Genomic DNA, 144,179 nt, shown 5'->3' with positions numbered 1-144,179 from the left:
TAACTTTCCATGGGAATTAACGGTAATATATGGGAATAAATCCGAGATTTACAGGGACATTAACAGGGAACTTAAATATAGTTAGGGAAAATATATTGTAGCATAATCTTGGCTAAAACAACCAGATTTAAGTATACTTGTACACTTGAATATCTATACTATTCCTCAATCACATGCACACAGCACACTGCTTACTACTATTATTGTGCTATTGAGGGCTATTTTCTTTCCCAACATTCATGTTTTTGTAGTTCAGTAAAATAATTGATTGTTCATACAAGAATTGAAACTTGATAAAGTTCTCCTCACAAATAAATCTGTTGAATTGAAATGTTGTGTTTTTTATTGTATTGCATAGATGTCTGCTTAATGACAAAGCAAAATATTTACATTTATGTTTGGATACGATACAGTTTGATTAAATTACCCCCAATTTCCAGTTCATTCCCATAAATTCCCAATAATTCCCATAATTTCCATGGAAAGTTTCTGGAAATTCCCTAGTCTTACCTGGATTTGAAGAGAGGAGAGTTAAAGACGGAGGATTGAAACATAAAGAGGATGTAATCTAAAACAGGAAGCAGCCAATCACAGCTCCCACTCGTCTCTGTGTCTCAAGTGTGTTTCACAAAGTCGTCAAACCAAACCGTCTATAACCGCCGCCCCGTCTTCGTCTTCGTCTCCCAGCTCAAACAATCAGCGGCGGAGCGAGGAGTAACAAAAGGCCATCGATTTTGCCGTCAGCTCCAGCTCCAGCTCCAGCCGCACCAGGACCCGGTTCTCCCCCCCTCCCCTCCTCCCGTCACCCACTCCCACTCCAGAGTCTAATGCGCGTAATAGAGAGCAGCGAGTGTGTAAACGGCTGCTCAGTGTAAACAGAAGACGCGGTGATCCAGCTCTAATGGCCGTCTCTTTTTGTTTCGCCGTCGGGATGCTGACCTCCACCTGCACCGTGCTCCTCAGTGTTTAACAGCCGCTGCTGCACGCCGCCTTTAATTGAAGTGGCTGGGAATTTATTTAATACACAGGCGGTGTGTGCAAAAAAACACACTGAATGTAAACAAAGGAGCTGCTCAACCACAGAATCCACAAACAATAAAACAAGACGTTAGTTGTGTTTTCTGACACAGTTACAGATGTTTACATGTGTAAAAGAGGGAAGCTGAGGAACTAAAGTCTCTTCACTGTTAAATTATGTATTTGGATGGATTTTACATTTCATGCAGCGAGAAAATAAAAGATTTGGGACTTTCAGGGACAAAATTTGTAATTAACTATAAAAATGCAATCATGACAAAAAAAAAAAAAAAAGACAGTGCACCTGTTTTATAGAGAAACACACACGTACACAAATGTAGAGCTCAGCTGCACCTGAAAAACAAATGAATATACATAAATCAATTGGTAAAATGCAATCACCAAAATATATAGTTTTGCACTTCCTCTACACACACGAGAAGCAATCGCCAATATGTATCGTAAGCATTTTCTATCTGCTAACACACACACAGACACACACACCGGCAGGGACACATACAAATTGGCAGAGCTTGAGCACGGAGCAACACGCTTCAGGAAGTCATAATACACATAAATCAAATGGGGGAAAAAACACACAAACACATAAATTCTAGCAGCCGTGTTTGTTCACACACACACAGCCACACACACACACACTTACAGGCAATCAGAGGCATGAATCGGTTGTGTAATCGCTCTGTCCGTATGTGAACGCACACGAGCGTAAATGAGTTGATGGAAATTGTGAAAACTCAAACGGTTCAGATACAGTGGATGTTTATAGGGAGGGAAGCTCTGATACATCAGACATGTGGAGCTGCTGTTAAAGGGATAGTTCAACATTTTGACAAATTGGCCCATTGCCATAATTTCTATAGTCATAGCAGTAGGTTTGTTACCTTTATTTGTCGGTGTAAGCGCAGCCGTGAGCTGCTCAGAGCTACGCTACGGAGGCTAATGGGATTTCTTGATTTCGCTCATCAAACTCATCAAATACACAACAACACGAGTTGTTTTAGAGGCAAATGCAGAGACTGCTTGCTGAAAAACTGCTCCTGATGGGAACGTGCATCAGTGGTTTTGCATGAATTTGCCTCTAAAACAACTCTGTCTGGTAACGTTGTGTTATTATCTCATAGCGTGGTGAATGTGCAGGTCACAACTTGTCCACCAGAGCGTTTTGGAGTTGTTGGATTGTGTATTTGATGAGTTTGATGAGTGAAACCAAGAAATCCCATGAGCCTCCGTAGCGTAGCTCTGAGCAGCTCGCAGCTCTGCTCCGCCGTTCTAAAAACAGCTTGCACCGACAATTAAAGGTAGCGAACCTACTGCTATGACTATAGGGGTTATGGCAATGGGCCAATTTGCCAAAATGTTGAACTATCCCTTTAAGTTCAGCTGCCTCGCTCACTACGGTTTGATATTTTACACTACAAAAGGTGTGTGTGTGAGTGTGTGTGTGTGTGTTGGCTTGCATCTCTAACAGAAATTGGCATTCTTGCTTCTCCTCGTCAGCACCGAGCCGCCGTGGAGAGTCTGACTGGGAATGATCAGCTCTAATGATTTTATGAGAGTCTACATGATTAATGTTGGCACAGCAGTGTGTTTGTGAACAAACCTCTCTCTCTCTTTTTCTCCCTCTCCACACCCCCCCTCCCTCCTCCCCCCTCCCTCATCTCAGAGGGAATATCCAGTCTCAGTGTGTGCTGATTTCTGTGGCGCTAGCTGCCGTTCGCCACATTAGTGTGTGACAATGGTTCTCTTTGAAGTGGGTTATTCTAGCCCAGCGCTCAGGAGAAGATGCTGCCAGCTCGCTGTGCAGACAGGGCCAGCTCTGAGCCAGAGAGGGGGGAGAGGGGGGTGGGGGGGTAGGCAGAAGGCAGAGACGTGCACAGGGGGTCAACACACACACACACGAGCTCGCCTTGCACACCCACATCCTCTGAACCTGCTTTATATAAGTACTTCTATCCAGAGACAAAAGCCAAGCGCTGCTCCTGTGTTCGCCTGCTGCACCTTCCTCACAGCAGCCGTCCTCCCATCACTTCACCAACAATCCACCCGTCAGTCCGTCCATCCATCCACTCATCCACTCATCCACCCCCCCCTCCCTGCGTGTGTGTGTGTGTGTGTGTTTTTGCCGTCCTCCTCTGTTCCCTCTCTAGGCCCAGTCCAATCTGAAAGCTTAGCTCAGCTCCGTCTCTCTCGGCTTATCTCCAAAAGCTGCCTCTTTCATTTGAGTAAATGCCTTCATTCCCAGCTCCTCTATGAGGAAGCTGATAAGGGATGTCTTTTATCCACAGTAGATAGCCCCCCCCCCCCCCCCCCCCCTCCCCCACCGCCAAACCCCCCTCTAGCCTGTGTGTATTTATACATATGCAAAATTACATATGAGAGATTATATTCCCGAGTCTTTGTGTGAATGTTTCTTATGCATTTATACTTGTGAGACTTATACCAGTAGTTTGTGTGTGTGTGTGTGTGTGTGTGTGTGTGTGTGTGTGTGTGTGTGTGTGTGTGTGTGTGTGTGTGTGTGTGTGTGTGTGTGTGCGTGCATGCGTGTGTGCGTGTGTGTGTGTGTGCAGGCAGGCGATGATTCTATGGTGTAAATTCGCAGCACTTTTTGTTTGGCGCTCGCTGCTTATCATTCAAATGTGACATTTCTATGATTACACATAATCACACGAGGCTGCAGCAACCTGGCAGGTGTCTCTAATAGGAAGTGATTAAGTGGGACAAGCTAATCATCACGGTGCCATCCTCACATGTGTGTGTGTGTGTGTGTGTGTGTGTGTGTGCATGTATGTGCTTTTGCTCCAGAGGAGGCTGTCTAACGAATTGATTAGGGCTGCAGAGTGGATTTGTTGCCAGGCATTGAGAGATTAGTTTTGTCTGTGTTTGACTCAGTTTAAGCTGCTGCTGCTGCTGAAAGCCGCACTCCTGTCTCTGCTCTCACACAACAAATATATCAACGAGGCCTTTGAAGCTTCCAGTGTCGTCGCCTCGCTGGAGATGTTTTTTTTGTTTTTTTTTAAAGGGATAGTTCAACAGATTCAAATTGGCCCATTGCCATAATCCCTATAGTCTTAGCAGTAGGTTCGTTAACTTTAATTGTCGGTGCAAGATATTTTTAGAACGGCGGAGCAGAGCCGCAAGCTGCTCAGAGCTACGCTACGGAGGCTAATGGGATTTCTTGGTTTCCTTCATCAAACTCATCAATTACACAATCCAACAACTCCAAAACGCTCTGGTGGACAAGTTGTGACCTGCACATTCACCACGCTATGAGATAATAACAGAACGTTACCAGACAGAGTTGGTTCAGAGGGAAATTCAGAGACTGCTTGATGAAAAACTGTCAGCAGTGCATCAGTGGTATTGCATGAATGTGCAGGTCACAACTTGTCCACTAGAGCGTTTTGGAGTTGTTGGATTGTGTATTTGATGAGTTTGATGAGGGAAACCAAGAAATCCCATTAGCCTCCGTAGCTCTGAGCAGCTCACGGCTCTGCTCCGCCGTTCTAAAAATATCTTGCACCGACAATTAAAGGTCACGAACCTACTGCTATGACTATAGGGATTATGGCAATGGTACTATTTGCCAAAATGTTGAACTATCCCTTTAAAGACAGAGGGTGGAGGCAGAAGTCTGAGTCTGTCTCTCTGTCTCTTTTCCTCACTGGATGAATCTCAAATCCAAACCCACATATGCACATTTTTAAACTGTTTTTGAACATTTTAATCTCCTGAACACACACACACACACACACACACACACACACACACACACACACACACACACACACACACACACACACACACACACACACACACACACACTTGATGATTCATCCAGAGCGACAGACCACACAGCGGCCGTCTGTAGTGATGATTTCACAGTGGAGATTCCCTCGGACACGATGGTCCTCTGAGGGAAAAAACAAACAGCAGGCCTCTTCCTTGTCGGCCTCAATTATTATGGTCTGTCTTGCACGAGACACTATAAAGGCGCTCTCGTGTATGTCGTGTGTTGTTGTGGCATAAATCCACGAGCTGCTCTTCCTCTTCCTCTTCTTTTCCTTTTGGTATTTTTTCCATTTGGCTCAGTTTGCTGTTCTCAGTTCAACATCCAGTTGGTCACGCTTCCTGGTTTTCCTGTAGGCGGCGGCGGCGGTGGCGATATGGGTGAAATAAGCCACGCCCACCTGGTGGTTGAGGCCTAAAAGTGTAAAAGCTATGTATGTGTGTAGTGGTGTGTATCGAGTGATGATGGTGCGACGCTGCTTCTCGTCTCTTGTTCTTCTTGTACTCTTCGGAGCTGCCTCGGCTCTCAGTGGGAGACACAGCTTGTCTCCTTAGATTTTGCATTTTCAGACATTGCCCTAACCCATTTGAAGCTCCTGCCCTCCCCCCATCCCTCCCTCCCTACCTCCCCCACCTCTCCTCTCTCCCTCTCCTCGAGCACAAGCTCACACTGCAGTCGTTTTCTCTCTCCAGGGATGTATGAATAAAATTTGTAAAAGCTATTGGAGGCAGCACAAGAAGAAAAAAAACACAAAAAAAAACAGCCAACCCTCCCTCCCCTGGTCCCTGCGGAGCCTCAACCTCATTGACTCAGGTTTGTTTGCTGGAGGCCAACGATTGTGTTTGAGGCCGATCTTAGCGGGACGGCGAGCGCATGCAGGAGTCAATGAGAATGATGCATTAGCAGCTCTGCATCTATTAAAGCTGCTCGCCGCGGCTGAAGCCAGACACCACTTTGCTAGGGATTTATCAAGCCGCTTTACCAAAGAGAGGTGATTGAATTCATTTGCCTACTAATGAGCAGGGTTTCTGCGAATCGTACCACCGCACCTGTTCAAACCATTTCGCTTATTACTGCAATCAAACCCGGGCGTTTGTTCAGCGTCACAATCAAAACGCTTTCTGTCGCCTCATCAGCTGCCTTTGTGCTGCTCTGCTACTTGAACCCGGTTCATGTGTGACGCTTGTTGTTGTCGGTGTAATTGAGGAGCAGGTTTTCAGCCAGTGTTTTTATTTCTCACCTGAAGTTTTTGAATAAAATTTTTGACTCAATTATGTATTTTTCTTTTCTTTTTTCAAAATAAATCCAATTATCTTGAAACAAAGAATTTTATCAAGTCACACTCCACCGAGCAGCAGCGGCGACGCTTTGTTCCTGCTCCTGTCTGCAGGGAGGTGGAACCAGCTCGTGCCATGGGGTCAAGTTTGACTCATTCATTGAGGTTGTTTCTGTTTTGAAAAAAAAAACAACAGATTTGCAATTATCAAACCCAATCAAATAGCAGTGTCAGCCCTCGCCCGCTCTCCTCCTCCTCTCAGTCAGTCAACACAATTGATTTTATTAGAGGTAATTGTTCCCTGTTTGATGTTTGGCGATGTCTTGATTAGTCCTATTCTCTGGAGTGTTGTCGTGGAGAGGATGCTCTCCTGCTGCTGTTAAAGCCAGATTAACGCTACAGTAAATCCTCTTTGTCTCAGCTGTGGCTGCTGCTGCTGCTGCGGTGGCGGGTCAGCCCAGGCCGCCGCCGTAGTCAGATGGGGGTTACAACAAGTGTGTTAGCCAAAGGTCAGCAAAGCTCCAGCTACACCACGGCGGTTATGTCATCTGCATCACCCGGGGATGCTGCTGCCTCATGAATACGGGCACTGATACAGCTGATGTTGGGCCTGATGCAACCGTTTGGTAAGACGAGCTGCGGCCGCCGCACCTCCACAGCTCTGGGAGTTATTTCAGGAGACATTTATCTCTGTTTTAGGAGCATGTTAATTAAAATCTAAACAAATGGGTGCCAGATAAACAGGCTCACTGTGGCTAAGATGATTTTATTAGAAGCTCTTTTCATAACATAAATCAGAACCGTGATGGTTCGATCATAATATAATTAACTCCTGTGGTGAGAAAGAACATGTGAGTGGCCAAGAAGAGGATCAACACATTACAGGCGTATAACGTCTTATTATCACTGCAGATGAGCGCTGAGCAGAGCACCGGGGGCGAAGCATAAATATCCTGTAATACATGAATATCATCAATGTTGCAGAAGTGCAATTTGATTTTGATAAATGTAAAATGTATCAGAACAAACTAACAAGCTCTGGTCTACAAATCATCACTTCTTCATGTTATATAGGGACTACAGATGCAAATTAGTTTAAAGCTATAATCTGGTACAGTGCATCAAGTGGCAACATTTATGTTTGAACTGTACACTGTCCCTTTTAAATAAATTTGAATTGAATTGAATTGAATTGAATTGAATTGAAAAAAGGTTTGGTCCAACAGTCACTCAGAACCACAGACTGTTTTTATCACATGTATTTACAGGATACAGTCCTTCAGGGAGTTCACGCAGGTCAAACTACCAGCTAACAGACTGAAGAGCTGCTTTGTTCCTGCTGCTGCTGGTTTAATAACTTCTACATCCATTTATCACTTTCAACCAGTTGGACCTTTTATGTTTATTAAAGAACTTATGTATTCAATTTATTGTGCCTGATTTCTCATACATATATATTGATGCACAGTCTCTCTGAGTGTGTATGTCATCGTTGATGCTGCCGTTGTGATTTATTTGGCTGCACAACAGTTTGTCCTCTTGGGGATAATAAAGATAATTCAACCTCCAACCTTTAAAACAATTCCCATGGGGCAGTCTGTCTGTACAATACCATGAAATTTCATTATTACAGTTGATGATGTGTTATTGTGTCAGCAGCCGTCTGTTGATGCTGTAGCTGCTGAAAGTAGAGAAATCATGTGCCAGTAAATATTGTATAAACTAAACATCACATGATGCACATTTCTTATTTTTTTAAATACCAGACAATGTGAGAACAGAGGATTCTATATATGAACTGTTTTCTGTCATAACAATCATGAAGGTCTGCAGCAGCTGCTATGTAAATGTGGAGTCATGGAAATATAAAGTTATAAGTGGTGCTTAAGCACAGCGCTCCAGTAAATGGACTTAGATGAAAAGGAAACAGTGATGTTAATGTGGAGCTGGGGATCAATCATTACATCATCTAAAAGGAAAAGTAACAGAAAACACTGTAAACTAGAGACAATATAGGAAAGCAATAAATGTATAAGTGATGTAGATGTTGCAGACTGAGAGCAGCTTGAAGGATGGGGTTAGCAGCAGTAGCAGCAGTAGTATAGTAATAGTAGTGTCAGTGTTGCAGAGCCAGTCTTGTTACAGAAACGGGATTAAATTAACATGATGCTCTGTGTGATTGAAGTCTGTGAGTTTTCCTGCGCAGCCGGAGCCGTGACGCTCACGCTGCTGCCGGGACGGGAAATGTCAGATTCCTGCAGCAGCAGCAGAGCGGAGGAGAGGGAGAGGGAGAGGGCTGCTGAATCAAGACTTCACATGATGAAGCCTTAATATGGGGTGAAATTACTGCCAAAACCCCACAAACCCGCAAAGCATGTTTTACTCACGCCCAACAATTCACAAACAAACTCAGTGTGTTTTGCAAATACAAAACATCATTCACAAACTAATGCATTTTGTTTCACAAATAAGAAATGCACCTATCGAATAAATACACCATGCTTCAGAAACAAAAAACATATTTCTTCAAGTAAAAGGAAAAAAATCCTTCAAGTATAAAAACACAATTCTACAACTACAACTACAATTCTACAACTACAACTACAATTCTACAACTACAAACACAATTTTACAACTACAACTACAATTCTGCAACTACAACTACAATTCTACAACTACAACTACAATTCTGCAATTACAACTACAATTCTACAACTATGGAACTGTCACGTGACTTTTGGCAGTAATATTCCACCCTCCGCGCTGATCCACACACTTGCACTCACAGCCAGACCTGTAATTCGCACTCCACAACAACAGGTGGTGCTGCTGAGTCAATAGGCCTATGTCACGGCACAGCTCATAGCCCGAAGTACGATTCTCCCCCAGCTGCTCCAGGGAAAGCAGCTGGGTGTAGCACTGGGTTTTAGCCTCTTCCACCCACTTTGGAGCCCGGTACACCACAACAACGCCGGCGTCCAGCGAGGGGAGGCTGCCTTAGTTTATTATATATCCACCACTTGATCCATTGCGTCACACCACGGTTTTAGTAGCATTGTAGCGAGCGGCTAACTGGTAGCATTAGCGGCTAGCTGGTAGCGTTAGCTACCAGCTTGGTGTAGGCACCAAATGTGGGGGCTCTGGGCTGCCAAAACCGTTGTGACTAAATCTGATGTTTGTTAAGTTTATAAAACTAATTATTGAACAAACATTACTATTTCTGTGTATTCTGTGTGCACGTTTTTGTAATTAGTCATGGTTGTCATAGTTGTTAGCTTTGCTGCTGCTGACAGCTAAATTGACAGCAGCAGCAAACTAACATCAGGACGTCAGCTGTCAAAACCCTCCTGTTGTCAGACACGACATGAAACTACTCCAGTTAGCTCAGTCATGTTGGAGCCAGGATATCCGCTGGAAAATAATATTTTTTTCATGGGCCGTTTATTGAGTTATTGTTTATTGACATTGCTAACGGCTAACAGCTAACGGTTAGCCCAGCTAATCTAAAATGTTTGGTCAACAATTCGTTTAAATAGACTTAATTAACATCAGAGTAAAGCTAAAACCTCGTCCGTATTGTTCTCATTAAAATTACGTGATGATTATAAATAAAGTCATCACGGCCAATGTCTATCAACCAGTCTATGCTATCAACAATACAGCAGGCTAACGGTGGAATGGAGTGTCATTCTCCAGGAAGTGGTGGATATAACCAGGGTGACTACCAGGGATTTTTAACGATCCAAAATCGCCGAGCAGTGTACACCCACCTCCGATAGTCACCCTGGTTACGGAATAAACTAAGGCAGCCTCCTCTCGCCGGACGCCGGTGTAGTAGTAGGCCTACCCCGGCTCCAAAGTGGGTGGAAGAGGCTAAAACCCAGTGCTACACCCAGCTGCTTAGCTGCTTTCCCTGGAGCAGCTGGGGGAGAATCAGATTAATCAGCAGTCAGTTTCACACCTTATTCAACTGTGAGGACTAGTGCGAGGAGGCTGAGGCCAGAGCGATAGATATAACAATTGTTACAAGATGTTATATCTATCGCTCTGGCTGAGGCTAGTGCTAGTGCTAGTGCTAGTGCTAGTGCTAGTGCTAGCAGGAGCCCAGCCCACCACAACGGCTCTCATGTCTGTTACAACATAAAGTTGCCGGTGTTTACAAACTGCATGAACAAAACGCCACACTCTACCTAAATTAGTTCATAACAATTATTATAACTATTTATTGTTCGTTTTCAAGTGGCACCACATCGTCTGGACCCCACTTTTGGGAGATCTGTCATCTGTTTGGGTTGAGCAGGTACACTGCACTTCGGGCTATGAGCTGTGCCGTGACATAGGCCTATTGACTCAGCAGCACCACCTGTTGTTGTGGAGTGCGAATTACAGGTCTGGCTGTGAGTGCAAGTGTGTGGATCAGCGCGGAGGGTGGAATATTACTGCCAAAAGTCACGTGACAGTTCCATAGTTGTAGAATTGTAGTTGTAGTTGCAGAATTGTAGTTGTAGTTGTAGAATTGTGTTTGTAGTTATAGAATTGTAGTTGTAGTTGTAAAATTGTGTTTGTAGTTGTAGAATTGTAGTTGTAGTTGTAGAATTGTAGTTGTAGTTGTAGAATTGTGTTTTTATACTTGAAGGATTTTTTTCCTTTTACTTGAAGAAATATGTTTTTTGTTTCTGAAGCATGGTGTATTTATTCGATAGGTGCATTTCTTATTTGTGAAACAAAATGCATTAGTTTGTGAATGATGTTTTGTATTTGCAAAACACACTGAGTTTGTTTGTGAATTGTTGGGCGTGAGTAAAACATGCTTTGCGGGTTTGTGGGGTTTTGGCAGTAATTTCACCCCATACCTTAATCTACTGTGTGTGTCTCTCTCTGTGTGCGTGTGTGTGTGTGTGTGTTCTGACCACTTTGTGGGTGTTGGTCCATCTCAAATGACCCCAGAGCTCATTTTCTGTCTTTTCTTTGGACGTCGTCTCCACCACTCTCTCTGTCTTTCTCTCGATAAGTAGTAATGCTTTGACGCTTGAGGACACTTGAGCAACTTTCAATCGAGATTAATCTGTCTTTGAGATCTGCCGAGGTCTCTGTGGACGCAGGGCGAGGGGAGAAGGAGCGCGAGGAGGAGGAGGAGGAGGAGGAGAGGGGCCTTTTGTAAAGCGGCTGTCTCAGAGCCGTGGTTCCAGTCCCACCTGGCAGCCGGAGGGGACAGCTCACTATATCATTCAGCCGTTTGTTATTTTGTCTGAAGCACGAGTTCGTCTGAAGGGGAGAAGCATCTCTCTCTCTCTCTCTATCCCACCGGTTGCCTGGAGGAGAAAGCCATGCATCTTTCTGCAGACCGGGGTCCGCACTGTTTGGTTTTGCATGCATTCTTGTGCGTGCATGTGTGTGTGCATGTGTGTGTGTGTGTGTGTGTGTGTGTGTGTGTGTGTGTGTGTGTGTGTGTGTGTGTGTGTGTGTGTGTGTGCGTGTGTGTGTGTTCATGCAGACGTCCACATCAATATGTGTGTGCATAAATAGGAGGCTTATTCTTAAGCTATCAGGTGTCAGGGGCCATTATTCAGGCTGAGTGAACCAGATTGAATTCCTGTGATTCAGTTTGGTGTTGCATCGGTGTTAAACTAAACAAACCCGACGGGGTGCCCGAGTGTGTGTGAATGTGTGTGTGTTTTTTCTTTTGTCTTTTTTTTTCTTCTGTGACAACATCTGTTTATTTACAGCCTCTAGTCTCTCCATTCATCTCTCTGCTCCTGTTGCTTTCAGCGGTTCTTCTCTTCTTCTTTCCTTCTTTTTCTTTCCTTCTTTCCTCCGCTCAGCGTCGACATTGAGGTTTTCATGCAGCCAAGTGTGTGTCCGACCTCTGTGGTGCACTCTGGGAGGTTTTTTTTTTTTTTTTTTTTGAGTGTGAGTGTGTGTTTGTGTGTGTGTTTGTGTGTCCACAAGCTGCCGTTTGCGATTTCCCCATCGAGCGGCGGTGAATCGCAGTGATCCGTGTTTCTGCTGCTTCCTGCTCCGGTTATTAAAAGCCAGGGGAAAGGTTACAGTAAATGCCACTCAGCTGATGTGCAGCTCAAGCTTGGCAGATCTCCTCGACCTCCCCTCCTCTTCTCCCCCCACGCCACCCCGAGTTTCACTCAAGATTTTTTTGGGGGGGACAGGAATTTCACTTCACTCGCTTTTTTTTGGCCTAAAACAGAAAAACTGTCCAAGTAGCTTTAGTCAGAAGTCTAAATGTTTCCTGCTGCAGATTAAAGGGATAGTTCAACATTTTGGCAAATTGGCCCATTGCCATAATCCCTATAGTCATAGCAGAAGGTTTGTTACCTTTATTTGTTGGTGCAAGCTTTTTTTAGAGCGGCGAGCTGTTCAGAGCTACGCTACAGAGGCTCATGGGATTTCTTGGTTTCCCTCATTAAACTCATCAAATACACAATCCAACAACTCCAAAACGCTCTGGTGGAGTTGTGACCTGCACATTCACCACGCTATGAGATAATAACACAACGTTACGAGACAGAGTTGTTTTAGAGGTAATAAATGCAGAGACTGCTTGATGAAAAACTGTCCCTGAAGGCAACGCGCACATTCTAAAAACAGCTTGCACCGACAATTAAAGGTAACGAACCTACTGCTATGACTATAGGGATTATGACAATGGGCCATATTGCCAAAATGTTGAACTATCCCTTTAAGATTTAAAGCAGCCTCACCTGAGTCGGACAACATTTTCCCTCCTCTCCAGCGCTGTCCCTCCCAGGCTTCCTCCCCCCTCCCTCCCCTGTCACCACTTCTCCCAGACACCCCGGGTGCTCATCACAGAGGTCACGCACCTGTCGCCTGCTGTAAACAGGAAATGAATAATTCAGGAGGCGTTGCCGGTTGCCGGGCGCTGGGCGGCTGCAGCGGCCGACGGCCGAGCGAAGACTCATCCTCCTCACAGAGGATTCGTGTTCTGATCCGCAGCTGGAATCAGACTAATGAGAAACGCTGAGTGTCGTCCTCCACCTCTGAGCTGCTGCCGGTCGTGTGTTTACAGGAATGTGAAGAGTCGATGTAGAGTTGAGACCATGTGCACTCCTCTCCTCTCCCTCCTCCTCTCCTCTTCCTCCTCTTCTCTCCCTCCTCCTCTCCTCTCCTCTCCTCTCCTCTCCTCTCCTCTCCTCACCTCTCCTCTCCTCTCCTCTCCTCTCCTCTCCCTCCTCCTCTCCTCTCCTCTCCTCTCCTCTCCTCTCCTCTCCTCTCCTCTCCTCTCCTCTCCCTCCTCCTCTCCTCTTCCTCCTCTTCTCCTCCTCTTTCTTATCTTCTCTTCCTCTCTTCCTCTCTTCCTCCTCCCCCATCTCTCATTGTCATATTTCTTGTCCCTCCCGTCTCCCCTTGCTTCCTCTCCTCTCCTCTCCTCTCCCTTGTCTCCTCTCCCCTTTCCTCTCTCCTCTCCTTTCCTTTCCTCTTCCTTGTCCCTACTCTCCTCTCCTCTTCCCCCTTCTCCTCTTCATTGTCTCTCCTCTCCTTTCCTCTCCTCTTCCCCCCTTCCCCTCTTTCTTGTTTCTCCTCTCCTCTCCTCTTACCTACTTCCCCTCTTCCTTGTCTCTCCTCTCCTCTCCTCTCCTCTCCTCTCCTCTCCTCTCCTCTCCTCTCCTCTCCTCTCCTCTCCTCTCCTCTCCTCTCCTCTCCTCTTCCCCCTTCCTTGTCTCTCCTCTCCTTCCTCCTCTCTTCCTCTCCTCTCCCCTTCTTCCTCTCTTCCTCTCCTCTTCCCCTTCCTTGTCTCTCCTCTCCTTCCTCCTCTCTTCCTCTCCTCTCCCCTTCTTCCTCTCCTCTTCCCCTTCCTTGTCTCTCCTCTCCTTCCTCCTCTCTCCTCTCCTCTCCTCTCCTCTCCTCTCCTCTCCTCTCCTCTCCTCTCCTCTCCTCTTCCTTGTCTCTCCTCTCCTCTCTCCTCTCCTCTCCTGTCCCCTCCTCTCCTCTCCTCTCCTCTCCTCTCCTCTCCTCTCCTCTCCTCTCCTCTCCTCTCCTCTCCTCTCCTCTCCTCTCCTCTCCTCTCCTCTTCCTTGTCTCTCCTCTCCTCTCTCCTCTCCTCTCTCCTCTCCTCTCCTCTCCTCTCCTCTCCTCTCCTCTCCTCTCCTCTTCATCTCCTCTCCTCTCCTCTCCTCTCCTCTTCATCTCCTCTCCTCTCCTCTCCTCTCCTCTCCTCTCCTCTCCTCTCCTCTCCTCTTCATCTCCTCTCCTCTCCTCTCCTCTCCTCTCCTCTCCTCTCCTCTCCTCTCCTCTCCTCTCCTCTCCTCTCCTCTCCTCTCCTCTCCTCTCCTCTCCTCTTCATCTCCTCTCCTCTCCTCTCCTCTCCTCTCCTCTCCTCTCCTCTCCTCTCCTCTTCATCTCCTCTCCTCTCCTCTCCTCTCCTCTCCTCTCCTCTCCTCTCCTCTCCTCTTCATCTCCTCTCCTCTCCTCTCCTCTCCTCTCCTCTCCTCTCCTCTCCTCTCCTCTCCTCTCCTCTCCTCTCCTCTCCTCTCCTCTCCTCTTCATCTCCTCTCCTCTCCTCTCCTCTCCTCTCCTCTCCTCTCCTCTCCTCTCCTCTCCTCTCCTCTCCTCTCCTCTCCTCTCTTACTGCAGTGATTGCTTTTCGTTGCTTATCTCCTCACCAGCAGGTGTCTGAGTCGTTGTACTGCTGCACTCCGAGGGGATTCACAATTACAGCACCCTGGCCACCTCCACCTCCATCCATCCATCCATCCATCCATCCCTCCCTTCACTCTTCTTCTTCTCCTCTTACTCTCTCTTCATCGAGTCAAATCCTGCCGGCCAATACTAACTTAGGAATCCTGTTATGGCCTCGCTCCACCAAACACCTGCACTCGCTCTGATAAGAATCCTTATCTGCTCTGCCCCGTGTCTCGGCCCTACAGCCCGAGTGCGGGGGTATATAACAGCACCATGGGTGGTAACATTGATTGTTTTTCTACCACATTATCCCGTCGTGGCGTGTCGTGTCGTGTCGGAGCGAGTTGGACGGGAGCTGAGGCGAAGAGGAGCGAGGTGCTAAGTCCTTTGTTGTGGGGAGGTTTTTCCTATTTAAAGGCTGCGGCGGCGGTGGTGGTGGCGGTGGTGGTTGTGCCGCCTGCGGTACAATACCTCATAGAGGAGGAATCATCCTGTTTATGCCGTTCTTCCTCGTCTTTGTAATTACACGCGAGGAATGAGAGGAGGCATCTCTGCATGCCAGCACTTTGAGGAGAGGAGGAGGAGGAGGAAGGAGACGACAAAGGCCCGAGCAGCTCCTCACAAAGACTTCCCAATCTGCGGCGCCGTGCAGCTGTTTCTCGTCGACTTGGCCGGGAAAGTGGCTCCTCGCGCTCTCAACGCTGATTGGAGGCCGACGTCGACTCTCTACCTCCTTTTTGTGAGGGTTTGTTGACTGAGTCTGACTCTCCTCCTCCTCTAGCAGCTGTTTAGACCTGGACGTGACGAGAGATTTAGGGAGGAGGTGGAACGACAGGGTCTAATTATGACCCTTTTGTTGCTAGGCGACATCTAGTGGTCGTAGTAATTATGACGGTAGCTAAAATAGTGGATGTGTCGACAAGAGTCAGTCATATGACACTGGAGAGCAGTGTTCGAATCAAATGTGAACACACTTTTTTCTCTTTTCATTTTTCTCTTTTCTTTTCATATTGTGTGTCCTATAATTATGTATCATTTTTGAATATTGTGCACTTACGTGTTTATTTTGTCACATGATCAATCGGGTGACTCATCATGTGGGTATATTAGAGGTTTGCTTTCCCACCTGTTTTAAGTGTTTCTAACCCGAAACGTTACTCCCCTTTTGGGTGATAATAAATTATTGCTCTGGAGCTGTTGTTGATGTGCAGACTTTTTCACTCACTCACGCACTCCTTTTTCTTATCATTCAACGTCACATCACGTACCATGACAACAAAGACTGTGTAATGGTGAGGACGTACGCATTACCGCAAATATGAAAGCTAGCAAAGTCGTGACTGTTACCTGGTCTGTTGGTGTATTATTATAACTACGTCCAGGGAAGATGATACAAATCAGGTCAGTGATGTATGGACCAGCAGTGGAGATTCATGTTTTATAAATGTACATTTTCGTGGTCGGTGATTTCAGTTCCCACTGGATCATCTTTCACATGAAACGCAGAGCGAGGGATGATGAGGCAGCTCGTTGTCGGCTGTCGTATATGTTTTCCTCCGGGACTCCATCTTGAAATACGATGAAAAAACAAAACAGTCGACTACAGCTGAAGCTTTTTAAAAGTGACGGATGAAGTAAAATGCAGCGAATACGTGACCAATCGGAAATGTTCAGCACTAAAGACCACAGGGGGGCGCTGTTTCAGGACGCACTCCTGTTTGTCGTATCAGAGGGTAGAAAAAACAACGACCTGCATGGTTGTTCAGGTCAGAGCTGTTGATGTGAGGTCATGATGACCTCAACACACACACACACACACTGCATCAGCCCCCTTCACACTCTGTTGGACTCTCTCTGCGCGTCCCTATGTTTAAACACTGAGCGGTTTGTGCGTTGTGTGTTGTGTGTTGAGCCTGTTTCCTGGCGTCTGCCCACCATTATTTCACCTTTGTTTAGCTGCATATGCTGCACAGGATTGAAAACCAAATGAGTCTAATGGGTCCACGAGGCACCAGGCACCGCGACCCCGTAAATTAAGTCCCGCAGATGTGCTTCTGTAGATTAATCTTCCTCCCGCTCATGAGCAATTATTCCGGCGGTGACGCGGACGCATGAGGCTGATTTGAAACAATTACAACCCAGGTTGGGCAAAATTAGCTTGTTCATTTCCCAAGGCCGCGGCTGATTGAGAGCGAGGGCATTTTAAAAAACAAACGCAGGGGTAATTGGTTTTTAACACCGCAGCGTCCTTCAGTCAACCTCATGACCTGTGCGCGGCGACGTCGAGGTTAAATCCCTTCAATAAATGATCTGAGCTTTGTTTTCACTCAATATTAGTCAGGATTTTTAAACCTGTATGTGACTAATTAAACTTATCTTTAAATTGCTACTCTTTTTGCTTTATCGTTGTTGTTTTTTTAATGTTATCTGCACTACAGAACGTGAGCTAATTTATGCATTAGCGCCGCGCTAACCTTCACAGCTGGAAGACTTTTATTACCACAGTCGACTCGTTGCCATCCCATAACTCTCATGTAACTGCAATCCTGCTCCTCCAGTGATATAAGAGCTCTAGCCCTCTTCCCTGCGATGTGTTCAAGAGTAGAAAAGAAGGAAGGTATCTGGCCCCAAAGCAACGACTTAAAAAGAAGAGGAAGGCTTTGTCTTTTCTTTTTTTTTTTCTTTTTTCTTTCAGCCAGAACACATTTCCATTAAGACTTTTAATTGGCCGTGGACATGATGTGCCTGCGAGCGGGAGTGAAATTAGGTTTGTTATTCGCGGAAAAGTCTAAAACAAAGAAGGTGGAGAAAAAAGAGTGAATGAGTGAGGAGAGAGACAGAAAGAAAGAGAGAGAGAGTGAGACGTTGTGTGAAAAACAAATTCAGGTGGAGCGGACGATCAGCACGCGGCCGTTTGAAGGCAAAGAAAAAGGAAAAAATCAGCCCCGGAAGGCAATTTAGAGGCTTTCTGCAAATACAACTGGCTTAGCAGGAGATCCTTTGCATAACAATGAATGTAATAATACAGCAGTAATGTACAGTACAGCTCAGTCTCTGCAGCAGTTTGCTACTGTCGTTTATATAAATAAAGGGAACGTTCGCGCATGCAATACCTAAGACTGTCAGACTATTTGCAGCTCGGTAAATGAATCATTAATTGTGATGTGTGAACAGTGTGTGTGTGTGAGTGTGTGTGATGAGAAACTCAGGGGAGGATGATTCCACTGATTTCAACACAGCTACAACTTCATTTTGCGTTTGTTGCAGCTTCATAACAACCTTTGTGTCGGTGTCACTGAGCGTTTTCATCTCGTCTCATCAGGTGAGGAGCTAAAATTAGAAAGCGGCCTCCGTCTCCTGCTCCTCTCCTCCTCCTCCTTCCTCCTCCTCCTCCTTCCTCCTCTTTTCTCCAGCGGATCTGAGTGTTGCCCACCATCTAATCAGTGTATAATGAGTTGTCACAGTTGGCATGATGCGCTGTGTGACGCTTGGTTGACCAGCCTGATATTTATTCATGTAAAAAACGATGTCGCACTTAATGCCGCTGCCACAAATGACTCAATTTGCTGAGGAAATGAACCTGATCTGAGTTCCTGTCAATCACACAGACCTCTGGGTTTTTTGTTTTTTTCAAATGTCGGCTCAGAACAAGCTTGAACTTTGTTATTCTGTCTCATTTGTTTTGTTTTGTTTTGTTTTGTTTTGTTTTACATTTCCACATTTATCCATCCCATTAACATGGACACAGCATCTCAGTTTGGCCTCGAAGGAATAAATTTAGCTCAAACTTTCACTGGGACTGAAGGAAGAGCTGGTAAGATTATACTGTAGGGGTCGAGGTCGGGAATAAAGAATTTGTTCAAATGTCCTTTTTCAGAGTCAGAGATGATTTTATGATTTTGCTCATCAAAAGTCAAAGCTCAAGGTCGTGGTGACGTCAGAAAACACTTTTTATCCGTAACTCGAGGCCTCACGCAGTATTTCTGACAATCAAATCAATCATATTCTAATAGTCTGCACGGCGGAGGGATACAGCGGTGAGGCGGTCGCTCTAGTTCCTCTATGTATTTGATATGACGCCGCAGGATGACGGTGCTATAGTTGTGATAATGGAGACAGAAACGAGGCCAACATCAGCTCTCTCTCGGACAGATGTTTATTAAAGCGTCTTTGATCATTTTCCCTCTCTGAACAACGTGTGTGTTACCGAAGTTGATTTTGCTTGTAGCCGGAGGTGAAGGCCCGACAGCTGTCATTATCTCTGCAAAGCGAAAAGGAAGGCGATTAGGAAAAGCGTGGGCGACTTATTAAAGCGGCTCACCTCAGGGCCTGGAAGGGGAGGAGAGGAGAGGAGAGGAGAGGAGAGAGAAAAAAAACAAAACACCTAAAAATAATGTTAATTTCCACACTGTTTTTCCCTTTTCACTGTTTATCATCAGGATGAAGTTGTGCGTGCAGCTGCTGCAGAGTGATGGCTGGCCGTCGGCGCCGTGTGCATATAGATTAATGTGTTTGATATTTCCCCGTCCCGCCTCCTCTTTCCTGTGTAGCATCAGGAATCAACGCCGCCTCCGTCGCCCGCCCGTCAGCCGGCTGCTTGGCTGCCGTGTCGGGGCCTCGCAGTGGGGGGAAGCCGAGCAATTTGTCTGTGGATGGCTCGGGGCTTATCGTCTCCGCCTGACAGATGGGCTTTGCCTCTGCTCAGGTTTGGTTTGGTTGCATCGTGCTGCTCGCTGTTTGCCTGACAGAACTCATTATAGACACTTCCCCAGGAGGAGAAGCTTCTCCACGAGGCCCCGTTCCCACCACCGCCACCTGACCGCCGAACGCTGACGAGCTAAAATATGAAACTTAAAGGGATAGTTCAACATTTTTGGCAAATTGGCCCATTGCCATAATCCCTATAGTCATAGCAGTAGGTTCATTACCTTTAGTTGTTGGTGCAAGCTGTTTTTAGAACGGCGGAGCAGAGGCGTGAGCTGCTCAGAGCTACGTTACGGAGGCTCATGGGATTTCTTGGTTTCCCTCATCAAACTCATGAAATACACAATCCAACAACTCCAAAACGCTCTAATGGACAAGTTGTGACCTGCACATTCACCACGCTATGAGATAACAACAGAACGTTACCAGACAGAGTTGTTTTAGAGGTAAATTCATGCAAAACCGCTGATGTGCGTTCCCGTCGGGGGCAGTTTTTCAGCCAGCAGTCTCTGCATTTACCTCTAAAACAACTCTGTCTGGTAACGTTCTGTTATTATCTCATAGCGTGGTGAATGTGCAGGTCACAACTTGTCCACCAGAGCGTTTTGGAGTTGTTGGATTGTGTATTTGATGAGTTTGATGAGGGAAACCAAGAAACCTCATTAGCCTCCGTAGCGTAGCTCTGAGCAGCTCGCGGCTCTGCTCCGCTGTTCTAAAAATAGCTTGCACCGACAATTAAAGGTAACGAACCTACTGCTAAAACTATAGGGATTATGGCAATGGGCCAGTTTGCCAAAATGTTGAACTATCCCTTTAAGGATGAATTTCACGTCAGGAAACGCAGCTTTTAACGTCGATGTAACTTTGTACCAGCGAGAAAAGACACGCGTGATGTTCCTCTGATAATTCCAGGGTCGCTCTGACCCAGTGTTTCTCGTTGTAACTCTCCTAATCTAATTTGACGCTTCACCTTGTTGTTTGTCGATGCCAGTAACGCTGCTCCGGGCTGATATCTCTCTCTCTCTGTGTCTGACAAGGCAGCAGATCGATCCTGTTTAAACTTCAATGTCATGTTTTATTTATTTATCGGCATCCACGCACCTTAATCCACACTGTAACGGAGCTGCCTCGAGGCTTAAGCCTAAAGCTGCGGCACACTTTTATCACTTCATCCTTCTTTTTCATTTAGTGTCCGATAATTAATGAAGCGCTAAAATGACCCCAGTGCTGTGACTTCAGGAGACAGAGAGAGGGAGGCAGCAGCCTGATGGAGAGGGAGAGGTGACAGAGATGTAACGTTGACGCATGCAAATGTAAAGTTATGAAATCATCTCTTCCTGAGAGCGCTCTATTTTCAGAGTCGGGTCAAACTGTGCTTAGCCTTGCATATAATCAGGCCACATGGAGCAGGCTGCCACCTTCTGCAATCCAGGGAAAAGAAACCACATATGAGATCGTCTTTTTTCTTTTTCTTTTTCTTCCTCCAAACAGCAGATTAGCTTAAAATAAGGTCGCTGGGAGGAAGAAACCGAGCTGAGATTAAATATAATCCTCATAAGAAAAATTAGAGCTCAACTCCAACATCTCAGCTGGAAATATCTGGGCCTCCTCCTCTCCTCCCTCACATGTTCAGACACTGACTGATCTCACATCACACAGGCTGAAGGTGAAGCTCTGCTCACATATTCCTCTCACATATTTACTGCATAAACTGTACTTGTCTCCTTCACACACACACACACACACACAAACACAAACACAGGAATACAACATGTCACGTGCAGCACACACACACACTCATCAGCTTTACACACCCCAGTACACAACAACATACACAGTCACAGTGCAGCCTGCACGGCACGGCACGACACGGCACGGCTCTGCACGCCGAGTGACCCAGAAAGAGGAATAAAAAAAAAAAGTGTAATTCAAATAAACAACTTAAAAAGGCTGGCAGCCGGAGAAGGTGAGGAGACGAGAGACGGGGCGGAGAGGGAAGAAAGCTCTTTGCGGAAATTTTAAATTGCTGCCGTTGAGAGGAGTTTACATTTATTTCCTCTGCGGCGCTCCGACAGGAAAAAGGTCAATTTGAGCTGAAACCACGCGTTTGTTCAGACACTTTGTGAGTTGAGTTTAGGTGTGTTGATGCATCAGGACGACGAGTCGACGGCCTGTTTCCTGGTTGCTGTTTGCTGCTGCTGATCTAATGACACTGAGTTTTAACTGAGGGGCTAATTGAAGTTCCTTCGTCGCTTCTTCTGCACAGTTTCATCTAATCAGTCCGGTCACATCCCGGCTTAAAACTAAGGGTCTGTAGATTATCATCGCACTGGGAGGAGGAGTGAGGGAAAGAGGGAAGGAAGGAGGGAGGGAAAGAGGGAGGGAGGGGACGACTGGGGATCTGGAGGAATAAAAAGCTTCAGTCTTTAATTAAAACTGATTGTGGTTAATGTTCTCTGTCCGCGCTGTAATGGTTCCCACGGTGGCCCTCACACCAGCTCCTGATCAAGCACAAGCTAATTGGCTGTTGGGAGTCAACCCCCCCCCCCACCCCCCCACCCCCCCACACACACACACACACACACTTTCTCTCTCTCTCTATTTCCTCTGAGGAGTGGGGGCTCGGACATCCACAGGCAGTGTAATGTCATTTCATGCTGTCGACTGGCTGTGAGCCTCTAATACACCATGAGGCCAATTTACAATTTACAATTTCCAGGCGCAGCTCGTGTGAGACGGTCATCTGTATGCAGAACGTGTCCTGGGTTATTTCATACCTCAGCTGGAAAAAAGAGAAAAGAGAAAGAGAAAAGAAAAAGAGAAAAGAGAAAGAAAAGGCTCCGTCAGCCGGGTTATTGTAACTAAAGAACTCCGGTTCTATATTTATGCACAGAGTTGTAGTCGCTGGCTCTTCCCGTGCTGTCACATCCAGTCCCATCAGGATCCGTGTGGTCTGAGGCCGGGGGCAGGGTGGAGGGGGTGAGGGTGGGGGTGAGGGTGGGTGGGAGGACGGCGTGACAGATGCACAGCGAACATCACAACATCTCGTCACGAGGGCTTCATGTAGGCTACGTGTCGTGTGTGCACATCCGTGACTTCTACTAGCACACGAGGAAGAGCCAGAGTAGTTATGGTTCATCATCACTTCACATGCTTGTATAAAAAAGAAAAAAACATTCAAGTTTTTGAATGTGTGTAGAAATGTCCCTTCGTCCCAGCTGGAGAATGAGGTCAGGAGCCTGACGGTGAAGGTCTGAGAGACGGTCCGACTGTTCCTGTTCCTCTGCAGCTGAGCAGCCGAGCTGTGGCGTTTAAAGGATAATTGCCGTGTTTTTACAATCTGGACCTTATTTCTAGCATAAAATATGATCATTTACTCACCCAGATAACTTTGGTGTCATTACAAGTCGTTCCGACAAAATTAGATCCAGCCGAGAGCCGCGTATATCCATATAATGTGAGTCTACAGGGCAGCGCAATGCAGCCTCTAAATAACACATTATCTGCCACGAAACTTGTTAATTTCACCAATATTTTGTTATGATACGCTAGTGCTATTCCCCTCTGAGTCTGGGGTTAGCTGTTATCAACATCCGGGGTCTGTAGGTTGACCTACTGACCTCTGACCTGGATGATGTCATCCCATCTTGCTACTGCTAATGCTACGGTTCATTTCTGCGTGTTTCCAACTTGTCAGAACAAAATGACCATCTAGAGACAAAGTTCAGCTTCCACAGGCTTCCTCTCCTCAACCTGGACTCACTAAAGCTCCGGCTAGTTGAGATAAAAATGGACCCGAATGCCAAAGCGGAATAATTATTATCAGAATGAGCCGGGCAGCGGTCGGAGATGACATCATCCAGGTCAGAGGTCAGTAGGTCAACCTACAGACCCCGGATGTTGATAACAGCTAACCCCTCAGGACTGGAGGGACTGGACTCAGAGGGGGATAGCACTAGCGTATCAGAACTAAATATTGGTGAAATGAACGAGTTTCTCTGCAGATAATGTGTTATTTAGAGGCTGCATTTCGCTGCCCCGTGTTCTCGCATTATACGGATATATGCGGCTCTCAACTGGATGTAATTTCGTCAGAACGACTTGTAATGACACCAAAGTTATCTGGGTGAGTAAATGATCGTATTTTATGCTGGAAATAAGGTCCAGATCCCCTTTAATGCCCTTAGATTCAGCAGGAGTCGACAAAGACAACGGCTCGTAGCTCAGTGATCCTACAACCGCATGTCTCTACAAAGAGGAAACACAAAACCAGAGACAAAGCCGCCGACTCCATCTCTGGTGTATTCCTTTAAAACCTGCTCACACAAAGGATTTCATCATGTTTTCTCTCCCGTCAGGCTCCATAGGAAGCAGCATAATAAAAGTGCTTCTTCCCTTCTCTGCTGTGCTTGTTGAAGGACTTAGGAGCAGGAGGAGCAGTCGCGAACATTGTTTTTTTTTTTTTTTTGCTCGCCAAGCTGCTTTTGTCTCTTTTAAACAAACGCCGCAGTCAAAGTCATGCGGATCCTCAGGGGTCTGTAAAGGTGCGTGGCTCGCAGCGGCAGTGGCACGTCCTTGTGTTTTCATTCTCTGCGGTGGCTAAATGAGGACAAAGACACTTCTGCAGGCTGTTTAGAGTCGAGACCCTGGACAACAAACAGCAACAGACCTTGCAAAGGGCTGAGAGACTCGGCTTGTTTTGTTCGTGAGCTTTAATATTGAAAACATCCAGTCAGAGTGTTGAAGCATCTGCATTCACACAAGCTGCTGGAAATGTAAAATAAAACATAATGCAAGATTAATAGCTTCCTTCCATCGTTTTTAGCTGGGACCCTGCGTCCTCTGAGGGACGTGTGTGTGTATGTGTGTGTGTGTGTGGGCTGGAGCCAATCCCGGCTGACATTTGGCGAGAGGCGGGTTACAACCTGGGCAGGTGGCCAGTCCGTCACAGGGGCCGACATATAGAGACAAACAGCCTCTCACATTCATATTCACTCCCACGGGTCATTTAAGAGTCGCCAATTAACCTGAGCTGCACGTCTGCAGAGAGTGGGAGGAAGAAAAACCCAGAACCTTCATGCTGAGTGACGACTGTACCGTCACCACACACATACACACACACACACACACACACACACACACACACACACACACACACACACACACACACACACACACACACACACACACACACACACACACAGAGCTGGTTCAGAAATGAGTCAGAGTGTGAATTTGTTTAACATTTTGAAAATATTTTAGAGCTTCAGACGAGACGAGCTTCAGGTTTCTTCCATCTATTTTCTGTGCAGGGTCACAGTCGAGGCCGGGTGGTCCAGGGGCCACAATGAGGTTTTGTTGCATGTAAAAGCCTCTACCTAAAAGAAAAAGAAAACTTGCATTCAAATAACATTCATTGCAGGCCACCCTCTTAGAGTTTGCTGTCTTTGCTACAGTTTTGTACCAATACTTGATGGGCCGGATTAAAAGTCCAACATATGGCCCCTGGTCCCTGGTCTAGGCTGTTTATCATGTGATGTTTGATATATATAATCATATAAAACAGGTGAAAATTTTTCTCATAATTGCTGTTTGAAGTTTTGAGTCACAGTTTAAAAAAAAAAAAAAAAGTCAAACTGAACTTGACCTTTGACCTTTGACTTTTGAGGACCAAGGTCTAATCGGTTTGTGGATGTTAAAGCAGATATCAGCTTCACGGCCGTTTCGGCTAATGCTGCGTTCAAGGCAGGCTTTTGAAACCGTAAGTTACAGCTTCAAGTCACAACTACGACTTGGTAGCGTTCCAGGTAACCCGTAGCTCGTGTTTTTACCATCCTGTTGTCTGTGAAAGTTCCCTATAACGGCCACTCGTAACTTCCGACCCGTGAACTCGTACCAGATCGAACTGGTATGACTTCACAGGAAGGAAAAACACAAAGTACGAGTTTCTTTGAACGCACCATGAGTTAGCAGCCCCCGCCCTTGTCAGGCATCAATTGGTCCTCGTGCTACGTCACCACATTCACGCGCATCCCTTGGCTGCACACACAGCCCTTCATGCCGTTCTCTCTCCTCATTGGATAACACTTGTATCCCACAAGGAAAATTTTCTCCTCGGGTTACAGCAGAGCAGAGTGACGGAGAGACTCGTGTTTAGGCTGAAATACTTCATGTAAGTGATTGCTGACGGAAAATAGGACTATTTAGGACTTATATTAACAAAAACATTCCACTGATATCTGCTTTAAGTCCAAGTGGATGTTTGTGATCAGGTTCGACATGATATCACGAGGCTGCCACTTTGTATGAGAGCAGTTCAACATTGTAAGATCTAGATGCTAATGCTACTCAGCTTAGGTACCGTGTGTGTTTTATAACGGCAGAAAAAAACAAAAACGATCATCCTCCGGGCACAAGCCCAGTCACAGACGCTCAATAGAGCATTTGAGCCTAGTTTGTCATACTGTATTTAAAGATGGCGATGCAACATGACAGCCTGACACCGGCCACCTAAGTATTTGTAAACAACTCATTCTAAGCTACAGTACGAGGCAGCTTTCATTTGTGTGCGGTTGCGATTAGACTTCGGTAAATACGTATTTATGAAAGCAATATTTGATTTTTGCTAATAAAAAGCCAAATAAGCTACATACTGTCCCTTTAAAGCAGTGGAGCAAAGTACTGCACAGAATAATAAATAAAAGCATCAGAAATAAAGACATAACACCTCACATAAGGCATACAATTACATATAAAAACAGATAAAATAAATTGAAAGGCATACAACATGGGTAAAAAAAAGAAAATGAAAACCTTGACCTTTGACCTTGGACCCCTGGCAACCAAAATCTGATCAGCTCATCCTTGAGTCTTGTCAATGTTAAAAGACAAACCAAAAACAAATACAGCTCCAGCTTTGACTGTTGCTGATGCTGTTCCTCTTTGCTGTATTAATTCATCCAATCAGCTTGAGGAGAGGCCTGTCAGTCATCTTATATGACGTAGCACCTGTTGTACGCCGTCTCTACGACAACAAGAGAGGGGAGGAGGGAGAAGGAGGAGGAAGACGGTGGAGATCCGTCCGCCAAACTCCGAGAGCCGGCTGTGCCAGCATCTATCCCACATAATTACACTGGGCCACAAATAGAAAGGCACTTTTCTCTCCTCTCCTCCTCCTCCCAGACCCCCCCTCACCCCCTCTCCTCCTTTCTCCTTCTTCCTCTGCCTCTCAGCAGCAGTTTGCAGGGTTATGCAGATCCACTGGTGGGTGGCATGAGTGGGTGGGTGGGTGGGTGGAGGTATTTAGATGTGAGAAAAGGCAATTTGACAGAAACCTAAGGGAGCACTGGAGCGATGACAGGGGAATTACAGTAGAAGGACTAAAGGGGTGAACGACGGCTAATTCTGTGATGGCGGAAGAGCAACGTGGATGATGGAGGCTCAGTGTGTTTGTCTGTCTGTACTGGAATCCATTATTATTATTTCTCCTCTTCAGACGAGCAAATAGAAAATAATTGAAAAATCGATGTTTGATTTCTACGGCTGGGATGCACCAACCTGCACAAACACACACACATACACACACACACACACATACATCCAAGTAGATGCGATGTGACGGCGGCTGTTGTGTAACGTGGCCCAGTGAGTGAGTCATGAGAGAGGAGGAATGTGTTGTTGTGATGGTTTGAGGATGAAGAGGAGGAGGAGGAGGAGGATAAAGAGGAGGGGTGGGGGTGGGGGTGAGGGGGGTTTCTGTTGCCCGGGGGACGGACGGTCACATCCTGTAGCAAAGTCATCTGGGACGGAGACGGCGGAGGCTGCTGGACGTTTGGTTTCAGGCCTCGCCTCGGCTGCCAGCGGTCTGGACCGTGGACCGCAATCAGGCGTAAATACATTTGAGCCTTGACGCAGACACACACGACTGTGGACAGGAGGAAACACACACACACACACACACACATGCACACACACATGCACAATATTAAATGAGTGGAAAATGACGCAGTGTGATAGAAGGAGGTTATCAGAGGCTGCAGGCTTGAATCCAAACGCACATATAAAAAAACACACACACAGGAGCTCAGATATGCATGTTGTGTTGCCTTCAAGTGCTCCTACGTACCACAGTCAAACACAAAATGTGCCAAGTGTAAAATTATACCTTGTTTGATTTTGTGTTTGTGTGCATGTTCTGTGACTGTGTTTATATTGACTTCCCCCTCTCGCCCTGGGAGCTATTTGTTTTCAGAGGAGCGTAGGCAGTTTCTGTGTGTATGTGTGTGTGTTTGTACATGTGTGTGTGTGTGTGTGATACTCGTCTGGTATACATGCATGAACCCGGCTCACACACTCCTTTGCTCGCTGTCGTACACGCATGGATCTGAGTGTGTGTGTGTGTGTGTGTTCCTCCACAGCAGCGGCGGCGGCGGCGGCGTTATCATCCAAAGAGGCAAACAGCCAGACCCTGATTTAATAAGCTGCCTAGGGAGTCATGGAGAGGTGGAGGAGGGAGGGAGGAGGGGGGGGACTGACTATCAGCTGATAACTGTCCTCCACACACGTCCAGCGTCTTCCTCTGTGTGTGTGTGTGTGTGTGTGTGTGTGTGTGTGTGTGTGTGTGTGTGTGTGTGTGTGTGTGTGTGTGTGTGAGCTCCCTCGCCGCCTGCTGCCCACGTGTCTGCGGCTGCGTCCGATAGACAGCTGAGCTGAGCTGGGGGAGTCCACACATGGCAGAAAGACAGCAGACCTCAGACCAGCGCTAAAGAGCATATGTTCAGGTCTTCAATCTCTCAACCAAACCCCCCCCCCACACACACACACACACACACACACACCCACACCCACCCTACTATGGTATGCCTGCCATCCTGCCACACAGATTCTGCCTCCTAACAAAGCACTAATAGTACTGATACCACTTCTACTACTACCCAATGTAATATACGCACATATATTGTGTGTATGTGTGTGTATAGTATATAATTATATAATTATACACATACAACATATGTACATGCATGAGAATTTGTCAACATGTCCTATATCTATCTTATACAAATGCATGCATTGAAGCTTATACTGTATTATAGACATGCATCACATGATCGTATATTATAAACATTACATTATGGATTACATGGAGCACTGCTTTTTGCCATTTTATTTAGAGCATTTAGAGATTTTTTAAATTTTTAAATTTTTTACATACATATTTTCATATATGCATTTTACAATGCATGATTTATATATGTTAAAAACATACAGTATGTCTTCATATGTGATAATATATAATGTATCCTCTCATACTGTAGATGACACACAGTTATATAAACATGTAAAACAATGTGTGATACTTTTTAGAAATTGGAACATTTCCATAAGTTGACATATACATCATGCCCATATAAATGCATGTATTTATAGTACCTATATTATAGACATATCTCACATTAATAATGAAATATCTATCCTCTCCCAAAGCCTAGTTATTATAAACCTTCTTTAGTCTGTTTAATGTTTTTATTAAAGAGAATGCATCATATAACACTTAACAAATAACCTATGTGCATACACATTTTTATACCATAATGTATATTTATATATATGTGATAATGATGTGTCAACTTATCAGTGACATACTGTATGTGGCAGCATTATAAGCTGAAAAACTGTTTTTTCCTCAGAGCTGTGAACACACCACAGAACTAATAATATCAACACGCTGCTCTCTGCTGTTTATTGTCGTATCTGACTGATGACTATTTGTTTTACCGCTCTCTATTTATTGCATTTATTTTATTTATGCTGCTGTTTGGGGCTAGGGACGTTGCTGCTGAATGAAGTTTCATTACATTTTATCATGCAATGACGATAAATATCTATCTATCTATACTGTATGTGTGGCGGCGGGGGGACGTATAGGTCATTTATTAGGTTTCTGTATGGGACCACTGAGGTGTTATAGAGCAAAGAAATAAAATCATGTTTTATTTTGTTGACTGCGGTGCCTCTGCGGCCGTGTTCGATCATCAGTCTGTACTGTAGGTGAACTGTAAACGCAGCAGCTCAGTGGAGACAGGAAGTGTGGCTTTTTATTTTGTAATGAGGTGAAGAGCTGGATTTTCTCAACCACGATGGTTTCACACCAACGTGATGCAGGGTTTAAAGAAAGTTTGTTGCACTTCCTTTTATTTCTCCTCCTTTTATTTGAATCTCAGGCTTTCAGGCAGAACTCAGCTGATCATTTATTGAACGTTTCTCAGAGTAACAGTGATGAAGTGTTTCTATTGTCGTGGTGGTGGTGATAAAGTCGTTTCATTGCAACATAAAATCGTCCGCTGCGTGCTGAGCAGCAGAGTTGTGGACTCTTCGCTCCCAGGAATGAATATATTACAGATTTTTCTTTTCACTGTGGCTTCAAGTGTTGTTTTTTTATTCTTTTTTTATTTTTTGTCTTCACCTCTATCTTCCTGTTCTTCCACCATCTGCCACTGAAATCCTCCCCCACCGTGAAGGTGCTCTCTTTTCTCTCTCTCTCGAAGACGCTGGTATTATTGTAAGGTCACTGATTGCTTTTTTTTTTTTCCTTCTTATGTTGTGCATTACCACACACAAACGCCTCACTGTGTATGTGTGTGTGTGTGTGTGTGGGGTGGAGGAGGGCTCTCATGATAGGCATACAGTACTTTGGGGTGGCCACGGTGACCCGCAGCTGACACCGATGATTGATCCTGGTGCAGGGATAAGTGCCCGCGCACCGCTGAGCGCAACCGGCCGCTGAAACTCAGCCAGGTGGAAAATTAGAAATCTCTTCATCCCTGGTCCATTTGAAATCCGATATCTCCCATCTTCCCTTTGCACAGGCACCTTTCCTCCGCCAATACATCAGTAATTAAATGATGTGTTTGTGTGTGTGTATGTGTGTGTGTGTACAGGACGGGGCAGGAGGTGCATGTCCTTTGGTGGAGGGGTGGGGGATCAGTTCGGGGCAGCTATAGGGTGATGGGAAGTAAGCGATCCGGTCGTTTTGGCTAACTTCCTGTCAGCAGATGGAGTTAGCAGTCCCCGCCCTCGTCCCTACGTCACCACATTCACGCGCATCCCTTGGCTGCACACACAGAGAGGACCGCCCCTTTATGCCGTTCTCTCTCCTCATTGGATAATGGTTGTAGGATACAAGGAAAGTTTTCTCCTCGGCTTACAGCAGAGCAGAGTGACTGACAGACCCGTGTTTCAGACCAAACACTCTATAGAAGTGATTGCTGTCGGAAGATATAACTATTTAAGACTTATATTAACACAAACATTCCACTTACTTCTGCTTTAAGACTTCAGTAAAACTGCCCACTAAAAGTAGTAAACACACTGTGTCGGCCCAGATACATGCACGCAAATGCATGCACGCACACACACACAGTCGACCCGTACAGTGAGTGTGTGTTAGATGTCAGCTGGAGGTGTAACGGTGCCTCTGGTATCAAATAAATCAAAGTCAGGCCTCCTCTGTGCTGCACTCTTAGGAACAGACGACGCCCCCCCCTCCTCCAACATCCTGGTAACATTTACTGTTGTTTCCCAACTGTCTCACCTCTCTCTCTCTGTGTCTGTCTGTGTTGTGCAGGTACATCCGCCCAGGGCAGCCCCCTCCTGGCCTCCCTCCCCGTCCCGGGACGACCTCTGCAGCCTCAGCTCGACCTCAAACAGCTCCTGCCCTTCAGACTCAATGGATCCTCCCCCCTCAGCCTCTTCCCCAACTTCAACACGGTGAGTCCACTCCAAAGGCTTCGATACAGAACGTGAAAATGATTAAAAGTCGTATGAAATGAAAAATGTATTATTTCATCTTAAAGGGACAGTTCAACATTTTGGCAAATTCGCCAATTGCTAATACTGTAATCCCTATAGTCTTAGCAGTAGGTTTGTTACCTTTAATTGTCGGTGCAAGCTATTTTTAGAACGGCTGCTCAGAGCTACGCTACGGAGGCTCATGGGATTTCTTGGTTTCCCTCATCAAACTCATCAAATACACAATCCAACAACTCCAAAACGCTCTGGTGGACAAGTTGTGACCTGCACATTCACCACGCTATGAGATAATAACAGAAGGTTACCAGACAGAGTTGTTTTAGAGGTACATGTAAAACCGCTGATGCGTGTTGCCTTCAGGGACAGTTTTTTCAGCAAGCAGTCTCTGCATTTACCTCTAAAACAACTCTGTCTGGTAACGTTCTGTTATTATCTCATAGCGTGGTGAATGTGCAGGTCACAACTTGTCCACCAGAGCGTTTTGGAGTTGTTGGATTGTGTATTTGATGAGTTTGATGACGGACAGGGGACCTGTACCGTTCACCTCCATTGTGTTTACTGAGCAGCTCACGTCTCTGCCCCGCTGATCTCAAAACAACATGCACCGATAATTAAAGGTAATGAACCTACTGCTATGACTACAGGGATTATGGTGATAGGAGAATTCACCAAAATGCTGAACTATCCGAACTATCCGATGTTTGATGGTGTGGGAGAGAAGACAGGTGGTGCATAACCTGATTGGCTACTTTAGACAGTGAATTAGATGAACAGTGGCTTTTTATTAAGAGTGAATTTCAACAGCGAAGCATCATGTGACAAGTGCAGGAGATATTTACGATGACACTGTTTGGCTAAAAAGATGAATCCAGGTATCTATTGATCGGAGAAGGTCCAGCAGACATATTTTAGTTCTCTTTGGGGGTGGGGTGGAGTGGGGGGGGGGGTCTCTCTGTGAGCGTCTTGTCTTGACGGCTTCAGAGTTACGACTCCACATACTTCATAAATTTTGGGTCAATGTTCCACCTCACGCTGCTTCACTGGTTTTTATATCAGCGAGCGGCATAAAGAAAAAGACAGGTCCATAAAACTGTGTCCTTAACTCTGCAGCCGCCCTGTTACTCACCACATCAACCCCCCCCCCCCCCCCCCCCCCCCCCCCCCCCCTCCTCCAGCCCGCTTCACTCAGGCCTCACACCTTTAGGCGTCCCAGAGCTTCTCATCTTAATTCAGGCGTCGTTCCCCCTCTCTGCAGTGCTGTCGTCACCTCGCTATCAGCTACACACACACACACACACACACACACACACACACACACACACACGCACGTACACACAGACACACAACATTATTACTTTGTTTCCAACGTCAGCAACAAACTGCTCCTCGGCTCTGACGCCGCAGCGCCTGGAATTAAAAGCTTGTATCTTTGATCCTTTACTTGCAGCACTATACCCATTGTCATTTTGTGAGTCAGTGTGTGTCTGTGTGTGTGTATGTGTGCAGGCACTTCAGATTTCTTTGATCCTAGTTTTACAGTGTGTGTGTGTGTGTGTGTGTGTGTGTGTGTGTGTGTGTGTGTGTGTGTGTGTGTTATGGCACACTGTGAACCCTCCTCCAGTTCTGTGGTCTGTAAATGAAACATAAGGCAGCAGAGTACAACATGTTCACAACCAGGTGAAGACAGGTGAGACAGAGACAGAGAGACAGAGGGAGAGATGAAGAGACTTTTGACTTTTAACACATCTTTTATTTACGTCACATACATCTTCCTCATCATTGGGCTCATGAAATGTCATCACACCATCAAATAATTTACAAAAAACTCCCTGTCACACATCCAGAGACACACACACACACAGCAGCTACTCTCAGTCCTCGGTCCAGCAGCAGCTCATGTGTTTATATGGTGGTGGTGGGAGGAGGGTGTGTGTGTGTGTTCAGTCTGCTTCTGTTTCATTGAGAAAAAATGTGTTTTTCTTCTTCTCCTCAAACCACCGTCTGCGTTTCTGAGACTTTATGTTTCCTGATAACAGAAATAATCTGCGCACTGTTTGACTTTTAGTCTACGGTGGCCCTGGGAGTGTTTCCTGACAGTATTTCCAGTGGATACTTAAAGGGATAGTTCAACATTTTGGCAAATTGGCCCATCACCATAATCCCTATAGTCATAGCAGTAGGTTCGTTACCTTTAATTGTCGGTGCAAGCTGTTTTTAGAACGGCGGAGCAGAGCCGTGAGCTGCTCAGAGCTACGCTACGGAGGCTAATGGGATTTCTTGGTTTCCCTCATCAAACTCATCAAATACACAATCCAACAACTCCAAAACGCTCTGGTGGACAAGTTGTAACCTGTGACCTGCACATTCACCACGCTATGAGATAATAACAGAACGTCACCAGACAGAGTTGTTTTAGAGGTAAATTCATGCAAAACCGCTGATGAACGTTCTCGTCTGGGACAGTTTTGCATGAATTTACCTCTAAAACAACTTTGTCTGGTAACGTTACGTTATTATCTCATAACGTGGTGAATGTGCAGGTTACAACTTGTCCACCAGAGCGTTTTGGAGTTGTTGGATTGTGTATTTGATGAGTTTGATGAGGGAAACCAAGAAATCCCATTAGCCTCCATAGCGTAGCTCTTAGCAGCTCACGGCTCTGCTCCGCCGTTCTAAAAATAGCTTGCACCGACAAATAAAGGTAACAAACCTACTGCTATGACTATAGAGATTATGGCAATGGGCCAATTTGCCAAAATGTTGAACCTACTGTATCCCTTTAATCATGATATGAAAAGTTATTTCAAAATAAAATACACACTTTTTATTCAGTGCTTTTAACTTGCAAAAGTTGCAACAAATCTCAGTCTGGTGCATCACTATTTACTTTCCCCGGGAAACACTTCCTGTTGTGTGACTTTGAAGAACGTGTTGTCAAGGTGATGAAGATGTTTTTGAATTTGCAGCACGTTTCTGAGCTGCAGTGCGTTGATCTCTCGCTGTATTACACACTTTGTTCCCCCTGTTTAAACAAAAAAATAAAATAGAACGAAAAAAAAGCAGCAGATTAACAACGAAAGCAGCAACGTGACGACGTGTTTGCACTGTCGTCGCGCTGAAATTCGGTCGGTTTGTTGTTAAAGAGAAAAAACAACTCGCAGCAGGGACGAGTCGGAATCTCCCTCAACCAGATGCAGAAAGGATGATAAGCGGAGGAATAACATTGAATCAGTGTCGCCTCGGTCCCGGGAGGAGATGATTAGCCTCCATAACACAGAGTGTGATGACACAGCTGTGGCATTCATCACACAGGCCTTTCAGCCGCAGCCCCAGGTTCCCTCAGACCTGATAAGGCACACGTTGTCCTGGATGCAGGGGGGAGAAGATGAATGCACCTGTCTCCAAAACTAAATATCCTCAGGTTCCCTTGGTGTCCCCTCTTACCCCTCCCCCCTTAACTCCCCTCCTTCCCTCCCCCTCCCTCTCTCTGTACCTGCCTATACACTGAAACCCCAGCACGGACTCAGCCGTCCACAGCAAGATAACTTCTGTCTGCACCGGGATGGCGGGGGCGGAGGAAGGGCTCGGGACAAAAGAGGCATTTATAGCAGTCAGTTCAGGATGGCTGCGGACAGACAATGGGCACATTCTTCAGCTGCTAAAACAAATAGCTGTGTGCAGCAGCAGCAGCAGCAGCAGCCGGCCCTGCCGAGGTGGACAGAGGGCAGCGGGAGTGAGAGAGGGAGCGCTGGGTTTCCATGGTCAGGCGGGTGGAGGGAAAAAAAAGTCAGGTAGTCGTGTAGAAAAGAGGCCAAAATAAACCGGGCGAAGGCAAAGATCGCCCTGAGGGACAGATACACCTCCAGCGTGGAGGTTTCAGTGTCAGGTGTGTTTATGTTCCCCTCTCACACCTTGGCCTGCACCGGTCAATAGCAAACACAGCTTCCCTTTGGACACGGCTCAGCTCTCTGTGAGCTGCGGGGGGATCTCGTGTTGTGCAGATTGTGTTGCAGAGAGAGAGGAAATCGAGGCGTCCTGCCATCCTGTCCGCCATCAGTACTCTCCAGCGTGCCTCCTTGATCTGTTGGGCAGCTGCAGCAGCACAGTGACCGTGTCGATCTCCCCGTCCCATGTGAGCAGAGGGACGGGGCCGTGTGCCAGCCTCGGGAGAGATCCAAGGTGATTGTTATATGTGATACCGCACCGAAGGGTCCCGCAATGAAATCAGCTGCCACCGAGGAATGCAGAGCGTCTAATGAGGCCGGGGCTCGTCCCTCGCTCCGTGCTGTTTATAGTGGGACGCTGTGGGAGCTGCTGCAGTCTCAGACTCTGTCGGTCCCTGCAGTGACATTTAACTGCGTCTAACTGCTTTACAGTGCATGAAGACATCAGATCAACACGTTGTCACCCTGCACTTAAACACCAGTGCTGTAGGTTTACTGTAGGTTTATAGTCCAGCAGCTTATATCACCACTGCAGTGTCTGACATGTTTATTGTCCATGTTGGAGCGGTGTCATGCTGCAGCTGTAGACTCTGCAGTGGCTGTTCACTGTCGTTTACTCTGTGGTAGCCTACAGGCAGAGGTGGAATCAGGATCAATACGTGCAGAGAACTTGATTTTAAAAGTATTTAAAAGTACATTTCCAGGTTGTCAGTGATAATAATTATGGTAAATCTCCTTATAAATGACACATATGTCATTACTTTTGATATATGTGTCATATGTGACATGTCTGTATGGAAGGGAATAAAAAAAAAAGTCCCAAACCCACAATTATATGCAAAATGTGTGTGAGTGTTCAAATCAGACTGATGGATTCAACATTTCCTGTTAAAACTACAGAACAGATGAAATGTTTGACTCACCAGATCACTGTGATTCATCCATGCATCGACTTCCTGAGTATCTTTTTATGCTTCCTGTGCGTATGAAAACAGATGCTTAGGTATTAAATGTCGTATTCATCATCACTGACATTATACTCAGATGTTTCTTGTAATGTCAATTTTTTAATTCTTCATAGGGTTTTATTCTTTTTCTTTATTTCTTAATTCTTTGAAGCAATGTGCTTTGTAAATTCTTTATACAGTACAGTAGGCTATCACAGGCTCTTATAGTTATTATCAATACTAAGCTCCATGAGCTTAATAAGCTCCGTGATGTACTGACTATTTATTGTGGGCCATGTAGGCTATATGAACCACGACAACCTGCTGCTCAACACTAATTGCCCCTTGTGGGATTAATAACGTTGTTTGAATTGAATTGAATTGAATTGAATTGAATTGAATTGGGATGGAGGTTAAACAATACATCCACTAGAGCGCGCCGCTCTGAACCGGTCTCACACGGACCTTCACTTCCGTTCAACTCACTGTTTGTTACTATCTGACCTCTGTCCAGCTGTTCTGTAGTACAATATGTGACATCATATACATGTTATACAGGTAATACTCAGAAAATTAGAATATCGTGAAAACATTCATTCATTTAAGTAATTCAACTTAAAAGGTGAAATGAATATATTATTTAGACTCATAACAGGCATTGCAAGATATTTCAAGCTTTTATTTGTTAGAATTTTGATTATTATGGCTTACAGCTTATGAAAACCCCAAAATCAGAATCTCAAAAAATTTGAATATCGTGAAAAAGTTCAATGTTGTAGCTCAAATTGTCAGCCAATTAATCCAAAACACCTGCAAAGGGTTCCTGAGCCTTTAAAAGCTCTCTGTCTGGTTCAGTACAGTTCGCAATCATGGGGAAGTGAATGAACTTTTTCACGATATTCTAATTTTCTGAGTATTACCTGTATATGTGGCCTCTGTCAGGATCTATATGCAACATGGAGCTTTATTAGGTGCATCAAGACACCATGCAGTTATCCAACCAGACAGATACAGGTCAGACGCTGCAGTAAAAGTTTAAAGTTCACATCAAACATCAGATCAGAGTTAAATGTCACGTCACTGAAACTGGTGTGAAAAGGAGAAACGGTGCAGACAGAGGCTCCTTGTTGCTGAGAGAGACCAGACTGACGGTAAAAACCAGCAGCAGTTACTCATCATCATGAACAGCAGCAGACAACGACAGAACCACATCTGGTTCCTCTGCTCCTGGGCCAGCAGCGGAGATCTGAGGCTCCACTGGCCACAGACTCACCAACGCTGCTCAGACACCAGCTGCTCTGACCAGGCCGGATTCTGCAGAGACGCAGACAGAGAGTCAGAGTTTGGTGTCAACAGAGTGAATCCATGGACCTGACCGGCCTTGTGTCAACAGCCCAGGTTGCTGCTGCTGCTGGGGTAAGGGTGGGGGGGTGGGTAGTGGGGTGTGTTTCCTCTGTGTGGACGATGTGGATAAAACCACTGACGTCAGAGAAGTCTAAGTGTGAACTCACTGCAGAGAAACTCAGAGCTTCTCCTCACATCACAAGGTCGTCAAACTTCCTGCTCATTCACAGAGCGATGTTTCTGTCTGTTCCAGATCTGTGTTGAAAAGCTGCTCAGCTGACACACACACACACACACACACACACACACACACGCACACACACACTTGTCCCTGCTTGTATGCATGTATTTATTTTATCTTCTTCACTATGATTAACATGTGAGGAGTATTTTCTGTTCGTGCCCTGTGGTTGCATGCAGGGTGGGTGGGAAGGGGAGGGGGTGCAGGGTTGGGGGTGGGGGGGCACCACTGGAGCAGAAATAGGTCATGTTTTGATTATAACATTAACATATTATGGGATGTTCAGTGTGTGATGTGCGAACTCCCCCATCTGTTGGTCTGATCCTCACACAGTCACGTTCAGAGGACGAACACAAACCTCACGATGCTGCAGAGGAAGCTGCTCGCTCTCACTGAGTCAAGCACATTCATTAATTATCTTAAAGTTAATCAGAGTCATTATATATACGTATATATGTAAACTAAAAATCCCCAAAAAGGGAATCAAACGTGGACCGGTTTGATCCAGCACAGACTGGTCCTCGGGGAGCGCAGTGGGAACAGCAGCGTCGCTCTGGTTCAGTCCTGATAATACTGTAGCTTTCATCATTATGTGCAATAAAGTGACGCCAAACATTTTTAAAAACAATAAAGAGACGAGTTTAAGATGTGAAATCTGTCTCCTCATTAAGACCTGGATTCAGCAAAGCAGCAAATTAAAAAATCCAACAAGTCTCTGTGCAGATTGTTGAAGTTACAGAGACGATCACTGTGTCGCTGTGTGTAAAACTGAGAGTTAAAATAAAAAAGATCAATTTACAACAAATTTTACTGGACTCTAAACTCTCTCTGTTGGTTTATATCCAGACAAATGTAACAGTGAATGAGTCTTTATAGACCTCTACTGTTATGGAGGGGGAAAAGACCAATCACAGCTCAGTGGATGAGACAGATGTTATGAAGGCTTCCATTAGAAACATCTGTATGTGAGTAGGTCTATACTGTATGTTGGAGGCTTTGTGTTAATTATGTTGAAGGTTCAGATTTAACAGAGGATGAAGTGATGACTCATCTCTGAACAATGACGTCTTTTTCTTCTAATCATTATAATTAATAAAACAACATTTTATGCAGATTGGTGACTGTTAGGGGGATAGTTTAACCTTTTGGCAAATTGGCCCATTGAAAGTGCAGGTCACAACTTGTCCACCAGAGTGTTTTGGAGTTGTTGGATTGTGTATTTGATGAGTTTGATGAGGGAAACCAAGAAATCCCATGAGCCTCCGTAGCGTAGCTCTGAGCAGCTCACGGCTCTGCTCCGCCGTTCTAAAAATAGCTTGCACCGACAATTAAAGGTAACAAACCTACTGCTATAACTATAGGGATTATGGCAATGGACCAATTTGCCAAAATGTTGAACTATTCCTTTAAGACAAGAGGAGCGTTTGTTTATTCATTTATTTTTTTATTCTCTCTTAAAGTGAATGTTCACAGCTGGAGTAAACAGTACATGATATGACGTATTGACGATGACCTCCTCTGATTGGCTCCTCCAGGATCAATACTTCACCTTCAAAAGACTGTCATTGCACAGCTGATGATCAGTAGTAGTAGTAGTTTGTATGGCACGTTCATTTTCTGCTTGTTTCCTCTTTGTTTGGATATTTTTTTTTAAATATTTGTATTTTAATCAGGGAAATGAATCAAGTGAATATTTTCACACAATCATCAAATTACATGTTTTATTTATTTTCTTCTTGATTTCCAACCCCCTGCCGTGACAAGGTGTCGGTTCCCTCTTTTCTCAGAGTCGGTGCTAAATGTTGAATTTAGAAAGAGACTAAAGAGACTCACACATCAACATGACGATTATCACTTCTCCTGTTTTGCTCCGGTGTGGCTGCTGCTGGGAGTCACTGGGAGAACTGGGAGGGGATTTTACTGCTGTGGACTGAAGCATGAGGAGGGATGCACGACTCTGTGGACGTCTCACCAGCAAAATAAAAATAAAAGCAGCATGCACACTGTTGCCAAAGAGATAGTGAGTCGGCTGTGGACTGTACAGGTTGAGCAGCAGCTTGCAGGATGTTCTATTAGTACTTTAATATGTTATAATTCTCAGTCAAGGAAATATTAACAATTATAAAAACACTGATCATATACTCCAATAAGTATTTCTTGTCTTCCTTATCTTTTTTTTTTAATCAGAATTCCTCTTTCCCCACCCACCTAACCTAACTGAACATAGGCTACACTCTCCTAGAGCAAAGAGAAACACAAATATTTAAGTATGTTGATTATTATTTGCTGTGCACAGTGTCCTCCTGTGTATCTATACACCAGGGCTGTCAAACTCATTTTACTGTAGTTCAGGAGTCACATACAGTGCAATTTGATCTCAGGTGGGATGGACCAGTAAAATATTTGTAATGACCTATAAATAATGAGAACTCTAAACTTTTCCCTTTGGTTTAGTGCAAAAAAAGTACATAATTGAGATGTTTACATTAAATGAACTGGCTTTTTTTTTACAAAACATAACATAAACAACTTGAAATTCCTTGAGACAAATATGTGAAATTTCAACAATATTATGCTTCTTTTGTCTTCTATGTAATTTTCACACTTGGCGTTTGACACCACTGCTACACACAATAAATATCTCTATGGATATACATGGTGCATCAGAAACATAATAAATGTCCCCCAGTCCCATAACCCTAACCCTATTAAGGAGTTCTGGGTACAGTTTGAAAGGGATATTTTTTCAACATTTTGGAAAATTCGCCTATTGCCATAATCCCTATAGTTTTAGGAGTAGGTTCATTACCTTTAATTGTCGGTGCATGTTGTTTTTAGATCACTGGGGGGTATGCAAGCTGCACAGTATTTCCACGTTTCCCTCATCAAACTAAATACACAATCCAACAACTCCAAAACGCTCTCGTGGATAAGTTGCACATTTGCCACACTATGAAATAATAATGTATAATTATGTAACATTACGACACACAAAGCCAATACTTGGAACTACTTGCACTTTTGAAATCCCTCTGCCCAGCAGCCGTGTCTGAAATGTAGTTTTGGTGAATGTGCAGGTCACAACTTGTCCACCAGAGCGTTTTTGGAGTTGTTGGATTGTGTATTTGATGAGTTTGATGAGGGAAACCAAGAAATACCATAAGCCTCCGTAGCGTAGCTCTGAGCAGCTCTGATAATTAAATGTAACGAACCTACTACTATGACGATAGGGATTATAGCAATGGGCCAATTTGCCAAAGTGTTGAAATATCCCTTTAAGTTCAGTTGCAGTTTTAAGGAGCATTTCCAGTGTAGTATGCTGAGATGTGACGAGCTCTTTAACGACCTCTGTGAACTCTGTGTGTGTGTGTGTGTGTGTGTGTGGCTCCAGCTGCTGAACGACCTGAATCAGCAGCTTTAAGTCATTCCAGTTGTTTTTCAAGCCGCCAGCAAACACCTGTCTCCTCCATGTAATGTGCTGTATCTACCGTGCCCTTCGCTGGATTGGATCTCAGATTGCATTTGGAGGGTTGTTGTGCTGCACAGAAATTTCTCATTTGGGAAAATGAAATCCCACGTGGGCCTAATGCAGTTTGTTGTGTCGCTCCTCAGATGGACCCCGTCCAGAAGGCGGTGATCAACCACACGTTCGGCGTCCCGCAGCCCCTCAAGAAGAAACAGATCATCTCCTGCAACATTTGCCACCTGCGCTTTAACTCCACGGTAAGAAACATCAACATCACAGCCGTTTGGCGCCGTACGTACGGTGTTGCCGAGGCCGACGGAGACGGAGCGGTGGTGGTGGTGACGTGAAGAATATGTCATTTACAATATAAAAGCTAATCTGAGTCCTGAGCCGCTCTTTGTTTCCTGCTTCCTGCTCCAGCTTCTTCTTTTTCTTCAATGTTGGTTTTTTGGAAAATATGGTCGACAATTACCTCGGCTCTTATCAGCCTCAGTGACTCATTGTGTGTGTGTGTGTGTGTGTGTGTGTGTGTGTGTGTGTGTGTGTGTGTGTGTGTGTGTGTGTGTGTGTGTGTGTGTATTCCATATGCGTGTGCAACACCTGCATGTGTTTATATGCAAAAACAAAATGTTTCCTTTATGCAAATCAGAAGTTAGAGTCTGTTTTTTTTAGTTAAGTGTATACTAAAGTTTGTTCAGTTGTTCTGTCAGTGGAATCTGTGTGTGTGTGTGTGTGTGTATGTGTGTGTCAACAGTGTGTGTGTATGTGTGTGTTGTTTTGGAGTGTGAGGGATTAGACAGCGGGGAGAGCTGCCGTTTATCAGCAAAGAGCAGAAACAATCAGCAGCCACAGCGGGAAGCGACAGTCTCTGCTTCTCATTCATTTCTCCCATCCACACACACACACACACACACACACACACACACACACGCACACAAATACATGCATATACTACTGTACTCATACCCACTAGAGCTCACACAGACTCACAGGCAAACTTCCCCCTGACATTTTCTGCATATTGACATAAACAAATAATAGAACAAAAAGCCTTAAGACATCTCAGGTCTGAACACACAGACACACATACACACACTCATATACACACATTGTATTGGACTCCATCTTCAGAGAGGGGCTGAGGCGCAGGAGACTGGTAAATCCCATGGGCTGCCTCCACACAGTCACTCTCCAGAGTTTGTTCAGGTATCACACCACGACGTTGATGCATGAAGCTCGAACAGGAAACGTCTTCACTTCTTCTCCCGCTCAGTGTTCAACATATTGACCCTAAAGATCAACTTAACACAGAATAAACAGAAATCGTTGCTGTTTTTCTGTGAGGGGTTCAGTTTGTTTGGAGTAGGACTCTGGTCTCTGCAGTGAGACATCGGTGTGGTGGACAGAGACAAACCTGTTGTTTCCTTCAGTCTTTGTACTAAGTCAGAAGCTTCAGGGTTTTACAACTCATGGCTCACTGGAAAATATCAAACATTCAATGAGACACATCCAATGATGTCACAATATAGAGGAGAATAAAACGTTCTCAGAGCTCTTTTTATTTTAATGATAATCTTTAATTCTTCCTGTTTCTAACCTGTGTTGTATTTTGACACACTTTTTTTTTTTGCCATAGATGGATGTGATATTTTAACGTGCATCATACACACACACACATATTATTGTTATATGTCTTTTGTCTGCTCAGAGCTACGCTACGGAGGCTCATGGGATTTCTTGGTTTCCCTCATCAAACTCATCAAATACACAATCCAACAAATCCAAAATGTTACCAGACAGAGTTGTTTTAGAGGTAAATTCATGCAAAACCACTGATGTGCATGCCCGTCAGGGGCAGTTTTTCAGCAAGCAGTCTCAGCATTTACCTCGAAAACAACTCTGCAATGGGCCAATTTGTCAAAATGTTGAACTATCCCTTCAACATTTATATTTCTTATCTGGTTTTAGTTTATTTGTTTGTTTTTTAAAAAGGGACAATGCACATTAATCAAACATTTTAACAAAATGTAAATGCACTCTAGTTAGCTGGAAGGCTAATGTGCATCGGCGGCCCCTTTGCGAGTTGTTAAAGAGCATCCGTCCTAACATGAATAGAAATAGAAACAATAAGATACGATCATGACACATCACATACACATACTATTGTGCTGTTGATTGTTTTACCAGTTGTGTCTGGTGTCAGAGCTCTTTAATATTCATGCTCTTGTTTTATAGCAGGTGATTGTTTTCTAAATCTACTGCAGCAGTAGGAGTAGTTACACTGTCAGTGTGTCAGGATCAATAATCAATAATCCAGGTCCAGTAGTGTTAGAATATTAAATAGTACTTGAAGGAGTCCTGTGTGTGTGAGCGCTGGAATAACTGTGGTTTTATGTCTCTGCTCTTGTTTTATAGAGTCATTATACTATAGAATATAATTGTGCTGCTTGTGTTCGGAGCTCAGAGCAGCACAGAGGAGAAGAAATCTCTGGAAATGAGTAAAAAAAAAAAAGAAAAGCTGCACATTTCAGATCCATCTGCTTTATCAAGTGACTTGAGGGGAAACTGTCCAGTTGTGTTCGTCAGCTCGGCTATTGTTAAATTAGGCAAAGCAACTGGCACATCCGCTTTATTTCATGTCTTTGTTTATTATTTTTTGCCACAGGCGAGTCATTATTTAGGAGCGGAGCGGCTTCGGTGTTTACGTTCTGTTTAATCACTGGACAATCAGCTGATTTCACACCTCGTCCCGCGGCGGCTCTGGGACTCAGCCTGGTGGAGGTGGAGCTGGTTTTTATCTCTGAAGCCTTTTCATGGCAGATCAGCCACATCTGTTTTAACGCCATACCCAGAATGCAACAGCAGATTTAGATCAAAGACTGTAAATAAAGAGCGATGTTATACTTAAATCCTGGATGATCCATATATGGACAAAGAGGAGCTGAGACGTCTGTAGCTTGTATCAAACACATCACCCACTTGTCACTCAAAAGAGGCCATGCCCCCTTCACTATAGACCCTTTCAGAGAGTATAAACAAAGACAGGTGTGGCTCATTAGAAAACGCTCTGGTACACTAAATTGAATGGAGCCTTAATTAGTATCCTTGGTAACACCTGTATTTGTTTATACTCTCTGAAAGGGTCTATACAGCATCTTATGCTGCGTTCAAAACAACTCGGAAGTCGGAAAAAAACGAGCCCTGAGTTGTCAAAAATGAGTTGAACGGCGTCAAACTCGGAAATTAGATAGATAGATAGATAGATAGATAGATAGATAGATAGATAGATAGATAGATAGATAGATAGATAGATAGATAGATAGATAGATAGATAGATAGATAGATAGATAGATAGATAGATAGATAGATAGATAGATAGATAGATAGATAACTTTATTTAATCCCCAAGGGGAAATTTTAAATATCACAAGCAGCGGCTTAGGGAAATTACAGCTTGGAAACTCGTGTATCATTTCAGAGCTCCGACTTGACGTCACAACAACATCAAAACATGGCGGCTTTCGTCTTAAACGGTTACAATATAAAAATTTTAAGTTCTTAATGCACATTTTTTGTGTATTATTACAGTATATGAAATACGATTATATTCAGCTGCGATTGTTGTATTGTGTGAAATTGTGGTCCTCGTATGTAACGGAAATAACGTTTAATGGTTGTGCACTCATCTACGGCGTCTCCTCTCTATCTCCTCTCTGCCTCCAAAATAAACATAATTTGCTGCTGCATAATATTTTTCGTATAGGTATCCATGTCTTTTTTCTTCCGAGTTCCTGGCTGCAGCGTGAAAGCAATGATGTCGGAAGTTGGAAGTTTCCAAGTTGGGAATTCCGACTTCCGAGTTGTTTTGAACGCAGCATTCATTTGACCACAGGTCTCGACACAGGAAGTGGGCGGGGCATCTAGTGTGGAGTGGCCACTTCTCTCATCTCTGGTCTGTACGACACTAATGCAATTAGTTTAAATCTGTCACAGCAGGAAACTCATTCATATCACACAGCTCATTTCTCTGGGTTGTGTTAAATTGTTGGGAATAATCGTCTGCACACCCCCACAACACGTGTGTGTGTGTGTGTGTGTGTGTGTGTGTGTGTGTGTGTGTGTGTGTGTCCTGTTTGAAGTGTGCATTAGTGTAATGATGAGGTTCTCTGCAGTGTGTTAATCTATTAGTGGCGTTTGTGCAATTTAGTCATTTGATTCTGTGTTTTAGTGGAGTTCATGTATAAACACACTCCACTTCCTCTTATTATTGGACTTTATTTTAGTATTAATAATCGTATATAATTGTTTTTTTGTAGTGGTTGTATATCTGGGTGGTTAGAGTGGTGATGTTGTGTGTTTGTGTGTGTTTACCTATAACCTTGTATCTCTGTGCTAATGCAGTATGAGCAGTAATCCCTTTCATTGCTTATGGGACTTGATGTTTTGTTGATGCTGGGTTAATAAGAGACGTCCGAGCTCCACTCCTCCTCCTGATGTTAAAGTCTTTATGTGTTTGCCAGTCTCTCTCTCTCTCTCTCTCTCTCTCTCTCTCTCTCTCTCTCTCTCTCTCTCTCTCTCTCTCTCTCTCTCTCTCTATCTATCTATCTCTCTATTTACTCTCACTCTGGAGCCTTTCAAAGTAAAAGTTGAAGCTGTTTGGTGTCGGTGGATTTGCATTATTTACTACAAACTGGACGACAGCTCTGGAAGACGTCCGGCTGCACCTGTTCCACATCAAAACCTCCTGGCTTTTTTTATTTATTATACTTAAAGGGATAGACATTTTGGCAAATTGTACCATTGCCATAATTGCTATAGCAGTGGGTTCGTTACCTTTAATTGTTGGTGCAAGCTATTTTTAGAACGGCGGAGCAGAGCCGCGAGCTGCTCAGAGCTACATACACTACAGAGGCTCATGGGATTTCTTGGTTTCCCTCATCAAACTCATCAAATACACAATCCAACAACTCCAAAACGTTCACATTCACCACGCCATGAGATAATAACAGAACGTTACCAGACAGAGTTGTTTTAGAGGTAAATTCATGCAAAACTGCTGATGCGTGTTGCCTTCAGGGACAGTTTTTCATCAAGCAGTCTCTGCATTTACCTCTAAAACAACTCTGTCTCGTAACGTTGTGTTATTATCTCATAGCGTGGTGAATGTGCAGGTCACAACTTGTCCACCAGAGCGTTTTGGAGTTGTTGGATTGTGTATTTGATGAGTTTGATGAGGGAAACCAAGAAATCCCATTAGCCTTCGTAGCGTAGCTCTGAGCAGCTTGCGGCTCTGCTCCGCCGTTCTAAAAATAGCTTGCACCGACAATTAAAGGTAATGAACCTACTGCTATGACTATAGGGATAATGGCAATGGGACAATTTGCCAATATGTTGAACTATCCATTTAATTCATCCATCTTTTAATTATTAAGGGTTCGTCCATGTTACTGAGTTTTCCCAACAGTTTAAATTCACTCTTCAGGTTTAATGTGGCACAAATTTAATCTCATTTTGTTCCTCCTCCTCCTCCTCCTCCTCCTCCTCCTCCTCCTCCTCCTCCTCCTCCTCCTCCTCCTCGGCTGCAGCTGATGATCTGATCCCTCGGCTTGTTTGAACTTTTAATGATTAATCCCTCCATTGATTCCTCTGTTTTCCTTCGTGTCCATGTTTCTGTCGACATCAGGAGCTTTTTGTTCTGGGATTTAAACCGAGTCGTGACCGTGATGATAACAACGTGCAGGTAGATCGTCGTCTGCAGGGAACTTTATGTGTTTATGGCCACCACCTCCTCCTCCTCCTCCTCCTCCTCCTCTTCCTCCTCCTGCACAGTCAGTCAGGAGTCTGCTGGTTTTGTGTTTGTGTGCTCCCGAGTGTTCAAATGTGTGTGACATTAGTATGTATTGCCGCATGCGTCTAGGATTTGCAGAGGCAGACTCTCACAGTGCACATTAATAGGGTAGTTGTGGAGATGGGATCCTCTCTCTTGTTACATATTACACATGCAATTATACCTCTGGCCTCCCAATGTGCCAGCGCCGTTATCAGGTGGAAACAGACTCTCCTCCTCGCAGGCTGTGAGCGTGTGTGAGTGTGGCTGCAAATATTCAGCCGTGCATTTTAACATATTTTTTTCTTTTTTATGCACTCGTTCATTCTCCGTCTCTCTGTGGCAGATAACAGACTGAGTCCTTTCTGCTCTCTCTCTCCTCTCTCTGCAGAACCAGGCGGAAGCTCACTACAAGGGCCACAAACACGCCCGCAAACTCAAAGCCATGGAGGCGCAGAAGAACAGGCAGCGGAGAGCCGGCGGCGAGGCCTCGTCCTCGCTGTTGTCCTCGTTGTCAACGTCCACGGGGAGAGACAGAGACAGAGATCGAGACAGAGACCGAGGAGACAGAGAGCGGGACAGGAGCAAGACGTCCACATCAGCAGAGGCGGTGGCGGCGGCGGCGGCGGCTGCAGCAGCAGCAGCAGCGGCGGCGGCGGTGGTGACTCTTCCTGCGCTCATGGACACAAGCTTAGTGGAAGGAACAAGTACGTACACACTGCAAAAACTCAGAATCTTTCCAAGAATATTTGTCTTCTTTCTTGTCAAAATGTCTAATTTCTAGTCAAAACTAAACTCTTTCCACTTAAAATAAGACTCATCACCTAAAAATTTACTTGATTTTAGATCATTTTCACTTGAAAAAAGTAGAAAAATCTGCCAGTGAAAGCTAGTTTTTTGTGTTTGTAATAAGGAAGAAAAACTTGCTCCGCTATCAGATTTTCTACTTATTTTAAGTGAAAATATGCTTAAAAGAAATAAAATGTGTCTAAAAACAAGCTACTTTTTAATGCGATGAGTCTTATTTTAAGTAGAATCAGATTTGTTTTGACTAGAAATGACATTTTGATTAGAAATAAGACAAATATTCTTGGTAAGATATTTGAGTTTTTGCAGTGTAAACAGAGAGAGAGACGGAAGAACCAATCCTCCTCCACATTCATTCAATCATCGCTCCATCGCGCTTTGGTTCCTTTAACTCCCTTCTTCTTCCTCTCTATTTCATCTGTCTTTCCAAATCCACTCCACCAGTCCTGCCCTCACTCCTCCTCCTCCTCTTCGTCCTCCTCCTCAGGCGTCGGCCTCCCTTATCTCCTCCTCCTCTTCCTCACTGTGTTACACTCTGAGATTACAACTTCTGAGCATCTTATCTTTCACCCTCTTATCCTCCTGTCTCCTCTGTCTCTCTGTGCATCCAACCCCCCCAACACACACACACACACACACATAGACCAATAAACACACACACACACACACACACACACACACACACACACACACACACACACACACACACACACACACACACACACACACACACACACACACACACACATATACACACACCACCCAAAACCTCTCTGACCGTGCACCTCATGATTGATTAAGGTCTCCAAACCAGTGGGATTGTGGGATATCAGGAAGCAAGACATGCTGTGTAAATAAAGGGTCAGGCTGAGATCGATTCGTTTTCACCCCCCTCCCCTCCGACCCCCCATCCACTCCCCCTCTCTGGTCGTTCAGCTCCGTCGTGGTTTGATGGCGAGGGCGGTGGAGGAACCAGACCCTGTGTGTGTGTGTGTGTGTGTGTGTGTGTGTGTGTGTGTGTGTGTGTGTGTGTGTGTGTGTGTGTGTGTGTGTGTGTGTGTGTGTGTGTGTGTGTGTGTGTGTGTGTGTGTGTGTTATTATTGCAGCGCTGGCGGTTGAGTTGAGAGGGAGTGAAACGGTGATGAGAGTTTTCATTTAAGAGGCTGTCAAGAGGGAAATAAAGAATCAAAGGCACTCGGCTTCTTTGACGGAAAGTTCAAATGTTTATGGTGTAAATGTGAACATTTGAACCTTCGATACAGAACGAGGAGAGCGCCGTTTTTTTTTTCTTCTTTCTTTCTTTCTTTCTTTCTTTCAACACAACCAAGTCGACGTCTTTTCCACTAAACGCTCACAGAGCATGAATTGCACCGAAGGCGTTTTGACTGCAGAGTGAGGCCATTACCTTCTCATGTTGCACTCATCCATCCATCCATCCATCCATCCATCCATCCATCCATCCATCCATCCATCCAAGGTGAGGAGTAGAGGAGCGCTACAACACATCCTCCTCCTCCTCCTCCTCTTCCTCCTCCTCCCCCATCCCTCCACACTATCTCTCCTCTACTTCCCCACTTCCTCCTCCCTTCCACTTCCCTCTGCCCCAGAGAAGATCGCTATCTGAGCAGAATTTCAAAATGCTCTTGGATGCGAGATGAAATATCAGAGGGGAGATAAGAGAGGGGAGGGGGGGTTTTGGGGAGGGGAGGAGAGGGAGGGAGGAAAGGAGGGCGGCTTGTACTTTATCCCCTCTCGTCGATGTGCACACACACACATGCACACTTTTTCTTTTTTGGCCTTGAGCACTGAGAGTCTCCTTCAGAAAGGAGAAAGTGGACAAAAGACTGGGAGCCTGATAACGCGCTCATCAAACCTCATTTTAATATTCCGCCGATGCAAAAAGGAGCCGTGAAAGAGGGGAGGCAGCAGCAGAGAGACGAAATGAGACGATGAGTGGAAAATGAAAGATAAGATGAACTGAATGAAGGAGACGGAGAGAGAGAGGAAGAGAGGGCGGAATAGGAGGAGGTGAGGGTGAGGGGGGGGGGGGGGTTAGTGGACAGAGAAAGCAGATAAGTCGTCGTCGTCGTGAGTTTTTTTTTATGCTGTGAATAATTTTACAGTTCCAAGGCAATTTTGTGAGGAGGAACACTCTTTTTAATAAGCCCAATTGTGTGATTGGCCTAATGTGAAATTGAAATGCAGCAGTGCGAGCGGCGCAGCACAATGCCAACCTGTAATGGAATAGAGCTCCAAATTAACACTGTATGAAATGAGTTACGTCTGCCGGCGGGGAGCTGTCTGAGGGTAAATGCCCACATTGTCCAACATCAGGAGCCAATATCACACCTGTCGCCCACCGGCCACACAGGTCTCCTCCTCCTCTTTGGCTCCATGACGACACACAGGAAGCAGCGTTCAAGGTGCACTTTGCACGAGAACATGGGAAGAAACGATGAGTCACAAATGACCTCCCAAATATATTTGTGTTCGGGCGTTGCCACAGTGACACGGTCCTAGGATGAGTTAATTCAGATTTAGACCAGTGGTTCCCAACCTTTTTTGGCTCGTGACCTCATTTTGACATCACAAATTCCTGGCGACCCTGCGATCACGTGATATTTTTATATACTGCATTTTATTTATTTTATGGATTTATATTCGAAAAAGTGAAAGTATAGAATACAGTTGTTTATGATTGTGTGTGGGGTTTTTAAACATAATTTTAAAAAGAATAATAATTAGTTAAAAAAATATTTTTAGCAGTAATTTTCTAACTCAATTACTAGAGATTTCAGGAGACCCCATTTGAGTTCCAGGCGACCCGACGTGGGGTCCCAACCCCAAGATTGAAAAACACTGATTTAGACCTTGTCACAACATAATTAAGACTAATAATAGAATAATTAATAGAAAAACACTTTGTCAAATGAAATAGAAATGTGACAGAGCCAAAACACAACAAAAAAACAACAGGACCTCTGCTGCAGGGACTCAGTGTCAGAAGTCACTGTTAAAAAACACAAGAGCAAAACTACGGTGGCCCGGAGAGTTCAACCCACTGCAGCCTGTAGTGGTTCAGTGGTTAGAGCACGTACCATGTGAGCAGTCGGTAGGAGATCGCCGGTTCGACTTCCAACCAAAGTGTTAATTTACTGCTCTATTAATTTACTTCCATCTCTCCTGCAAATGCACAACAACAGTGTGCAGCAGCAGGTGAAAGTGTGTTTGCCTAATAATTCAGAAGCTGCTAAAATGTAGAGATCCGACTCCCATCAGGTGTCATGTCTTGCACTCTCTCTCCAACGTTCTTTTCTAATAAAGGCATAAAAATCCCCAACAATTAAATAATAAAAGCCCAAAATGAAACCAATCAAATAACCTGAATTATAAACCTGTTAGACCGACGTGTTTCAGCTGAGTTTCTGACCTCAGGGTCACATCATGTTTTCAGTTTCACCACTTTAAGCGACCAACACATCCTCCTGTATCACCGCCGTCTGGGAAGCAGCTGAATCTAAACTTCTATCAGAGTGAAACTTTCCAACATCTCTCCTTTTTTTAGTTATTTTTTGGATGCAGTAAGTAGCCTAGAGAAGTTCCTGCTGTAACCAACTGGTTCACTCTCCACCAGACAACACTCCCTCAGACTCTCCAACATCTCTGACGCTGTGTCGTTTGTACACACATGAGGGAGACGTGGAGAAAAAAAGCAGAAACAACGTTTTCAATCGTACAAAGGGAAAGAAAGATCGATGCTTATGAACCGTGTCCCGGGCGACGGTGGAGGAAGAGGAGGAAGAGGAGGAGGAAGAGGAGGAGGAGGAGGAGGAGGAGGAGGAAGAGGAGGAGGAGGAGGGAGTGGGTTGGAGAGCAGCAGGCCGGCGGTGCCCGGAGACAGAGGGTCTGCATCAGCCGTGACAAGCATCAATCAACCTGGGCTCTTTGATTGACTCGGCTGCTGCAGCCGTCGTCACGGCGACTCTCTCTGTCTGTCATCACAGTAATGATGATTTAAAGCAAGGATGCGGTTCCCCGGGGAAGCTGTTTATGTTGTGAGGCTGCCGCGGATCAGCGCTCGCCTGCTAAAGCGAGTACCCAGCGTGAGTGCGTGTGTATGTGTGTACTGTAAATGTGTGTATGTGTGTGTGTGTTTGCATAATGAGCCCAGCATTGGTATTTATTTGCCGTTGAAGTTCTCCGTGGATCAATCTGCTGAACACAGATCTCTGCTGATGCGTTCCACTCCAGGAGACTGTCAGACTTGATTGGACTGTTAAAACCAGGATTAAATTCTTTTTTTGGGGTTAAATAAAACTGATGACTGCTGCATAACATTGATCCAAATATCCATAACACTACTGCTGTGGTAACTCCTCCACAGAGGCTTCGCCGGCCTTTGGCTCTGACAGTTCGCCGATGCTGCTGCAACTGGAAGCCTCTGTTTTCTGGTAGATGGTCAGAGGGAGAAGCAGACGACTGATGAACAGGCAGAGGGGCGCGAGGAGGGAGAGAGTCTCTGTTCATTTGTTCTTTTATAATAGAGGAATAAAATGTGACAAGTAACAAGAAGACAGAGCAATACACACAGATGAAGTCACACAAAACAAACCAATCAGACTACTACACATCCAAAAGAAGAAGATAAAAGCATAGAAGCAGTTAGTTATAATAAGAATTAAAACACAAAAAAATGATGAAGAAATAATAAGAGATAAAATCTGAAAATAACCGAACAAAAAAGTCAAAATGACTAAAGAGAAGGTCCAAATTATAAGAGAAAAAGTAATGGATGATTGTTATTTTGTCTTTTTTCAGTTCCCTTTAACAAGAAGATCTTGTTTGTTTTGAGTCAGAATAAGAAAAACTTAATTAATTCCCAGAGGAAAATTGTTTTGTTACTGTGCTGCATTCCAAATATACAAATATCCAATAATCCAGATAAAATAATAATAAAATTTAAAAAAAGAACCTTCCTGGAAATATAAAATATGCCATGATCCGAAGAGTAATAAATATAAATACATCATTAATACTTACATCATGAATTATATAGAGGTTAAATTATGAACCGTATCATAACAAGGTTAATGTGTTATATTAAAAAAAAAAGACTGAACATAACGAGTGGATTAATTCACAGCTGTTTTCACTACATGTTCAGAGGATGGACGACGGGATAAACTTTGGGCTTTTTTAAACACGAGGAGGAGACGACACCTAAACCTGAGCGCTGGATCGGTGAGACGAGTCTGAGCTGAATGAGTTCCTTCATGATCCCGGCTTTTTGGATTTTTCCGAGGCCTTTGATTCTCCTCCTCCTCCTCCTCCTCTTGTGTCTTCCTCTCTGAGGCTCTGGTTAAATCCATTGATCAGTATCACCGCTCCCCTCTGGAGACTTCTCAGGTGGCCGTATCTTTCACATAAGCTGAGGATCATACACCTCCTCCTCCTCCTCTACCTCCGCCCCCCTGCAGAGCGGAGCAGAGCAGAGCAGAGCAAATTCCTCCGGGGTCAGTCTCATTACAGAGGAGGGGGGGCGTCTAATCTTTGCTCCTATATAGGTTCTTTTTCTTGAGTGGGAATGAAAGAGGAAGACCCTTATCTCCAATGATGAATTTACTCTGAGAGGTAAAAGGGAAAATCAATGAGTTGCATTGAGAACGACTAAGACTGAGTGTGTGTGTGTGTGTGTGTGTGTGTGTGTGTGTGTGTGTGTGTGTGTGTGTGTGTGTGTGTGTGTGTGTGTAGAGAGTGAGTGAACTGTATTCAGTGAGCGTAGTCGTGCACACACTGCTCTGGGGTGAAGTGTGTGTGTCCCTGGGGAGGGGTGTGTGTGTAATAGAGCTCCAGTGGCTTATTGGCGCGGCCGCCACCAGTCGATGGGTTTGTTTATATTGACTGAGACTCGGGGTCCACTTGATATTTGAATGGTGAGGCTGCACCGCACCGCACCGCGCTGAGCTGAGCTGAAAGACAAATGGTGATTTTTCTGCTCGCAAACAGCTGATCAATTAAGATTAATTAGCTCCGAGGTGGACGCACGTCTCTATTGAGATAACACACAGAGGTTTGGTCCGAGGCAACAACGACAACACAACATCTAAGAGTCAGCAGATGTGTTTCTTTTAATCTTGTGTTGGTAGCGGCTGCACCGAGCTAACTGAAGTCAAATGTTTGTAATCTGCCTTTAAAGAGGAACTCAGCATGATTTCTCCCGTGGCTATGCTACATTTTTACCTTAATTAAAAAGCTCTGGACTAATTGTGATAGTGATAGTTAACTACATGACTTGTGACTTGTTACGAGTGAGAACGGAGGCCTCGGTGTCCCAGCTCTCGTCTCTGCAGCACCGCGACTCAAACGTGCTCCATAACCCGTAATCTTTTGTTTATGATGGTTAAAACTACACAAATACACACGTCGTAACATCATATATGTTATATAACCTTATCCGCCGCTCGTGTATTGATTATTCGCCGGCTTCGTTGTAAACAAATGCACATTTCGCTTGTGCAAACACAAGCGAAAAAGCGACCGGACCTGCATAGTTCCCCTTTAAAACAGGGAAGTGTACGGTGGCCCTGAGGGCTCAACTCACTGCAGATGAAGGAAACACAATCATGCAAAGACACAAGTATGCTACAGATTCGGAAAACAACATGCAAGCTGCAAAAACCAGGGACACAAAAAAGTGACGGACCCGGCTGAAGACTTTGTGATAATTTCTAAATCAATTCATAATATTTTCAAACACTAAAAGAGCAGCTCCAAACTAAAACACTCCAGAGTGGTTCGACACTTTATTCATGTCCCTGGCATCACTATAGTTTTTGTAGCTCATGTTTTGTCAAAGTAGTTTTTCTGAATTTACAGTTCTTTGTGTCTTTGGTGTGTTGAGCTCATAGAGTTTATGATGAATGAACCACATTCCTACAGATAATAAAGAAATAATCAATACCAATAATATATATAATAGTATAATATAATATAACAGTCAATAATAAGCTGCTGCTGAGTGAACCCCAGGTCGCTGACGTCCTCCTGTCCTCCTGCAGGTCCTCAGACTGATCTGGAAGCAGCCAACGTGGAGGTGAAGCTGGAGGAGAGTCCCAGGAGCTCCGTGATGCTGACGCCGGTGTCCGAGGTCTCCTCCGCCGAGCTGGTCACCCTCTCCCCGCCTCAGATCTCTCCTTCCTCGCAGCTCTCCGAAACCGCCTCCGACACCAGCGCCCCCGAGGCCCCGGAGGCGGCCGAGGCCGGCGAGGCCGCGGGGCTGAGCGCCGAGTCCAGCAGCCAGGCCGACACGTCCAGCACAAACGGAGAACCACAAACGGACGAGGACAAAGAGACCAAGAAGAGCAAGGCTCACCTGCACTGTCCCGTCTGTAAAGTCACCGTCAACTCTGTCTCCCAACTGGAAGCACACAACAGTGGTGAGTTTTTATTTCTTTAAAGGAGACACATTATGGAAATATCACTTTTTGAAGGTTCTTTAACATATATTTGGGTGTTTTTCTTGCCTTCTGCCCCCCAAAATGTGAGAATTGACTAAAAAAATCTGTAATTTTTAGGCTCCCTAGGTTGAAATCCATGTGGTTTTACGAGCTGTAACTAGGATTTGAATTTGCATAACCCCACCCCTACCTGGTACCGGTAGAAGGGGCGGGGCAAGCAGTGGCTGATTTGCATTTAAAGGGACAGGCACTGAAACCAGCCGTTCTGAACAGGGCTGTTTTGAGAGGATGAAAAGAGCTGTGATGTTTGATCCTCGGGCTATTTTGACTGAAGCATGTCACAGACATGTCTTTAAGATATCTGGGAACTATTTTAATTTGTGGAAAGGGGGTAGAATGTCTCCTTTAATCACACATCACACATCACACATCTGACAATGCCTCTGGTTTACTTTTAATTATTTACAGCCAATCAATAATTAGACAATAACTTTATGACTCGGAAAATGAATGAAAAGGAAAATGTGTCTTGAATGATAAAGAAAGGTAAAACAAGATAAATACATACATGATACAATGTGTGACCCATATAAAATATATTAAAGTAGTGCTGATGGTGATGGATGGATGTCACAGGTGATTCATTTGAAGGTGATTAGAGGGATTAATTCCATATTTTTAATGAAAATCGGCCGATAACCGACCAATTTCTGTCATCATTTATTCATTCTGGCACATCAATTAAAATCTGACTTCACAGGTTTGATGTTTTCAGTCCACCTGGTCCAGAGCCTTTCCATTTATAGATTTTTGTTTGTTACACCCCCAATCCATTCATCAACAAGGTGAAGAAAGGTTTGTATCTGTGTTTGTATCTGATTCTCACTTGGCTGAAAATGTTGGCAAACCGAGCATCCGACAGCAGCTGATCACATATCTGTGGACTCACTCTGTCTCTCTCCGTCTCTCTCTCTGCTCCATTTCACCAGGTACAAAGCACAAACTGATGCTGGAGGGTCACAGCGTTCTGCCGCGGCGCCGGGGCAAAGTGGTGGCAGCTCGCGCCGGCTGCAAGAGCAAGCGGCTGGGCAGCAAAGGCAGCGTCGGGGTCCCCAGCAAGAACTTCCAGTGCGAAGTGTGTGAGATCTTTGTGAACTCGGAGACCCAGCTGAGCCAGGTAACAACACGGAGAAAGCCTGCAGCAGCGATATCACAGCAGACAACGAGGGCTGACCTGTGGAAACACTCGGTATTATACTGATAAATATAAACGGTGCAGGTTTTTAAAAGCACTCACTTAATCCGAGAGCTCGTTTGAACATCACCTTGATGGAGGGAAACCGCTCTTGTGCTTGAATCAAAGCAGCCGATTCATTTGCAGCCGCATGAATGGAGCCATTGAGAACAGGTTTATGCGAGCGCGGCGCACATTCAAGCAGCAGCTATTTTTCCACATTAGACAGATATCATCTGACGCTATGACTAACTAACTGCAGAGCTCCTCGCTGAGCACGGATTTATTTGCCGCTCATTATTGCAGAGCTGCTAATGCCTCTCGTGTATTTAATTTTCTGGTTTCATTATTTGGCATCAAACCAGGTCGCTGAAGTAAATCTCTCTCCTGTTTGATGTTCATTAAACGCACCAGCGTCTGAATAGTGGAGCGATTGTCTTGGAAACTTCAGCCCAGGCTGGAGGAGGAGGAGAGGAGTGGAAAAGATACAGGATACGGCGGCTGGCATGTGTGAACCAGCGCCCGGGCCGCTCGCTACGGTTACGGTGGCCCTGAGGTGCCAATCACAAGGGCAAATCAGAAAACACAACGGCAAAAAGAGAAAACACAACACAAAAAGAGAAAACACAACAGCAAAAGAGAAAACACAACAGCAAAAGAGAAAACACAACAGTGAAAGAGAAAACACAACAGTAAAAAGAGAAAACACAACACAAAAAGAGAAAACACAACAGTAAAAGAGAAAACACAACAGTAAAAGAGAAAACACAACGACAAAAGAGAAAACACAACGACAAAAGAGAAAACACAACACAAAAAGAGAAAACACAACACAAAAAGAGAAACACAACAAAAGAGAAAACGCAACGACAAAAGTTTTCTCTTTTTCCCTTGTGTTTTCTGTTTTGTCATTGTGTTTTCTCCTTTTGCCGTTGTGTTTTCTCTTTTTGTCGTTGTGTTTTCTCTTTTTGTCATTGTGTTTTCTCTTTTTGTGTTGTGTTTTCTGATTTGCCGTTGTGTTTTGCACCTCAGGGCCACCGTAGCTCTACTCTCCACCACCGGTCTTATATAAACGCGGCCCGTGTCCCAGGAGGATGTGAGCCTGTTAGCACTGCAGCTGGGGAGTGTGTGTGTGTGTGTGTGTGTGTGTGTGTGTGTGTGTATAGAGAGTAATGTGATGTAATGTCGCTGCACTTCAGTCATAATCAATGTGTATCCATTATTAATTCAGCAAGATAACACTTGAAGTTGTTCCACTGTGGTGCAACAGATGCTTGTTAGCTCACTAATGGTGTTTGTGTGTGTGTCTGTGTGTGTCTGTGTGTCTGTGTGTGTCTGTGTGTGTGTCTCTGCAGCACATGAACAGCAGAAGGCACAAGGACAGGCTGGCCGGAAAACCACCCAAACCCAAATTTACCCCCCACAGCAAGAGCCAGCCAAGCTCCAGCTTAGCGGTAAGTCTCGGCATAAAGACACAGACAAACAAAACACTGTCACGCAAATATGCACCCACACACACACACACACACACACACACACACACACACACACATAGAGACACACACAGACACACACACAGAAAACATAATTGCCTTTCTCTTAGTGCAGATATGCTTGAACATGCTGAGCACATGAGCCAAGACTGGAATAAATTCGCTCTAGCTTGTAAACTAATCCATTTTTTAAACAGTAGTTTTAATTTATCTCTGTTACAGTTGACTGATTTGACCACTGCCCCCAACACACACACACACACACACACACACACACACACACACACACACACACACACACACACACACACACACACACACACACACACACATATTCAGACACACACACACACACACACTGCAAAAACTCAAAATCTTGCCAAGAATATTTGTCTTAGTCAAAATGTAATTTCTAGTCAAAACAAATCTTATTATACTTACTGTAAAATAAGACTCATCACAATAAAAAGTAGCTTGTTTTTAGACACTTTTTCCCCTTTTTCAAGCATTTTTCACTTGAAATAAATAGAAGAATCTGATAGTGGAGCAAGTTTCTTATTACAAGCACAAACATTTTAGATTTTTCTACTTATTTCAAGTGAAAATTTGTTTGAAACAAGTGAAAATTGTCTAAAAACAAGTTAATTTTTAGGTGATGAGTTATTTGAGTTATTTTAAAGGTATAATTTGTAGGAATTCCCCCCATCTAGCGGTGCGGTTGCATTTTGGAACGTATTCTTGATGTTGCATTCACGTGAAATCGGGCAGACGTCAGAGAGACAACAGACGCTGCATGTAACAGGATAAACAAGCGTCTATGTAAACAATTTGAAACAAATTGATTTTTGATAATAAAAAGCCAAATAAGTAACACACTTGGGCTTTAAAATAAGACTCATCACATTAAAAAGTAGCTTGGTTTTAGACACTTTTTTTTTTTTTTACTTTTTTAAACCATTTTTCACTTGAAATAAATAGAAGAATCTGATAGTGGAGCAAGTTTCTTATTACAAGCACAAACATTTTAGATTTTTCTACTTATTTCAAGTAAAAATTTGTGTGAAACAAGTGAAAATTGTCTAAAAACAAGTTCATTTTTTAGGTGATGAGTCTTATTTTTAGTGGAAAGAGATTCGTTTTGACAAAAAATGAGACATTTTAAGAGGAAATAAGACAAATATTCTTGGAAAGATCTTGAGTTTTTGCAGTGCACGGTGACGTCATTACATCGTGCTCAGGCAGCTTAGACGTGCCCATGTGCCTGTACTGTCAGAGAGGTTAAACACACTGTTGTTTCAGTGAGTTACCCCCCCCCACTCCCCCTCCCCTCCCTCCTCCTCCTGAGACAGGTCTATAACAGTCCTGCTGCCCCCTCCCCACCCCTCCTGCCACCACCACCCCCCCCACCCTCACTGACCAGCTCTGACAACAGCACCTGAATCAGCACTCCAGATTAATCACTTCTCTGCTCCTGTCATATACACAACCCCCTCCCTCCCTCCTCTCCCTCCTCCTCCTCCTCCTCTTCCTCCTCCTCCCTCCATCCTACAGACCATGAGGTGGAGTGGCTATGCAGGCGTGGCTGTGTCGGCCATGAAGAAAGCCTTCAGCCAGTACAACCTCACCTCCCTCTCCTCGCAGGTCAGTGGCAGGAGAGAGAGGCCGAGACCGGGGTTGGATTGGAGGGCGACAGCTTCAGCTTCAGCTGGCCCAACGTTAGGCCTGGGGGGCTGAGCATATTAAAGGGATACTTCACCCAAAATCAATAATTCACCAATTGTCTACTCACCGCCATGCCAAAGAAGGGATTGGAGAACTTTCAGAGTCATCAATCAAAACGCTTTAGGAGAAATCTGGCAACAGATTTTCATATATTGGTGGTGGATAGAGTTCACTTTTGAATCGTCCAGAACACACACTATGAAACATCCAGATACCTCCATACTGCTCGTCTGTACTGACCCAAGTGTCCTGAAGCCGCCACATGGAAAAGTTGTTCGGAAAAAAATAATGTGATCTCTGTTTTTATCCTTGTTGTAGCAGTAGCTCCCAGTGGCTCTGTCGATGTTTGTGCGTATGCGCAAGATTTCCTGTGAGATGTTCATTCGTCGTTATAAACCATTGGATGTTTGATGTAAACACAGAAGAACATCTCGCAGCAAATCTCACACAGCCACTGGGAGCTACTACTACAACAAAGCTAAAAACAGAGATCACATTATTTTTTTCCAACATCTTTTTCATGTGGCGGCTTCAGGACACTTGGGTCAGTACAGACGAGCAGTATGGAGGTATCTGGATGTTTCATAGTGTGTGTTCTGGACGATTCAAAAGTGAACTCTATCCGCCGCCATTATATGAAATCCCCTTGCCAGCCGGACCCCCCCTGGAGCTCCTAAAGCGTTTTGATGACTCTGAAAGTTCTCCAAACCCTTCCTTGGCATGACGGCGAGTAGATGATTGGTGAATTATCGATTTTGGGTGAAGTATCCCTTTAATAATAATAATGAAGAAGAAGAAGTTGATGATGTGTTTTTATTAAAAGGATAGCTCTGATTTAATTTGATTTGCTCATTTTACTCACTGGTGGTGATGAACATTACTGCTCCATGCTGCATTTCAGGTGCATCTTCTTTCCCATGGCAACAGCATCTAAACTCCATAGATACTGTAATATTTAGAGTCCTCCATACAAAACAAATTATGTAATTGAGTTTTTTCAGTTGTTGAGTGGATGTTTTAATATAGAAATACAGGGCGTATCTCTTTGTCTCAGTTTTGCAAACACATGCATCATTGTACTGGATTGGTGCATCTCATTTTAACCGTAGGCTACATCCAGTGTGACGACCAGTGAGTAAAATATTACACCTTAAAATTATTTTATTTATTTAACCAGGAAAATTACTTATTGGGTTTAGAAATCTCTTTTAAAAGAGTAAGAAAAAAGATAAAAATCTAAACTACTGTGACATGAATGATGACTTTTTTTTTTTTACTGTGTATAAATCCGAGCTATCCTTTTTAACCCCACTGAGCTTTAGAGGAAATGTCTGGGCTCAGCTGCACAAAACACCTTAAGTGTAACACTTCAGGTTTAATTTCTCCTTGGCTGAGGGAGTTACTTTGTTAAACTTAATAGATTTACAGCAGCAACAGAGACTTTACAGCAGTAAAGTTCAGCAGTTTCCATAGATGCTGTTTGTTCATTTACATACGATAAGAAGAGAACTGTAAATATTCAGTGAAACGTTAAAGAGAAGGTTTATGGAGCCAAGGAAAATCTTGACTTAAGGTGTTTTTTTTTGCAGCTGCTGCCTGTCATTTAACCTCTGTCCTGACTGGAACAGGTTCAAATGTGTCCACACTGCAGTCTTAGCATCAGCCTGTTATTAATTATATATACAGCGGGGAAAACAAGTATTGAACGCGTCAACATTTTTCTCTCTATTGACATGAAATTTTCACCAGATGTCAGCAACAACCCAAGTAATGCACACATACAAAGAAATCCAAGCATTTATGTCCATAAATTAAGTTATGTGTAATAAAGAGAAATGACACAGGGAATAAGTATTGAACACATGAAGAAAAGGAGGAGGTGCAAAAAGGTAAAGAAGAGTCTGTCAGTATTTAGAAAGTCATCCTGTCTCCTGTCAGTGTATCAGCTGCTTTAGTCCAGTTGACGCCTATAAAAAGGTTTCTCATCACCAGGAGGCGTCTCATGATGGAGAAAAGCAAAGAGCTTCTCCAGACCTTCAGAAACTGATGTTGCAGAACAAACTGATAGATACAGACTTGTCTGAATGCACTGTTTTATCCGTTAGTGCTGTTAATCTGGAACTAAAAATAACATTTTATCATAAACTGGACACGACCAGGTGCTCGCAAGATTTCTGACAGAGTCAAAAGAAAACTAAGAAGAGTCGTCTGACAGAGCTGTAGACAGACCTGGAAGTAGCAGGTACAGTTACAGGTACAAAAAAACAAAGAGTAAAGTTCGCCATATTGTTGGTAGCCAGGGATATCGTAGCCATGGAGATAGCTCGTTATATTTCCGTGTTCTTCAGTCAGCTCGCTCTTTATTGGTTAAATTCAATATTACGTCACATTGGGGACTCCCGATTGTCGGCTTCCCCCCCACACAAGACGATTTGACACCACAACGTTCTCCGCCGACAATCGTAAATATTGAACATGTTTAATATTTTACAATCGTAAATATTGAACATGTTTAATATGTTTAATAACATGTTTAATATTTATGATTGTCGGCGCCGACTGATTTCGGAGCCGATTGTCGGCCGAATTTCACTCTTAACACACCACACACCACACACCACAGGAGAATCTTATAAGATAATCTTAAGAGCTTAAGATAATCGGGCGGTGTCTGTCCGGGGTCGGAAGGGGGAAAATTGGGGCAAAATCAGCCCGATTATCTTTATGTGTGTGGCAGGCTTAATGTATTTAACCACCATGGCATCTGTGCATGTTCACCATGCAGGTCTATTGACGCCTTCAATACTTATTTCTCTGCTGTATTTACTTGTGTCTGAGCAGAATTGATGCAACAAGCTGCAGGAGTCCAGTCTGTCACCATGTTCCTCTGCTGCAAACAAGAGCCCAGACGTGTTTGCTCCACTAAACATGCTGATACATGGTCGACCCCTCACTCTGCTCTTCTCCCCCCTCATCCACCCCCTCCTCCTGCTCCTGTCTCTCCTCCAGACCAAACTGGCCTTGCAGAAGCAGCTGACCAAGAGCCTGACCACCGGCTTCCTGCCCAGCCCCCTCACCGCGCCGACCCTGTGCACCGTGGCGACCAACCCGCTGGCCCTGCGCCACCCGGTCGGCGCCACCGCCTTCATCCAGAGCCCCTTCCTCGGCCCCGCGCTGTTCCGGCCCGCCCCGGGGCCGCTGAGGGCCACACACACTCCCATCATCTTCTCCCCTTACTGAAGACTCAACCCACCCCATCCCTCCTCTCCCTCCTCTTCCTCTTCCTCCTCCTCTTCCTCCTCCCCCTCCTCCTCTCCAAACCCCAGGCCCGACCTTAGGTGTGAGCCACATGACAAAAGGCCACACGCAAACTATGCAGCCCGCCTGACTTACGACGGAAACAGTGCACAAGTCCTGACGCTCGGTAGAGCTGTTCTCTCACAAAGGCCAAGACCCCCCATCATGCCTTCTTCTCTCTGCTCCTCCATCACGACCCGGAGCAGCACCGGCCCCCAGACAGAGACTGGTGCACAGAGGCCGCTTTTATAGCCATTCATGGGTCAACATGGTTTGGATTATGGATATTATTGTGTAATTTATTAGAGAACAAATATAGACGAGTCTACAGTAGATGTATGTTTAGTGTGGTTGCCACAAAATAAGGTCCCTTTACTTGATGCTCTTTTAAAAAATGTTTTTAACTTATTGGTTTTGTGGGGGTTTTATGACGGACGGGACGATCGCGATCACACGGCTGAAACTGAGGTGAACTCACGTGTGGCGGCGACACAAAGCCAGTCTCATCCATCTGTGTTTTCCACTTAGCAAAACTTAACGCTGTCACTTTACGTCCTGGATGCGGCGGCCGTGATCCAGCAACTCTGAACAAATCCCCCGTCTCTGCAGACCTCTGAGGGACAGACATGAGTCCTCTGTGGATCAATAACTCCATACTGTGTATCCATATGCTAAAACCCCGTCCCCCTCCCTCCCTCCCTCGCACAAAAACTATTTCCCAAAGCCCTTAAAAACATTTCTTCTTCTTCTTTCTGAGTCACAGCCATAGTCAGAGCCCTCCAGATCTTTTTTTTTTTTCCGTTCTCGTTCTCGTCTCCCCAGGATTAAACTCTCATTAAGGTCCAGAAAAGGTCATCTTGTCAACTTGACTTTGTCTCAATTTGCAAATCTGTCTTCTCCTTCTTCTTTTTTTTTTTTCTTTTTTTTTTTGGTCCAGTGCATCATTCAGGCAACAAACGCAGCTTGAACATCATGTTCTCACCAGCCCAGCGGCATGAAAACATTTCTGCAGCTCCGGACGTCTCGCATCACAAAAACATCCTCATCTCTCTCTCTCTCTCTCTCTCTCTGTTCTGCTCTTCGTCTTTCCTCCATCATCATCATCATCACTCCTTTGTTTATCTCAGTCTGAGATGATGAGGAGCACACACACACACACACACACACACACATATATATATAACTGCACACATAATAATAACACAATGGATAACTTGAAGACTTGATAGGATTTCGGAGCTCAATAATAAAGTTTGGGTTGGCAGTGGGGGAGGGGGGGGGCTACTTGATTGACATCCTGTTGCAGTGTCTGCGTACAACGTGGGAGGGAACAAAGACCAGTGCCATGGCAACCACATTAAAAGCACCTTAAAACTGATTTACTTACAAGAGCAATGGAAATTGGGTTGATATTCGCCTTTTTTTGTTTTGTTTTTTTTTTGTTTTTTTGCTCTCGGTGTGTTTTTACGACTCCATGTCTGATTCCAGTGACAATTTTTTGTTTTTGGGATGAAAAAAAAAAGAAGAAAAAAAAAAAAACACAACAATCAGGTGAGAATAATCACTTTCTGGTTGAAGTCTCACATTTAAAGCAATACATTCGGTATGTTTATGTTTATGATGTGTTTTCAGTGTGTCGATAAATGGCTTTATCTATTCTATACTGTACAACACCTGTAATGATGATGTATTTCATATGTACTCAAACATCCTAAGGGCCAAGAAGTCTGAACCGTAGAAGGAAAAGAGTCGTGAGTGGTGCTCCACGTGGTCGGTTCCTCGCAGGGTTTTTGACTTCTGGGCCGAGCCGAGCCGAGCCATTACAAAGCTGCTGTGGAGAGATGGAAGGAGGGAGGGAGAGGGGGAGGAAGAGGGGAGGATGGCGGTGCATGGGGTTGATTCAGAGCCGTCTGACATTGCTGTTCCGCTTTTTAGCAGAGCACGAGAACTTTTGTACGACTTCCACTGAGCAAAACAGTGTTACGTCAGAGGCGAAGAGTTGTTTGGGATGAGTGTCACAAGTGCAACATCAACTGTCATATTGCTGTTCATGCTCGAGTGCTGTCTCCTCCTCCTCCTCCTCCTCCTCCTCCTCTTCCTCCTCCTCTGGATTTCTACTGACACTCAGCCCCCCTCCCCTCCTCTCCTCCTCTCCTCTCCCCTCCTCTTCTTTCTGCCAAAACCAGACTGTTGGCAAGGTCTCATAAGGACGTCGACTAGTGCACACATCACCCCTCCGTCAACGCTCACACCAAATCATCATCTTCTCTTTGAATTACAGTAATGGAGCAAATCCTATGCATCTTCTTCATTGTGCAATATGTATAGTTGTGCGTGGTGCAGCAGTGCCATCTGTCGTGAAAACCCTGTAATTGCCATCCAGTGCTATACTGTCGTGCTTCTAACCAGACCTTTCTGTTCCTATGTGTGTGTGCATCTTTCTGTTGAAGGAGCCCTTCAAGTCTTTCTGGGTAAAGCGAAGCCACCGGGTCTCCCCCCCACCCCACCCACCCTCCCCCTCCTATCTCCCCAGTCGCACTACTCAGTGAACCAGCCAGCCTTTAAATCTTCACTGTTTGTTTGTTTCTATCGCTCACTGGGAACTCTGACCTAAAGAACTGAAGCTTTTTTCTTAAAATAAGAATCTAGAGAAGGCAAAAATTATATGTAGAAACCATAGAGTAACTATAGAGATTTTATCAGAGTTGCTATTGTTATCTGTATCACGATGAACTGCTATCATAGAAGAGAGTAGATTATGTTATCGTAGGCTCTGTACGGCATACAGGGAAAGGAAAAATGCTTTGCTTTCTTTTTTTCTTTCTTTCTTTCTTTCTTTCTTCCTTTGTTTGTTTATTTACATGGTTTTACCAATATGTTTTTTTAAAAGTTCAAGAGAAAAATATTTAAAAACAAAACCATTTTTTTGAGTGAGCTTTTTTTTTTCTCTTCCCCTTCTCCTTGTTGACGGTGTCTGAATTAATAATAAAAGTTATTCAAGGCCTTTTTTTAAAATAATAATAATAAAAAAAAGACGGTATCCTCCAGTCACATTAGCCAGGCCTTCTCAGGGGTGACAGGTTGAGCAGACGCTAACATGACCATCCATTCAGGGTATCCCTCCACGGCTCCAGAGAGCAGGAAACACTGTACGCATGGATGGGTTGACCGAGAAATAAACTTAGTGCTGTACATTAGAGAGGACAAGGGATGGATTTTGGAAAATAAAGCTTTTAGAACTTGTAAAAGGAAATTGTTTTAATATGTGTGTGTGTCTGTGTGGGTGTGTGAGAGCATTGAGGGTTTAAAAAAAAAAAAAAACCCAGCAGCGTCCCAGCAGGCCCTGCTTTGATTCAGACCGATATTTGAGTAATAACAATATATGTGTGTGGGTGTGTGAGGAGAGAAAAAAAAAAAAAGATGACGGATAACTCAGGCAGATGATTGCTAATGAATACACAGCCACATCACGACTGATCAGATTCACAGAGATGTTCATCGCCGCCCTGGTTCTTAAATTATGTCTGGTGCAGTTCAATCACTGCAGCTTTAAAAAAAAAAAAAAAAAAAAAAGAGACAAAGACAAATAATTAATCAGTGGGTAAAACCTGAGCATCTGAAAAGCTTAAATGAGGCAGAGCAGCGGATGGTTGTGAGTGTGCAGGTGCAGGTCTGTCGGCTGTTCATGTGGCAGCGTTTTCCAGCCGCAGCAGGAAACGGCCTGTGACAGCAGAGGCACAACAGAAACCAGAACCACAGACTCACATATGAATCCCTCCGCCAACACAGACTGATCCCAGGTCAGATAGAAGGTCAATGATTACTATTAATGTTAGTGATGAATGTTTTCTGAGGTGAACATGACCTTGACTTTTGACCTTGTTGTCTTCGGACCCACGGCTTAAGTACAGTAATAAATAGAATAGAAAATAATAGAAATACAATTAAAAAAAAATTTAAAAGAGAGAGATGCAACAGAGATGTTTGCCCAAGTATGTAGGGTGGCTGGGGATGAGGGAGTAAAGTGCATTAGTGCATTTGACCTTTTTACCAAAGTTTAATCAGTTTGTCCAAGCTGCTAAAGGGTTAGTTCAACAATTGCCATAATCCCTATACAGTAGCCTTAGGAGTAGGTTCGTAACCTTTGATTGTCGGTGCAAGCTCACGACAAAATAACAACGTATAATTAAAGCCGCAAGCGGCTATGACGGGCCCTCGTTCCACGCCACTCGGCGTCCCCGCTACCCCCGGGCCGCTCTTCGAAACCCCCGCGCGCAACCGGACGTGGGCGGCTGCGTCGAGGGCGGTCCCATCGTCGAACAAGTGAAGTTTCGAGCAAATCGGACAACGTACGATGGAGTTACGGCAGGTTTACGGTTCGTCCACCAGGGGGCGGTAACGGGATGTGGGCCGTTGTGTTTGGGGTCGTGACCTCATCACACATGTGAAGTTTCGAGCTGATCGGACAATGTCGATGCAAAACACGACATTTCCTGTGTCCACAAGGGGGCGTCTTGAGCGAGCTAGCGTACGATCAAATGGAGGCGTAGAGGGCGGGCCTCTGATCATGTACTGAAATTTTGAAGTGTCTACGACCAAGTATGTGGGCGTGGAAGGCAAACGTAATAGCATGGCGACTAAACGAGCAGTTGACCAACTTTGTCGCCCCCTAGCAGCCACGACGTTTGACGTAGAGAAAAGCTTTTAATAGTGTTTGACCAGCTTGGTCTCCTGATGATCTGTAGCGAATATGAAGTCAATCGGGCAAAATCCGTGGGAGGTGGCAGTTCACGATGGAGCGCTATTCCTGTCGCCTCCACAAGGGGGCCATTAGCCGTAGTGTCATAGCGTTCATGAAATACTTTCACCAACTTGTTCGGCATGTTTTAGAAGTGGAATGAAGTTGATGGGGTCAACGATGTATTTTTAATGGATTTTAGCGCACTTCCTGTTACCACCGGGGGGCGCTATGAGTGACGTAGGAAAATAATATGTCGGATCGTTCAGGGTCACGCCCTCATCATGTGCACCAAGTTTGAAGCAGCTGCGATCAAATCTGTGGGCGTGTTAGCATTGCAAACTTCTTAGCTGATTCGTGGGATTTGGCCGTGCGCTAGCAGCCACGCCCTTTGACCTACAGACCTGCGGAGCACAAGCCGTAATCAGCTTGGTCTGGAGATGTTCTGTACCCAATTTGAAGTGAATTGGGCGAACTCCCTCGGACGAGTTCGTTTTGCGTCAAAGAAATGCTAACCAAAATGGCCGACTTCCTGTTGGGTTTAGGGCGTGGCTCCAATTCAAATTTTTGTATGTTTGGGTATGATACAGGTGTGTGTCGAGTTTCGTATGTGTACGTCAAAGTAAGCGAAATTTGTCTATGGAGAATTTCGGAAAAACTTCAAGGGGGCGCTATTGAGGCATTTAGCCACGCCCATGGGAAACGACTCTATCCGCTGAAAGAGCTCGCCATTCTTGACCTGTGGATGAAATTTCGTGAGGACACGACTTCGTTAAAGCCACGAAAAAGGCAAACGTAATTGTACGATAAAAAATCGTCAGTCGCCGCGGCGGCACACGGACGCCGCTCGTCGTATCTTCACAGCGTTCATAATGTAGCTTCAGCAACTGGTTGTGCATGTATTAGAAGTGGAATGAAGTTGATCGGGTGAAGTATGGATTTTTAACGAATTTTTGCGTACTTCCTGTTACCACCGGGGGGCGCTATGAGCCAGGCAGGAAGTCGATACATAAAAACGTTCAGGGAGGAGCCATTGTCATGTCCTTTGAATTTCAAGTGGCTACGACGAAGTATGTGCGCGTAATTGGCAAACGTAATTTAAATTGGGAAGATACACATTCGCCGCGGCGGCACACGGACGCCGTTGCTCGTAGGGTCAAAGCGTCCATGATGTAACTTCACCATCCGGGTCTGCATGTATTAGAAGTGGAATGAAGTCGATTTGGTCAACTATGTATTTTTAACGAATTTTTGTACGTTTCCTGTTACCACCGGGGGGCGCTATGAGCGACGTAGGCAAATAATATGTCGGATCGTTCAGGGTCTCGCCATAGATTTTTGCACCAAGTTTGAAGCGTCTACGATCAAGTATGTGGGCATGAGAGCCAATCGTATTTACATGGCGAGCACCGAAGCAGTCGCCAAACTTCGGGGCACGCCAGAGGCCAACCCCTTTGAGCTACAGACCTGCGGAGTACAAGTTAAGCTCAGCTAGGTCTGACGATGTTCTCTACCCAATTTGGAGCCGATCGGGCGTAATCCCTCGGAGGAGTTCGTTTTGCGTAAAATAAATGCTAACCAAAATGGCCGACTTCCTGTTGGTTTTTGGGCTTCGCACGAAACAAATTTTTTTCATGTCTGGGTATGATACATATGTGTACCAAGTTTGGGCAGCCTGCGGGAAAAAAAATTTTGGTCCCTATGGCCGGGGGTCAAAAGTTCTAGGGGGCGCTGTTGTGTCAATTTGCCCCGCCCACAAACGGCGATAGCATCAGACGTCAATTTTCGCAAGACCCGACGTGTGTCCCAAGTTTCGTCCGTTTCTCGTCTTGGCAAAGGGGTCAAATCGGGGTTTAAAGTCGCGGAATAATAATAATAATAATTAAAGCCGCAAGCGGCTATGACGGGCCCTCGTTCCACGCCACTCGGCGTCTCGCTCCCACGACCCCCCGGTCCCCGCCACCCCCGGGGCGCTCTTCGAAACCCCCGCGCGCCACCGGACGTCGGGAAGCTAGAAGAGGGTCGTTCCCTCATCAAACACGTGAAATTTCGAGAAAATCGGACAATGTACGATGGAGTTACGGCAAGTTTACGGTTCGTCCACCAGGGGGCAGTAACGGGATGTCGGTCGTTGCGTTCAAGGTCGTGACCTCATCACACATGTGAAGTTTCGAGCAAATCGGACAATGTCGATGTAAAATATGGCATTTCCTGTGTCCACAAGGGGGCGACTTGAGCGAGGTTGCGTACGATCAAATGGAGGTGTAGAGGGCGGGTGTCTGATCACGTACATAAATTTTGAAGCAGTTTGGACGAAGTACATGGGAGATAGAGCAGCTCGTGTATGCATGGCGAGGCATCAGAAATGGCGGCGGCCACAGTGACCACGCCCTTTGACCTACCGACCTGCAGAGCACAAGCTGTAATCAGGGCGGTCTGAGGATGATGTGTAGCGAATATGAAGCCGATCGGGCGAAACCCCTTGGAGGAGTTCGTTTCTGATGGACCGCAATACGTGGCGCCGCCACACGGGGGCAATTAGCCGTAGCCTCAAAGCGTACGTAATGTAGCTTCACCGATTTGTTTCACATGTATCAGAAGTGGAACGAAGTTGCTGGGGTGAACTATGTACGATTAATTCATGTTAGCGTAATCTGTGTCGACTTCCTGTTACCACCGGGGGGCGCTATGAGTAACGTGGGAAGTTAATATGTCAGATTGTTCAGGAAGGACCCATCATCATGTCCACCAAGTTTGAAGCGGCTACAATCAAGTATGTCGACGTGAGAGCCGTTCGAAGTGAAACGGCGCCGAACACGAACAGTCGCCAAAATGTCTTGCATCATAGCAGCCACGCCCTTTGACCTACAGACCTGCGGAGCACAAGATAAGATCAGCATGGCATCTCGATGGTCCATAGCCAATTTGAAGTCAATCGGACGAAATCTCTAGGAGGAGTTCGTCCAAATACGTCAAAATTTCAATCCAAAATGGCCGACTTCCGGTTGGGTTTAGGGCGTGGCTTCAAGAGGATTTTTTATGTGTCCTCCCATTTTACATAAGCTCAGCAAATTCCATCCATGTAGGTGCAACGGTTTGTCGGGGCTGATCAATTCAAAATTTCTAGGGGGCGCTATTACGCCATTACATTCTGCGCACACGAACGGATGTCATGGTACGTCTATTTTCGCCAGACTACACGTGTATGCCAAATTTCATCCGTTTCTCGCTTCGGCAAAGGGGTCGAAATCGCGTTCAAACGCGTGTAATAATAATAATAATTAAAGCCGCAAGCGGCGATGACGGGCCCTCGCTCACCCATGCGACCGTGGGGCCTGAGGCATGCCGGGGCTGCAATGTTTTGTTCGTCCACCAGGTGGCGCTAAGCAGTTGTGGGCGGGTGCGTTCAGGGGCGGCCCCTCATCACTCATGTGAAGTTTGGAGTGAATCGGACAAAGTATGACGGAGTTATGAGCAGTTAATGGTTCATCCACAAGGGGGCAGTAATGGGATGCGTGCGGGTGTGTTCAGGGTCAGTCCCTCATCACACATGAGAAGTTTCGTGGAAATCGGACAATGTTGATGTAAAATATGGCACTTCCTGTTTCCACTAGGGGGCAACATGAGTGAGATCGCCTATGAGCATATGGAGACGTTGAGGTCGTGACCCTGGACCTGTGTACCAATTTTCATGTTGATACGAGTTCAATAAAGCCATCATAAAGCCAAACGTATTTACATGGCGAGGAATGGTCGCCACGTCACCACACGGTCGCCATTACTCGTAGCTTCACAGCGTTCATGATGTAGCTTCACCACCTTAGTCTGCATGTTTTAGAAGTGGAATGAAGTTGATGGGGTGAACTATGTGCCATCTGTACACGTTAAGGTAAAACCTGGCCACTTCCTGTTACCACCGGGGGGCGCTATGAGTGACGTAGGAAATTAATATATGGGGACGTTCAGGGCGGAGCCGTCATCATGTCTAGCAAGTTTGAAGCTGATCGGATAAAGTATGTGGGCGTTAGAGCTGTTCGAAGGTGAAATGGCGAGCAAACGAAAAGTCGCCAAAATCCTCAAGGCCCCAGAAGCCACGCCCTTTGACCTAGAGACCTGCGGAGCACAACTTTTGATCAGAGTGGCATCTCGGTGGTCTCCAGCCAATTTGAAGTCAATCGGACAAAATCCCTAGGAGAAGATAGATCAAACAGGTCAAAAATTCAAATCAAAATGGCCGACTTCCGGTTGTGATTTCACCATGACATAAGAGGCTTTTTTGTGTGTCTTGCCATGTTCTATAAGCCCACCAAATTTCATGCGTCTAGGTGACACACAAAGGCGGGGCTGATGTTTTGAAATTTTCTAGGGGGCGCTATTTAGCCATTTGGCCACGCCCATTTCCAACGACTTTAAAATATCAAATTTTTCGCCAGTCCTGATGTGCATGCCAAAATTTACGCGTTTTGGGGCATGTTGAAGCCTCCAAAAATGCGATCCTTTTGAGAGAAAAAGAATGAAAGAAAAAAAAGAATAATAATAAACAGAGCAATTACAATAGGGCTTTCGCTGGGCGACTTGCAGTCGCCGCTCGGGCCCTAATAAACATTACAATATCTGTGTTATTTTTCGCCAGGTCTATGCAGTACTTGGTTACTTGCTTGCTTACTTGTTGTTACTCGTCGGCTGGCACGTTGACTAATGTGCATGTCGAATTACAATAGGGTCCTCCCTGGGACGTTGTCACAGGCTCGGGCCCTAATTATCTAATATTACGACAAATGAAGCAAATACTCTGAACTGATTGCGCTTTTGAAATCACTCCGCAGCAGCCGTGTTGGGAATGTAGTTCCGGCTGCATTTGCCTCTAAGACAACTCTGTCTGGTAACGTTCTGTTATTATCTCATAGCGTGGTGAATGTGCAGGTCACAACTTGTCCATCAGAGCGTTTTGGAGTTATTAGATTGTGTATTTGATGAGTTCGATGAGGGAAACCAAGAAATCCCATGAGCCTCCATATAGCATAGCTCTGAGCAGCTCGCGGCTCTGCTCTGCCGTTCTAAAAATAGCTTGCACCGACAATTAAAGGTAACAAACCTACTGCTATGACTATAGGGATTATGGCAATGGGTCAATTTGCCAAAATGTTGAACTATCCCTTTAAACGTACAGTCCAGGGACCCTGGGGCCTGGAGCCACTCCCACCTGACACAAATTGAGGCAGGAGTTCACCTGGACAGGTCGACACTTATATTCACACCTACAGGAATCAAAGCAAACTGGTAGAAGTTCCCTCAATGTAGTAAGCAACATTTAATTGACAAGCTAGTGATTAGTGAGGTCACCACGACCATGATCTTTGACCTTTTGGCCTTGAATTTAAATCAGTTCATCTTTGAGTCTCAATGAATGTTTGTGCCAAATTTGAAGAAGTTTCAGGGAGGTGTTGCTGAGGTGTTGCCTCCATGAGCACTGAGGCTGCTGTGACGACTGTCGCCGCTGCAGAGATGAAACAAGTGAACACGACCAACACGTCTGAGCTCGGCGGCTGCATCTGTGGCTCAGAGGAGCAGAGGAATAAAACACCTGACTTGAGTGGCTGCTGTGGTTCAGAAACAGCTAATCTCCTTCATCATCACACGATTCTCCACAGATGGCAGAGAACAATACACTCTGCTCTGAGCTGGCTGCTGCAGCTTCAGCAGGAAGATTTGTGCATATGAATCCTCCTGAAACGCCTGCCTCACCACTTCCCAACATCTGCTGTGTGTTTGCCGACATGTGGCAAGAGACGTGGGACAACATCCGTCCCCGGACTCTTCATGTGACAAACTGTGACTCTGTGTTTCCACGTCTCAGACCAGATCATCGTGTTTCTCAGCTCAGTGTTAATGTCCCAGTCTTGTGTATTTGAAGAGGAGCTCTTGGATTACATGCTGATGTGTTCCTCCACGCCTCAGGCCCAGTGCCATGCAGCCTCTCCTCCTTTGTGGGAGCGTGTAGATAAGCACGCCGCCTCCCGTGGTGCCAATCAAAGCAGAGCCCATGGATCCGCAGCACTTCCTGAAGCCGGTGATACGGCTGAAGGACACGATGACCTTTCTGTGGCTGTGACACATGGTGCACGGCTCCATTATCTTATCTGATCACCGTGTGAGGAGGGAGTGACACTCTTATCTCCTGCTGCGGTGGTCAACACCTCTCCACTCCGGAGTCCCCCTCCTCCTGCAAATACAGCATCACAGAGTGTGTGTGTGCAAAAATAAACCTGCATGGGCTTGTATGAATTTCTACCATTATTCACAGGTGAACAGCAAAAGATGTGAAAGGAAGAGGATGATTCAGGTCACATGACACCCGGTGACTCTTGACAGGATAAAAAAAAACACTACAGGACCTGATCAGTTGATAAAAAAAAGACAAAAATAAGCCCATAGATCAGTTGTGCAGCAGTTTATTATGACCCATTTTGTTGCTGAGCCTCATCCAGTTGTCATAGTGATTAAAAAATAAACTTTATTGGATCAAAAATTTAATTTTGGCAAAGATACATATGATTATCAATCAGTCACAAAGCTATTAAAGTGATGGAAAAACTAAAGTGGGCCTAGTTATAGAGTAATGCACACTAATAGAAATGATATATGAATAGTCCAAATCATGAAATTGTTAATTATAGATCAATAAAAGCATAAAATCATTAAGGAATTAAATCAGATAAGATTAAAATGGAGAAATCGGCAAAGAAAAACCTGAAGAAATTCAATACTGAGGTCGACGACCTCTCAAGGTCACAGAGGTCAGATACAAATTGCCTCCACGTCTTTAATAAAACCTTAGAGTTTGTAGATTAAACACTGAAATCTCCTCGACTTAATCATAAAACGCACAATTTATTTTTTTGTTGCTTCTCTCTGTGCCGCTATTTAAACTCGATTTATCCCGGATGAAATCGCCCTGTGCTTCCAGGATAAATGATCTGGTCTCTTTGGCTCGTGGGCAGTCGGCATGACGACTAACATTTGACATAACTGATGGCCTGAGGGCAGCTGATATTCCCCCCCCACGCCCCACCCCACAGGGGGAAAGAGAGGCCTGATAGCAGAGAGCAGAAAGGTGGCTCTGCCATTTAAACTGCATGTGTTCACTGCTGTGTGGGATTGTTTTGTTAATCTGCCGCTTCATGATGGGAAGAGGAGGAGGAAGAGAAGGAAGAGGAGGAGGAGGTCGATGAAGCAGCCTGTATTGAGGTCTATTTTCTCCTCACACACAGAAAAAAATAAAATAAAATAAAAAACAAGTGGGGATAAGCTGTTATCTGTTTTATGGGGCCCGTGGGAGAGCTGGATGCTCAGCTGCAGTCATGAGACACACTGTCATGCAACAGTAATAGAGTATTACTGGTGGCAACAGGACGCTGTCGCGCCGTTGCCCCGCTGCCCCGCTGCCCTGCGACTGTGACAAGCAAGAAGAAATTTCTCTTTTGTGATCAGTGCAGTCTAAAGAAAGAAGAAGAGGAAGAAGCAGGTTCATAAATCACACGAGCAAGTGATAAATCGATGCTTCCTCTGGCACGCCCTCCAAACTATTTATTTTTATTCTGGATTGTAAATCTTCTTTTTCTGTTTTTTCTCTTCTTTTTTTTTTATTCAGGTCAATAAAAAAAAAAAAACATGGAGCCACTGCCACAGAAAAGAGTTGACAGGAAAATATATTGACAAGTGTTTTACCTCAGGGACATCCCATTAACACCACTGTGTACTGTCACAGCACAAATGTATGATATAATAACTGAACCATCTTGAGTGAGGCAGCCAACATCGACGCTACCAGCTCAGTGCTAAGTCATTAAAGAGAACATGATTGAAATGTGATAGTACATGATAGCACCCTCCGGGGAAACTAAGGTGAGCATAATATCATTTCATAAATGTTCCACTTGAGGTTTTCTCATTATCTTACATTAACCTCTCCAGTCAGCTCGGCTCGGCCCCATGTGGAACCAGCAGATCGTTTCCCCGCCGCTCCAACATGTCTGACCTCATCTGGCTGCTTGTTTCCACCGCTCCCAAACCGGTTAAAGCTTGTGCAACAATTACGAAAACCTAACTAACTTATGTTCCAGTTACTTGGTCCATTTTCAACCAATTTTCTTTATTAAACTGAAATAATACACAAAACAATTCTGTAGAGAAGCAGAGCACAGAGGATCATGGGTACCTGAAGGCAGCATTAGTGGGGGTTTTGTGTGTGTGTATTTAGATGTAAAACCAGGGATGCAAACGGGTCAGGACCAAAAAAGAGAGGAATTGTCGTGGGGGGGGGGGGGGCTCACCATTAACAATATCACAGAAAAGTCTATTTCCAGTAGTTCAACCCCAACCAAGTATTGAGTGCATATAGAAGGACAGTTTTCAGAAGGCCAACATTTCTATATTAAAAATGCTTTAAAAAAATAAAAACCATTGCAATATTTCAATTTTGGAGATACTGATTTTTAGGTCTTCACTGAATGTTAGTCATAATTATTACTATTAAAATAAACAGAAGAAATAAAGACATGGGATTTAACATCCCATTCAGTGTGTAATGGACATATAGGCCGATATAATGTGTTAGTTTCACTTTAATTGAATACATTCTACATCGCGGAGGCGACGTCTCTCCTTCACCTCTGAAACGGGGCAGAGCTCCGTGGGAGACACCTGCCTGACACAGCAACGGACATGCACGGGGGGGAAAACGGCGGCGCCGTCGCACCGAATGCACGCGGATACGCGCCGCTTTGGGTACCGAGCGCGCACGTCGCGTCTACATTGGAGGTGAATAGGAAGGCTCTGGGACTGATTGACTGTGGACCACCACCAGTCTGATCAGGTCCATCACAGCACAGCAGCTGCAGCTCTGCCCCGCTGTCACATGACGCATATCAGCGCAATCTGTTTACATTAAACCGACATCAGGAGAATAATGAGAATTATGATTTAAAAAAATATATATTTGTTTCGAATTTTGGCCCCTGGATCATGATTTTTTTGGGCGCATTCTTGGTAAAAAAAAAAAAAAAAATCCTCTAAAAAAAAGACAGTTGGGATGCATAATGTGTCTCATAACAGTATACTGTGCGTCGTTACCATGGTTGGTGAGAGCAGAAATGTTGTTGTAGGCCTGTGCATATTCTCATTTGTCCAGGTCATAGTATTTCAAAGGAAGTTAAATCGAAAGCAACTGGACTTATACTGAGTCTCCACACCAGATAGTTGGACCAGTCCCAGCCTGGTCAGATGCTACATGAACTGATGAAGCCTCTTGGATGAGAGGTGAAACGTCTTCCTAGACTTTTTTTTCAAAGGAGGTTAAATCGAAAGCAACTGGACTTACTAAGTCCAGTTGCTTTCGATTTAACCTCCTTTGAAAAAAAAAAAAAAAATTGTTGTAGTGAAAATAGGCGGGCTCGTGAATTTTTTTTTGAAACGAGTGAAAACGAGCGCTAATTCGCTTATCTCGCGTATCTCGCGTTTGGTTGCGCGTAAAAGCTCGCGCGAAAAAAAAGCGTTCCTCGTGTTTGAGTGGGAAGCCCCTTTGGGTCTTCCCACCAAACACGATGAAATAGACGAAGACGCGAGGGTCCCGTCGCCATAAAAGAATCGGGTGTAGCGTCGCAAAAAAAAAAAAGTCGCGTCTACCGCGTCTCGCGCCTAATCGCGTCTTTGCGTCACGGCCTTTTACACCGCGGACGTAACGAATAAACGGTGACGGTGTGAACCAACAACATAGAACAGGACCAGACGTGGCGTTGTTTCCTCTTTTCACCGACAGCTCCACTCTCCCTTACTTACACTAACTACTGTTATTGTTGAGGCCAGAGGATTGTGGGATTTGTAGTTTTTGACCAATCGCAGGTTGTGCTCTTTCTTTTTTGTGATTTTCCTGGTTCACACATGTTTTTTTTTTTTTAGGGGCAAATGCGAGCGAAATGCTCGCCCATGGTGGGCATACGAAAATTTAAGAGCTGTCTTATTTAAGTCTTGAACACAATAATTCAACAAATTTAAGACATTTTAAGGCCTAAAAGTGTGTAATGGACATATAGGCCTATATAATGTGCTATAACCAGAGACAACCATGAATGAGTTCGCCTCAGTTCCACGTGATTGTCACTGTCAGCCTGTTAGAAAAACATTTTACTGACCCCAGCTGAGACGCTGAGACCCCCCCCCCTCCCAAAAACAAAAACTCTTCGGATCTGAACGATTCACACAAGTCACCTAATTGGTCATGAAAAAAGCGAGTTTCGCTTTTCGGCGCGCTGTTTGCATCCCTGTAAAACAATCATTTATGAACAGAAACACTTTGAACTGTGACTGCATTTGGATCAAAATCAAAATCACCACATACAGTACACCGAAGGAGGTTCGCTGCATCACACAATGATTTTGTTTGCCTCCTAAATGTCATCGAAAAATAGTTGAAACCAGAGATTAGTCACAGTCAGATGCAGAGGACTGAGTTTCTGAGCTGGATACACATTTTGATATGAAGGAAACTACAGTGGATCCTTTGTAACAGCTTCAATAAAGACAGACTGTATATTGCACAGTCATTTAATTCTATATTTCTATATATTGCACATGCAAGGGCCCACATTGCATTCTATATTTATTGTAAACATGTATTGCATTTGTATTTATTCATTTCAGATTCTGTTTCCAATTTATTTTTTTACCCTCATTCTTCTCTTTTTCCGTGCTGGTGTGTAAACTATGAGCTTCCTCTACAGGGAATCAATAAAGATGCATCCTATTAACTGGTCTCCTGAGGACAACCAGTGATTGAGTGGAAGACCAGAGACATCTACTGGCCATGAAACAAACTACAACACACGTCAAACTGTTCAGGCACAAGAAAAAAATAATCATTTTATTTGTTTACAAGACATGCAAACAAACATCAAGTGAACACATTTTGAGGATGTTGAAACCAGGATGCTTGATATTCACAAAAACAAGATATGTATTAGTTGATGAACACATGAATATTCAAGGTAAAATCAACAAATTTCCCATTTTTCAGTCAAAACAAATAATAAAAGCTGCACATACTTGACCTTATGTTGCGCCCTGAATGAACAGGTCAGTGAACATCTCATGTGTTCTTTTACAGCTCAGTATGAATGGACCAGCCCCAACTACAGCAGTGACACTGTAATTGATAATGAGTCATGGTCTTGAGTGTATGACATCTTCTTAAATCTATTTATGTGCCCAGTGTTTTTTTCATTTATTATTTTTTCATGTGCATCAAGCAGAAAACGTAGCACCTGAGCCTGCAGAAACTTCATCATCTGAACGTCTGTTTAAAGCCGGTACAGAAGGCCATGTGTGATAAGGAATGTCAATCATTCACTCTACAAAAATCAAAGTGAATCTCTTCATACATATATATAGATATGTATAATATATAGTGTAACAAATATCCAGACCAACAAACAGCACAGTAACTGTACATCAGTAAATCCCTTCACCAGTTATAACTTACAACATGTGAGATTGAGCATTTGCAGTATTTAGGTAACGAATGAAGCTGTGATTTGGTCTGTGTGTGTGTGTGTGTGTGCATGTGCACGTGTGCTAATTTATGTATACAGTGAGCACTGTGAATATATTTTAAAACTCTGCAGTTTGAGCTCAAACTGAGATGAAATGCTTCTTGTCAGTAGCCGTGCATTCTCTGATGATTTGAACTGATATGTCAAAATAAAATCAGTCGTAATTTACCAAAACATCAAATATAGATGTGTGCTCACTGTATATAAATATGCATACAATCATCCTGCCTTTCCTCTCACCACCTCTCCACATTCTTAAAACTTTCCCCACCTCAGTCCTTCATATCAGAATTGATCCTTTAGTAAAACAAAGTTCCCTTTAACAAACCTCTTCTCCCTTTTTCTTTTTTTTTACTCCCTCTGGATCATGACAACAGTGTTTGGTCATTTAACTGTCTGTGGAGCCGCTGCCCTTGTTCTTGTTGCGGCTGAGGGGGAAGGTGGACTTGCTCTGCGGCTGCGTCATCTTGCTGGCCAGGTAGACGAACGGTTCGATGAGCGTGCGCCGGTCGACCACCGACACCTCCCACAGACGGACCTTCTCGTTCTTCGCCCAGTTCTGCGCCTGGTTCGAGTCGACCCGCCTTTCCTCCTGCCTGTCCAGCTTGTTACCCAGGACAACAATGGTCACCTGTGAAATCCAGATCATCGGTTTAGTCAAAGTAGTAGTAGTAGTAGTAGTAAACCTTTATTTAACCAGGCAAGAATTGCTAAGAATACATTCTTATTAGGGCCATGGCCTGGTAGGAGGTGAAAGACCTCCTAAGGGGCAAGGGAAAGGGGGAGTATAACATTCAAATATATAAAATAAAAGCACATATGACAACAGTGACACAAGAGAAAAGAAGAATAGAGACAGTAGGCCTAACATATAGCAATGACATACCACAAAGTGACAGTTAATTTGACGTACAGTGACATACAACAAGTTATGTAAGACAGTGATACTAGATGTAAAGACATACTAGGCAACCATAAAAAGGAGACAATACAGAATAACACAGCAATGCTGCTCACTGCATGTGCTATAGTTTGAGCTGTGATCGGAAACCACTGTCAAATTAATAATTCATAGATCTCATTCCACATAAGGGAGATAAATCAATATCTATGAATCATCTATGAACTTCAATTAGGTGATGTCATGAATTTAAAAGCTGATGATTACTGACACAGTGAGATCATATATCTCTTATTCACATTCATTCTAATGGAAATTCAATTCAGTATTTTAAAATGTAAGTGCAGACATAATGAAATTGCTAAGCTTATATACTGACACAGTGTAATCATATATCTCTTATTCACATTCATTCTAATGGAAATTCAATTCAGTATTTTAAAATGTAAGTGCAGACATAATGAAATTGCTAAGCTTATACAGATGTTTAGTCCTCACCTCCTTCTTGTCTCTGTGACGATCTATGTCCTTCTTGAGGGCCTCCATTCGCTTGAACGACTCCTTACTGTCGATGCTATACACAAGAACAAAGCCATCCGCAAAAGAGTAGTAGTGTCGAGGGAACTCCATCCCATCCCGGAGCCCGCGGGTGTCATAGAAGCGCACCTGCTCTCGTGTACCGCGGTCAGTCTCTATGGAGCCGATGTAGATGTCCTCAAGAGTCTCCATGGGCTCCGAACCTGATGGTGAATACACAAAGACAGCTGTGTTTACTTTGTGTGATGCACTGCACAGGTATTAAGACACATGCTTGTGTAACTGAGCATTTGAAATAAATATAAAACATTTAAATATGATGTAAATCTGTTCAACAAATAAAACCACTGTCACAAACGGCAATGAGCAAATTGATTATGAATAGTGCATGGATTTACTGTATATTTTGAATATGTAATGCCACTAAACATGCAGACAACTACTGACAACCAAGTACTGCATGAACTGTAGATACAGGCTGCAGTCAGCAAAGCCTTAAGTGTTAGATACGCCCAGTTCCTCACTGTCAACAGTATTTGATAGCTGAAATAAAAAGTGCACAGCATGTAACTTGATATCATTATACAAAGGTGTACCTGCAACATGGTTGGCATACAGTAGTTGCTCCAAAACAGCTGTTTTCCCCACAGCACCTTGGCCACACACAACCACCTTACAGCTTTTGCCCATGACTCTCTCGGGTCATAAAATCTGAAGAGACAAAAAAACAAAAACAGTTCAATAAAGTGCTTTATTACAGTTTAAGTGCATAGCTTTGTTGCAGGTGTTATTTGGAAAGCTACGTTGCACCTCGCTATTCTGTTTGACACATTTACTACTATTCACCAGCACAGAGCTAATAAATAACTTGTCAGCAAACATAAAAAATGATTAGTCACAGGTATTACAGTATGAAACGTCGGCTAGTTAGCTCAGTATCGTAGGAATGTACAGTTACGATTAGCTTAGCATTAGCTTTCGGAGAAATACACGATATCACACATTATTATGCCGCGAATGTTATTTAAAAATAACAAATACGATAAAAACGCGTCTATTTAAATAATTATGCGTCGTTATTAGCGAGTATTTGGACTCAACATACTCGTTATGACACTGAATTATTTTGACAACAAGCTAGCCGCTCTGCTTACCCAGTGGACTACTTCCTGTTTACAGTCTACGTCACCGACTGCAGTGATGTGGCCCCGCCCCCTCCTCATTGACGGCAAAATGGCGACGGAGAACTGTGATGGTTTGAACATGGACCCTGACATGGACCTGCTCAGCGACGAAGAAATAGAAAGGTACGACACGTGAAGTGAAGGTTGTCAGCGGCTGAACAACATTTACAACAAAGTGTTTGACCGTTAGGAGCCGGCACGAGCCCTCCACATGTTAAATTTCTTGTCGCTAACTCGCGCTCTGCCGCTAACTGTTTAAGCTAAATTTGGCCCCGGAGTGGTTTGATGGATTTCTGTGCTGGATTTTCTGTTTTTGCAAGTCGGATAGTGTTTTTAAAACCCTTCCGTTCAGTGTCGACTCTTAAACTTGATTTAGGCAGGGTAATGCCGCTTTCACATTGTTGCAATATCCCTCTGAATGGGTTGCTGCTAGCTGCCATAACTAGTTATAATGACACCATTCACTCAATGTGTGGTCGTGATGTAAAACATGAAAGGCTTCCAAAAAAAGTAATGGCAGTGGCCCACAGCATGGTGTCATATGTTCCTGGCTCTGCTCTCCCTCCCCTGCCTGTCTGTCTGCGACGTGTGTGATTGGAGCAGTAGACTCTCTGCTGCTGCTGCTTTGGCTCTTACTATGTTTAGCTAACTCAGGCCAGTGAAGTATCAGACCCACACTGTCATAAATACACAACAACCCCTGGACATGCAGCTGATTATGAATATGAATGTGATGCCTTTAGATTTGCTGTTTTACAGTGTGTCAAGTAAATGAACCCAGTCTCTTATTACTGTAGCTACAACCACACAATATGCCATGGTGCTTTCTCATCATGCTTTGTGCTAAATTTGCATTTAACCTTCTTTTTTTATTATTCTGTCTTCCTGCTTTACTTTGACACAGGGAAGCAGAGGGCTTCAAAGAGCAAGGCAATGCGTTTTATATCAAGAAGGATTATGCAGAAGCATTCAACTATTACACCAAGGCCATAGGTAAATATTCCTAAACAATCCTCCTTTGTGAGTGGAAGAAGGAGTCTTTCTTGACTTCTTGTTTTGCATTTGGTAACAGGCAGTAGTTTGATTTTTGACTTTGCTGGGGTGTCTTTTAACAGACATGTGCCCGAAAAATGCAAGTTACTATGGAAACCGTGCAGCCACATTAATGATGTTGTGCCGATACAGAGAGGCTTTAGAGGATTCCCAGCAAGCAGTACGACTAGATAACTCCTTCATGAAGGTGGGTTGTGTCTCCGAAATGGGAAATCTAATCACTTTGTTAACATCACACATTTTTCAATTAATAACACCTTAACTTGTAAACTTTAACTGGATCCTTTTAATCTAGTCATTTCCTACATTGCAGTGCTATACCAGTTTTGTCTGTGATGATGTTTCTCTTGGCTACATATTAAGCTGTAGCTCATTAGCTGCACCTCAGATGTAGTACACAATAACAGAGGCCTAAGTGCGAGCTAGTGGTGCTAGTGCTGACCTCAGTGAGGACAGGAGTTGAGGAATGTTATTGAGTTTCCCAACTGTACGTATTTCACCCACAGGGCCATCTGCGAGAGGGCAAGTGCCACCTGTCCCTTGGCAACGCCATGGCAGCCAGCCGCTGTTTCCAGAGGGTTCTGGAGCTGGAGCCAGACAACGGCCAGGCCCAGCAGGAGGTGAGTTGGCCTTGGCCTGGACATGGACATCTGACAATTTGGATGTGATTATCCACTGTCAGATAAGCTTTGGCCTCGCTAGTGCAAATAAAGTGCAAAAAGTCTGATACCGAGCGGTTTAAGAGGATATCAGCCACAGACGGAGTTACTGTCAATTCTCCATGAGCTGACCAGGATGTGAGTTTTTAGCTTATTCAGACTAGACACCACTGCTGTTAACGTTGACCTGGTTTGACCACTGCTGGCTGCAATGCAATGATGCAAACTGACCACTAGATGTGTTTTTTTTTTTTTTTCATTGTCACTGAGCACTGTGATTTCCTTTGGCAGGTGAAGAATGCAGAATCCATCCTCGAGTACGAGCGAATGGCAGAGATTGGATTTGACAAGCGAGACTTCAGGATGGTGAGCAGCTCGGTGTTTACGCTGTTACTTCATTTTGTCATGTGTGTACCATGGTGTATTCAAGGTATTCCTCCTCCTGTTGTTGTTGTGTCTAGGTGGTCTTCTGCATGGACCGGGCCCTGGAGTCGGCCGCCGCCTGCCACAGGTTCAAGATCCTGAAGGCGGAGTGTTTAGCACTGCTGGGACGTTACCCCGAGGCTCAGTCTGTAGCCAGGTGAGGATGCACGTTCCTCTGGTTATTGGACATTATTGGAGACACAGGTATTTGCAAAGCTCAATACATGCATCCACACAGCTTTTAGTTTATTTATTTGTTTGTTTCATTCATTGAAAAAAGAAAAGAAAAACAGTTTAATGCAAAAAAAAAAAAAAAATGCAACTCCTGAATGAAATAGGGTAGAAGTGAACTTTTGTAGTCTACTTATTTTTTCAAGAAATCATTTTATTTCTATTCTTTTCTATTCTATTTATTACTGTATGTTTTTAAGCTGTGGGTCCAATAAAAATTTCATTATCTAGTATAATGACAATAAAGACTCTCAACTCAACTCAACCTTTACAAATTAGATAATGTGTGTATCAAAAAAAGAAGAAGGAAAAAACACAATTATAAATTAGTAACATGTTTATCAGTCAGATGCAAGAGAGAAATGGAAAAACAGTGATTTGTCAAGTGAAATGTAAACATCTGGAAAATCATCTGCCTCTATAGAGCCATAACAATCGTGTTAAATGTTGTCGGGCACTGACTGCACCGGGTTTACAATGATTTATTGAGCTGACTCATCTTTGTTGGATGATGACAGAGCACAGAAATCCACAGCGCTAAACACACGATGCACCGCTTTATGTTTTTTTATGTATCTGAAGGTGTTGGAGATATTTCAGTGCAGGTCTTTCACATGGGTTCTAGACACTCTTAAACCTGATCTCAGATTTTACAAATCACAAGACTGTGCAGACGGCAGAGCCTCACAATCAGCCCTCTGTGCTCATTTGACTTGAAAATGACGATTCTCTGGCTCCTGCCTTCAGGAAAATGTGTGGCGCTTGTTTTGTTTTCAGAGAGGTAGAGGGCCGGGGGGGGTGGGGAGAGAGGAGAGGGGGAGTCATTCTCACAGTTCAGAGAGAGCAACTAATAACTGTGGCTGGTGCCCTCTTTCCATTATGCACATGTCTGTTACCACTGCATCCCAGGACTCTGTGTCATCACTGCAGGGAAACACGGACTCCACAGTCGAATCATTTGATGTGAACTAACCCTTTAAAGCCGATGAAAGGAAATACTGTGATTTCTCCTGTTGTAATGCATGTTTTCTTCTTCTTCTTTAGTGATATCCTGCGAATGGACTCCACCAACGCGGACGCGCTGTACGTGCGCGGTCTTTGTCTCTACTACGAGGACTGCATCGACAAGGCCGTCCAGTTCTTCGTCCAGGCCCTGCGAATGGCCCCCGACCACGACAAGGCTCGGCTCGCCTGCAGAGTGAGTCATTCACATCCGGTAGAGAAGAATCTCGTGAACCAGTTCAACTTCTGTTTTGGTGACATCCTATAAATATAGTGAACAGAACGGGTTCCTGTTAATGAAAGAGGAAAATTGCCCAAGAAAATGACGCATTTCTCCTTTTTTTTTTTTTTTGTTCCATTTTAAGCCTGATTGACTTCTACTACCTCTGAGATGAGCTAGTGGAGCTTTTTAAGATTATGTTGTGCTGTTTTCCCAGAATGCCAAAGCACTTAAAGCCAAGAAGGAGGAAGGGAACAAGGCGTTCAAGGAAGGAAACTTTGAGGCGGCGTATGAGCTGTACTCTGAGGCACTAACAATAGACCCCAACAACATCAAGACTAATGCCAAGCTGTACTGTAATAGAGCCACTGTTGGGTCCAAGGTAAGAGACACCACCGACCTCTACAACATCCTCCGTTTTAGCTATTTCAACACACTGAATTCAGAACACTCAGGAGACAATGCACACTTTTATATTTTATTTTAATGTTAATTTAACAGGGACGATATATACAACATTGCCACAACAAATGGAAAATGCGATTCATACAAGACGTTAAGCTTCAGTTTTTTTGCAGTCTTTGACCCTGGTCAGGCTTTAGAATAGGATAAAATATACTGAATACAATAAATGCAGTGATACAAATGAGTAAATTCACTATAAACAGAGCTCTTAGTCTGTGGCAGGAATTATTTTATTTTGAAAGTGAGAGAAAAACAATCAGATCCAACTCCAACACTGTCAGTCATATTTGAACCCTGATCTGATCTGAGGTCTGATCTGATCTGAGGTCTGTGTTTGGAAGTTTAGAAATAAAGAAATTGAAAAAAACTTTAGAAAACAATGTAATTATAATAATAATAATAAAAAAAACTTTATTTCTATAGCACTTCAAAACACTATTAGTATTTTACAGCAATTTGCTACAAGGATACAAAAGCATAAAGATAAAATTGAGCAGAACAGACCCAAAACCCCAAGTAAACAACAAAAGATAAATATAAGGGGTATATCTTTAAAGGGAAAACCTGTAAAACTATAGAATAATACAACACTATAATAATGATAAATCAGTATTTCAGCATTTAAACCTCAAGTTAAAGTATGGACAACTGTCACGTATTTGACCAGGAGGAACAACACTGTGACTCCAGTATTGAAGCTGTGTGGACTGTGTCTGACTCTGGTTCATTACTGAGCAGAAGTCGTCGTCACGCACTCTGACAAAACCCAGAGAGCAGCAGATAAAGACAGAGAGCTGTGTGTGTGTGTGTGTTAGATAAAAAGGTAAAGACAGAACCACAAACACACACATGACAGGTTTAATAGTCCTAGTAAAATGCCGGGTTTGTTCTGGACTCACGGTGATGTCACTGCAAGTAAAACATTACGCGTACACAACACGACACAACACATGACACACAGTATAAAGTATTTTGTGTTATCTTTGCTTCCTTGTGCTTTCCTCTGTCAGTGAACCAGACTGCTGGTTTCTCTCTCTCTCTCTCTCTGTCTCTTGTTTCCAAGCTCATGCTCATTTTTTTCTCTTTTTCTTTCTATTTGAAAGCTGAAGAAACTAGAACAGGCCATTGAAGACTGCACGAAGGCCATTAAACTGGATGAGACCTACATCAAGGCCTATTTACGGAGAGCACAGTGGTATCCCTCACATTTCTAACTCCGTTGTTAACAGACACAGCCGGTCGAGATGCCCCGACACAGTCTCATGTCTGAGTGAGCTCGGCTCAGACTGATCACTGTTCGTTACGTATCACAGCAGCAACAAGGATGGTACTGTAAGGACGACTGAAGTACACATGGAATAATTAATTGCAAGTAGTTTTTTATAGACTGAATCAAATCAGGGATGCAAACAGCGCGCCGAAAAGCGAAACTCGCTTTTTTCATGACCAATTAGGTGACTTGTGTGAATCATTCAGATCCGAAGAGATTTTGTTTTGAGGGGGGGGGGGTCTCAGCGTCTCAGCTGGGGTCAGTAAAATGTTTTTCTAACAGGCTGACAGTGACAATCACGTGAAACTGAGGCGAACTCATTCATGGTTTCTGATCATACTGATAACTGCCGACCTCCAATGTTGACGCGCGACGTGCGCGCTCGTTACCCAAAGCGGCGCGTATCCGCGTGCAGTCGGTACGTACATTACTGTGTCAGGCAGGTGTCTCCCACGGAGCTCTGCCCCGTTTCAGAGGTGAAGGAGAGACGTCGCCTCCGCGATGTAGAATGTGTTCAATTAAAGTGAAACTAACACATTATATAGGCTATGTCCATTACACAGTTTTAGGCCTTAAAATGTCTTAAATTTGTTGAATTATTGTGTTCAAGTCTTAAATAATTTTAGACAGGTCTTAAATTTTCTTATGCCCACCATGGGCGAGCATTTCACTCGCATTTGCCCCTAAAAAAAAAAGACATGTGTGAACCGGGAAAATCACAAAAAAGAAAGAGCACAACCTGCGATTGGTCCAAAACTACAAATCCCACAATTCTCTGGCCTCAACAATAACAGTAGTTAGTGTAAGTAAGGGAGAGTGGAGCTGTAGGTGAAAAGAGGTAACAACGCCACGTCTGGTCCTGTTCTATGTTGTTCGTTCACACCGTCACCGTTTATTCGTTACGTCCGCGGTGTAAAAGGCCGTGACGCAAAGACGCGATTAGGCGCGAGACGCGATTAGGCGCGAGACGCGGTATACGCGACTTTTTTTTTTTGCGACGCAATACACGCGATTCTTTTATGGCGACGGGACCCTCGCGTCTTCGTTTATTTCATCGTGTTTGGTGGGAAGACCCACAGGGGCTTCCCACACAAACACGAGGAACGCTTTTTTTTCGCGCGAGCTTTTACGCGCAACCAAACGCGAGATACGCGAGAAATGCGATTTATCGCTCGTTTTCACTCGTTTCAAAAAAAATTCACGAGCCCGCCAACAACTTTTTTTTTTTTTTCAAAGGAGGTTCAACTGGACTTAGTTATTTGTCTAGGAAGACGTTTCACCTCTCATCCATGAGGCTTCATCAGTTCATGTAGCATCTGACCAGGCTGGGACTGGTCCAACTATCTGGTGTGGAGACTCAGTATAAGTCCAGTTGCTTTCGATTTAACCTCCTTTGAAATACTATGACCTGGACAAATGAGAATATGCACAGGCCTACAACAACATTTCTGCTCTCACCAACCATGGTTGAGGTCACAACGCTGCTGTAGCTGCTCTGGAAGTCCGAGACACTGAGGCCAAACGCCGCCGTCGCTTCTGATCCATGACGGCGAGTTCCGGGCTGATGAGCTACAGAGACTTTACAGTCAAATAGGAGCAGTGCGTCGCTGTGTCGGACTGTTTGTTTGGATTTAATGAAGAAGCTGCACAGAGTCAGGTGAGCAGAAGCTGCCCCCCCCCCCCCCCCCCCCCTCTCACCGTGGAGCCGCTGCTGTCTCACAGCCACCACCGACCCCTAGAATAAAACACCACTAAGCCGTGGACGGTCGCTGCGTGGATAAAATGCTGACGACCAAAACAGCCGCCACCAGGTCACTGACTGGAGAGTTTTAAAGTCGGCACATGAACGCAGCTCAGACCGGCCGGTGCCTCTGCGCGGTGATCAGCAGGACGCTATACCCAGTACCGGCCAGCTCAGTACAGAGGGGGGGGACGATAACGTGACGCACAGTATACTGTTATGAGACACATTATGCATCCCAACTGTCTTTTTTTTAGAGGATTTTTTTTTTTTACCAAGAATGCGCCCAAAAAAATCATGATCCAGGGGCCAAAATTCGAAACAAATATATTTTTTTTAAATCATAGGCTAATTCTCATTATTCTCCTGATGTCGGTTTAATGTAAACAGATTGCGCTGATATGCGTCATGTGACAGCGGGGCAGAGCTGCAGCTGCTGTGCTGTGATGGACCTGATCAGACTGGTGGTGGTCCACAGTCAATCAGTCCCAGATCCTCCACCGTCAGCAGATCCCCCGAAAGCCCCCGCAAATAATACATCGACAAGAAGTTACTGTAAGTGGCAAATTGCACCTTTTCGTCGGTTTATTATTTGCGGATTATTTTTTTTATAGCCTATATAACGTCACTGCAACATGCGGCTCTCAGTGCTTGTCGGTGTTGTGTCTATAAATTGTGAAATAACTTTTCCTCGATATAAATATGAGACTTGGTCGATAGGTTTCATTCATCCATGTTTTGGCAGACAATACAAATAACCAATGATAATGAGATTTCCACCGCGCCGAACCAATCATGTGGCTGGAATAGAGCCAGTCAACAGTAACACGTGCATTTGTTTGGGTTGCTGCAGATGTGCACATCAGCTGACACCGCCGGTAAAAGAGAGAGAGAGAATGAGTGTTGTCTCGAAAAAAAACAGTGAAGGAGAACTTGGACAAGTGACTGAAAAGACGCGTGGTGCGTAATGGGGACACCAGGCAGCTGGAGCGGACCGCGGTCACGGTGCGGCCGCTCTGCTGCTCACCTCAGTGTGTGCGACAACTCATTCATGGTTGTCTCTGATTACACTGGTAACAGCCTTCCTATTCACCTCCAATGTAGACGCGACGTGCGCGCTCGTTACCCAAAGCGGCGCGTATCCGCGTGCATTCGGTGCGACGGCGCCGCCGTTTCCCCCCCGTGCATCATGTCCGTTGCTGTGTCAGGCAGGTGTCTCCCACGGAGCTCTGCCCCGTTTCTACGGTGAAGGAGAGACGTCGCCTCCGCGATGTAGAATGTGTTCAATTAAAGTGAAACTAACACATTATATAGGCCTATATGTCCATTACACACTGAATGGGATGTTAAATCCCATGTCTTTATTTCTTCTGTTTATTTTAATAGTATATGACTAACATTCAGTGAAGACCTAAAAATCAGTATCTCCAAAATTGAAATATTGCAATGGTTTTTATTTTTTTAAAGCATTTTTAATCTAGAAATGTTGGCCTTCTGAAAACTGTCCTTCTATATGCACTCAATACTTGGTTGGGGTTGAACTACTGGAAATTGACTTTTCTGTGATATTGTTAATGGTGAGGCCCCCCCCCCGCCCGCCCGCCAGACAATTCCTCTCTTTTTTGGTCCTGACCCGTTTGCATCCCTGATCAAATGTACAGACTATTCAACAGGCCACATGTCTCATAATACTAATTCAGGTTTATTCAAATTAAAGAATGATGTGATTTCAAGTCTGATACAGGCTGCTTACAAAGTGTGGGTTTGTTATTTGACTGTAGGATGCTGTATTAGTGTCACACACTTTGTTAAAACCACAGAGAGCAGAGTGTTAACCACAGTGATCAGTGACTGGAGGCGTTAATTCAGATCAACTGATCACGTGTCTTTAATGAAAACTGGCCGATCGGGGTCGGGGCATCCCTACCATCAGGTCATACACACCTGGACAAACTGAAGACAGTGTCATTATCATTTTCTGCTCTTTTATTTTTATTATCCAGATGTATTAAAGGAGCAATATGAGACGTGTGTGTTGTGTGTTGCAGCTACATGGACACAGAGCTGTATGAGGAGGCGGTGAGAGACTATGAGAAGGTTTACCAGACAGAGAAGACAAAAGGTGAGAGTCAGGACAAACTCTCGCTCTCGGCGCGTCTGATTCATGGAGCGTAAAACAGTTTGCACTGTTGTTGTCAAGTGTTTTGATGTGAACATCTCTCCTCCTGCTGTTTATCAACTCATCCCTTCGTTGTTTCTCTCTCTTTATCCCACAGAACACAAGCACCTCCTGAAAAACGCTCAGCTGGAGCTGAAGAAAAGCAAACGGAAAGATTACTACAAAGTGCTCGGGGTGGATAAGCACGCCACAGAGGAGGAGATCAAGAAAGCGTACCGCAAACGGGCGCTTTTACATCACCCGGGTGCGTGGTTTCATCAGCCGTCGTGGCCTTTATACACAACAGCAGAGCCACTGTGTCCTGACTCCTGATCCAACGTAACGCTCACGCTCTGTACCTTTTTTTGTTTTGTTCAGACCGTCACAGCAGCGCCAGTCCTGAGATGCAGAAAGAGGAGGAGAAGAAGTTCAAGGAGGTGGGCGAGGCGTTCAGCGTGCTGTCAGACGCAAAGAAGAAGTCTCGCTACGACAGCGGCCAGGATCTGGAGGACGACGGCATGAACATGGGAGGTCAGTACCCGGGAAAACTCTGAGCTGGGAGGAGGAAATACTGAGATACAAGTCATACCAGGGATCCTCCTCTTTATTCCTCCACACCGATGACGGTCAGAGTCAGAGCCGTGCTGTTTTTGGATTGTCTGTCCATCTGTCCCATTCTTTTAGAAACAATATATTAACACAGCGTGACGGATTGTCCTCAAATTTCACACAAACATTCACAAAGACTCACGAAGAAATACAGTAGGAGTTCCTCAAGGGAATCCCTTCAGTTTGTGCACAAACGCTCATGACGACAAACTAATTAGACCCTAACTCAAAACTTCACACAGACATTGTGACCAAAAAATCAAACAAATGGTTAAAGGGATAGTTCAATATTTTGGCAAATTGGCCCATTGCCATAATACCTATAGTTTTAGGAGTAGGTTTGTTACTTTAAAGGCCCCATGGCATGAAAAATGTGATTTTGGTTATTTTTTCGTGCTTGGGGAGGTCTCTGGGCCACGTATATACTGCCCCATGCATCAAACTGGTCATAAACGGAGAAACACACACCGCCCATTTGTAGGAACATTCTATTTAAGAGGAGCAGATAGCACTTCCTCCTTTCTGTGATGTCACACACAAGGTAACTCCGCCCACCGTGACCAGTTGTTTTTTTTCAATTTTTATGAATGCAGCTTAGGTTTCAGTTACTTGCCTGTGATTGGCCTGACCACATGCCACTCAAAAACAGTGAGCCAATCAGAGGAGAGGTTCTCATTCTCTCTTCTGATTGGCCAAATGACCTGTGCCTGCTGGAGCTCCAGAAAGAGGCAACAGAAAGGGGCAATATAAACGATATTAAGCAGATTACAGATACTCAAAACCAATGATACATCTTGTTAGGGATATCAGCAGGTAAATAAACCCAGAGAAAAGTGCACAGCATGGGGCCTTTAAATGTCGGTGCAATGAGATGAGACGCTATTTGATAATAACCGAACGTTACCAGACAGAGTTGTTTTCGAGGTAAATTCATGCAAAACCGCTGATGTGCGTTCCCATCGGGGGCAGTTTTTCAGCAAGCAGTCCCTGTATTTTCCTCTAAAACAACTCCGTCTCGTAACGTTCTGTTATTATCTCATAGCGTGGTGAATGTGCAGGTCATAACTTGTCCACCTGAGCGTTTTGGAGTTGTTGGATTGTGTATGAGTTTGATGAGGGAAACCAAGAAATCCCATTAGCCTCCGTAGCGTAGCTCTGAGCAGCTCACGGCTCTGCTCCGCCGTTCTAAAAATAGCTTGCACCGACAATTAAAGGTAACGAACCTACTGCCATGACTATAGGGATTATGGCCAATTTGCCAAAATGTTGAACTATCCTTTTAATAATTTTATTAGATCTGGCCTGAAACTAGAAGGAGGCGGATGTTGTTATTATGAAACAGCAGTTGTTTCTATGGTGATAGTCGAGTGCTGATAATGACTCTGACCTGAATCTTCTTTCTGACAGATTTTGATGCCAACAACATTTTCAAGGCTTTCTTCGGCGGCCCGGGAGGTTTTAGTTTTGAAGGTAAATCCTTACATGGAAGAAACAAAAAACAAAACAGATACAGAAATACAATAGCACATAATATAAATACATACAAAGAAAGAAAGATAGATATGGTGGATAAAACGGTTGGGGGACAGAGTGTTATAGGGAGTAGGACAAGTTAAATATCCAATATAATCTGCCCAACACTTTGGACTGATACTAACTGAAAGAGCACAGTGAACGTCTCTTTCTCTCATTGACCTGTTTGTCGTTTTCTTTCAGCATCTGGACCAGGAAATTTCTTCTTCCAGTTCGGTTAATTGGAGGACTCGTCGACCCAAACAGTTACTGCATCAGGACTTTTCAACAATGTCAACCCCCAGACCCGCCATCCGTATTTAAATGACTGACTGATTGCAAGTCAGATTCTTGTCTATGCCATTGACTGAATGAATGCAACCCAATGACCACATGCAGCAAATGATTTAAACGCCCGTATAGCAAGGACGCCGAGGCGGCTCAGACTAAGTTGATAGTGTTACTGGTTTTTGGATTTGGTTTTCTTCCCTCCAGAATTAAAAAAAAAACAAAAAAAAAAAAACACAAACTAAACAAACTTGAAAGTCAGTAATGGCTAGCAACACTGGTCCAATCGTTTTCCTCTGGATTTTCGAGATATAGGAGAGATTGTGCAGCTATCGTATCAGAGCTTTTAGGGATTCATGCAGGAAGTGACATCCTGAGGAAACTCTTGAGACGCAACTGAGCATTGAGCAAGCTTTTACCCCGGCTCGTCTCCACTTACTGCTGACGGGGAGTTCTCTGCATGACGATAAGTAACTTGCTTAATGATTTTTTTTTTTTATTGGGAGAAAATCACTGAGCAAAAAGCCCCCCCGCCCCCACCTCCCCCGCCCGCGGCCCCCACACTTCCCGCCTCCTCCCCTGTCAGACAAGACAAACAGACAGTCAGCTGCTACGAATTCACACTGAAAACTGCCTCCTTGTCATACGCCAATACGAGCATTTGAGCATTTTTAAAAAGTCACGACACCTGGAGCCTAGACCTACACACACACACACACAGTCCAGCTGAAGCACAGTAGAAAGATGGCAGTGGCGAGACAGCGGCGCCGGCCCCCGTCGCCGGCAGAGTCCCCCTACCTCTTGTTCTCACAGGTTTTATGTTTGATGTTGCCATTCACAGATTGCTGCATTGTACATTTTACTGGAATGTAAAGTGTTGATTTGTGACAATAGTTGATTATTATAAATTTTTTTTTCCATTTTTTTTTATTTTGATATGTATATTTATTGTAAATTTGCTGTCTGATAGAACCATCGGTGTGAGATGAGGACACTTTTCTAACATGTTTAAACGTTTGGAAGCGACAACGATTGTGAGAGTTTCTTAGACACGGAATCAGGAAGGTAATTGTTTTTTTGTTTTTTTTTGCTTGGTCCGCATGAAGTATTGCACAGAAATAGATTTACGCTCTTCTCTTTGTGTTCCTTGACTGTGATGCAAGCTGTCTAATTTTACTCAACGCAACAGATAAAAAGAACAATGACCTGTGATAATGTTTGCCATCGTCTAAGAAAGTCGGGCACTTGTGTGATGACGAAACCCAGTGATGTTCAGTTGCTTCCTGATGAGTGTGTTGTTAATCTTGGTGCATCTCATGAAGAAAAGAAAAGAAAAGCATCCTCATCTTTGCTCTCTCTCTCTCTCTTGTTTTTGCCCTTAACGGTGAAACCATCCTCTCTTTACCCTTGAAAAGTACCAGCCATGTCAATAAAGTTGGCCTCCTCTGGGTTTCCCCTTAAATGTTTGTTTCATTTCATTTCAATTTAATTCCACAACACATCCCCCCCTATACGGGCTTCAACACCATCACAGGCATTACAATTTAGCACACCTCACCCTGTCATTAATATAATGTAAAGACCAAATATGATTGAGAGAATAGTCGATCAGTTCTCAGATCAGCTAAATCCTACTGGTGAATTTCTGTGGCGTCCTCCCCGAGCTTTACCTCCTTTAGACAGTTGTTTGTTTTTCTCCTTTTATATGACGAACCAACTATTTAAAATAGTTTGTTGGCCTTGTGGCTCTTTTCATTATGTTGAGCAGAATATGGGCTTATAACCAATTTTGATCAGTTATATTGGCTGGATTCGATTTTTTTGGTGGGGGGATTTTTAACCATAGACATAATATACGTAGGGTGACATCAGGTAAATTGGGCCATCAGGTAAAATGAGCCAGTTAAGGTTTGAGCCTCCTAGCTTTTTAAGTTTTAACAGGCAATGGCTGTAAATGATTTCAAATTGTTGCTACAACTGTACTTGAAAAAAAACAATTGGTTTGAGTGGTCTCTGGTTGCTGTTGTGGGTGGGACAATGCTTTATATCCAGCCTGCTGAGGAGAAGTGTGCGAAAAGTGGCCTGGCAAACAAATTTCACTTGAAACTGATAAGGTTGATAACTCCGTAAAAAAACAGATCTACAATAAAAAATGTGATTTATAATACACATTGTGATTCCCCCCATTGGATAGAATGCAAAATTCTTGCTAAGCTTACTTATTTTTAATTTAAATCCATTTTTTGTGGGTGGCTCAATTTACCTTAATGCATCATGGTAAATTGAGCCATGCATTTCAGCTAAAATGGGCCACATACAAAACACAGTCTTACACTGAAGTTACACAGAAATTGAGGGTGCAAAACATGTTCAAAGTTAGATATATATCCAAGGTTGGTCAGTGCCACTCATGGTGCCATTAGCACTGTGGGGGAAAAAATGGCATCTATAATGCCACACACACACATTCACACACAGTAAAAGAGCCTATAACATAGTCAGTTAACAAAGAGCATAGCAACAACATGATCATGTAATTTTAAAATGCATTTTAAGATTAGAAAATGTCTTCAACCTCTTATGTATTCACTGTTAATGTTAAGTTTAGTGTTGTAGTTTAGTAGTAGTGTCAATTAATTATTAAAATTTAAATGATTTCTGCTAAAATTACTGTGTTGTTCTCTCTTGGCCCAATTTAACTGAACGGCTGGCCCATTTTACCTGAACCTTCATCGTACCTCGAGAGGGAATATCCCGATACTTTAACTCTCATAATTCCAAAATAATTATACTTTTTAATTTTTTTTTCACACAGAAACATTTAAGAGACCTATGTCGATTTTTAAAAATATCAATGGATTTCATGCATAGCGTTTTTGATGGTCTTATTAATCATTCACCAAAAAGTGGCCCATTTTACCTGACTTCACCCTATCTTTATGTCTATGGTTATGACCAGTGGTGTAGTCTCTGTGATACGCAGGTTTACCCACTTAAAATGCATTCATATTTTAGGATATCCACTACAACAAAACTATCTATCTAGTCTACTGTACGTCAGGGGTGTCAGACGTGCAGCCCACATGCCAAAACCGTCCTTCCAGAGGATCCGATCTGGCTCAGAGGATGAATTTATCAAGTGTGAAAGTTACATATAAGACAGACAGTCACAGAGGAGGGCATAAGGCTGCTGAAATTGCACATATTTTTTATCAAGAAATTTCAAATTGTTCTTATGTTTTGTAAAAGGATAGTTTATTTCATGTAAACACCTTAATCATGTACTTCTTTGCACTAAAACAAAGGGAAAGGCTTATAGTTTTCATTATCTATAGGTTTTTATGCAGTTATTTTACTGGGCCCCCTTAACCCCCCCCCATAAACTACCCCCCCTGCTGAAAACTCATTTCTGCTGCGCTGCATCAAACGGCCGCTAGATGGCGGCGTTTCCCTGTTGCAGTTTGTTGCTGTGGTTGCTAGGATACCGGATGTTGTAGTGTGTGGTGGATACTGAGCGGAGACGTGCTTTCTGTGAGTGTTGTTGCTCTTAAAAAAACACACAAAAAAAAGAAATTTAAAGTGACTAAAATGTCGGACAACGATGGAGACGAAGATGGTCAGAAGCCGATGAATGTATTTACAACCTTGATGGCCGAAGGCGACTGGTTGTACCTGAAAGGAGAGTATAAAAAGGCCGTGGACAGTTTCACAACGGTAGGTGCCAAGAAGTTAAAAGTTCAGCAGCTTTTTTTTTTCTTTTTAAACTTTATTTGTTTCAAATCATTTACACAACTATCATTTTTTTTCTTTGTCTTTGTCTTTTTCTTATTTTTGCTTTTCTTTTTCTTTTCTCTCTCTTCTTTCTTTCTTTTTTAGGCATCTGGAGGTTTTGCTCCAACAGTATTTCGTTGTAAATGCACAATGGCAATAAAGATCTTAATTAATAAGTGTTGGAATGACATTAGAAAGGGAAATAACACAAATAAATAAATAATAATACTAAAAATATTGCAAATATACAATGCAAAAGTCCAGCAGCTGTCCTCAGTGAAACTCATTGTCTTGTGTGTTTTTCATTGTCAAATGTGAAATTAACTTTTTGTTTCTGTGTCCAGGCCCTGGGTTTAAAGGCTGATGATAAGAACTGCTTCGTGGGCCGAGCTAAATGTTACCTGAAGATGGGTCAGTCTGAAAACGCTTTAAAAGATGCAGAGGCTTCACTCAGAGAGGATAAATCCTTTTTCGAGGTAGAAATGCAGAAATATTTATGACTGTGCTTTCCATTGCCCACCAGGCCCCCTCCTGCCAGCTCTCTACTGTGAATATGAGAGTATTTTTATCATGATTTTTTTTAGGGTTTGTACCAGAAGGCAGAGGCTTTATACCACATGGGAGAATTTGAATTTGCACTGGTTTTTTACCACAGAGGACAAAAGCTGCGTCCACAAATACAGGAGTTCAGACTGGGCATCCAAAAAGCACAGGAGGCCATAGAAAACTCTGTCGGTAATATGAAGAAACTTTAACAGAATTTCTCGACTTAAATCGAAATCACTGTGTTTTATGAATATCCTCTCTGACGCTTAAATTTTGAACCATCACAGGTCCTCCCTCTGTGAAACTGGAGATTAAAGGAGACCTATCAACTCTCCAGAAAGATGAAGAGGTGAGTCTTTCACCTGCCCTTCCGTAATCCAGTATTTAATATGCCTGCTAAGAGGCAGAGCTGTTCAAATGATAACCATCCTACAGCCATGAGACATTTCTACTGAAGCAGGGAATAGGAAAATAAAATAAGGAAATCCTGCACAGTGTTTGAGTCTTTTACCCATGATCATGTCTCTAATGTATCTGTGTTTCTTAATAACCAACTTTTAAAGAGAGTGCGACCACTTACTGCTATTGAGCATCTGTCAACGGCGAAAAAACAGCAGACACAGAAGATCCCCAAGAGTGAGAAGACGACCAAACAGCTGCTGGGAGAGTTTTACCATGACAAGAAATATCTAGAGAAGCTACTCAAAGATGGAGGTGCCGTGTTAATCATTTATTATTTGTCTCGCTACATCATTGACAGCTTCAAATTAGTTTCTCTACCAATGATACGTTCCCGTTTAATCAGCTGATATTTTGTTTCACAATGATCCCCAGATTTGGTAAAAGGCAAAACGAGGAGCGGGGAGCGGCTGCAGGACGTCATTCAGAGCTCGCTGAAGTACCTCGACTCTTGTACTGAGTTGTGGAACCAGGAGAGGCCTGCGTGTGCGAAGGAGCAAAGCCGTAAGATGGCAAAACCAAAATTTAGCAGAGCCCATGAACCCACTGAGGCTCTGCTGAAGAGCCTGGACGACATTGATGCAGGTAAATCCAGCTGAACTTTCAGCTTGGTGCCTTTCTGCTTTTAAAGGGATCGTTCAACATTTTGGCAAATTGGCCCATTGCCATAATCCCTATAGTCATAGCAGCAGGTTTGTTACCTTTAATTGTCGGTGCAAGCTATATTTAGAACAGCGGAGCAGAGCCACAAGCTGCTCTGAGCTACGCTACGGAGGCTCATGGGATTTCTTGGTTTCCCTCATCAAATACACAATGCCTCATCAAATACACAATCCAACAACTCCAAAATGCTCTGGTGGACAAGTTGTGACCTGCACATTCACCACGCTATGAGATAATAACAGAACATTACCAGACAGAGTTGTTTTAGAGGTAAATTCATCCAAAACCACTGATGCACGTTAACGTCGGACACAACTTGTCTACCAGAGCGTTTTGGAGTTGTTGGATTGTGTATTTGATGAGTTTGATGAGGGAAACCAATAAACCCCATGAGCCTCCGTAGCGTAGCTCTGAGCAGCTCGCGGCTCTGTTCTGCCGTTCTAAAAACAGTTTGCACCGACAAATAAAGGTAACAAACCTACTTCTAAAACTATAAGGATTATGGCAATGGGTCAGTTTGCCAAAATGTTGAACTATCCCTTTAACCCCAACATGCTAATGCTACATGTTGTCTTAGAGTTGGCATCTGGAAACGCAGCAGGGAGTCTCAGGAAGGCAAAAGAGCTCTTGAAGACAGTGCAGGCGTGGCCGGAGAAAGATGCGCCCAATAAGAAAGAGGTGTTAGGCGGCCTGCACAGCTGCATCGGCAACGCTTTGATGGACCTGGGAGAAATGGAGAAAGCATTGGAGCATCATCAGAAAGACTTGGAGTTGGCTAAACAGTGGTGAGAACCTGACAAAACAGTACACAACAAGAGGAGTGAAACATGTCGAACAATGAGAGATTTAAATGTTTAATCATCTTCCCTTTCAACAGCAAACTCCCAGAGGCGATGTCCAGGGCGCTGGACAACATCGGCAGATTATACGCCCAAACTGGACAGTTCACTCAGGCCATTGAGTTGTAAGTAGATCATGAAATACATCCTGCACTTGTGAAATATGTGATACAGTCATCCGTCCTAACCTCAGCTGTCTGAACCACCACCAGGATGATTGTAATATAAGTCAGTTACAACACTTCCTGTTCAGAATAACCTGATTCTTTCTTTCTACACTTGGTAAAATGAGCCTTTAATCCACAATCGAGGAAGCAGCAGACACAGACTGCTTTAGAAGGAGAAATTATTTGAGTTGATAAAGGGTTTTGTTTTACTTTTGTTGACAGTATTTGTGTTACAGCTCTGTAGTTCAACTCTTTAGTTGTTCAGCTGTTGAAAACGTTTGCACATTTTGTTGAAGTTCATTATAGAGTTCAAAAGATGTACCACACAGACACCCACACACACACACACACACCCGCTTAATGCACCATGTTGTGACTTGTACCATCTCACCACTTGTGTCTTAGACTCAACCAACATTTCCTGTTTGTCTTGCAGAGATAACCGCCGCACCATTTAACAGCTGGCATGTGTGTAGCTAGTTTGTATTTAATGTTGAACTCACTGGCTTACGTAAAAGACACAAACAGGAACGTTCATGAGAAATATTACAACCATCACTGACCTGCATCATTTTATATATATAGACATATAAGATTGACTGGAGGAGAGTGGCTCTGTATTGATTTCACTTTCTTTTCTCTGTGTCGGTGACTCAGCTGGGAAAAGAAGATTCCCCTGGTGCGTGGTGGGCTGGAAAAGACCTGGCTGTTCCACGAGATCGGTTGGTGCTACATGGAGCTTGATCTGCACAGAGATGCGCGTGACTACGGCGTCCGTTCAGCCGCTGCGGCCGATGAAATTGTGGACGAGAAATGGCAGATAAACGCCAACGTGTTGGTGGCACAATCAGAATGTAATTCTCTGTCTAATTTTTGATGAACGGTCGGTCATCTTCTCGCGCTGTACTGACCTGAGCCTTAATAATAATAATAATAATAATAATGTCCTCTCTGTTTATTATCAGTGAAACTTGGAAACTTTGAGTCCAGTGTTGAGAGCTTTGAGAGAGCGCTGATCTTCGCCAAACTGCAAGAGGACGACTCGGCCATGACTGATGCTATCCAGAAGGTTCCCTTTCCCTTTCACTTTCCCATTCCCATCGTCTGAGCTTCATTTAAAGATATTTTTAAACTCTTGACATTTATCATTCTTCATTTCAGGCTCTTGATGACGCAAAACAACACCTGTCATAATGACTGAGTGCAGCCTGAAATAAAAAGAGAGAGGAGAACTATCAGTGGTCAGAAGAAGAACAGTCATCTTCCTCAGATTGGTAACAGAGATATCCAAGTCTCAGTTCTGTTTAAGATGACTTGTAATGAAAAGACTTTGAATGTATTTGTCTCTGAGTTTGATATGTTTGTCATGTTTTCAATAGGAAAAATCAGCTTATTAAAAGGCCTGGAGTTCGCTTAAAGGTCTTGATGCACATAGACCAAAGTGACTTGTCAAAATAGCAACAAAAATGAACTCCAGTCGTAACCATAATAAAGCAGACATTGAATCGGTCAAATGTTATCAAAACGAGAAGATCACACCCACACTCTGTTGATAAAAGTGGATTGTACACATGTAAACTGATACTGAGAAGTAAGAATAGTGATATGGGGAAGTTGTTTAAAGGCCCAGATCTGGCCTTCATCCTGCTTTATATATAAGTTACCTGAGAAAACAGTAAGAATATCTTTGTGTAAACAGTCGTACTTTCCAAAAGCTATTTCATTTTTGCTTCTGGAGAACAGATGATATTAATTTCAGCTCTGTAAATATTTTCTGTTCAATATGTTCAAGCCAGAATCTATTTGCGGGGCTGAGTTTTGTCAAATTCCAATGAAAACGACCTTTGCAATGCAGATGTCACTTGATATAAATCACAAGGGAATTTAATCACACAGTCCCTTTACCAAGTGAAAGTTCCCCACACTGAGCTGTGTTTACTTCAGGGAACTTCCCATGTCACACCTCGACTGTATCTGTTACCAGACATGCATGAGCGCTTCCTGCAGGCTTCAGGCTAACACTGACCACTTCAGAGAGCAGAATTACAGTTTATGGTTGAGTGTCCCTTTTTATTTACATAGCACTGATTCACAACAGAAGTTATATCAAGGAAACTTTTCAAACAGAGCAGGTCCAGACCTCCTCTTCATTAATACGTATTTACAAAAGAGTATTTTCAGTTCCCTCAGTGGAGAGGAAAGGCTTCCTTTAAGAGGCAGAACCAGACTGCGGGTGGGTGTGAGCCAGCTGTGTGTGACCTGTAGGAGTGAAATGAAAAAAAAAAATAGAGAAATGTTCATCACACATGCACATAAATACACATCCTGCTCACACACAAGAACAGATGACAAAAAATGTCTTAAATTAATTAATGAAGTAACAAACACAAACAAAATACTGAATAAAAAAACAAAAAAGTAGACACAATACACAAAATAAATAGCGCTAAAATAGATAATTATATTGTATAATAGTACAGTCACTATGTTTTACATATCTTGTGTTTTCTTTTATTGCAGAGAGTTTTAATGTTTTATATTAATACAAATCAAGTACAATACAGTTTAAATATATGAGATTAAAATAAAATTGTAGCTGGGGCATAATCATAGACTGTAAAAAGAAGGGCATAATTTTATTTATTCTAATGTAAATGTAGATAAAGTAAAGAACATTGAGGTAATACAAAGCAAATAACACAATCGATTAAATTACAAATTCATTAGATGGAAAAAAAAGACAAGTTACATAAAAACAAAACACTTATTTTATAATTTAGAGATAAAATACAATTTTATAAAAAGGAGACAATTTTGGAAATGAATCAGAAAATTTCTGTTTGTAAATTTAAAAAATTGCATAAAGAAAAAATAATTTTAAACAGAATATTCAAGACAAAATTGTTATTCGGGTTGTTTTCATAACAAACAATACATTTTTAGATTTAAGATTTTTAAGATTTGTACTTCCGGTATCAGGGGCGTGTCCGTGGCCCCGCCCAGTTGCGCGTTCCCGGGAGTTTCCGTCTCTTTCCGCCCCGCGCCCCGCGCCGCCCCTCCCTCTCCTTGAAGAGCGCTGCCCAGGATTGCCTTGTCATTGTATCCGGAGAGAAACGCGTGGTCAGCGGCACCACCGACAGCTCCACCTCAGCAGCAGCAGCAGCGGCAGCAGCGGAGGCAGCAGCAGCAGCAGCAACTGGTAAGCCTGGCATTTTTTACCCAACAATAGCCCCCACCCACCCCCTCACCACCTCTCCTCCACCACCACCACGCTGACACCCTCCGCTCCTCCGTTACCTCCTTTGTTTACTCTGAAATATCACGTCAATAAGTTGCTCCGGTCTCTAGTTCGCTCCCTGGTGAGTTGTTTGCGTGCATGTCCATGAGACGTGGCGCTGCTTTTATCCACTTTAAAGTCGCTGCCAGACCAAATTGTTTTTGTCTGGCTGGCGTGCTAGCGTGAGTGAGGTGCACGGACGCCACTCCCCGCCCGGCCACATTGTGCAGTTACTAAAAAAATCTAACGCCAGACCTTGTGTTTAAAACAACATTTAACCTCATTTAACCACCGTTTTCTACTGTTCTATGACAGAAAATGTTATTTTTAATTAACCTAATGTGATTATATTGAGTTAAACCTGCCTTTTTAATAAGAAAAAATAAAGAAATAATGAATAAAACATCCTCTCACCCAGTCGCATTCACAGCTGCTGCAGCTTTCACTATGTAAATGCGTGAAATGAATGTGAAAGTGTTGATATTCCCAGTTTTTTTTTTTTTTTTTAGTGTGTGTTAGGTTTCAGTTGTGTGTTCTCCACATTGAGGAGTCAGTTGGGGTGGAGAGGGGGGGCAGGTTGGTCTTTGTTGAGAGCTTCCCCTTCTGTCTCATGACACGACGAGGCGTCGCACTACATCTGTTAAATCAGCATTTATAATAATAACAACACACACAAACCTTACACATACACACGCACTGTGACGTTTGGGGTGAATCTGCAGCTGCACGGTGGAGGTCGCTGTGCTATGATGTAATCACACTTTACTGCGATGCCCCATTTTCTTTAACTACCCTTTGTCTTATGTTTCTCTTGGCAACCCTCTAAATTTCTCCCCATGTGAGGCCTGAACACACACAAACACACATATTCATCCAGTCATGCTTGTGCATCTCCACCTCTGAGCTCCTGTTGTTAATTTCTTTTAATGCATGCTGGTAGAAATTAAAATGGTATTAAGTTGGAGCATCATGTTGCCCACACCCATCCTGTGTGTGTGCAACAAGGGCTGAACCCTGATTGAACATAAATCATCATACGAGCTTCAAATGTTGTTGTTGTTTCAGATCCACTGGGTTATAAATTATAGACGTGGGTGAGTTCACCTACTACTGCACCGAGGGGAAAATAGAAATTTGTCGTTAAATTATGGAGGAACGTCCTCCTGTCCTGTATGAGACATTATGACCTCAGTCCTCAGCTGCATGTGGTCAGACGGCAGAATGCAGCTGATGTACATGTTCATCTGAGCCAGCTGGGAGATCAGTTTCTGATTTATGTATCGTTGATCATGTGACAAACGGCCTCCCTCTAAATCAGATTTTACTTTTGATTTAGAAATATGACATAAGAAGTCTAAACGAGTAGATACATGACTCATGTTGATACTGGAAGACGTCGACAAACCACTTTTTAAATGCTTCAATTTTGGTGAAAACACGCAATCATTATTCTTTAACTTATTTTTTATTGGTTTATACCTATTATTATAAAATACAGAGTAAAGGGGGGAAAATACAGAACAGACGATCATGGAACGAGGATTTAAAAAAGAATAACAGTGAGTCAGTGTCAGTATCGTTTATACAATTAAAGCGACGAGTCAAATGTTGGACTCGTTCTGCTCCAGTCCATTTGTTTCTTTTATGCATTTCCCGTTTGTGTCCTTCTATATAATTAAGTTTTTTTTCCTTTTAATGCGACCACACACTGAGCACTGAGTGCATTTCAATTAACGTCCAGCTAGCACACATAAGTCCATATATTAAATGTTTGATGACTTGCCCGATTAAGGGGAAATGGCTTTAACGTGTTTGCAACAGGAAGGAATGAAATGGGGAAAAGTCAACAAAGGACGAAACGGAAAAAGTGCTGAATGTTTGAACGTTATCATTAAACTAAAAACTGATGAGGTGGCATCATTCGGGCCAAGAGCTGGAGAGAAAAGGTGGTTTTTAAACAGCTGCATTAAAGTTAGTGGGTGGGGAAGTGTTGGCGTTTTAATGAACTGACTCGTCGTCGTTGCTGAGCTGATTATAAACTGTGTCTTTTGTTTCTGAAGGTACATGGTGGTGTCTCCAGGCAGACTGACTGTAAACCAGACATGGATACTGAGGTTTTAGATGCGTCAGAGACTCCACAGCAAGAGGAGGCTGTAATGGAAAAAGAGGTTGTGTCGAAACTGGAGGCAGCGGTGGAATCCACGGAGCCTGAGAAGCCACCAGCTGCTGGTGAGGGGCCCGAGCAGCAGCCGGCGGTGAACGGTCACGACGACGACGACGCACAACAAGTCATCGAACATGTCAAAGTAACAGAGGAGCTGGTTGTGACAGAAAATGTGACGCAGTCCGAGGAGAAAACAGAAATGGAGATTGAAAAGTGTGAGCTGGAGCTGGAGCTGGAGTCGGAGCTGGCGGCGCCCGGGGCAGGGGCAGCGGCCGCAGCAGCAGCAGCAGAACCAGATGAGTCATCTGAAAAGATCTCTGACCCAGTTGCAGCTTTAGAGACAGAACCAGAGGACAGTCAGCCAGAACAGCAGCAGCCGGTGCCAGCGAATGACCCAGAGCCTGAGCCTGTGCAAACGCCTCTGGCAGAGAGCGCCCCTGTCCCCGAGCCAGAGAAACCGGCAGAATCGCTTCCAGAAGCCGAGCCGCCGCAAGAGCAAAAGCAAACATCACCTGAACCGGCACCAGTCGCAGCGCAGCAGCCGCTCAACACGCAGCAGGAGGAGGAAGAGGAGACGACGGCGTCCGGACCGGTGGTGGTGGTGGAGGCCATGAAGACCGTGGAGGCAGAACCAGAGGCGGCGAAAGATGTGGATGTGGCAGCCGAGCCTGCGAAGAAGAAGGAGGAGGAGGAGGGAGAGGAGAAAACAGCAGCGGTGGTGGTGGTAGAAGTTCCCGCCGAGAAGCCGACAGAAGCTGTGACACTAAAGGAGGAGAGTTCAGCCGAGCCTGTGAAACCTGAAGAGGACAAGAAGGAAGTGGAGCCTGAGCAGCTTCCAGAAGGAGCAGGAGAAGGAGGAGAAGCTGTTGCATCTGAGCAGAACAACGTGGAGCCGGAGCCAGAGGAGGACCCCGACCCCGCCCCCGGCTCGCTGTCCTTCGCCATCCTGGAGCGAGACCAGACCAAAGACGCGCTGCGCTCCTCACGCACCCTCATCGTCCTCCGAGGCCTCCCCGGCAGCGGGAAGAGCTTCCTGGCCCGCGCCATCGCCGACACCTACAAAGACCACCACTGCTCCGTGGTGCGCGCCGACGACCACGGCGTCAAGCCAGAGAGTCCCGAGTCGTCCGCCGACGGGTACAAGGCTCTGGACGCGGCGGTGGCGAGCTGCTGCGGTGGCGGCGGCGCCTCGGCCACGTCCTCGGTGCTGGTCGTGGTGGACGACACCAACCACACCCAGGACCGGCTGGCCCGCCTGGGGGAGATCGCCGAGGAGCAGCACCTCGTCGCCATCTTCCTGGAGCCGCTGACGGAGTGGAGCAGGGACCCGGCGCAGCTCGCCAAGAAGAGCCGGCGAGGGCTGGAGGAGGCGACGCTGGAGGCCATGAAGGCGTCGCTGGAGGAGGTGACGCTCCCGCTCTACTTCGGCTGGTTCCTCCTCTCCTCGGTGCAGGACAAGGTCCGCTGCACCTCCATGGACTTCCTGAAGACGCTGGACACCTTGGAGGCCTTCAAGAAACACATAGCAGACTGTGAGTGTGTGTTTTGTTGTTGTTGTTTTTTTTTAGGTTTTTTCCGTCATTATAAAACTGAATGCATCAGAGATGAATCAGCTGATCTTGTGTTGTGTTCACAGTCACCGGTAAAGCGGAGAAGGAGGTGGATCTGGAGCAGTACTTCGAAGCCAAAGGAACTCTGCACTGCACTACAAAGTTCTGTGACTATGGGAAAGCAGAGGGGGCCAAAGAGTACGCACTGAAGCCTGTAAGAAACACACTGGTTAACATTTTGTACATTTATTAACCTGCATTTTTTTAATTGGGTAACAACTAGAGCCACAGCAATTAATTGAACAATAATCAGTTATTAAATTAATCTTCAACTATTTTGATACAGTAATCGAATCATCAGTTTGAGTAGTTTTTTAAAGGTGTTAGCTACAAGTTTAATTCCTCCCAGCCAGTAAGTGTCAGCTACGCAGCTAGTAGCTAAAGCTAAGCTAACGCTAACCGTATTTAACGAGCAGCAGCTCCGGTGTCGACAGCGGACTGGAAACACATCTGAATCATTTCACACTAACTCACCTGCAGACGAACCCGACAAACCTGCAGCATCATCACGCCTGCACCGGAAACGTTACAGTACCGGCTGACTGTTAGCTAGCATTAGCATTAGCATGATGCCATTTTCTCCACAGAGCTATCAGGATCTGGCTCCCCCCCTGAGCTCCACCTCACGTAACATCAACATACTAATGCTGTTGGTGCAGAGATCATTTCATGCCGAGTCGCCGACATTGCCAACGTAACCAGATGTAAATATTTATATATTTTGGACCCATCAAAATTTATAAAACAATTATTTATGTACCCTTTAAAAAAAAAAAAAAAAAAAAATTTATTCAGCACCCCTCTAGACGTTCTATGGATGTATTATTTTTGAAAAATGAACCGTTTTGAAAGAAAAAAAGTTTTAGCTATAAAAAGTCAAAATTCAGCTTCTTAAATGTGAATATTTCTGGTTTCTTTGTTCCTTTATGACGATAAAATGAGTCTCTATTTGGTTTGTGGACAAAACAAGACATTTGAGGACATCATCTTGTGGTTTGAGAAACACTGACATTTTTCAACATTTTATTGACCAAACAACTAATCGATTAATCGTTTAAATAATCGATAATTAAAATAATCGTTAGTTGCGGCCCTAGAAACAACCGATCTGATGGTTTTATCTCCTCTCTGCTCTCCAGGCTGTCAAAGAACTCTATGGTTCTTCATTCGAGCTGTCCCTGAGCGCGCTCTTCGTCACTCCTCGCACGGTCGGTGCCCGAGTGTCGCTCAGCGAGGAGCAGCTTCTGCTGTGGCCGGACGACGCCGAGAAGGAGGCGGCGCCCTCCGACCCCACCGCGGCCTCGCTGCCTCTGGGGAGCCGCGCCCACGTCACCCTGGGCTGCGCGAAGGGCGTGGAGCCGGTGCAGACCGGCCTGGACCTGCTGGAGATCGTGGCGCTGCAGCAGGACGGCCAGCAGAGGGAGGTGGCGGCCGAGATGGAGCTGGGCCAGCTGACCTACTACGACGAGGGCCGGTGGCTGCTGCAGCTCCGCGAGCCCATCTGCGTCCCCGCCTGCTTCTCCAGCTACTACTCGAGCAAGGAGCAGGAGCCCGCCAAAAAAGAACCAGAGAAGAAGAAGAAGCCAAAGTGCACCATACTGTAAAATGGCAGATTTCTTTCTTCTTTTTTTTTTCTCTCTCTCTTTGGGGTAGGGGAGGGGGGATGTGTGGCCGGGATGACTGGTGAATTTAAAAACTTAGGCTTAACTCTGTGCAAGGTTTGTGTGTTTGTGCAGTGTTTAGGGATTCAGTAATAATAGCCACCCTAAATCCACAAGCTGTGTGCCTTTTTACTGTTGATTTGCACCACAACCCAAGATGCCTTCGGTCCAGTGAGGCTCGTCCTTTTTTTTTGTCAACGTTCAAGTATCTCGTTTCACATATCAGTGCCAGAGTTTGCAGTAACCTGGCTGTTCGCTGAGGTGTTGTCGGCTGCAGTTTTAGCTAGTTTAGCCTCCTCCTCCTCCCACAGCTCCACGGCTCCCTACGACGTAGACGTCCTCCTCTATACATGTCAGTGTTCTCAGTATTCAGATGTGAATGGAAATAATAATAATAATAATAATATAAAAAAACAAAAAACAAACTAGGTACTCTCATTGCATGCATCCCTGGTTACCAGTAGCAACATTAACACACTTTTCTGACCTGCTAACAGTAGCTCCGCCTCTTCAACATATCTGTCTGGTGTTTAGTTGTAAATTATAAAAGGAAAAAAAAAAAAAAGGACAAGCTGTTATTTCTGTGTATGTGTGCGCAGCCTAGGAAGTTAATTGTTACAATAGCGTACGGGCCAAAGTTATCTATTTGATTAAGTGTATTAGAGTGATGTCATTTATAGAGGTTCTTCCTTGTAAAATCTTTTGCACTGTGCATCGTTTGAAAGGGAGAAAGCTGATGAATTTGGCATTTGTTTTTTCAGCAGCTTGCACTTAGTACTTATCATGCTGTGAAACCAAGTCCATGTTTTGCAATCTTTTTCTACTGCGCAAGACTGCACCATCGACCCCCCCCCCCCCTTTCCCCTTCCCCCTTCTCCTCCTCCTCTTCCTCCCCTCTTGAACAGCACTTCATGTATTTGCATTTTGACTCCTCTGTGACTGTAATTTTTGAAGGGCAACTCCTACTTTTGTGTAGCTCTTTACGAATCACTATTTTTGCACTTGTTTTGTACACTTAATAAAAAAGAACATGCTTTGCTCCAGTACTGCCGTTCGCCCTGTGTTCAGTCAAAAAGAAAAAAAAGCCTATGCACTTTCCCTGTTTATATCTGATGCACATGGTTATTTTCTCACAGCACTCACCTGTAGTTGACTTTCGAAAACAGCAGAGGGCGCTCAATACCCGCTGTAATACATTAAATATAAACATGCCAGTAGGCTTTATAGTCAGGTATTTACAGCTTCTTATTAAATTCACTTTTCTACACGGCTTTCTCAACTCTACAGATTCTGTTTTGAAATGTTGTGCCACAGACTGGATGTCACTGTTTCACCATGTTTTATTTGCATAAGAATCTGGCACAGTAAAAACCAAAAAAAATCCACTTTTACCAGTTTCCATGTGATGTCTTGACATGAGCTGCTGTCATTATTAAAGTTTGTGGAAGTTGCAGCATCACTTTGCCCACACACAACCCTGACTAAACAGAAAAATGAACATTAAAGCTTAATGTTGTTTCAGATCTATTGGATTAAATTATAAACCACAGTGTGTTTGTTCACCCACTGCACCTCCTCCAGTGTCTCTCTCTGTCTCTCCTTCTGTTTTAACTTCCAGTATGAGACATTACAGTGATTAAAAATGGTCCTCCAGAGGAACATGTGGTGTTTTCTACCTTTAAAACCCTCGAGTGTGATTCACTTTAGTGCACCCGCCCGCCCCTTCATGACTGTGCAGATTGTGTATTTTCAAACATTGTGCCACAGTCTGGGTTGCACCATTATGTCTGGTTTTGTCCTTTCATCTTCCATTTGCAGAAGAGTCTGGCACAGTAAAAAAAAAAAAAAAAAAGAAAGGCCTGAAAGATTTATCACATCCTGTAAAACTGCCAAAAAAGTGATGTTGGGCTCAGCTGTGATGTGCTCATTCCCAGCCGGCCAATCCGGTGCCTTAAAAGATGCAGCTAATTTGCATGAACACATTGAAACATACTTGTGCAACTGCAGCTTCTTTCTAATTGTTGCATCTTATCATTATCATCAAACACCAACCAACACACCCTGCTCCAAAGTTGTTGTTGTTTTTTTTAAATGAGAGTTTCCTCTATTTAAAACAATAAATAAACACCTGATCAATTGAACTGACTTTGCTCTGCATCATTTGGTCTAAAAATAACTCTTCGAGGTCCAGGCCAAGGACAGGTGAGGGAGCATGAACTCTACAAGAAGTCACTCTGTCACCTCAGGGTCCATGTGTTGGTTCTGGGTCCGGGTCAACTCGTGTCCTGATTGGCTGTCGTGGGAGATAAAGAACAATGTCAACCAATGAACAGCAGCGGTGAATGATTGCCCTGTTTTCCCCATGAGTGGTGTGTGTGGGAGCCTGGTGAAGAAACAAATGCTGCCTTCAAGGACTCCCGGAGTAACTGGTTTTTGAGTTGGGTCCAACAACTGTGAGATGGAGGCGTTTGGAGATCCAAGTGTGTTTTTGTAGAGGTTAATTACATAAATTCAGAAAGAGTGGCCCATTCAGAATAAAAATAGTTCATTAGATGTAAGGGTTAGGGTTATACAACTTGAGAAAGTCCATTGACAAAAGTAAGAACAAATAGTTCTATTATGCCATATGTAATAGGCTACAGTCTAGTTATATTTTGCTGCCATATTATTATTATTTTAAAATTCATTTTTGTTTAACTATTTCACAAACTGTTGATCTGAACTTCCCTACAGTTTTTGTTTGTGTACAAACATTTAATTTGTTAAGTAGCTTGACACCGAAGCTGTCAAATAAAAATGATATTTCCCTCTGAACTTTAAAGGAATAGTTAGTTAGTTAGTTAGTTAGTTAGTTAGTTAGTTAGTTAGTTAAACTAAGAGTGCAGAGAGAGGTGTCTGTGTTTTAATGTTGAAGCTGCAGAGAGTAAATCAGCTGTAAAAGCAGAAGTAAGAATTGTATTTATATTAAAATTAATATAAATATTGAATTATTGCAATTTTAAAATAATACTGATATTTTCTTCATGTTTAATCAGAGTAATTTCATCATGAATGACACGTATAAGATGATTAAAAATCTTTCCACCTTAAAAAAAAAAAAAACCTTCACACTTTCCCCTCGTCATCTGGGTTGAATTATTTAGAAAGATGCTCGTAAGACATATTTTTCCTACCGCCCCTGAATGCATCTAAAACAGAACGTTACAGATCGGACCAATCAGCGGCCGAGCAGCCTATCGGCAGATGACCGGTGGAGACAAAACTCCCAGCGAGCCTCGCTCTCCGGCACCACGGCTCTGACTCCACGGCGGCCAGAGTGGAGCAGCTGCAGCGGCGGAGCAAAGTCTCACATCCAGCGGAGCAGGAAAACTACAACAACCACAACCACACCGAGACAGAAAGGTAAAGAGAGAAAATACAAGTTTTAAAGAAAGTGTTTTATGTTGTGTGTTTCTTCCTCTAACTAACTAGTTTTTTTCCCTCTTTGTCTGACTGAGGATGGGACAAGTTGAACGAGCCGTGTTAAACCCCCCACTCCTCCTGCTTCATTGTTAATTAATGGGAGGTTTAATAAGCAGTGAGAGTGTGTATGTAGGCTATATGTGTGTGTGTGGATATTTGTAACCCACACACATACAGAGAGAGAGAGAAATGCACACACTACTAAGACAATGAATTGTTGTCTGACCGGTTTGTGAATGAATGAATCACTTGGCAGCAGAAATGTTCTTCTCTGGTAGGCTACTCAGTGACTCAACTGGTTTAACTGTTAGTTTGTAAGTTGAATCTGAACTTAAAGCTGCAACATCTAAAAAAAAAAAACTTAATTTATTTTGTATTTAAGTTTTTTAATCTGATTTCAGCTCCTCTCAGCATCCATCACCTCCAGTTTATTAAATAACTGTGTGTCATATGGACTTAGTGTTGTTGTTGTGCAGCAGTGATGATGTGTGACATCTCAGCTGCACGGAGAAAGTAGTGCATGATGGATGGATGGATGGATCTGTGGGTAAACGAAGCAGCACCGTGGTGACTCAGGGGCAACGATGATCAATAGTGAGAAAGGTCCATGACAGTCCCATTAATCCAGTTAAGAAATGGCTGCCAGAGAAGAGAGAGGGGGAGAGGGGGAGAGGGGGGGTCCACACTGAGCTTTCAGTTTAATGAAACACAGGCAGAGCAGGTATTTCTCCATCCCTGCAAGGTTACACAGTCAGAGGAGGTAATTAGAGAAACTCAGAGCCAGTCGGGCTGCTTCCTCTCTCGGCTCTGGAGTCTGTTTGAGAAGCTCCAACATTTACTTTCTGGGGTCTAGGGAATCAGGTGTGTTCATAATCCTGTCGTCCATCCACTGAGCGATGCATAAAACGATCCATTGCTTCATCTGCAAAATTTCTGTGTAGTGAGAGTTTCTGAAAATATGGCAGATCTCTGGTTTTATCAGACCAACCTGTAGATGGATGGAGACGGAGGCTGAAAAGGTGAAACTACGTCACGTTTAACATTTTAGGTTTGAAAGAGTGTTGAAAAATCAAAATAGTTGCTTTGAATTTGACAAAAAATTAGGCTACTTGTTACATTTGTTGAGATGGAAGAGGTGGATGCATGACGTCATGCATCATTAGATGATCTTACGCATCTACCTCTATGCAATGAAACTAGAGATGTAAAGGGTTAAAACATGCAAAAACATTATTATGATGTTGCTCCAGGTTTGAATCGACCATTTTTCTTCTTGGTAAAAACCTGGTTTTTGCAACAAGTACATAATATTCTTATTGATCAGATGAGACTGCAAGATTTCAGGAGCAGTTAAATGAGCCGTTTGCTCTGAAATGAAAAGTTCAGGATCCTATGACGCATTTTTTTTGCAAGTTCTGTCATTTCAAATCACAATTGAAACATTTATCCCATTTTTTTCTCTGAGTTCAGTCATTGAAACTAATTCATGTTATGTGCAAATGTTTTCATCTGTGCAGCAACAAGACAGAAAAACATAAAGATTTTAGTCGTATAATTCATCACTGTTGATGGTGTGAGTTTAAATCCAGGATGTCCTGGTGTGTGTGTGTGAGACGTCGCTGTGTGAAACATCTGGACAAAGAATAAAGGTCACAGCTCCGCCCGCTGCAATAAACTTCAGCTGCTATTACAGGTTATTGAATTTGTCACGTTCCAACTCGTAAGAGGAATCCATGCACCATAAAAAAAAAAAATCAATTTCTTATCAGTCCATGTGTCTTGGCTGCGTTTCCAGGTCTAATATCAGCTCACACCACATCAGACCCAGGTTCCTCTGCAGCTCTGCACACACACATGCACACACACACACACACACTGCTGCTCCATTAGACCATTAGATTGTGCGACGGCCAAACAAGTGGCTCATTACTGTGCAGGTGGAACAAACCGAGGCCGACTGTGTTGGAGAGAAACGGAGAACTGGACTGTGCAGATGTGACAGACGTCTCTAATCTGGTTTTCCAGCTTCTCTCACTTCATTCTGTGCAGTTTAATTAGATCATGTCTCAGTCACTCAACAACTTTCTCCTGTTTTTTAATATAATTCATGTGAAAAACACAAATTACTGTCAGTTCTAACAGCCGCTTCTTGTTGTTTATTCTGTGTGCGAATGCAGAGAGCAGCTGCAGTTTGTTGTCTCTGTCCATCACTTGTCTGCTTTTTTCTGTTTTCATTCCTTCATCCACATCTCGCTGCCCATCTGATCATCTCTCTCTCTGTCTCTCTGTCTTCCCGTCCTCTAGACTGAACCAGACATGTCAGCCAAAGCCATCTCGGAGCAGACGGGGAAGGAGTTCCTGTACAAACACATCTGCACCTCGGCGGCCGTGCAGAACCGCTTCCGCTACGCCAACGTGACGGCGGAGACCGACTTCGACCGGCTGGCGCAGGAGCATCCATGGCTGCTCACGGAGGTAAGAGGAGCGAGGAACATCGACACTGTGACTAAGTAAAAAAAAAAAAAGATCCCAGATTTATCGCCCATAAATGTCACAGTCTCACTTAAAGGCCTGTGGGGGGAAAAAAACGGCCGTAAAGTGGCCTCATGTCTCCTGGCGCTTGTTCTCTGACGTCACCGTGATCCAGCAGCTCTGACTTGCATGAGAACCTGCAAGAGGTCATAAGGTCGACTCGGTGCAGAGGAGGAATTTTTAGACTTCTTAATCTTGGTTTTCATAGTGAAGATGCAGCAGATAGACGACGGCTCTAATAGCAGGTAATTGAATCAGTGTATGACTCATCTGCTCACGACTGGAGGGTTTTATCTGGGAGGTCTGAGGAGGAGGAGGAGGAGGAGGAGGAGGATGCAGAGGACAGATACACGGAGATATGCGCTGCCATTGGATTGATTAGGAAATTGCATTAACTTTCACCCTCGTCCCCGCCGCTCCTCTGCTGACTGGCCCGCTCCCAGATACTAATGGCTCCGCTGTCATAAGTCATTCTCTTTATCTGAGTCGCAAAAGTGAGAGGTAGCTGGGGGTCGCTGGGTGTAATTTCACGTTCGTGCCATCAGGGAACGATCCATACGAGATATTCCTACCTGAATAATTTGCAGTTCAGCTTTCAGGTGATGGATATTATCTATCAGCCTGGGAGTTTAAACACCGAGATATCTGAGTGACAACACGACACGGCTATATAAACACATTCTGGCAGCTGAATTAAGACAGAAGAAGAGGGACCAACCAGTGCAGCATTAGCTTTATTAGCAATTTTTCTAATGCACTTTGTGGAGCTCATTCATCCTAGTGCTGGATCCATGGTCAGAGACTTTAAACATTTGGCTCAGTCTGAAACAGAATTCATTTCCGTTGAATCTGTTGGCTGCAACTACTAATCACACACCTAATTATCAATTAATCTGCCACAGACTGTTAATTAATTACTGAATTGCTGCTTTATTTCAGATTATTATAATGGAAAATGCCTTAGAAATACTCAACCATACTTTTCAACTCCATCTGAATCCAAGGACTAAACTTATGAAGAGCAAATTTGACCCCCAAAAAACAAACCTAAGTAAACAAACACATGTTATATACACTAAAAAATATCTGAATTTGCTTTTTAACATCAGTACAACCCACTATGATACAACAAACATACAGGAGCCACAGAATTATGTATATTGAGTAAAAACTCAGTATCAGTAATCAGTAAAACCAGTAAACCGGTTTTCTTTATTGCCATTCATCAGTTCAGTTCTTCCAAAATAATATATTTTTTGTTTTGCCAGTGGATATTAATGGTTTAAACACATTGTTGTGTCATTTTGTCTATATCATTATGTGAATGTAACAGAGTAGCTTCTGTAAAAGAACATGCTCGGCTTTATTCGCTGCTTTGAAACTCTGTATTTCAGTGAGATTGCAGATCATCATGATGGATGATATAAAAACAATAAGGTTTAAATCGACTGCAGCTGTTCTGTTCTGTTCTGCTGCTGGTTTCTAAATGTTCAGTATCGGTTTCCAGTGTGGCGGCTCGGCGGTGACGCAGCGTCTTGTCGTTGTTGTGTTTTTTTCCTCCAGAGGCTGGTGGTGAAGCCGGACCAGCTGATCAAGAGGCGAGGGAAGCTGGGCCTGGTCGGCGTCAACCTGGACCTGAACGGCGTCAGAGACTGGCTGAAGACCCGACTGATGAAAGAGACAATGGTGCGTCATCCACCCCCCCCCCCCCCTCCTCTCTGCTGTTTTTTACCCCCCTCCCACCCCCCTCTATCTGAGCTCTAAACCTCTCCGATCAATATCATCCCAGTGCTTTGTCAGACCCTCCTCCTCCTCCCGTTGCCCTTTCATTCACCCCCCCTCCCCTCCCCTCCCCTCCCTCCCCACCTTCTTTTTTTGTTGTTGCACCGGTGCATTTGGTGTGTGTGTGTGTGTGTTTCTGCCTGTTGCCCGTGCAGGTTTGCTGCTGAGGAGCTCGGTGGCGTTGGTCTGATGGTTGTAAATCGGTCCAGTCAGCTGAGGCGAGAGCAGCTAGTGAATAAACAGTCGCTCCATTTATCCAGTCAGCACGAAAAGATCCATCACTTTGCCACAGAGACGCCGCTCTGCCTCATAAACCGAGAGCAAAGTTATAGAGACACAGACGGACCATAAAGTACTGAAGAGGAAGAAGAGTGTGTGTTGGTGTTGGTGTGTGTGTTGCAGCACTCGGGTTGTGTGGATGTGTCACTTCTTCACAGATGAGATGAAACTGTCGTCTGCTGCTGCTGCTGCTGCTGGTGGCAGTAAATAAGAATAAATGAAGCCACAGCTGTGTAATAGACAAACTGCAGAGTTTCAGCTTGTTAGATTGTGTCATTTTTATTGTCCCCCAGAGAGGAAAGTCATTCATTAGAGTTAAAGAAGACACACAGATGAATTATCATGAGACTGGATTAACAACATTTAACATTTATCAGCTGGCATACATTTAACTTTGTCCAGTACTTTGCATTATTACCCATTATGATGTATTTAAACCAGTCTTAGTCAATTAGTGAATGTTAGCATGCTAACACGCTAATCTAAGATGGTCAACATAACATCTGTTAAAAGTTTGTTAACACTGATGAATGGATGAATTATAACAACATTAACATCCATCAGCTGCTATAAACTTAACTCTGTTCAACACTTTTAACAACTATTATTTATTATGCTCGGCTGTAATTTAGTTTAGTGCCAATTAGCAAATGTTAGCATGCTAACAGGATAAATTAGATGGTAAACATTGTAAACATTAAACCTACTAAGCTTCAAAATGTTAGCTTTGTCATTTCTTTTCTTTTTTTTGTTAGGTTTGGGGGATAAAGTAAATATCTGCCTGTTTCCTTTAAAATGAGCATTAAAACAGGGATGCAAACAGCGCGCCGAAAAGCGAAACTCGCTTTTTTCATGACCAATTAGGTGACTTGTGTGAATCGTTCAGATCCGAAGAGTTTTTGTTTTTGGGAGGGGGGGGGGGGTCTCAGCTGGGGTCAGTAAAATGTTTTTCTAACAGGCTGACAGTGACAATCACGTGAAACTGAGGCGAACTCATACATGGTTGTCTCTGGTTATACTGATAACTGCCGACCTCCAATGTTGACGCGCGACGTATCCGCGTGGTATCCGCGTGCATTCGGTCGTTTTTCCCCGTGCATGTCCGTTGCTGTGTCAGGCAGGTGTTTCCCACGGAGCTCTGCCCCGTTTCAGGGGTGAAGGAGAGAAGTCGCCTCCGCGATGTAGAATGTGTTCAATTAAAGTGAAACTAACACATTATATAGGCCTATATGTCCATTACACACTTTTAGGCCTTAAAATGTCTTAAATTTGTTGAATTATTGTGTTCAAGACTTAAATAAGACAGCTCTTAAATTTTCGTATGCCCACCATGGGCTCGCATTTCGCTCGCATTTGCCCCTAAAAAAAAAAAAACATGTGTTAACCAGGAAAATCACAAAAAAGAAAGAGCACAACCTGCGATTGGTCAAAAACTACAAATCCCACAATTCTCTGGCCTCCACAATAACAGTAGTTAGTGTAAGTAAGGGAGAGTGGAGCTGTCGGTGAAAAGAGGAAACAACGCCACGTCTGGTCCTGTTCTATGTTGTTGGTTCACACCGTCACCGTTTATTCGTTACGTCCGCGGTGTAAAAGGCCGTGACGCAAAGACGCGATTAGGCGCGAGACGCGGTAGACGCGACTTTTTTTTTTGCGACGCAATACACGCGATTCTTTTATGGCGACGGGACCCTCGCGTCTTCGTCTATTTCATCGTGTTTGGTGGGAAGACCCAAAGGGGCTTCCCACTCAAACACGAGGAACGCTTTTTTTTCGCGCGAGCTTTTACGCGCAACCAAACGCGAGATACGCGAGATACGCGATTTAGCGCTCGTTTTCACTCGTTTCAAAAAAAAAATTTCACTACAACAATTTTTTTTTTTCTTTTCTTTTTCAAAGGAGGTTAAATCGAAAGCAACTGGACTTAGTTATTTACTTATTATAACTAAGTCCAGTTGCTTTCGATTTAACCTCCTTTGAAAAAAAAAAGTATAGGAAGACGTTTCACCTCTCATCCAAGAGGCTTCATCAGTTCATGTAGCATCTGACCAGGCTGGGACTGGTCCAACTATCTGGTGTGGAGACTCAGTATAAGTCCAGTTGCTTTCGATTTAACCTCCTTTGAAATACTATGACCTGGACAAATGAGAATATGCACAGGCCTACAACAACATTTCTGCTCTCACCAACCATGGTTGAGGCGATAACGTGACGCACAGTATACTGTTATGAGACACATTATGCATCCCAACTGTCTTTTTTTTTAGAGGATTCTTTTTTTTACCAAGAATGCGCCCAAAAAAATCATGATCCAGGGGCCAAAATTCGAAACAAATATATATTTTTTTTTAATCATAATTCTCATTATTCTCCTGATGTCGGTTTAATGTAAACAGATTGCGCTGATATGCGTCATGTGACAGCGGGGCAGAGCTGCAGCTGCTGTGCTGTGATGGACCTGATCAGACTGGTGGTGGTCCACAGTCAATCAGTCCCAGAGCCTTCCTATTCACCTCCAATGTAGACGCGACGTGCGCGCTCGTTACCCAAAGCGGCGCGTATCCGCGTGCATTCGGTGCGACGGCGCCGCCGTTCCCCCCCCCCCCCCCCCGTGCATGTCCGTTGCTGTGTCAGGCAGGTGTCTCCCACGGAGCTCTGCCCCGTTTCAGAGGTGAAGGAGAGACGTCGCCTCCGCGATGTAGAATGTGTTCAATTAAAGTGAAACTAACACATTATATAGGCCTATATGTCCATTACACACTGAATGGGATGTTAAATCCCATGTCTTTATTTCTTCAGTTCATTTTAATAGTAATAATTATGACTAACATTCAGTGAAGACCTAAAAATCAGTATCTCCAAAATGGAAATATTGCAATGGTTTTTATTTTTTTAAAGCATTTTTAATATAGAAATGTTGGCCTTCTGAAAACTGTCCATCTATATGCACTCAATACTTGGTTGGGGTTGAACTACTGGAAATAGACTTTTCTGTGATATTGTTAATGGTGAGCCCCCCCCCCCCCCCCCCCCCCCCCCCCCCCCCCCACGACAATTCCTCTCTTTTTTGGTCCTGACCCGTTTGCATCCCTGTTAAAATAGAGTAAATCTGAAACCTAATACAACAATCTTAGTCTTGTTATAGGGAATAAAACGTTATTTCTTCATATTCATTTCTAGGATGTACATATACAGTATCGCTGACTAATTACTTCCTGTTTTTTAAAAACTAGCACGTAGGAACAGTCGCATAGCAGCAGCTGTGAATGTTTAAACATTTCAACATCCTGTCACTTTATTTTCTTCCCTGTAATTCACAGGTTTCTCGCTGCATCACGTTATCACCACAAGTGGTTAAACTGAATCATTCGTCATATTAATAATAGCTTCACCACATGAATGCTTCCTCTTTTCTTCTCTCTGAGCAGCTCAGTCAGAGGTGTTGTTTATCTGCACTGACCTCAGCCCCCTGTGTCCTTTTCCAATCAGATAGACTTTCTGTTTTTTTGTTTAGTTTTTTTCCCTCCATCCATCATCGGCCTCAGAATGCCAACTCCCTCTTCTCTTTTCCCTTTTCATGATATTTTTCCCTTTCTCTCTCTCCGGCTGACTGCTCTCAGCCGGTCCCTGGTTACTCGGTGCCTGTTGGCCTTTACCAGGGGAACAGTGACAGCTCCGCCAAATGAGCTGCGTGTGTCGTGTTAGCGGGGCTTTGCCTGCAGAAGTCTAATACACGACGACATTTTCTTCTTCCCTTCATCACAACCTGTCTCATTTTTTCTCCACAAACGTCTATTAACTGTGTTTTTTAACGACTCAGGAGTCACGGCATCAAATCGAATTTAATGAGCAGTCTGCAGATCAGAGGGCCGTTGCAGTTTTCCCAATGGAAGCTCAGTCTAATGTGTGTTTTATCCTTCTTTTTTCATTAAGAAAATTATATTGTGTTTAATCCCCAGGTGGGAAAAGCCAAAGGAATTCTCAAGAACTTCCTCATCGAGCCGTTCGTACCACATAAGCAGGTAAAACATTTTTTGCACAACCTTTACACCTCTTATTAATAATAATAGCCTAGTAATAATAATAATAATACCAGAAGACATCTATTAATTGACATATTTTTCAATTCAATGCTCCTCCATCCATCCATCCATCCATCCATCCATCCATCCATCCATCCATCCATCCAGGAGGAGGAGTTCTACGTCTGCATCTACGCCACCCGGGAGGGCGACTACGTCCTGTTCCACCACGAGGGAGGGGTGGACGTCGGGGACGTGGACGCCAAGGCGAAGAAGCTGCTGATCGGTGTGAATGAAAAGATCAGCGAGGACTTGGTGAAGAAAGAGCTGCTGACACACGTACAGAACGACAAGAAAGCGTAAGTCAGAGAGAGAGAGAAGGAGTGAGTAGCTGTCGATGATGAGGCCACGTTATAAAACAGGAAGTGAACAGTATTTCTGTAATATCAGATAAGGTGTAATGCAGTTTCCTGAAGCGTACAGGAGATTTGTTTGTGTTTGTTGTTTGTGTGACAGGGCGAGGTGGAGATAAAGGAGTCTATATCTACAGCCTGTAAAGATAATATAAAGATAATGTCCCTAACTACAATTTAATTTTATGAGTTTACGTTGCTTAAGTAATCTTGGATTTTTTATTAAGGCTGTGAAACTGTAACATGGCCGAGTGCAATAACCACATGAATGGATGACTTGCAATTCATCTTGATGGGTGAAATGTGTCACAACATTCTTGTGTATTGTCAACACCGTTATGGTTTTGTGTTGCTACACAACAAATCATATTCACAAGATGAAAAGACGAAAATGTTTGTTTGGTACAATGAAAATGAACACAATCACAATATGATATTTTATTAGCCCAACACAGTGAAAGTGCATTTTGGTAAGTAAGTAAACTTTATTTCAATAGCAAGTGCTTCACAGTTAAAAACTGGTACATAAAAAAAAAAACATAAAAGCAAAAACAGGTTGTCATAAAAACCCATAGAAACCCACCCCTAACTAATAGCCTGTCCAAACAGTCAAGTCTTTAGACTTCAAAATATATTATATTGGCATTTTTTCATTCTCGTACCCCAAAATTTGCAGGTATTTCTTTTGAAGCAATTAACTGTTTTTAAATGAGAACATGACAGATAAAAAGTATTTTATTTTGAAGCAGTAACTCTTGTGTGCTTTAAAAACACAAAGCAGTGTCTCCACAGCAGAGACGTCTCTCAACAGTTAAACTACTAAAAAGGTTTGAGTCTTGACCACTGGAGGAAAAACAGGGTGTCGCTCGCTGACAGCACTTTGATATTGGCAGTAAACACAGGAGGGTGGGGGTGGTTGTTGGGTGGGGGGGCAGGAGGAGGAGGAGGGTTTCCATTAGACAAATGACAAACTCCCTCCTCTGCTTCGCCTCTCTTCGATCAGACCCCACCCCCCCTTTTTATTTATTTATTTAGTTACACAGCATCCACATTCAGAGCATGTCCCTTTATTTTGATGGGTACGCTGCACTGGCTAACCCCCCCCCCCCCACCTCTACTCCCCCTCCCTCCCTCCTCCCTCCCATCCATCTCTCTTATGACGGCAGATTCTGGCCGCTCTCACTGTCTTGGCTGACATTGAAGAAGCCGCCCCAGGAATCACTCTGCCAACCACCGCTCTAAACCCCCCCCCCCCCCCCCTAAATGCACTCAGGAGCAGCACTTGGCTCCGCTGTGTTTCTCTTTTTTTTTTTTTTTTGTTATTCCCATCAGAATCCGACATGTTGTGGAGCTGAGTCACTCTGGGTCTGGGGCTGGGGGGGCAGCGGTTCCTCCCGGCCCCCAGTCAGAGGCCTGACAGTCGGCTGACAATGTTACACAAGGGCCCGAGCTGCCACAACGACTGACAGGCAGGAGGGGAGAGAAAAACACTGCCTTCTCCCCCCTTCTTTCTCCTCCTCCTGCTGCTGTGGCTCGGTCTTGACATGTGAAGGAGGAAGTAAATTAGATTTTGTTTCTCCTTCCTCCTTAACGTCTGCAGATAATTTACAGGTGCGCTGGTTCCTGTCCAGCTCGGCCTTAACAATCCTGCAGAGATATGATGACCTGTTGTTTATCAGTGGAAAATAGAAATGGACTCTGTCATGGCTGGACTGGCAGCTATTAAAAAAACAACATCTAATATCACTGTAAGAAGAATTGAAACTCGTGGCTTTAAATTTGTTCTTATTTCATGAGGAATTTAAATAGTGAAATAAACTGTATAAACACTTGCTGTGGAAGTAAAACGTTGCCTAGATTAATGCAGGATTCAGGGTCATAATTTAAGATTATTTTCATTTAAAAAATCAAATATTCAACCTGTTGTTTTCAAGATTATCAGTTGTTTTGTTTACCAAATTATATGGTGTCAAAGCTTTTCAGATTATATGTAAGATAATTAATAAAATGGACAGAAGCCGATATAAGAAGATCAGACCACTGAATGTTTAGCACCGTTGCTTTGCAAGTGCAACTATTAAAAAAACATCTAATGTCACTGTAAGAAGAATTGAAACTCATAGATTTTAATTAGTTCTTATTTCATGAGGAATTTAAATAGTGAAATAAACTGTATATATAGTAAACACTTTCTGTGGAAGTAAAAGATAATTAATTGCTAACACTTGTCCTACATTAATGCAGGATTCAGGGCCATAATTAAAGATTAGTTTCATTTAAAAAAAATCAAATATTCAACCTGTTTTCAAGTTTATCAGTTGTTTTGTTGAACAAATGTCAGATATGGAGTCAAACTCTTCAGATTATATGTAGGAGAATTAATAAAACAGACAAAAGCAGATATACTGTAAGAAGATCAGACCACTGAATAGATGGATAGATTGCCTTTATTGTCATTGAAATAAGTCAACAAAATTATGAAAAGCATAAAAACATATCACATGAGACAAGATAAGTGTAAAAACATATAAAAACATAAAGCACATGAAAGGATATTGCACATTGACGGCGAGGGGATTGTTTAGCACTGTTGCTTTACACAGCTTGATTAGTCGATAATCAATATAATTAGTGGTGAATCCCCTGACGATTGATGGGTCGTCTTCCGCTCTGATGTGATTTATTTATTCATGTGTGGGACGTTGTGTTCTCTCTCTGCAGGGTTCTGGCCAGCTTCATCGTCGGGCTCTTCAACCTGTACGAGGATCTGTTCTTCACCTACCTGGAGATCAACCCACTGGGTACGTGTGTCTCCTACAGCGACAACACAAACTGTGTCTGAAGCAGCAAACATGACGACGTTATAGGGATGTCACAATTACTTGTTTTCACAATTAATCGCGGTATTGAACGCCACAATTAATTGATCGTAAAGATTCCTAAATACCATCACTTTCCAAAAAAAAGATTATGTATGAACCGTACTGGCAGATGTGCGGCAAAGTAAAGGTAAATGCACAGATACTGGTCCATACGTAACATTGACTCTAGCATTTAAATTCCTACTAATTCAGTGTCATTTGTAATAATAAAAAAAAGATAAAAATTAACTTAAACATTTGGTATAGATGACAATTAATGACTTATATTATTTCAAACACTTTAATAATTGGCCATATTTTAATAGATACTTTGTGTAAATAATTAGTAATGTGATTATATTTTGACTATATTTGATTTTACACATTAATTACAAAATTAATTAATGCATAATAATCATAATCATTTCTCTGACAATAATCGTACCTAGAAAATCTATCTGTAATCGTGACATCCCTACAACGTTATTAACACTTTCCCCTGACGCAGGCTCCTACATATGTTATGAGGTTATATAAGAGGAAGAGGGAACATCAAAAGGAAATTGGGGAGGAAACATGGATGCATAATAAAACACGGTGTTGGGACCTGGAGGAGGAAGAAGACGTCGATTCTGCCTCATTTTTAACACGGAGGCAGGAAACAAGTGAATAATTCATCCAGCTGCTGTTTGATGAAGGCAGCCTGTGTTTATAATGGAGTAATTGGGCACCAGCTTCTGCCCCGTGGCATCTGCTGCTGCTGCTGCTGTGGCTGTGGTGGTGTGATGGGGGGGTGGGGGTGGAGGGGGGGGTTAGACTGGTTTTCCCTGCTTTGATGTCACATACCTCCTCCTCCTCCTCCGTCCCCTCCAGGGAGCAGAGGGTTGTGGGTCACCTGGGGTTGATCAACAGCCTCCCTCCACCTATTTAAAGCTCAGACTGTACTGACAGTGAATATCAGTGGGGGGGCGTTCAGGTACACATCCGGACATCGGTGTTTTTCTTGTCTCTGTGTCGATGGCAGTCGGAGGTGGAGCTGTTCTGTTGTCAGATTGCAGGACTCCAGACTAACTTGTTTTTTTTATTAGATTTTTTTTTTAAATATTGTGCAATGTTCATTTGTTAGCCTTTTTTACATACAGAGAGTACAGGTTTTGAAAAGGGTTTAAGTTCACTTTATAATGGAGTATGTTAATTTATAGGCTCCTACAGTATTTGTGTGCAGATAAATGTTAAAAATGCAGACTAAAAATCGAGAGAATCGGCAATATTGTAGAATCGCAATTTAAATTGAATCGCCATCCAAAAAATCATTGAAGAATCGAATCAGGAGAAAAGCATATCGTCCCAGCCCTAATAGTTGGTAATCCTGTTCAGAAACAGTTTTTGTTCTACTGGGTGAAATGGTCCTTCTGTCCTGAGAGTAGTCAATAGGCTACATTATGTATTCAGAAAAAGGAACGAAAATAATCAGACCTCTGTGGCAGCTGCAGGACTGAAAAACTCTGACCAATCTGTGCTTTTCACTCCGAAAAGGAAAAACCAGTCGGATGGCTTCATGTCTAGTCCTGCCTATGTCCAATCAAGCTGCCGTCTCTCTCCCTCCTCTCGTGTGCGCGACTAGAGTCTTCACCTACGTTTGTGGAAAGGTGGAGGCGTGACTTCAGAGAGAAGTCTGAGGAAAGGGGCTGGGACTTTTGACTCGTATGTTTTCAAAATGTGGCCTGATGGAACCGTTTTTCCAGAATCAGAGACAAACAGAAAATTTAGGGGCACACATCAACTTGCGAAGCAAATATTCACATTTCCTTTTCATTTTATGATCCTCATACACCTTGGCCTGACACCTGCAATGACAGATTCCAGATTCTTGGAGTATTAAAAAAGACAAACGGCAAATTTACTGGTTGCAAATGTGCAAGTCGATGAAAAATTTACTTGCACCGTCTAAAATTTGGGGGCAAAATGCCTCCGTTTAGGGGCAGACTAGAGCCCTGGGTTGTCTGTCTTGTTCTCATGGACACAATGTCTCAATAACACCTGGAGAGAACTTCTTCACATCTGACACAGATGTTCACACGGACACAAAGTGGAACTGAGTAGACTTTTGCAGACTTTTGTGGTCAAGGTCAGAGGTCATGGTGTCCTCACCAAATTCAGTGGCCCAGTAGCTCTGTAATGCCTTAAAGGGATAGTTAAACAATTTGGCAAATTGGCCCATTGCCATAATCCCTATAGTTTGTCTAGGTTCATTACCTTTAATTGTCGGTGCGAACTGTTTTATGGGATTATGGCAATAGGCGAATTTGCCAAAATGTTGAACTATCCCTTTTAAAGGGAATTGATTCAAATTTGGTGAAAAAACGTTTGGTTGTACCTGTACTCTGACAAACCCTTTAGCGTTTGGTGGCTAAGGTAAGGTCTTGGTGGACTCCCAAAACCTTATAGCGTTGTGAATACAATATCTTCTCAAGCGAATCCTTTCAGGTTTGGCGCAATTGTTCACACAGGGACACAAAGATTAGACATTGGTGGTCAAAAGTCACTTAACTCAAGACTTTAAATTAACTATTCAAGTACGTTTTGTCATTATATTTTAGATGTTGCTGAATAAACAGGTGTGTAACCTGAGACTTATCTGAGTGATAATAATTGTATTTTTTCCCCCTCCCTCTCCTCAGTGGTGACCAAAGAAGGCGTGTACGTGCTGGACATGGCGGCCAAGATCGACGCCACGGCCGACTACCTCTGCAAGGCCAAGTGGGGCGACGTGGAGTTCCCTCCGCCGTTCGGCAGGGAGGCGTATCCTGAGGTGAGCCAGGACGAGCTGCGTGTCGGGTTTCAGCCTCTCAGCAGGAAAAGAGTGTGAAATGAGCAAAATCCTCATTTTAGATTCTGATTTATAACACGTTGTTCAAATCAGACTCTGGTTAAATGCAGAGTAGAAAACTCAGGATTTAATTAGGAAAGGTATCGTCAACACAGCTGTTAATGAGCCACTGTCTCAGCATCATGTCATCTCATCTATTAAAGCAGTTATCAGCCTATTATGTAGATTTATGGAGCTGAAGATTAATAAATATGGAGGAAAATAAATGAATAAATAGTTTATGTAGTTTGTCTTGTTCTATTTGTAGCTGCTGTGTTGAGGAGCTGGTTGAGACAGACTAGACTGTCTCTACTGACTCTGAACCAGACGGGCCGCTCTAATTGGGCTGCCGTGGTGACGAGGGGGTGGTCTTTGATTGGGACTTAGTTTTTTTTTTTCTACACTCAGCCACCAGCTGTGGCTCTGACTGTCACAAACAGCCACTGATGCACATCAACAACCAGCAGTGACATCCAGTGTTTTCCAATCAATGGCTCTTTAACAGCAGTTCAAGCACATGCAATGAGTGAATTGTAGGTAAATGAAGTGGTGCTGGTGAAGGTCGAGCACTGATTGAAGCTCCGCCCACTCCCCCCTCAGCCCTGCAGCGTTCATGTAAACAACTCTTAAAGGGATAGTTCAACAAATTGGCCCACTGCCATAATCCCTATAGTCATAGCAGTGGGAAATGGGATTTCTTGGTTTCCCTCATCAAATACACAGTTGGAGTTGTTGGATTGTGTGATGAGTTTGATGAGGGAAACCAAGAAATCCCATTAGCCTCCGTAGCGTAGCTCTGAGCAGCTCGCGGCTCTGCTCCGCCGTTCTAAAAATAGCTTGCACCGACAATTAAAGGTAACAAACCTACTGCTATGACTATAGGGGTTATGGCAATGGGTCAATTTGCCAAAATGTTGAACTATCCCTTTAACCCACCTCCTCCTCTCTGCAGGAGGCCTACATCGCCGACCTGGACGCCAAGAGCGGCGCCAGCCTCAAACTCACCCTGCTCAACCCACGAGGCCGGATCTGGACCATGGTGGCCGGAGGAGGGGCCTCGGTGGTGTACAGGTACACGACCTCACAACCAGAACCGGAGATCAAACCCTGAATAAATAAAACGCCAGCATTCGTGTATTAAATAATTCAATTATATGTTTTTTCTCCCTTGTTGCTTAAAGGGATAGTTCAACATTTTGGCAAATTGGCCCATTGCCATAATCGCTATAGTCATAGCAGTAGGTTCGTTACCTTTAATTGTCGGTGCAAGCTATTTTTTAATTTATTTTTTTTTAAGTATATTTTTTGGCTTTTTTGCCTTTATTTGATAGCACAGTGAGATAGACAGGAAAGGGGGAGGCAGAGAGAGGGGGAATGACATGCAGGAAAGGTCTGCCCGACGCAGGATCCGAACCGGGGGACGCTCTGGTAGACAAGTTGTGACCTGCACATTCACCACGCTATGAGATAATAACAGAACGTTATGAGTCGTTTTCAAGGCAAATTCATGCAAAACTGCTTGAACTGCCCCTGAAGGCAACTGCGTGTTGCAACTGCGTGTTGCCTTCAGGGACAGTTTTTCAGCAAGCAGCCTCTACATTTATCTTTAAAACAACTCTGTCTGGTAACGTTCTGTTATTATCTCATAGTGTGGTGAATGTGCAGGTCACAACTTGTCCACCAGAGCGTTTTGGAGTTGTTGGATTGCGTATTTGATGAGTTTGATGAGGGAAACCAAGAAATCCCATGAGCCTCCGTAGCGTAGCTCTGAGCAGCTCGCGGCTCTGCTCCGCCGTTCTAAAAACAGTTTGCACCGACAATTAAAGGTAACGAACCTACTCCTGTGATTATAGGGATTATGGCAATGGGTCAAAATGTTGAACTATCCCTTTTAGTCGTCCCTTGGTTTTATCCTCGTTATATTGATTACACTTTGCGTAATTGGCCGGCGCTGCAGCAGTGAGACTGATGGTGCAGCAGCTCAGACTCTGCCCGCTCAGCTGCTGCTGCTAAATTGGATTCTGGGATGCTGCTGCTGCTGCTGCTGCTGCTGCTGCTGCTGTGTGTTTTTTTCTTAATAAGTGAGAGTCTGGAGGAACGGGCTCCTCCGTCTGTCGGGGGTGTGAAAGCGTGACGTTCAAACACATCAGCCACGACTAATTATTCCCTCTGTGCACCGTTTAGTTGTTGTGTTTGTTTACTCTTGAGTATATGAAGAAGAGTTCATTCTGCAGTTTAAAGCAAATTTTCCTAGAAGTTGTGTTGTTGTTTTATTGTTGTGTCAACTTCTTCCTAGTGACACCATCTGTGACCTCGGCGGCGTTGACGAACTGGCCAATTACGGGGAGTATTCAGGAGCGCCGAGTGAACAGCAGACCTACGACTACGCTAAAACCATCCTGTCGCTGATGACCAGAGAGAAGCACGTGGACGGTACGAACGCTGCTGCGTCTGAACTTCCTGTGTGGACTGGAAATAGATGTTTGTCCTCCTCCCTCTAATAATATCTAATAATAATATGTTTCATTCACTTTCCAGGAAAGGTTTTGATCATCGGAGGAAGCATCGCAAACTTCACAAATGTTGCAGCAACATTTAAGGTACAGTTTGACAAGTTGAGATCCTTTAGGTCAAATATGAGTCGATATAAGAGAAAGAAATACTTAGGTATCAAAACTAAATATTTTTTATAGTTGTATTGTTGCACAATTACAGAGCCGGCAATAAAAAGCCTGTAGAATATGAGCAATTTAAAGGGATACTTCACCCAAAATCGATAATTCACCAATCATCTACTCACTCATACCAAGGAAGGGTTTGGAGAACTTTCAGAGTTATCAAAACGCTTTAGGAGTTCCAGGGGGGGTCCGGCTGGCAACGGATTTTCATATAATGGCGGTGGATAGAGTTCACTTTTGAATCGTCCAAAACACACACTATGAAACATCCAGATACCTCCATACTGCTCGTCTGTACTGACCCAAGTGTCCTGAAGCCGCCACATGAAAAGGTTGTTTGGAAAAAAATATTTTGATCTTGTTTTTAGCATTGATGTAGTAGTAGCAGTATGGAGGTATCTGGATGTTTCATTGTGTGTTTTGGACGATTCAAAAGTGAACTCTATCCGCCGCCATTATATGAAAATCCGTTGCCAGCCGGACCCCCCCTGGAACTCCTAAAGCGTTTTGACGACTCTAAAGTTCTCCGAACCATTCCTTGGCATGACGGTGAGTAGAAAATTGGTGAATTATTGATTTTGGGTGAAGTATCCCTTTAATTAACACACAATGCCAACTACAAGCTGTTAATCTGGAGTCAAAAATAACCAACATTGAATATATTCACCAGGGATGCAAACAGCGCGCCGAAAAGCGAAACTCGCTTTTTTCATGACCAATTAGGTGACTTGTGTGAATCGTTCAGATCCGAAGAGTTTTTGTTTTTGGGAGGGGGGGGGGGGTCTCAGCTGGGGTCAGTAAAATGTTTTTCTAACAGGCTGACAGTGACAATCACGTGAAACTGAGGCGAACTCATTCATGGTTGTCTCTGGTTATAGCACATTATATAGGCCTATATGTCCATTACACACTTTTAGGCCTTAAAATGTCTTAAATTTGTTGAATTATTGTGTTCAAGACTTAAATAAGACAGCTCTTAAATTTTCGTATGCCCACCATGGGCGAGCATTTCGCTCGCATTTGCCCCTAAAAAAACAAAAAACATGTGTGAACCAGGAAAATCACAAAAAAGAAAGAGCACAACCTGCGATTGGTCAAAAACTACAAATCCCACAATCCTCTGGCCTCAACAGTAACAGTAGTTAGTGTAAGTAAGGGAGAGTGGAGCTGTCGGTGAAAAGAGGAAACAACGCCACGTCTGGTCCTGTTCTATGTTGTTGGTTCACACCGTCACCGTTTATTCGTTACGTCCGCGGTGTAAAAGGCCGTGACGCAAAGACGCGATTAGGCGCGAGACGCGGTAGACGCGACTTTTTTTTTTTGCGACGCAATACACGCGATTCTTTTATGGCGACGGGACCCTCGCGTCTTCGTCTATTTCATCGTGTTTGGTGGGAAGACCCAAAGGGGCTTCCCACTCAAACACGAGGAACGCTTTTTTTTCGCGCGAGCTTTTACGCGCAACCAAACGCGCGATACGCGAGATAAGCGAATTAGCGCTCGTTTTCACTCGTTTCAAAAAAAATTCACGAGCCCGCCTATTTTCACTACAACAATTTTTTTTTTTTTTTTTTTCAAAGGAGGTTAAATCGAAAGCAACTGGACTTAGTTATTTACTTATTATAACTAAGTCCAGTTGCTTTCGATTTAACCTCCTTTGAAAAAAAAGTCTAGGAAGACGTTTCACCTTCATCCAAGAGGCTTCATCAGTTCATGTAGCATCTGACCAGGCTGGGACTGGTCCAACTATCTGGTGTGGAGACTCAGTATAAGTCCAGTTGCTTTCGATTTAACCTCCTTTGAAATACTATGACCTGGACAAATGAGAATATGCACAGGCCTACAACAACATTTCTGCTCTCACCAACCATGGTTGAGGTCACAACGCTGCGCTGTAGCTGCTCTGGAAGTCCGAGACGTCTGAGGCCAAACGCCGCCGTCGCTTCTGATCCATGACGGCGAGTTCCGGGCTGATGAGCTACAGAGACTTTAGAGTCAAACAGGAGCAGTGCGTCGCTGTGTCGGACTGTTTGGATTTAATGAAGAAGCTGCACAGAGTCAGGTGAGCAGAAGCTGCCCCCTCTCACCGTGGAGCCGCTGCTGTCTCACAGCCACCACCGACCCCTAGAATAAAACACCACTAAGCCGTGGACGGTCGCTGCGTGGATAAAATGCTGACGACCAAAACAGCCGCCACCAGGTCACTGACTGGAGAGTTTTAAAGTCGGCACATGAACGCAGCTCAGACCGGCCGGTGCCTCAGCGCGGTGATCAGCAGGACGCTATAGCCTACCCAGTACCGGCCAGCTCAGTACAGAGGGGGGGGGCGATAACGTGACGCACAGTATACTGTTATGAGACACATTATGCATCCCAACTGTCTTTTTTTTTAGAGGATTTTTTTTTTTTTTTTTACCAAGAATGCGCCCAAAAAAATCATGATCCAGGGGCCAAAATTCGAAACAAATATATATATATATATTTTTAATCATAATTCTCATTATTCTCCTGATGTCGGTTTAATGTAAACAGATTGCGCTGATATGCATCATGTGACAGCGGGGCAGAGCTGCAGCTGCTGTGCTGTGATGGACCTGATCAGACTGGTGGTGGTCCACAGTCAATCAGTCCCAGAGCCTTCCTATTCACCTCCAATGTAGACGCGACGTGCGCGCTCGTTACCCAAAGCGGCGCGTATCCGCGTGCATTCGGTGCGACGGCGCCGCCGTTTCCCCCGTGCATGTCCGTTGCTGTGTCAGGCAGGTGTCTCCCACGGAGCTCTGCCCCGTTTCAGAGGTGAAGGAGAGACGTCGCCTCCGCGATGTAGAATGTGTTCAATTAAAGTGAAACTAACACATTATATCGGCCTATATGTCCATTACACACTGAATGGGATGTTAAATCCCATGTCTTTATTTCTTCAGTTTATTTTAATAGTAATAATTATGACTTACATTCAGTGAAGACCTAAAAATCAGTATCTCCAAAATTGAAATATTGCAATGGTTTTTATTTTTTTAAAGCATTTTTAATATAGAAATGTTGGCCTTCTGAAAACTGTCCATCTATATGCACTCAATACTTGGTTGGGGTTGAACTACTGGAAATAGACTTTTCTGTGATATTGTTGACTTTTCTGTGATATTGTTAATATTCCCCCCCCCCCCCCCCCCCCCCCACGACAATTCCTCTCTTTTTTGGTCCTGACCCGTTTGCATCCCTGATTCACATCATTTCTCTAGTTGTAGTGATGAAATACAGTCGTATTAATCGCAGGAAATATTTAAAAACAAAAGGAAAGTTTATTTGATTTAAACATTTTCACATAGACAGTATAACGCAGCATCATTAGATCACTGACAGGTTCAAACATACCGACAGAGGAGAGAGAGGTCGTTCATGACTGTTGTTTCTAATGTGATGAACATTCAGATTTTCTAAATAAAAGAAAACTAATGTGTTATTTACTGAGCATTTCCTTGTGTTTCTAAGGGCATCGTCAGAGCCATCAGAGACTATCAGGTGCCACTGAAGGAGCACGAGGTCACCATCTTCGTCCGCCGTGGAGGCCCCAACTACCAGGAGGGTCTCAGAGTGATGGGAGAAGTTGGTGCGTTTAATATTTTCTTACTTTTTTTGGAAAACACTCAAGATATTCTGTCTTAGTTAGATGAATCTGTAATAAGCAGCTGCAGGTTTTCTCACACACACACACACTCTCTCTCTGCTCTCCTCAGGAAAGACCACTGGGATCCCCATCCACGTCTTTGGCACAGAGACTCACATGACGGCCATCGTCGGCATGGCGCTGGGCCACCGGCCAATCCCCAACCAGCCTCCCGTTGCCGCGCACACTGCCAACTTCCTGCTCAACTCCAGCGGCAGCACATCGGTATGACAACGGCGGAGACGACGCGGCGCTGCTCGCGTTGTTGTGCAGCAGCGAAGCTCGTGGTGCATTCACTGACAGAGTGAAGTGAACAGAAGAGACTCACTCACTCACTCACTCGCTGCTGTCTTGTCCTTTTAGTGAACCAGATCGCCAGTGGCTCTGTTGTGTAAGAGCAGCGCATAGCTTTGTTGGCTGCTCGCACACACACACACAGACACACACAGAAGTGGTGCTGAGACACAGATACACACTGCAGCTGCCTCAGGGCATCCATTAGGAAGAGAGAAAGAGGCAGTGTGTGTTTGTGTGTCTCCACATGTACTCTCTGTGCCTGTTTACTTCATATGTAGATGTAGAGTGTTGCAGTATTTCAAAATAAAAGTCTTAGTCATTGATTTTTTCCCCCTCTGTCACTTCCAGACTCCAGCGTCCAGCAGGACCAGTTCTTTCTCTGAGAACAGAGCCAGAGTCGAGGGCTCGCCTGCCAAGAAGTCCAAGTCTGGAGCTCCTATTGGTTAGAAAACACACCCACACACACACACATACACATACACACTTGTGCACACACACACACCACTGCACGGGGAAATCTTGGTGGTCATGCTTGGCTGAATCTAGGTGTTATAGCTCCCTCTCTGGTCAGCAGGGGAGCGCTGCAGTCCAAACTTCATCCAGACAGAACTGACATGTTTCTATACTCGACTCCAAACTTATTCACTTTAAGAGAACAGGACTGAAACCTGGGATTTAACAGACCTGTGGGATTAATTTTGCTCTTACATAAACATAAAGGTGTGATTGAGTCATTTGTATTCAAGGGCGGAAACAGATTAGCTCCCACGTTATCTGTTAAACATGAGTTAATAATGAAAACATACATTAGTCAGCTGATCATTATGGGACTGTTTGTAAATGTGTATATATTATATTAATATACATGATCTGAGCTGTTGTTCAAAATCTCAAAAAGCACAGATTAAAGTAAGGGAGCAATAAATTGTATTAAAGGGATAGTTCAACATTTTGGCAAATTGGCCCATTGCCATAATCCCTATAGTCATAGCAGTAGGTTTGTTACCTTTAATTGTCGGTGCAAGCTATTTTTAGAACGGCGGAGCAGAGCCGCAAGCTGCTCAGAGCTACGCTACGGAGGCTAATGGGATTTTTTGGTTTCCCTCATCAAACTCATCAAATACACAATCCAACAACTCCACAACGCTCCGGTGGACAAGTTGTGACCTGCACATTCACCACGCTATGAGATAATAACAGAACGTTATGAGACAGAGTTGTTTTCAAGGTAAATTCATGCAAAACCGCTGATGTGCATTCCCATTGGGGGCAGTTTTTCGGCAAGCAGTCTCTGCATTTGCCTCGAAAACAACTCTGTCTCAAACGTTATGAGACAGAACCCTTTAATAAAAATAGTTTTTATTCTTCTGGTTAATTATAGGAGCAGTCGGTATCTGAAGCATCCCACTTCCTTTTATCTGCTTCTGTTATTGATGATATTGATCTCTTATTGTAGTAGAAAACACTTTTTTTTCACAGTCAGTTTTAATCTGTGATGTCTCCTCTCTGTCTGTAGCCAAGGCAACGGCCCTCTTCAGCAAACAAACCAAGTCCATAGTGTGGGGAATGCAGACCCGGGCGGTGCAGGGCATGATGGACTTTGACTACGTCTGCTCCAGAGACGAGCCGTCGGTCGCAGCCATGGTCTACCCCTTCACGTGAGCCTCCTCCGTCCTCTTTGATGTTGATTCATAAAAAAGATTTTGCAAAATTCATCTCATTCTGTTTGGGTTGTTGCTGCTGTAAAAAACACAATAAATGAGCTAAAGGTAAATTAATAACTTCCTGCTCGGCTGATTTTTTTCCAGTGGAGACCATAAACAGAAGTTCTACTGGGGCCATAAAGAGATCCTCGTCCCTGTGTATAAGAACATGAGCGATGCCATGAAGAAGCATCCAGATGTGGATGTGCTCATCAGCTTCGCCTCCCTGCGCTCGGCCTTCGACAGCACCATGGAGACCATGCAGTACCCACAGGTAAACACCGGCCGGCGCCTCTGGGAGATAGAAAAGTTTTAAAAAAATTCAGGCTGTAAATGAACCGTTTAATGATTTCAGATTCACACCATCGCCATCATCGCTGAGGGAATCCCCGAAGCTCACACCAGGAAGATCATCAAGACGGCAGATGAGAAGGGCGTCACCATCATCGGACCAGCAACTGTTCGTCCTGCTTCTCGTTTCATCAGATGATTTAGTTTCTCTCTGTTCTCCCCCGCCCCCCGTCTCTGAAAATCAAATCTATATTATTTTTCTCTTCCAGGTCGGAGGAATCAAACCAGGCTGCTTCAAGATCGGCAACACAGGAGGGATGCTGGACAACATCCTGGCCTCCAAGCTCTACCGCCCGGGCAGCGTGGCCTACGTGTCCCGCTCCGGAGGCATGTCCAACGAGCTCAACAACATCATCTCCCGCACCACCGACGGCGTGTTTGAAGGCGTGGCCATCGGAGGCGACAGGTGTGTGTGTGACTGCCTCCACCTGCAGGACGCTGCTGCTGCTGCTGCTGCTGCTGCTCTCACACAGAAGCGGTTTTCATTTGTTTAATTTGTTTAAAATCTGATCTGAGGCGTGTTTGTGCACACTGAGCCTCGCCACAACTCAACCTCAGACAAACTGATCGACCTGCACAACTGGTTGTAAATCAACGATGCAGCATGTCACTGACAAGACGCCAACATACACAACTACAGAGCGCGCGCGCACACACACTGCATGTTATGCACAAACGGGGTGTGCTGAAAATGACACAAACAAGCGTCTTTCTACTTTTCCTACATTTTGTTCTCAGTTTCTTAACAAGCCGATGATTTATTCAGACTCTAATCATTAAATATCAAATATCTGTGGTCCCAAATGTCATTTCATTTCAATTTATTCCATTCATGGTTTACATACTTCACATGATTGCACATATTTACATGACGTAACGTACATAACGTATAGTACCCGCCCCTTTCTATAGGTATAATTGCATTGGCTTAGTATCCACACCAATATTATACACTATTTCAAAAAATTAAAGATGATGAAACATATAATAACTAGAAAACAAACAAAAGTAGCAATGGACACAGCTCATCTATCTTTTCTTTTTCTCCCTTCCCCGTCATACAAACAGGTATAAACTGTCCTTTGTCCCGTCTGCCATAGTGGCTCTTAACAAGCACTGACATCAGGTCATTGTGTTGTATTGCTTTACTTGCTTTGATCTTGTTTGCTGTGTGATGTGTTATGTATTATGTCTTGTGTGTATGATTTAGCAGTGTATTCATTTGAGCTTTGTTATTAGTATTACTTGTCTTGTGAACTGCAGGCTGTAATTCAAATAGGGACATTAAAGTTTAACTTTACCTTATCTAATGTTGTGACCCTTTGACCTGCAGATACCCCGGCTCTGTGTTTACTGACCATGTGCTGCGCTACCAAGACACTCCTGGAGTCAAGATGATTGTTGTACTGGGAGAGGTGAAGACTAAGTTTACACACACATAATGATTTAGTGCACTATAATGTAGCTCTGGATGATATTTGCATTATTTTGCAGTGCACATTTTTTAATGCAGAAGAGCAAATATCTCTGAGAGCTATTGCGTCATTCACAATGCGTCATTCACAACTACATTTTTTGAAGTTAAGTGTGTGTTTTATGTGTGACGTCTCTGCCTGCTGCAGATCGGAGGCACAGAGGAGTACAAGATCTGCCAGGGCATTAAACAGGGCCGGATCACAAAGCCGGTGGTCTGCTGGTGCATCGGCACCTGTGCCACCATGTTCTCCTCAGAGGTGAGAGGAGCAGCGAACCAGACACCGTCAGTCACCTGCATAACCAGAGATTTTTTAAAGAATTGATGACTGTTTAAACCTCCCCCCCTCCCCCTCAGGTCCAGTTCGGCCACGCAGGAGCCTGCGCCAACCAGGCCTCTGAGACGGCGGTGGCCAAGAACAAAGCTCTGAAAGAAGCCGGCGCCTTCGTCCCAAAGAGCTTTGACGAGCTGGGAGAGATCATCAAGTCAGTGCTCACTCACGTTGAGATAAAGATTCACCAGGACGTCAAGTTCAGACGAGTCTAGCTTTAATTATTCTCTGTTGTCTCTGTGTTTCCTCCTTCAGGTCTGTTTATGACGACCTGGTCACCAAAGGCGTCATCCAGCCGGCCGAGGAGGTTCCTCCTCCCACCGTGCCCATGGACTACTCCTGGGCAAGAGTGAGTACGATGAGGAGGCAGTGTGTTGGGGAAATTAGTTTTTAATGTTGACGTCCAAACTGATGAGGTCAAAGGTCAAATTATGCCATATTTCAGTCCCGTCTTGAGAGAATTTCTTAAAGGGATAGTTCAACATTTATGCAAATTTGTATATATTTTTGGGGGCTTTTCACGCCTTTTATTAGATAGAACAGTTGAGAGAGACATGAAATGGGAAGGCAGAGAGAGGGGGAATGACATGCAGGAAAGGGCAGCCCAATGCGGGATTCGAACCGGGGCCGCCTGCAGCGAGGACTGTAGCCTCTATACATGGGGCGCCCGCTTAACTCTTTCGCGACCACACTAATTCCTCAGCACATCCGCTCAGGACCACATGTTTTTGGCTATTTGTTTACCTTTTATCTCACGTCGAACCGAACTCTGTACGTCACCTAGAAACAAACGGTCTTCACTTGATTGAAGAGTGACTTTACAACGTGCTCCACGAAAAAACGGCGAGTTTTTCCGCCGTTTCGTTCGTGAGGACGAAGTAGAAGAAGAGAGCTGGGTTTCTCCAAAAACGGAGCTCCCGCTCTAGTTTCAGAGAAAAACGCATTTTTGTGTCAAGTGGCAATCTGCTCATTTTACCGCTACTCTGCAGTGTGGCATGTCTCCCAAATCATTTCTACGGCTAAATAAATATATTTGTAGGCATATCTGGGGGGTGTGGCAGCCTGGAGAGCAGCGGTGCAGCGGTGTGGGTCTCTGGCTGCAGCGCAGCAGCTCCGGGACACTGCTGTGTGACTGGCCGGCGATGAGTGCTCTGGGGTGGCCGGTAACAGCCCCCGCTGCACAGCGCCCGCTCCGCTGCACAGCGCCGTGAAAACAGCCGTGATAACGGGCTTTCAGATCCGAGTCTCCAAACCATAAACGTTCGTAACAGCACCGGTAAAAGTCGCCACATTTGTCGTCGGTCGCTTTTGTCAAAAGAGGGTTTGGAAAGTCGCCAGATTCAGCGAGAAAGTCGCAACACTGTAGCCGACAGCCGCACAGCACTGCACGCTGTCCCCACAGCAGCATTCAAGGAGAACGATTACTCAAACAAAACCAAGATCACACAGTTTATAAAAAATATTATGTTTTGATTTTAGTTTAAAACAGTTTTACATATCAGAGGACTACCATATTCACACACAGGGTACCTCAGAGTGTCTATTATCGTAATCTGTAAAAAAACGGTTTTGACGAGTTTGCTCGTCAATGGTCGTGAACGTTCGGCAGGCTGTGACGAGTTTACTCGTCAATGGTCGCGAAAGAGTTAACCTTACTATGAGATAATAACAGAATGTTACCAGAGTTGTTTTAGAGGCAAATGCAGAGACTGTTTGCCTAAAAACTGCCCAGACAGGAACGCGCTTCAACGGTTTTGCATGAATTTACCTCTAAAACAACTCTGTCTCGTAACATTCTGTTATTATCTCATAGCGTGGTGAATGTGCAGGTCACAACTTGTCCACCAGAGCGTTTTGGAGTTGTTGGATTGTGTATTTGATGAGTTTAATGAGGGAAACCAAGAAATCCCATGAGCCTCCGTAGCGCAGCTCTGAGCAGCTCGCGGCTCTGCTCCCCCGTTCTAAAAATAGCTTGCACCGACAATTAAAGGTAACGAACCTACTGTTTTGACTATAGGGATTATGGCAATGCGCCAATTTGCCAAAATGTTGAACTATCCCTTTAATTTCATCCTTGAGTCCAAAGGACGTTTGTACCAAGTCTGATTAGATTTTGGTGTTTAAACGTCAAAGGTCAGAGCAGTTCGACCTCAGAAAACTCAAAACTTCTCACTACAACTATGATTAAATTTCACGTTAATGGATCATGATTCAGGTCTAGAGGTGAAGTTGAAATTTCTCATCTTCCTCCGTGTCTGTGTGTGCTGCAGGAGCTGGGTCTGATCCGTAAACCGGCGTCCTTCATGACCAGCATCTGTGACGAGCGAGGCCAGGAGCTGATCTACGCCGGCATGCCCATCACCGAGGTCTTCAAGACAGAGATGGGCCTGGGGGGAACTCTGGGTCTGCTCTGGTTCCAGAGGAGGTCGGCCTCTCGTTGCAGCCGCTCAGATCCACAAACTCTTCAAAACCCGTGAAGCACAAAATCCTCACGTCCTGTTTCCCCTGCCTTTTTTGTTTTGTTTTTGTTTTGCAGGTTGCCGCGTTACGCCTGCCAGTTCATCGAGATGTGTCTGATGGTGACGGCCGATCACGGTCCGGCTGTTTCTGGCGCCCACAACACCATCGTGTGCGCTCGAGCCGGCAAAGATCTGATCTCCAGTCTCACCTCCGGCCTCCTCACCATCGTAAGATGCCGCTCGACGAACCTCTGTTCAAACGCCCGCACAAACCAACACAGGGAATGCAGATGTTTTATGTTTTATTTTCGTATTTCCTCTCCGCTCTGCAGGGCGACCGCTTCGGAGGAGCTCTGGACGCCGCAGCCAAACAGTTCAGCAAGGCGTTCGACAGCGGGATGCTGCCCATGGAGTTCGTCAACAAGATGAAGAAGGACGGGAAACTGATCATGGGCATCGGACACAGAGTGAAGTCGGTGAGAACCAGAGAGTCTTTGATGCTGTAAATTGTCAAGACTCATCAGACGTCTCTAGAAAAAGGTGGGATCGTGTTGTTGAAGAATGAATGAAGATTTTGAATGAATAGAACTTTTTTTTCTGTTTTCTCAGATCAACAATCCAGACATGAGGGTCCAGATCCTGAAGGACTTTGTGAAGCAGCACTTCCCCTCCACCGCGCTGCTAGACTACGCTCTGGACGTGGAGAAGATCACCACATCAAAGGTAAAATCCTCCAGACCATCGTTTCTTCATCTTCATCATTTATTTTATTTATCATGACTGAATAATGACATAAATTTGTGTGTTTGTGATGTCAGAAACCCAACTTGATCCTGAACGTGGACGGCTTCATCGGTGTGGCCTTCGTGGACCTGCTCAGGACGTGTGATGGTTTCACAAGGTGAGACACTGGATTTTAACTCTGACATAGTTTAACTCATGAATGATTCAGAGAACTGGAAATTGTAGTTTATATATTGTTTGTGTTATCAGTTATTAATGTCGTTTTCTGTGTGTGGTCACTTTGATTATGGAGAGTTGGTCACATGGATGGTGCAGTAGATATCGGTTGTTTATAAGCATGTGTCCTGTATCATTTTGGTTTTTATAATAATGATGATGATAATCTTATTATTGATAATGAACTTTGTTTATTTTGCAACTTTCATTTAAGCAATGTAGTGCAAAGGGCTTTACAATAAAGAAATTAGCTGCACCTAGTGTTTCATTATGCATATGTAAAATGTAAAAACATACAAACATGTAAAATGAGATAAAATGATGTAAAAAAAATAATAAGTAGGGTCATAAATCAATAGATAACACAAGCAGTCACATAAAAATGACAAAAAGCATTGAAAGAAGTGTTGATCAGTGCAGAAATATAAAATAAATTGATCAGTCACATATTGTGGACAGACGGTGCCTCTCAGCTTCTCTCAGTTTGTTTCTGAAGTTTCTGCGCTCAGTTAAAACGTTTGTTTCTCTCTCCACCACAGGGACGAAGCCGACGAGTTTGTGGAAATCGGAGCTCTGAATGGCATCTTTGTCCTGGGACGCAGCATGGGATTCATCGGTACGTCATCTCCCTCTGCACACACACATACACACACGCACTCTGCTGCTGCTGTGTGTAAAAGTATAGAAGTTGCTTCTCTTTGTGTGCTCATCGGTCTGTCCCTGGTCTGTCTCCTCAGGACACTACCTGGACCAGAAGAGGCTGAAGCAGGGTCTGTACCGTCACCCATGGGACGACATCTCCTACGTGCTGCCTGAACACATGTCCATGTAGACATGTAGAGGAGTGTCCCCCCCACTCCACACTGCCCCCCCTCTGTGGCTTAACTTAGGGAAGATGTTACTACTAATATATATAAAAGGCAAATAATGAGAAGAAGAGTTTAATGTTTTTAGTTTTTGGGAACCTGTTAGTGCTGCAAGTCGTGTAAATAATAGTGAAGCCTGTGAAACTGTGAAAGCTCCAGCTCCAGGAGTTTATGATGAACCAGAACTGTCGACCACCACCACCTCCACCTCCACCGCTACAGCAGTGACGCGCTGTTACTCACACCCAAACTTTGTTGTATTAACCCAGCATGTGTGTCGTCGTCATTGTCGTCGTCGTCGTGCCATTTCAGTCACGAGCTTTGCAACAAGGGACGGACACGTAGCGCCGTCTCTCAGAGAACATACTGTAGATCAGAGCTTTATTCATGTAGAGATGTTGATGTTCGATGCGAAACTTAAAAACGTTGTTGATGTTTTTGTGACGGCAGTGGAGCAGCAGTCGAGCACGACCACTTCATGACTCATTCCCGGCAGGTGCTGCCATTTGCTGTCTGCAGGAGACACACACACACACACACACTCTCTCTCAGCTGGTGCAAAATGTGGGAGCGTTTCCCACAAGGTTTTAAATGGAGGTTGAGAGTTTTTAATCATGAATCTGTCATTTCAGTGTTTTTCTCATTGTTCCCCAGTTATTTAAGTGGATTAGGGCATTATGTGGTTCAGTTATAATCCCTCTTTCTCCCTCAGTTTGTTTCTTATTAACGTCAATGCACATTATAATAAGCTTATTTGTGGTTAGAATATTTTTGTGACAGCACCATAAAATGGCAGGTGAATGCCAGCCTATATTTTTACATGATTAATATGTTGGTTTGTTATGTTTTTGTTGGTCGTTCTGTGCCCAGTGATGAACTGTTTCTATTTTAACTAAACCATTAGATATGACGCAGACGGACCTGAGTTACCTTCCACATCATCTCTGTCAGGGTTTCTGAACGAGCTGCAAAAGCTCTCTCTTTGCAGTCCTCCTAGAAATAAGACAATAATAATAAACAGTCCAAAAGAAAGTATGTGGCAGCATCACCAGTTTCATCTTTTATGTAATGAAAAGATAAAATAAGAAAAGACCTCAACAACAAACCTCACCAGTGTTGATGCCATGTTTTTGTTTTTAACTGTTTCAGTGTGAACTGGATGTGCCTCTGTATGTTGACAACTGTGTAATTGAGTAAAATAAAATGTAATTGATGTAACGCAATAATGGAGTGTAATCTCATTCTGGTCTTGCATGTGTTTTTTTTTTTGGAATAGTAAATTAGATAAGTGAATGCACGTGCAGGGGTGTGTGTGTGTGTGTGTGTTTATGTGACCGACTTACTGCACTGAAGGACCTTGACATGTTTTATATTGTTCTGCTTATCTGAACCTGTGAGATAACTCTGCTCTATTTATGCTTCCAACATGTTTAAGTATTGAATAAGTAGCATCACATATCGGCTTGTTACAGTTTACCTTGTGTAATTAATGACATCTTAATTATTATTTGAGTGACATGTTAGCAACACACCCAGGTGACCTTTTGCAAAAGCCCCGCCCCCCTTAGTTGTTGTTGCATGATGTGAGTGCACTATATATGTGAATATCGTTAATCACTAAACATTCAGACACCACTACAAAATCGCGTGGTCACTAGATGTAAACATAATGTTGATCAAAATAGGGCTTATCTTTTCATGTTGATCAAAATAGGGCTTATCTTTTCATAAATTGCATAATTTGGTGCATCTGCAGGTCCAGTCACTTCTCTGCTGTTTTGCTAACCCTCCTCCCGGTCCTGTGCATTTGTTTTCAATGAAGCCTTTCATAATCGATCCATGGATTATCATATGTTGTTGCTATGTGTATATTTGTGTAGTCTTATCTGTCATAAAGAGCTGGGACACCGGGTCAGAGGTTGGTTTGGTTTTCAGCCTCCACTCTCCCTGTAACAAGCAACAAGCTACAAGTCATGTATCTAACATCAGATACAGCCTTGTCTTGCTAGCCCGAAGTTAGCCTAGCCTGGCCTAACCTTGGAGCAGACATAATTGATGATGATTGTATATTTTCGTGACATCTAGCTGGGAGTGGGGCCTTCCACACTGTTTGATCCTGTTATGTGTTTTCGGCTTTGGGGAGGGACAGAGCACGACTCCCCCAGCCAAACCCTTGGGGTACCTACTGTCCGACTTGTTCTGCACATTTTGTTTGTCTGAGGTCCACAGCTTGCCTGGCGGACCTTGTCTACATAGTAACGGTTGCTAGGATGTATGATTGGACCGTTTGGGGGCGGGGTTTTGCGAAAGGTCAATTACACAAAGCTGGCAGTGGTATTTTTCCTGCTTTAAAATGTCAAAATAGAGTGAAG

At 44.1% G+C, this 144,179-nt stretch overlaps 6 protein-coding genes across 8 annotated transcripts in view; 5 read left to right on the top strand and 1 right to left on the bottom strand.

Moving 5' to 3' along the window:
- The window catches only part of znf385c (zinc finger protein 385C), a gene marked incomplete at both ends in the record, with an annotated part of 118,123 nt that extends 55,133 nt beyond the window's left edge, over positions 1–62,990 (top strand). Inside the window, 8 exons of the mRNA XM_083977393.1 lie at positions 31,084–31,226; positions 41,357–41,467; positions 47,429–47,744; positions 54,903–55,280; positions 56,291–56,478; positions 57,891–57,989; positions 59,580–59,669; positions 62,760–62,990. Of these exons, the coding sequence (XP_083833519.1) occupies positions 31,084–31,226; positions 41,357–41,467; positions 47,429–47,744; positions 54,903–55,280; positions 56,291–56,478; positions 57,891–57,989; positions 59,580–59,669; positions 62,760–62,990 (1,556 nt within the window). The remainder of the gene's footprint in view (positions 1–31,083; positions 31,227–41,356; positions 41,468–47,428; positions 47,745–54,902; positions 55,281–56,290; positions 56,479–57,890; positions 57,990–59,579; positions 59,670–62,759) is intronic.
- Positions 62,991–78,682: 15,692 nt separating this feature from the next.
- Positions 78,683–82,119, bottom strand: nkiras2 (NFKB inhibitor interacting Ras-like 2). Of its 2 annotated transcripts, none has more exons than XM_083977390.1 (4): positions 81,984–82,119; positions 81,426–81,540; positions 80,791–81,032; positions 78,683–80,022 (listed from the first exon to the last, which is right to left on the bottom strand). In XM_083977390.1, the coding sequence occupies exons 2-4, from the start codon at positions 81,517–81,519 to the stop codon at positions 79,780–79,782; spliced, it is 579 nt and encodes a 192-aa protein (XP_083833516.1). In that variant the 5' UTR covers positions 81,520–81,540; positions 81,984–82,119; the 3' UTR covers positions 78,683–79,779. The 2 variants fall into 2 exon arrangements, with proteins under 2 accessions (XP_083833516.1, XP_083833517.1); XM_083977391.1 differs by having other exon boundaries at positions 81,935–81,986.
- dnajc7 (DnaJ (Hsp40) homolog, subfamily C, member 7) lies at positions 82,030–93,878 on the top strand (the record flags this gene model as incomplete). 2 transcript variants are annotated; one of them, XM_083977378.1, is made up of 14 exons in its annotated part: positions 82,030–82,136; positions 82,918–83,006; positions 83,129–83,253; positions 83,573–83,686; positions 84,017–84,091; positions 84,187–84,305; positions 85,424–85,577; positions 85,819–85,983; positions 87,170–87,261; positions 91,126–91,199; positions 91,354–91,500; positions 91,614–91,766; positions 93,252–93,314; positions 93,561–93,878. In XM_083977378.1, 14 exons carry the CDS (start codon positions 82,030–82,032, stop codon positions 93,596–93,598), a joined length of 1,515 nt encoding a protein of 504 aa, XP_083833504.1. In that variant the 3' UTR covers positions 93,599–93,878. The 2 variants fall into 2 exon arrangements, with proteins under 2 accessions (XP_083833504.1, XP_083833505.1); XM_083977379.1 differs by lacking the exon at positions 93,252–93,314 and having other exon boundaries at positions 82,044–82,136.
- Positions 93,879–97,232: 3,354 nt separating this feature from the next.
- odad4 (outer dynein arm docking complex subunit 4) lies at positions 97,233–101,197 on the top strand (the record flags this gene model as incomplete). Its single annotated transcript, XM_083977380.1, has 10 exons — positions 97,233–97,358; positions 97,760–97,891; positions 98,000–98,150; positions 98,249–98,310; positions 98,525–98,675; positions 98,796–99,005; positions 99,661–99,868; positions 99,961–100,047; positions 100,747–100,943; positions 101,055–101,197. The coding sequence occupies 10 exons, from the start codon at positions 97,233–97,235 to the stop codon at positions 101,195–101,197; spliced, it is 1,467 nt and encodes a 488-aa protein (XP_083833506.1).
- Positions 101,198–103,148: 1,951 nt separating this feature from the next.
- Positions 103,149–110,326, top strand: cnp (2'',3''-cyclic nucleotide 3'' phosphodiesterase). The gene is made up of 4 exons (XM_083977375.1): positions 103,149–103,288; positions 105,427–107,062; positions 107,167–107,294; positions 108,280–110,326. Exons 2-4 carry the CDS (start codon positions 105,469–105,471, stop codon positions 108,742–108,744), a joined length of 2,187 nt encoding a protein of 728 aa, XP_083833501.1. The 5' UTR covers positions 103,149–103,288; positions 105,427–105,468; the 3' UTR covers positions 108,745–110,326.
- A 1,719-nt stretch (positions 110,327–112,045) lies between these two features.
- On the top strand, positions 112,046–143,033 carry aclya (ATP citrate lyase a). The gene is made up of 28 exons (XM_083977373.1): positions 112,046–112,203; positions 114,568–114,738; positions 116,359–116,481; positions 120,816–120,878; positions 121,047–121,237; positions 124,013–124,092; positions 126,834–126,964; positions 127,974–128,092; positions 129,318–129,454; positions 129,560–129,621; positions 133,192–133,309; positions 133,437–133,591; positions 134,012–134,105; positions 135,180–135,321; positions 135,472–135,640; positions 135,722–135,826; positions 135,927–136,123; positions 137,051–137,132; positions 137,340–137,450; positions 137,549–137,676; positions 137,778–137,871; positions 139,793–139,947; positions 140,059–140,209; positions 140,314–140,457; positions 140,591–140,704; positions 140,800–140,882; positions 141,481–141,557; positions 141,679–143,033. Exons 2-28 carry the CDS (start codon positions 114,580–114,582, stop codon positions 141,771–141,773), a joined length of 3,279 nt encoding a protein of 1,092 aa, XP_083833499.1. The 5' UTR covers positions 112,046–112,203; positions 114,568–114,579; the 3' UTR covers positions 141,774–143,033.
- Positions 143,034–144,179: the final 1,146 nt, after the last annotated feature.

The sequence above is a fragment of the Trachurus trachurus genome (assembly GCF_905171665.1).
Source record: "Trachurus trachurus genome assembly, chromosome: 8".
NCBI lineage: Eukaryota > Metazoa > Chordata > Actinopteri > Carangiformes > Carangidae > Trachurus > Trachurus trachurus.
The sequence above is the reverse complement of the archived record's forward strand: the minus strand, read 5'-3'. Positions and strand labels throughout refer to the sequence as shown.

What these genes read in the sequence shown, in the direction of transcription:
- nkiras2 (XM_083977390.1), bottom strand. Translation starts at nt 81,519, where the DNA reads ATGGGCAAAAGCTGTAAGGTGGTTGTGTGTGGCCAAGGTGCTGTGGGG. An exon ending in GTATGCCAACCATGTTGCAG is followed by an intron (nt 81,033 to 81,425) that starts GTACACCTTTGT and finishes ATTCACCATCAG; the next exon opens with GTTCGGAGCCCATGGAGACT. An exon ending in GTCACAGAGACAAGAAGGAG is followed by an intron (nt 80,023 to 80,790) that starts GTGAGGACTAAA and finishes TGGATTTCACAG; the next exon opens with GTGACCATTGTTGTCCTGGG.
- cnp (XM_083977375.1), top strand. Translation starts at nt 105,469, where the DNA reads ATGGATACTGAGGTTTTAGATGCGTCAGAGACTCCACAGCAAGAGGAG. An exon ending in CAAGAAACACATAGCAGACT is followed by an intron (nt 107,063 to 107,166) that starts GTGAGTGTGTGT and finishes TTGTGTTCACAG; the next exon opens with TCACCGGTAAAGCGGAGAAG. An exon ending in AAGAGTACGCACTGAAGCCT is followed by an intron (nt 107,295 to 108,279) that starts GTAAGAAACACA and finishes TCTGCTCTCCAG; the next exon opens with GCTGTCAAAGAACTCTATGG.
- aclya (XM_083977373.1), top strand. Translation starts at nt 114,580, where the DNA reads ATGTCAGCCAAAGCCATCTCGGAGCAGACGGGGAAGGAGTTCCTGTAC. An exon ending in GACTGATGAAAGAGACAATG is followed by an intron (nt 116,482 to 120,815) that starts GTGCGTCATCCA and finishes TTTAATCCCCAG; the next exon opens with GTGGGAAAAGCCAAAGGAAT. An exon ending in CAGAGAGAAGCACGTGGACG is followed by an intron (nt 129,455 to 129,559) that starts GTACGAACGCTG and finishes TTCACTTTCCAG; the next exon opens with GAAAGGTTTTGATCATCGGA.